The sequence below is a fragment of the Macrosteles quadrilineatus genome, unplaced genomic scaffold (assembly GCF_028750875.1).
Source record: "Macrosteles quadrilineatus isolate MER2022 unplaced genomic scaffold, UCM_ALF_1.0 Scaffold_2__2_contigs__length_208266976, whole genome shotgun sequence".
Lineage (NCBI taxonomy): Eukaryota > Metazoa > Arthropoda > Insecta > Hemiptera > Cicadellidae > Macrosteles > Macrosteles quadrilineatus.
The window spans coordinates 15,044,074-15,178,682 of NW_026542595.1; the positions used below are offsets into that span (position 1 = coordinate 15,044,074).

Here is a 134,609-nt window from a genome sequence, read left to right on the forward strand (position 1 = left end):
CGGAATTTAATGCACTAAAAGACATCTTTGAAAAACATTTTTCTTAGGATTCGTTATTTAGGAGTTAAATGCGAAAAACTGAAAAAAGTGCAAAATTTTCATAGTTTTTCGACTCCCAAAACATAAGCAGACGTCAGAATCCGTCGCAAACTCACAGGAGTCTTATTTGGGACCCCCAAAAGGTATTAAAACACTTTCCAGCTTTAGACGATTTTTTGGGGAGCACACCCTATATTAGATCTAATTTGCCTGGACTAATATACTTAATCACAAATATCTAAAAAAACCGTTGGGTTTAGAGAAAGATGATAAATACAAAAAATGCGTATTTTTAGATGGACTACATTTTGTACATTTAGCTTTTTCCTGTATCTCTAATAATAAAGTCACTATAGCGAAAAATATAGAAATTTGCCGCCATTTTCCAATATGGCGGCCGTAGCACAGCTTCAATTTTAGGGGACTTTTAGTATGTTCAAAAGGAAGGTTTACCCAACATCTGTACCAAATTCCCCGGTTGTGCTAATTTTTTTTAGGTTTATGGGATTTTTCTCTTATTTTTACTGCACTATTAAGTGAATTTTCACCTGTGTCAGTGGAAGAGGTAGCTAAAATTATCTTAGGTCTAAATAACACAAAATCTTGTGGATGGGATGACATTCCAGTTCATTTATTAAAATTGTCTGTTCAAGTGATTAGCCCTATTTTAACTTATATTTTTAATCTAGCTATTAGAACTTGTACCTTTCCGACTAAGCTGAAGCTTTCAGAGATAAAACCAATTTTTAAAAAAGGAATAAAAAATGACATTCAAAATTTTCGACCTATATCTTTACTTAGTAATATATCAAAGATTTTTGAAAAAGCTCTTCATAATAGAATAGTTTATTTTCTTGAAAGTAATAATCTGCTTGGGGCTGAACAGTTTGGGTTTAGGAAAAATAGAAGTACTGAATTAGCTTTGAAAAACTTTGTGAGCGATGCAGCGAGGGCCTTGGATGGGTCACAGTTTACTGCGGGGATTTTCTGTGACCTGCCCAGGGCTTTTGACTGTGTGGATCATGAGATGCTGATTAAAAAAATTGCCAGTATTGGTATTGAGGAGTCTGCTCTTAAGCTATTAACATCATATCTTTTGGGGAGAAAGCAGAGAACAGTTATCACTGATAGGGCAACCCGTTTTTACTCGGACTGGGCTACAGTAAAATTTGGCGTCCCTCAAGGATCCATTTTAGGACCCACACTCTTTCTTATATATATAAATGACCTACCAGCACATATTTCCAAAAGGTTCGTACTATTTGCTGATGATACAAGTGTAATAGTTCAGGAAAAAAAACCTGTTTGCATTAGAGAACACTTTGGAATTAACACTAAAAGATCTGAAGAAATGGTTTGAATCAAATGGACTTTTACTAAATGAATCTAAATCTAACATTATGCAATTCCACATCAGAATTAACAATAACCACAAACTCAATGGAACGAATTTTAATATCACGGATAAATATAAATTTCTTGGGATTAATATAGATCAAAGTTTCAATTGGAAATCACACATTCAATATTTGGTTAGTAAGTTGACTTCTTTTAGGTTTGCAATCAAATGTATTCAAAATTCAGTGTCACTAGCAACATTAAAAATCATTTATTATGCTTATATACACTCTCTGCTTCGTTATGGAATTGTTCTGTGGGGAAACTCAGGGGATATTAGCAAAGTTTTTAAAGTCCAAAAAAGTATTATTAGAGTGATGATAGGGGCAGAATATGGATCAAGCTGTCGTTGTTCTTTTAAGGAATTAAAAATAATGCCATTGACTTCTTTGTACATCTATGAAACAGTAAATTTTGTTCATTTAAATAATACACTTTTTGATGAATTTAGACCCACTCATAGTTATAATACCCGAAACCCAAATCTGCTAAATTATCCAATTCATAAACACTCTCATTTTGAATAAAAACCCCATCTATATGGGGATTTGTCTATATTATAAGATCCCCTCAAAAATAAAATCCTATACACCACAAAAATTTAAAATTTGGACTAAATCATTATTGGTGGAGAAATCATATTACTTCCTGTTAGATTTCCTAAATGACCGTGACATTAATTGACCATTAGTTTATGTAAAATATGACACAGAATGTTTTTAATTGTTTTTTTCTCTGATATTGCTTCAAGATCTTCATTTAAATTTGTCTTTTTTCTAACTTGTTTGAATTGGTAACTTTCTCTCAATTGTGCTGTTCTTGTTGTATTTTGTTGTAACTTATTACTTTTAGTTTTTACAACTTATTGATTGACCATGCATCTGTTCACCATTGCCTTTGTAATGAAGAATGTTTTATGCAATAAAATACTTATGACTTAATATAAATGTACATCCCGGTTTTGCTCTGGAAATAATAATTCTTGCAGTCTGTGGTTAACCTTAAAAACTATTTCAATATATATCCATATGTTTAGTTGTAAACAAAGGAATTGAGTTTTATCTAATGTCAACAGATAGTGCCACCGTTCCCAAACTTTAGCCCTAAACTGTACTTAAGTGATGCCCTTTCTTAAAATTCTGACGTATTTGCACACTACGTGAAAATACCTTTAATTTGACACCTCAAACGTTAAAATCCGCCAAGCCGTTATCGAGTTATGACTGTGAAAAGAAAACTGCTTGCGTATTAATATATAGATGAGTAATCATTTAGTTAACACAGGGACGTATTTAAGTATCTGCCGCCTCTAGGCAACAAAGTTTGCCTCCCCCCCCCTGGTCAGTGCACTCCCCTACCTCACTAAGATCACTCAATGGCCAATACATGCCCGGGCTCTTATAATGCTTTTCATTGAACACTTTTAGTCAGATCCACTTGAGAGACGTGCTATTGGCCTTGAAATGAAACAAATATGTTTACCACTATGGCACACCTACACATATTACATTATTATTTTTTACCCACTCAACTAACGCTCCACTATGTTTTCACCCTTGACCATAATTAATTGTATGAGCCATAGAGTTGCACCGCTTACTCCTAACCTCTAAAATCCAATCTACTGTAATGCTAAACAAACATCAAAAGAAAACATTAAGTTGTAAACTTACCAGCCATTAAAAAAGTGATTACATGACTCCAACTTAGCGACATATTCAATTCAATAGTTCACTGATGATTATCTGTTACATTTTGGTAAAATTCACAATAGAAATACCAAGCAATCTCTACACACCTACACACCATAGTGTTTACACACCACATTGACATTCGGATGGACTTTCAATCTTTCAGCTCGCTGCGTAGTAGCGTATGAACTATGAAGTAAACAGTGGGAAGTGTTTTCTTCGTTCGCCACTACGCAGCGGCCTGCAATCTCGCTCCCACAGCGCGTGTGTTCACCAGACCAATAGGGCAACACGCAAAACTCAGCACAGCCTTGTACTAAACTATTGACTTTTGTTTACCTAACTAAAATGTGTTCTGAAATAATTGTACGGTATACTTAATCAAAATATTTCAAGTCCGCCTATTCGGAAATATGTCCCTGGGTTAACATGGGATTCTGCAGAGCCACTGGGGCGGAGCCCTTTTGACGGATCTGCACCAAACTTCACACAAACCATCCTTGAATAACGCTTAATAATGCCTGACATTTTCATTACAATCTGTCAAGCGGTTTCGGAGTCCATAACGTTCAAATATATAAAAACTTCCTCTTTTATAAAATAGAAGATAACATCTGTCCATTGGTTCAATAATTTGAGCAAAAATCATACAATTTTGATGGAATTTTGTATAAAATATGTAAATCTACATTTATTCTAACGAGTTTGCAGTTTTTCTCATTTTGAACCCCAAAACATAAAATTTCCCATTTAGTATCCAATTCCATATCCAATCCAGTAGGCCTACCCAAGAGCTTTAAACAACAAATAATTTAGTACCTATATATTGTATAGTATTATATTGAAGTTTTTTCCGGTTATTATTGGATACGGAGAAAATTTTAAAAATTTAAAATTCCCATGTTATTCTTATGGTGAATAAACTGTTGTGATTTGCCTTTTTACTGATTTTATACTAAGCTATTAATATTTTTTTTAAATAACATCTTTTAGCGAATTTTCCTAAGGAAGTAGCTAGGGAGTAGAAGGGAAGTAGCTATTACCGTAGGTGGCATGGTAAGACCTAGGCCCGGGACCGATTTACTTTTTTGTTTTGATGTCCCCAGAGGCCAAAAACACCATTCGATCAAATTTTTGTATATGTATATATATATATATATATATATATGTATATATCTGTGTGCGATAACTTGAGTGATTTTTGTCCGATTTTGATGAAATTTGGTTTAAAGGTGTAAGGCGGGATAAACTTAAATTATTTCGCGAACCAGCATGATCGGACCATGAGAACGGGGTTTTATGAGGTAAAAATTGGTTTTTCTTATTTTTGACCCTCAAAACTTAGAATTTCCCAATTTCTCTCAAGACCTTTAAAGAGCTTAAAAAACAAATAATTTAGTATACCAAAGTGTTTTTGTACGATAATTGGTAACGGAGAAAATTAAAAAAATTTAAAATTTAAAATTCCCATTTCATTCTTATGCTATGGAGAATATTGTAAAATGTTGTAGTTTGCTTGTAAATGGATATATTTTGATCAAACTTGGCAATTTTATTTATTTTATACTGAGCTATCAATATTTTACTAAAAAACACCGTTCCTTGTAGCAGCAAACCTAGGTACTTGTTAAACCTAATGTTATTAGATTGGGAACAAATCTGACATGTAAAAGGAATTATTGAAGTAAAAATCCAACCAGGCAAAGGGAAATTCGCTTTGTTTGCAGGTCTGCTGCAGCGGGGTATTTTTCACTACACCTTTGATCCATAAACCAATGATAAGAACCCACTGTGTTTTTTGTAATCTTTGCACTGGCTATTCAGGATAGAACTGGCACGAACTTGCACAGATTAGTTTAGGTTTCAAAAAATTTAGTAATTAATTTAGGTACTGTAAATTTAATATCTATTAATATAGAGACGCCACCTAGGTGCATATTTTAACCAAAAGTACCAGGAGACTGAGCTTTGCTCGGATTAAATTAAACATTAAATTTATTAGATAAGTTATTTCGCTAAATTAATATTAATATCTATTAATATAGAGACGCCACCTAGGTGAATATTTTAACCAAAAGTACCAGGAGACTGAGCTTTGCTCGGATTAAATTAAACATTAAATTTATTAGATAAGTTATTTAGCTAAATTAAAGCTTAAGTATTTATTATGTACGGGTATCAATGTGGACACATTTAGATGATACAAAGAAAATATTTTTTCACCACACTACGATGTTTTTGGCTGTATTACAAACGTTATTTAGTGGCTGAAAGTTACGTTTTACTGGCCATGCCAGCTGTCATCGTAATTTGGGGACCAAGCAGGTTTTTACAGGCCGGGGCCGCAAAATCAGCTGTCCGCTTACTTACTTAAAACATGAATGCATTTTAAATACACAATCAAAATCCATAGCATTGCAATAGAATTGTGTTATTGTCACCGTTGCCTAGCAACTATTTATTTTTATTTTTACAGATTCCTCAAATTATTTCTTCACATAACCTTAAAGTTGTAGTTGTGTTGACTATCAGTGTGCATTATTATAGTGGTGAATAGTGGTAATAGGGTAAAGTGTGGTGAAAAATAGCATTCGTACCATGGACCGAAATGGTTTTGCAGCTCTCGATCCGGCTACGGCTAAAAACTATCTCGAGCCGGCAAAACCTCATTTTCGGCCCTAGGTACGAAATATACTATTAACACACCTTTATAAATATGAACAGATTGCAATTAAAATAACCTGTATCAGCTGTTTTAGCGAATTTCCCATATGGGGAATAAGCTATTACCGTAGTACTCATGGTAAGACCTGGACGCGGGACCGATTTTTTTTTTTCGTTTTGAGGTCCCTAAAGGCCAAAATACACCATCCGTTCAAATTCATATATGTATTTATACATACAGGGTTAGTAAAAAGTCTGGAGACCCCCTGTTAATTTTTTAATGGCCCATACTAGAAAAACTAAACTCGGCACACATTTTTGACATGTTACGAAGTACTTTTTTGGGCATAACCGTCACTTGGTGTACACCCCCAAAATGGGGGATTTTGGGAGAAACTCAAAAATTTCAAATGGTAAGACCCATCGAGTGACCCCTCATTTTAAAGATCCTGGTAAAAGAAATCAACAATGCAAATTAGAGGTCGCTATCTCAATCCAGTAAAAAATGGCAGCCAGTTGAAATTCTCAGATGTTAAATTTAACTTACGCAGCTTTCCAAGTCTAGAGACCCCCAGTAAATTTTGTAACGGCTCACACTAGGAAAACTAAACTCTACACACCTTTATGGTATGTTATGAAGTACTTTTTGAGCCTAATTTATACTTGGTTCCCAAACCCAAAATGAGGGATTTTGGGGGAGACTCAAAAACTGTAAATGTTAAGCCCCATCAAGTGACCCCTCCTTTTGAAGGTCGTGATAAAAGAAAACTATCAACGCAAACTAGAGGTCTCTATCTAAACACAGTAAAATATGGCAGCCAATTGAATGTAAAATTGCAAGTTAATTCTGATATCTAAAGATTTCAATCAGCTGCCATTTTTTACTGGATCAAAAAAATCCTTGGATAAAAATAAAAGTTTGTCCGTACACACACTTGTTTTAGAGTATAGGATATGAGTGAATGGTTTGAGATGATCTTTGTAGCTTTGTTACTGACTAAGATCAGCTGTTTCATTAGCAAGGACCATTAATTTAAAGCCCAATGATCAGGAACAGCTGGGTCCAGTTTCGAACCATTAAAAAGCTACCGTCTTTTCTCAGGATTGAACCGGCAACCTTTTCTTTTGATTGTTATGTTAGGCGAGCACTTTAGTTTTTAGTTATAATTAATTATAGTTCTCAAGGAGCAACAGGCACATATAAATGTAGAATAAAAATATAAGTTGCTAACCACAGTCTTCAGATTGATAGTATTCTTGGTCTTGTATCTAGTATATTTGTTACATTAAGAGGAAAGTTTCACCATTTGATTTGAGTTTTCACCAACAACTAGAGGAAATATTGATTTACTGAAAACTTGGATGAGTATGATATTAAAATGGCAAGTCCATGTTGTTTCAAAAATACTCAATTTCTATAAGTTACAACTTTAGATACAGATACAGATAAAGACAAATATTTTAAAACTGTTCAATATAAGTGAGCATTGTGATAAAAAAACTTGTTTGTGAATGCTTTGGAGAAACATTTTTGATTTTTTTAATGTTCTGTGGTACATTGCTTGTTCTATAATAAGATGCTAATTTGAATTTATCGTTTCTTTTTGTAAAAAAATTTGCTTTTAATATTGTTGGATCTTTGGTTTATTTGGAAGGTTTAAACATGCTACGTGATATACAGTACAACCCCTGTTAACTGAATTCGGGTTAACCAAAACCCTGGGTTAACCGAAATGGTTCTATAAAATAATATAGGACTGTAAAACGGTTTAATAATTTCAGTTGTCTGGTTTAAAGTATTTTCTATCCCATTGTAACATTTTTGTAGCTGAAATAAAACACTGAATTATATAGACATTCTTCTTAAATTCATTTTTCCTACACACTGTGGTGATACATTGGCTATTTTTAGCATATGATGGGTTAACCGACAAATTTGTTATCCGAAACGGCTCCCTCCCCCCCCTTTATTTCGGTTAACCGTGGTTCTACTGTATTGCAAAACCTGAAGTTCTTCAATAATTAACTATCATTAAAACGCTGACAAACTAACCAAAACTACACCATCAATATTAAAAGCTAAATATTGATGAGTTTGGTTTTGGCTTATTACTGTGGTTGTACTTTTTCACCATGTTGATAATTTCAAACAAACACTGTTACATTTTTGCAGAAGACTTTTTTGCATCTATTTCTTTTCACAAGGTACATTGGTCAACAAACGTAACAGCACCACTTGAAGAAATGTCTCCATATTCAACCCCCATGGGGTACAGTGACTTGCTCAGGTCATCTCTGAAACATAGCAATACAATCATGGTGAAAATTAAGCTCTTTTAGCGAATTTCCCATATAGGGAATAAGCTATTACCGTAGTACTCATGGTAAGACCTGGACCCAGGACCGATTTAATTTTTCATTTTGAGGTCCCTAGAGGCCAAAAACACCATCCGTTCAGATTCATATATATATATATATATATATATATGTGTCCGTTAAGCGCGATAACTGGTTCCCAATCCAGCATAATCGGATCATGGGAACGGGGTTTTATGGGATAAAAATGGGGTTTTCCCATTTTTGACCCTAAAAACAAAAAAATTTACAAACCGTTTTGTAGAACTTAAAAAAATAAATAATTTAGTATATTGAAGCGCTGTTGTATGCCTAACGGTCACGGAGAAAAATAGTGTAATTTAAAATTCCCATGTTATTCTTATGGAAAAATGAAAATTGTTGTAGTTTACTTGTTTATGGATATATATATTGGTAAAATCTGGCAAATTTATTTATTTCATCCTATACTATTGACGTATGGTAAAAAAACACTTTTTAACCTCCCCGTAGCAGCAAACCTAAGCACTCGTTAAATCTTAATCTATAAGTATAAAAGAGGATGTTTGTATATATATATACTAGCTGTAACCAGCGGGCTTTGCCCCGTTTAACTTCTTAATTTTCAAGATTATCTCGTTCGCATGGCTCAATCACGTCCTGGTTGAAGTTTGTTCTCTACGCTCACTCACTTTTAGGTTGGAGCTCGTTCGCTGCGCTCACTTGCCTTCAGGTTATCTCGTTAGCTACGCTAACTCGCCTCCAGGTTGAAGTTCGTTCGCTACGCTCACTCACCTTTTGGTTGCAAATTAGCTGTTGTCATAAATGTAAAAGAAATAATAGTGCTGCACCCTGATGGTAATCCTTGTAACTTTAATGCTATTGAACATCATAGAACAGAACCAACTTGTTTAATTGAAACAGCTGTTAAGATTCAATAATTCCATTTCTCATAAGGTTAACATGGGAAACTCCAGAGCCACTGGGGCGGAGCCCGAAAGGATTTTTGAAATAAGAATATGCCTATATGTTAATCGGGAATGTGAGCTATCATCATGTCAAATTTCAGCCCAATCCGACCAGTATTTTTTGCGTTCACTTGTCACAAACATACATCCATACATCCAAACTTTCTCATTTATAATAATAGTAGGATTTGGCAGTGATAAACTCATTTGACAGTGACATCGCTGAACCGATTGCCACGAAACTTGGTACATACGTGTAGAATTTCATGGAATAGGTTTATACACCATCAATTTCGTGATCCGTCCAATCGGCTCCGCCCCAGTGGCTCTGGAGTTTCCCATGTTAACCTTATGAGAAATGGAATTATTGAATCTTAACAGCTGTTTCAATTAAACAAGTTGGTTCTGTTCTATGATGTTCAATAGCATTAAAGTTACAAGGATTACCATCAGGGTGCAGCACTATTATTTCTTTTACATTTATGACAACAGCTAATTTGCAACCAAAAGGTGAGTGAGCATAGCGAACGAACTTGAACTTGGAGGCGAGTTAGCGTAGTGAACGAGCTAACCTGAAGGCAAGTGAGCGCAGCGAACGAGCTCCAACCTAAAGGTGAGTGAGCGTAGCGAACGAACTTCAACCAGGACGTGATTGAGCCATACGAACGAGATCATCTTGAAAATTAAGAAGTTAAACGGGGCAAAGCCCGCGGGTTAGAGCTAGTGTTATTTAAATAGGGAATAAATATGTCTTATTTATGGAAATATTTTAGTAAAAATGTAATCAGACAAGTTAAAACTCGCTTAGTCTGCAGGTTTGCTGCGGCGGGGGTATTTTTTATATTGAACTAGCCGCTATATCCGAGCCTTGCAACGGGGTCAAGATGCGGAAGAGACAATTATGTGTCCTTGAAAATAATCAGCTTGAGAACGCTAAATAGAACAATTATTACTAGGAGAAACCCGTCGAAATCGACGGTTAGGGGCCTCTTCGTTTATATGGGCGTGCGACTTCATTGGCAAAAAATAATGCAAATGACATAGCAAAGTGGCATTTCAAAAAATAAAAGAATACTTTAAATTGGCTGTTACGTAAAAATTGATGTTTAAATGCATTGTTAATCAACGTATTGTATAAAGGATGATGTGATCTAGTTTAAAAGGAATATGACCTTTCTGTCATGACAGTAGCTGCTTAAATATTATTTACTCTTTGTGCCATTTTTACAGCCAAAATGTCATGTTATTTTCAACAATGTTACCAACCCAGAGGGCCACGGTCCGTAATATAGACCACTGCAAATAATTTGTCAAAGATAGGTACCGGTACAATTCTAGGCAAGGTTTCTGTGTTTGGATGTTATTAAACACGATAAGAGCTCAATGAACTTCTACTACAGATAACTAATCTGATGGGGAAATATAAGCCGAATTATAAATGCGAGTTTGGGCATTTTGTAACTGTATAAGTAAGTTACATAATATTTTTAGGCTGCTGCTCAGTCCACTTAAGAAAATATTTTTAGAGATAAATTAAATGGTTTTTGTTGCTGAGTAGCGATATTTAACATGTAGAACCCTCTTGGTTAGTCTAATAACATTCAATGGCTCTCTAAAAGTTGAAGTTCTTATTTGTATACATACCCTTATTATGTTTTTACTAAACGGATTGAATACATCGAAGTAACCTCTCTGAAAAGTCTACAGTAAATTGCAGTTTTCCAGTGTAATTAATTTTTTAATCATGCACATCTTTCTACATAAATATTGTAAAATTTTTTATTAAGTTGCTATACACTAATATTAATTTAACAAAATATGGACACGGCTCATATGGACAACGTGCCCTTCTACATTTGTATTATTTTGTAAGACTTTTCCAATGATTGAAAACAACTATGACAATAATCTCATGAACCTATGATGATCTGTGTAGATAGTATGATAAAATATAGGCAAAAGTGGTAATAAAGGCAGACACTAACCCGTACAATAGATATAAGATATAGTTCGATATGAAATAATTGTAAGAGTTACTATAAAATGATTGTCAACTGATTTCGTAATGGAAAGTTATATTGCAAAACATGGCATGATACAGAAGAAAATCTATTTTAAAATCAGTAAATAGTATTGCAAATACTTCTTTTGGACAATTCAATAACTAGCAATAAACGTGTGTTGTTTAAAATACAATTTAAGAAATAACAGCTGTTTAATTCAAAAGCTGTTTCAATTATCCACATCATGAAAATGTAAACAAATCTTTGGAGGGATCTTTAAGGGCTTCTGGGGCAGAGCCCTAACAGGATTCACTTCGATTTTCTTTTGGTAACTCATCTAGAGACCAAGACCTTTCTTTTGACACCTCTACCAAGTTTCTACGCCCAGTCGTTCTCTCAAATTAGTGGAGACAAAGTTTCCAATAAAATATTTAGATTCCCCCATGTTAATCTTATGGAAGAAAATCCAACTTTGATGGAAGATCCTGCCCAAACCAATAAAGATTTCAAAAAATGAAAAAGACTTTGCAAAACTACAGATCAGGGCCATTCTTTTGACACTTTAATCATCAAAATCGGTCCAAAAATGAGGGAGGAGTTCTGTTTACAAAAATCGGCTTAGCGTATTATATATATATATAGAAGATGTTACCTAAATCTGCTGTGTGTGGATAGACTTTTATTAATTTACTATTAGTATTAACTGGCTACATTAACATAACTGTAAAAAATCAATCCATTCTATGTATCACAGCTTTTTTTTCTGCTTGGTACAAATTAGCTGTTGTCATAAATTTAAAAAAATAATAGTGCTGCACCCTGTTGGTAAACCTATTAACTTTTTTATTATATTGAACATCACAGAATCAAATTGTTTAGTTGAAACAGCTGTTAAAATTCTTTAATTCCATTTAAATATAAGTACTCATAAGGTAAACATGGGGAAACTGCAGAGCCACTGGGGCGGAGCTGATTTGACGGATCACGAAATTGATGGTGTATAAACCTATTCCATGAAATTCTACACATATGTACCAAGTTTCGTGGCAATCGGTCCAACGGTGTCTGAGCTCATAACGTTCAAATATATAGGCTATATACTAGCTGTGTGCCCGTTCTACGTACGGGAATCTTGTAGTAAGTTGAAACCTTCTTATATTTAGAACAGGAGTTGGTTTGCATATTTAGTGTGCATTTTTCCAGATATGCTGGCAAAACTATTACTGTATAGGAATAAATATAAACCTTCGCAAATACAATATCTGACAGGTTCAAGCCAAAACGAATGCTTCGAGATTCAATGTGACCCGATCGTGTTAGTCCATATTTTAATCTAATGATAAAAGGAATTGCTTTATAGATCTATGAGGTATAGCCCTGAGGTGGCCTGTAATTGAAAGTTACTTTTCACACTGGTTAAAAGTAGTTAAAATACTACCTCAACCTCATTACTGCACACTTTATTCGGGTTGAAATTTTCATTAACAAAGGTGCTCTTGTCTTTTCCACGAAACACTGAGAAATAAGGACATTAATGTGTTACCAACAGACATACACATACAAATATAGAATGGAATTAGGAGATTTGCTACGCTTTAACCAAAGCAAATTACAAACAAAAAAATTGTATTTGAAAGTTTTGATAGTGTCATCAAATTTTATGATAATCGTATTTAGGCCTAATCAAACTGTAAAATTGGTGTAAATCCATTGACAAATATATAAAAAAGTAAATAAATACACAGTCCACAAAACATTGATAGTACGTTAACAAAATAAAGCTTTAAAAAATCGTGATGGTTTGCTCAAAAAATCTTTCACTAATGTTTTATCATTTTCATAGCAAAAACTAACATTTTGGACTCCAGACAGGAAACGCAAAAATTATACAGTAAGACATCAATTAAATTTAATAAGAAATAAGGTGCAGCACTAACGATAACTTTTGTAACCATCCATAACCACCAGTTCGAAGGAAAAGTAGCAGTACCAAAAATCCACGTTTACATTAAGGAAAGAACTATAGTACTTACGAACGACCAATTAGGCCACAAAACATGTAACATGTAACGTTAACAAAGTAAAGCTTTAAACACTCACTATGGTTTGTGTCATATAATGTTTTAAACATATTATGTTGTATGTTATTGTTTGAGATTATTATTCAGTGTTCACAATTAAAAGGTTCAGTCTAGTTCTTTTTTTTTAACATTTTTATCATTCTTTTCATGATAGTACATGGTGTCAGGTGCGTAAAATGCCCAAGAGAAGACAAAGGAAAGGTCAAGAGGATCCAAATTTTAGTGTACAGTCACAAACAGTAAGTTCTAATGCAACACTCGTTCGTCAGGAGTTTAGGTACCAGGGTCAGACACCACAACCCTTTTTGTTTGTTGATTCAGAATGGGAAATTTGGTTTCGGACATTTGAGAGATATAGGTCAGCATCAAAATTGATTTTAGAGTCTGATGAAACCCAAATCAACACGTTAATTCTTACAATGGGCCCTAAAGCCGAGACTATTCTTCAAAGTTTTAACTTAGGTGGTGAAACTCTTGGTGATTATGATTTTGTTACAGCATGTTTTCACAAACATTTCGCAAAGAAGACTAACATTATATACGAGAGGGCCATGTTTAATAAACGTAATCAAAAAGAAGGCGAACCTGTTAATGAATTCATACGGTGTCTCTTTGACCTGTCAAAAACTTGTAAATACGGTAATCTCCGCAAAGAGTTGATTCGTGACAGAATTGTGGTTGGGATTTCTGATGAAAAACTGTCTCTCTCTCTTCAAATGGACCCAGAGTTAACCCTAGTGAGAGCCATTGGTAGAGTTAAACAATCTGAAAATGTTAAGTCTCAGCAAAATTTCTTAAGGGAGGACCAGGACAGGACAGATAGTAAGAGTACACTCTCTACTATCGTGGTATCAAGGAAATCCAAGTATTCAACCTCGTTTGTTTGCTATCGTTGTGGTGCATCTAAACCACATGGCACAAACTTATGTCCAGCTAAAGAGGCAACCTGTTTTACATGTAAGAAAATTTGACATTTTTCTAGTGTTTGTAAATCTAAAAAAGTACATGTGATATTTGAGGGAAAAGACTCTTACAGGGGCAAAGAAAACGATGATAATGTTGTCACTAGTGTTGCTAGTAATGTTATTTTGGATTCCTTATCCAATCAGAGTTTACTTACAAAACCAGATTTTGTTCCTCCTTTGGAAGTAACGATGTCAGTCAATGGTGTTTCGTTGGTTTTCAAAATAGATACTGGGGCTGATATCACATGTATACCTGTTAATCTGTTGTCAATGTTAGGTAAATCTGAAAGTGATTTACAAAACTACGAAGGTGTAGTTGAACACGCTGGTAAAGGAACTCTCTCCTGCTTAGGAACATTTGAAGGGGAATTGAGGGTAGTTGCATCTGGTAAGTCGTCCAATCAAAAGATTTATGTGTTAAAGTTAAAAGAGTTGAAGAACCCTTTACTTGGTAGACCAGCAATACATGCTTTAAATTTACTCATTTTTTCCTCCAAAGTTAATCAGGTTAACGACAGTAATATAGTAGAACAGAGGGATACGTTTGTGACGTTGTTTTCCGATGTTCCCGGAGTAATGAAAGGCGGTCCTCATCATATCAAACTTGTCCAGGATGCTAAGCCATATGCTATTTCATTCCCTCGAAGGGTTCCCCTGCCTCTGTTCAAAAAAGTAAAAGAAGAACTGTTTAAAATGGAGAACAATGGCATTATTTCCAAAGTCGAAGAAGCTACGGAGTGGTGCGCCCCTATAGTTGTGGCTCCAAAGAAGTCAGGAGCCATTCGTCTTTGTGGAGATTTCACTGAGCTCAATAATTATATTGTAAGGGAGCGATTGCTTCTGCTGTCTACGGAAGAAATATTCTCAAGAATTTCTAACGCTCAGGTGTTCAGTAAACTTGATGCAAGAATGGGTTTCTGGCAAATATTACTGACGGAAGAATCCAAACGTCTCATGACGTTTATTACGCCTTTTGGACGGTATTGCTACAACCGACTGCCATTTGGAATATCGTCTGCACCCGAACATTTTCAGAGGAGAGTATCAAAACTCTTAGAGGGTCTTGAGGGATGTGTCAATATGATGGACGATATCTTAGTTTGGGAAACACGGTTGAAGAACACGATATCCGTCTAGGAAAAGTCTTGCAAGCTCTCAAAAGTGCTAATGTAACACTGAAAAAAGAGAAATGTGAATTCAGAAACTCCACAGTGCAATTTTTAGGGCATGAAATTAGCGACAAGGGAGTATCTATAGATCCAGACAAAATAAGATCAGTTGTGGATTTTCAACCACCATCGAATAAAACTGATCTACAGAGGTACCTTGGAATGTTCACTTATCTCACGAAATTCGTTCCGAACGCAGCTTCGATTGGTCAGCCTCTTAGAGAGTTACTTAAAAAAGATGTCGACTTCACATGGTCACCTGCTCAGGAACAAGCGTTTCAGAAGACTAAACAGGTCATTTCCAGCTCTCCGGTTTTAAAACCATTCGATGTCAATGCTTCAACTAGAGTTTCTGCTGATGCTAGCTCATTTGCCCTCGGTGGTTTGCTTGAACAGGAACATGATGGAAAGTTCTCTCCTCTAATGTACGTTTCTAGAGCGATGACAGAAACAGAGAAAAGGTATGCTCAAATTGAACGAGAAGCTTTGGCCTGTACCTGGGTGTGTGAAAAACTGAAAATTTATTTGGTTGGGAAACGCTTTCTTCTTCAGACAGGCCATAAACCTTTGACGACACTACTGGGGAATAAACCTATTCAAGAGCTTTCCCCTAGACTTTTACGTTTACGTCTTCGGTTACAGATGTTTGATTACGAGATTACTTACGTACCAGGCAAACTGTTGACTGTGCCAAATCAAATCAAATCAAATCAAATCAAATCATGTTTATTAGCACATAAACGTACAGAGGTTTTAGATAAATGCACAGGTGCTTCGTCATTCTTCTTATAGTCTAATATTATATAATGTCCTTTTTTACAATGTATTTATTAATAATAAATAAAATAGTTTTTTAACATTTGAGGAACTCTTTAAATAGACTAGTCAAAGGTTTAATAAAAAAGATAACGTCAAGCTTAAAACTAAATAACAAGATTTATAGAATTTAATTATAAATAAAACATAAAAAATGTACAAAACATGTAATTTTAGTCAATTATTGAGGTCTTCATTAAAATTTCACAACAAAAACGATATATATAAAATATGTAACATTTAAAAATCAAACAAGATTAACATGGAGAAGGAACTTTTTACCCTACAAATATAGTGCCAGATACGTAGTCCCGACAAACGAATCTTACTATAGGAGAAATCAACGATTCTTCTTCCAATGAACTAGAAGATGATGTCAAAGAACAATTAGCGAATCTTCCTGTCCGAGATACATTACATGAACTTATAAAAACTCATTCCACAAAAGGTGAAACATTCCAACTGTTAAAGAAGTTCTTACACTCTGGTTGGGACCAGATTAATCAACGATGCAGTGCTTATGCGCAATACAAAGATAGCTTAGCTGATCATGAGGGATTGATATTGATGGGGGGCAGGATTGTTATTCCTCGCAGCCTGCGAGAATTGGTTTTAGACAAACTCCACAATGGCCACCTGGGTATTTCTAAATGCCGTGGCTTAGCAAAGGAAACAGTTTGGTGGCCAGGAATCAACAAAGATATTGAGAGGAAGGTAACTGACTGCTTCATTTGCCTGCAGAATAGAAGGATTTCTACCATGCCACTCATCCCTACAGACTTTCCAACGTTACCATGGTCGGTAGTTGGTGCAGATTTATGTGTTTATAAAAGACAAAATTATCTGGTGGTCCAAGACTACTTTTCCCGTTATCTAGAAATTATTGGACCTTTAAACTCTATCAATTCAAATGTAATAGTTACTTGTCTGAAAAAAATGTTTTCACGGTTTGGTGTACCTCACCGCCTACGTTGTGACAACGGTAGCCAACTTTGTAATGACGTAATGAAGCAATTCTCTGAAGATATGGGGTTTGAAATTATCACCAGCAGCCCTAAACTGCCTCAGTCAAATGGTCTTGCTGAGTCTGCAGTGAGCTCAGCTAAAAAAATCCTGTCAAAATGTAAAGATGTTGAAATTGGTCTACTTTCCTACCGAACAGCTCCTTTGGAAAATGGATATTCCCCAGCGGAATACTCATGGGAAGGAAGATCAGGAGCACCGTCCCTATCTTAACAGAAAACCTATGTCCCTCTTTGCCAGACCATGCAAAGATCCAAGCTAAGGAAAAACTCATCAGGGAGGGGATGAAGGCCAGATATGACAAGCGCCACGGGGCAAGGGACCTTCCCGATCTTCATCCCGGCTGTACAGTTTGGGTACCGGATCTGAGGAGGAAATGTGTGGTGAAGGCTAAACTTCAAGAGCCAAGATCCTACCTAATTGAGTAGGACAACGGATCAACACTGCGACAAAGTAGAGCCCAAATCATCCCAGTGAAATAATCGTCCAAAGGGGAGGATGTCATTATGTTTTATATTTAAATTAATTTCCATTCTAGCTCCTGAGCTGTTGTATTCAATATAATAAATAGGTTACATACCTTATAAATCCGACAAACAGCTCATTTTGAAAAGAAGGTTGTTTACATGTTTCGGCTTGTATCGGCCATTGTCAAAACATCGCAGTTGGATGGTGAAATCCTTGTCATTGTTTCCTACTAAAAGTACATACACAAACACACACACACGGACGGGACGAAAACATTACGAAAACGAAAATACTTTTAATAGGCCTATTATGCTTTGAGTCTGCATCCTGACCTTGACAACGGTGTGCGTGCGTCCTGCCCTTGTATTCTATATAATAGGCCTATTAAAAGTATTTTCGTTTTCGTAATGTTTTCGTCCCGTCCGTGTGTGTGTGTTTGTGCATGTACTTTTAGTAGGAAACAATGACAAGGATTTCACCATCCAACTGCGATGTTTTGACAATGGCCGATACAAGCCGAAACATGTAAACAATTAACCTTCTTTTCAAAATGAGCTGTTTGTCGGATTTATAAGGTATGTAACCTATTTATTATATTGGTGTTTTAAACATATTTTGTTTGTTATTGTTTGAGATTATTATTCAGTGTTCACAATTAAAAGGTTAAGTCTAGTTCTTTCTTTTTACTAACATTTTTATCATTCTTTTCATAATAGTACAGTTTGCTCAAAAAAACTTTCACTTGATGTGGTGCAGTACCAAAGTTATTAATCTCCCTTGGTTTTAAATTTTTTTTACGTTTTCGAAAAGTTATTTCCTATTAATAGCATTATTTGTAAGCAACTATTAATGTTAACATATTAATGACAGTTTGAAGAAACCACCTTTATCCAAACAAAGGTTTCTTATTTAAAAGATTACGTAATCTCTAAACGATGATCGCCATATCTTGCAAACATTCGGAGGAAATGTGACAAAAAAACGCACAAATCTAGGGTTTTGGATGTTTTTAGTTTTATGTATTCTAGGGAAAAGTACTGATATTGTTGTAGAAATGAGGTTGTGAATAATTCGGCCTATGTAGGGTCTACCCAAGAAATGGGCTTGGGCCAAGATTTGCGGTATGGTCCAGCAATTGCAGCACAAAGAGTTAAGTATAAACCAAAAGTGACACATTGGAAAAGCGAGTTTAGCTACATCTTTAAGTTAAACCTCTTTTACGATCACAGCGAAATCAGAAAGATCTCCCAAGATCGCAGTAACATCCCCGATTGCCCACTGCAGTTTTGATTTTTTATGTTGCACTTTACACAACTGTCCTTGAAGCGCCGTCAATGAGTGGAAACCTTTTTTTTAGGTAAGCTATTGGTGACGATGATTAAAAAATGTTTCCCAGCACTATACACAACACTGATTCACGGTCTTTTCCCCGGTTGTCAAAACTCAAGAACAATCATTGAACTTGCAATTAATTAAACCGGGCACAACGTTTTTAATCTCACTTGGTTTAGATGTGCTTATAAAACTTGATCGGAAATGGTTGCGGTATTTGTAAACTGTATTTAATGTAAACATATCAGTGAAAGCTTGCTATAAGTGAGAACTAATCCAAACAGCTGATCATTATTTAATAAAATGTAATAGTAAGCATTAGGAGAAAATTTGACAAAAATCTAACAAAATTGGGTTTTTTATGGTTTGTTGTTTTGTCTTCAAAGAAGAGAGGCCATGTTTTTATAGCCAAAGACACTCTCACCAATCCAGTAAATACAGAAAAATGATTTGAAACTTGATCGGCACCCAATTTTTTTAGAAGTAGGCCAAGTAAAATCACATTTTGGCGTCACAGACAGAATGACAGAAAGACAGACAAACAGACAGACAGAAATTGAGATAAGACTCGTTTCGGCTTTCTTACTCTATGAAACGTAAAAATAACCAAAAACTGCATGATTCTACGCAATGTACAGACAAAACTGTAATTTTATTTTATGTAGGTATACAAACTTCCTCTTTTATAAATCTATATAATTAAAAGGCGAACATGAAGTTTGTCGGTTGAACTCCTCCGCCATTTCGTAACCGATTTTATCCGTGTTGCATAGATTTGCAAACTGGCCTTACATTTTTGAAAAAAGCCCCTTGGGTTCTGCCCCAGTGGCTTTGAAAGTTCCCATGTTATCCTTATGAAGAACAATTGCTTACATTTTGATCAGATGTATAATTTAATTGCTGTTATTTATTTTTCAATTCAATGAAACGCATTGGGTACATTTACTGATTTTGTTGAAATTAAATATTTACTACTTTAATTTACATTTGTACATAACATATATTACAATGTAAAAAATCGAGAAAGCCTAGGCAATTTGATATATTTTACCAAATAAGAAAAATGAATTGACAGGGTACCAGTACTGTATTTCTTGAGCAATCATTGAAAGAACCGATTTTTTAACCATGGAAACAGAGGCAAGTCATAGAGCGCCACCAAGTAGAAGAAATAGAGATTTAAAAAACATTTTCTATTGTTATCATCCTATATAATGAAGAACACCTGTGAAGATATCCATATGATGATTTCCACAAACAATGAACAAGGATGTTAGCCGAAGTGTCAGGCAGTTCTTAAGTAATGTAAACAAAATGTTATCGCTATAAAAAATCACTGAAATTTTTTAACGTACTGGCGACAATGGGTAGTACCATGCAGACTACATTATCATTGACGAAGATCAACATGGATAACCTAATGCGGCTGGCTATAAGTGGGAAACGTTTGTAGAATACACTAAAAAACCAGATCAGCTTTTGAAAAATGATAAAATATTTACAAGAAATGTTGATTATATGGAACTGTTAGGTACGTAATCTATGAGTTGAGTCTTTTAAACTCATCGAAAATTATGACTTTTATTAGTTTTTAAATAAGTTATTTGTTTTTAAATAACTACCGTACTTTACTTCTTTGCAATTGCTTGTTTTCGAGCAACATGTACACTAGTATAGATTACTGTAGGCCTACAACAATGTGTGAAAGTATATTATATTGTAATACTTTTAATCACCATAGTGAATGATAGTTAAGAAGGCAGAATTCTCCTAAAAGGTATGTTTGAAAACTTGAAATTTGTTCATCATTAGTAAAGTCCTATTGTTTACTGGGGGTAAGGCAGTCACCTACAGGGGTAATCACTAAAAACCAGGATTTAAGTTAAATTACTCTTATTATTCTCAGAACTATATGTTCCAATTATTGTTTTACACCATTTAAACCTAAGACCTTTTAAATTAATTAATTTAGAAGTCAAACAACAAAAACTAAAAAAAATTCTTTGACTGCCACTCCCCCACTCTTGGGATAATGACGTATGTGATACAATTGATTTAGGACTAAATTAAAAGGAAAAAAATTAAATTTATAAAAAATTCAAGTTTTTTTATTAATAGTGGCTGAAATATTACTGCCCAATTGATAACCTTGGCAAGCGAGAGATGTTTTCGATGATTGGGCACACTAATATGCAGTGCTCGATTTGTAAAAAATTACGTGCCGGAACTGTAACTTATTTAACGTGATTAGTGCCTAGGTACTATTTAGGCCAATATTTTGATCTTTCTGAAAGAAAAGTACCGGAATGCCATTCTGCTGCATATCGAGCACTGCTAATATGAGAGTTCTATGGTGGTCCAGACATATTTTGATTTTTTCATCCTGCTAAAAGACATGCTCAGACTGCCAATGTTTATCTGTGGAATCTCAAACGTAAAATAAAGGAAAAATTGATTTGGGTAATGGTGGCTGTTGACTCTCATTGCCCCAAACACAAGTTTTTCTTCAACATGAACTTAATTCCTTAATCTATCATAACCCCTAAAGCGTACAACTACAGGAATGAATGATAGAACATACCTTTGTTCAGCAAACACTCAGTCTCAACCATCTATATATATAATACGCTAAGCCGATTTTTGTAAACAGAACTCCTCCCACATTTTTGGACCGTTTTTGATGATTAAAATGTCAAAACAATTGCCCTGATCTGTAGTTTTGCAAAGTGTTTTTCGTTTTTTGATATCTTTATTAGTTTGGGCAGGATCTTCCATCAAAGTTGGGTTTTCGCCCATAAGATTAACATGGGGGAATCTAAATATTTAATTGTAAACTTTGTCTCCACTAATTTGAGAGACCGACTGGGCGAAGAAACTTGATAGAGATGTCCAAAGAAAGGTCTTGGTCTGTAGATGAGTTATCAAAAGATAAACTAAGTAAATTCGCTTAGGGCTCTGCCCCTGAAGCCTTTAAAGATCCCTCGACAGCTTTGTTTACATTTTGGCCATATAATAATTTTTAATTAAACAGCTGTTAATTTTTAAATTGTGTTTTAAACAACACACATTTATTGGGAGTTACTGAGTTGTCCAGAAGAAGTATTTGCAATGTTATTTTCTGATTTTAAAATTGATTTTCTTCTGTATCATGTCATATTTTGCAATATATAACGTTTCATTACAAAATCAGTGGAAATTCCTTTTATCACAGAACAATTACAATAATTTCTTATTGAACTATCTAATATCTGTTGTACGGGTTGTTGTCTGCCTTTTTCACCACTTTTGCCTATATTTTATCATATTATTCTACAGATCATCATAGGTTCATGAGATTATTGTCATACATGTTTTCAATCATTGGAAAAATAGTCGAATGTGTAATACAATACAAAATAATACAAGTGCAGAAGGGCACGTTGTCCATTTGAGCCGTGTCCATATTTTATTAAATTAATAGTACTTTACAGCAACTCGATAAAACATTTTAAATATTTATGCAGAAATATGTGCACGATTTAGAAAGTCATTAAGTTGTAAATCTTCAATTTACTACAGACTTTTCAGAGAGGTTGCTATAAAGTATTCATTCATCATAGTGAACACATAATATAGATATGTATACAAATAAGAATTTCAACTATTAGAGAGCCTTTTAATGTTATTACAATAAATAAATGGGTTGTACATGTTTACTAGCGCTACTCAGCAACAAAAACCATTTAATTTACTCTAAAATATATATTCTTTAAGTGCACTAAGCAGCAGCCTAAAAAATACTATGTACTTACCCATATAGTTACAAAATGCTTGAACTCGCATTGTAACATTTATAATTCGGCTTATATTTCTCCAGCAGATTATTTATCTACAGAAGAAGTTTATTGTACTCTTATCATGTCTAATAACATCCAAAGACAGAAACCTTGCCTAAAATGGTACCTATCTTGACAAATTATTTGCAGTATCCTATGTTACGGACCGTGCACTGGGTTGTTAACATGATTGAAAATAACACGACATTTCGGCTAAAAAAAAGGCATAAAAAGTAAATACTATTTAGGCAGCTACTTGAAGTATATTCCACTAAACCTAGCTTTCCGTAGATGAACTAGAGTCGTAAGCCTTGAGAGTAACCGTCGATTTTGACGGGTTTCACCTAGTTAAAAGTATATTTCTTGTAAATAACTGGATATGAAGTAGATAAAATTGTATAGCCTAAAATCACTCTATCATCAGTAACATGAAAGTCTCTACTGAGATCTTGAAAAGAAACGAGGTAGTGTCTACTCAAAAAGCCACCAGACAGAAACACTTCACAAAACTAATCCACGTCACCTAGATTCTTAAAAAATGAAGTGACCACCCCAGTCTCCACTACAAATTATATACATGCAATTTAAATATAATTTAATGAAAAATATGCATCTTTAAACTTCAACAGAGGTTTCTTCAAATTAGGTAAACATTTGAGTGACACATTTAGCGAATTGCCCTATTAAGAAGAAGCTAGTACCACCAGAGGTGGCACAGAAAGAGCTAGACCCAGAACCGATTTACTTTCTCATTTTTATATCCCCGGAGGCCAAAAACATGATTCGATGAAATGTTTATGTATGTTTCCGCGAACACAATAACTCGAGTAACACATCTTCATGTCAGAATGTCTGCTCTTCTCGTCGGTGGATTTTTTTAGAATTAAAAAATTACAATGATAGCGTGGATACAACAAACAAAACATTTAGGCCTAACTGATCAACCATCAGACACTGGTTATACAGGAGATATGGCACCGGTGGAAGGTATGTTGTGCTGACAGCAACACAGGCAACATCTATACAGGGTGTTCGGAAAAGGTGGAGACATAATTTTTAGTTTTCAAATGGGGTAGAATAAGGCAGAAGCTAGTCAGGTTTGCCCCATTCTACAACTAAAAATCGTAATATTTCAGCTATTTCTTATTCAATCTTTTTACACTTGGTATCGTTTAATAAAGAATTAAAAATGCTAAAAAAAAGAGTATGTGATTTTTTATTCATAAAATCAGTCGTTTTTGAGTAATTTAAGTTTAAAACATTAAAATGGCCGCCATTTTGAAATTTTTGAATCATGATGAAATGTTTTTCTAACTTTGGTCTCTTCTGCCTTAACATACATAGTTTAGTTCATTAGTTTCATAAAGATCGGTTGAAAAAGTCCAAAGATAAAAACGTTTATGTAAAATATACAGAACGGCAGATATCTGGTTAACGGAGCGATTTTTGAAAAAAAATATTATTCTTGATATTCTCTTTATTTTGACCCAAGGAATCACTATGTAAATTATGTCCACACCTTTTATGAGCACCCTGTATATTTATTTACGTAAGGTGATTCTTTGCATAGAAATTTTGGGCGAATGGGAAGTTGTAGAATGACGGAAGAGGGATCAAATGAAAGGACTCTATCCCATGAAGGCGGGGAAGAATAGTACAAAATTAGATCTAACGTAAAATGTTCTCCATAAGAAAAGCATTAAAAGCCATTTACAGCAGATTTTTGTTTGCATAAATACAGCTGATCGTGATTTATCATCAAGCCTGCACACAATATTAACATTTTGGATTACTTATTTGCCAGTCCATTCTGCAATATACTGTTTACTATTATGAATAACGTTACCTATAATAATTGAGACTTTTTCGTTAAATCTTTGAATATTGAAATCAATTATTATACTGCGCAATTTGCAAATTTGTGTATTTTTATGTAAATTTGTTAAGCGTATGATAAGAAGTAGAATCATGTAAGATGGCTCAAATCAAAAGAATTGAACTTAGGGCTGCAAAAATAATGAAGTTACAAACATTTAAATAGAAACTATATATTTAATTACACAATGTAATTCTTACCTTCAAAATTGTGGGCGACTGGGAAGTCGTAGAAAGACGGGAGAGGGCTCGAACCCTAAGGTAAGGGTAATGGAACCCTAACCAGTGGCTAAAGAGTTAAGAATCAGCTGACGATTAGCTTTTTTAACCCTTAATAAAATGTAAAAACGTTAAAATGTTTTCAAACAAAATGATAATGAATATATTGAACAAAAATTTTATACTATTAAAAATTAAACAATTTAAAATGTGAACAAAGTAGCTGTTGTATTAAGTCTGTTCTTTTAGTCATATGATTTATTTGTGTTTAAATATCTTTTGTTGACAGATGATTTTTGTAAACATATTTTTGTAAACATTGGTTTAGTTTTGAAATAGAGTTTGTTGAAACAAGATGTGTGTTTAATATTCTTGGATTAGAAATAGAACAGTAGCAAATGAATACATAGGTGTGGTAAACTGAACCACCCGCTGAACGTTTAAATATGCCTATTTTGATCAAATATGTCAAATCTATCACACCATGAGTAATACCACCACATGAACTTGCACGTAGAGTAGTTTTTATATGTTTATCAGAAAAAAAAATCTTGGGTTAAGTTATCAATGGGATGCCATAACACTAATTTTGTGAAACATTTACAAAAGGAGTATAAAATTAGAAATAATAACTGGGTCAGGGTGCTAATTTAGCGATTTTTACCAAGAACTAAGATTATCTCAACACACCTTATATGCCTTTTCATATGTCACAAGTACGATTTCCAAAATTCCAATCAGGGAAGCAATTTTTTTAACATTAGCCTCAAGACTAAAGCTACCTTAGTAAACCAGTATTTATTCACAACCAATTATTATGTTTGCAGATTATTTCTTGAAAATAGCATCAACAAAAGTAAACAATTAAGAGACTGTTTTTTTACACAGAAGATATCTACCCTACAGGGATATCTATCCTGACAAATCAATAATTTGATACAACAAAAGGTTTAAATTACCTGTATCCGTCAGGCGATCTTTGAGGGATACAGGTAATTTAAACCTTTTGTTGTAAAAATCAGAGATCCAGAGGCTAAACCATAAAAATAATACCCCCCCCCCCCCCCAGCAAACCTGCAGACTAAGCAAATTTCCATTTTCTTGGCTGGATTTATACTAAAATATTCCCTTAAAATTGTGAGGTTTATTTCCTTATTCAAATAACATTAATTTTAATGGAGTAGGCCTACTTAGGTTTGCTGCTACAGGGAAGGTATTGAGGTGTTTTTTTAATTGAAATGTTGATAGCTTAGTATGAAATAAACAAAATTGCCAAATTTGATTAAAATCTATATCTATAAAAGAGGAAGTATGTACTTATGTATGTATGTACGTATGTACATATGTATGTATGTATGTAGGTATATACCCTATGGACTCCAAAAACGCTTGGCGGATTGGAATGAAACTTTTAGGCATTATTAAGCATTATTCAAGGATGGTTTGTGTGAAGTTTGGTGCAGATCCATCAAAAGGGCTCCGCCCAGGGGGTTTTTTAAGGGGTCCAATGTCAGACTTTTGGAACTACAATTTTTACAAATAAATATAATTTAAAAGCAGATGTTTACTTTCACCAACTGTTTTGTAGGTTTAAAGGATCACAACATTCTATATTAGTCATGATTTGAAATAGTGCCACACTGTTTCCACAGAATGCGGCACAGAGAACTATTTTACTTTTGGATAAGTCCAAATATATTAAACCCCAATCGCAGCACACCTGTGCACTCAACAACGTTTAACTTCTCCATTTTTAAATATGTAAACATAAAAAGTAAAACCTTTATCAAAGTATTATAAACAATAAAAGGGATGGCAATACCTATTTTAGTGAGTTAAATAATAACTTAAATGTATATACAAAAAACATTGTTTATCCATGGCAATTAAGTAAAATAAATATTCTATTTTTGTTTTTGGTGTACATTTTTTATTATTTATCGTGAAGAACAAATTACCATTTAAATAATAGTTGTTAGGGCAGCAATGCGCGCCTGGTAACTGCTAGTATATCCATAAACAAGCAAACTACAACAGTTTATTTATTCTCCATAAGAATAACATCGGAATTTTAAGTTTAAAATTTTTTCAATTTCTCCATAACCGTTAGGCATAAAACAACGCTTCAATATACAAAATTATTTTATTTTTTATTTCTACAAAACGGTTTAGAAAGAAATCTTGAAATTTTGTGTTTTAATAGAGTCCAAAATGGGAAAACCCAATTTTTACCCCACAAACCCCCGTTCCCATAGTCCGATCATGCTGGATCAACAACTCGTTAGATTGAATTTAGGTTTACACGTTTGTACCAAATTTAATCAAAATCGGATCAATTTTGCTCGAGTTATCGCGCTAACAGACACACACACACATATATATGTGAATTTATGAATATACATTAGTAAATGAAATAAATAATTAAACATTTAGTAAGTTACCATTTAAGTTATTAATTTATTAAATGACTCATATATATATATATTAATTTGAACAAAGGGTGTTTATGGCCTCTGTGGATCCCAAAACAAAAAAGTAAATCGGTCCCGGGTCTAGGTTTTACCACGAGACCTACGGTAATAGCTTATTCCCTATATGGGAAATTCACTAAAAAGGAGATAATTTGATTCTGAGTTTGTTTAAATAATTTAAAAATAATGTGTTTTACATTTGAGCTTTTTGGGAACTTATATCCCAACAACCACTAGTGAACCTTAATAAATAAAACTGAAACATTTTTTATTATTATACTGAGATGTTTTACCAACCCTCTAGCTAATGTAGAGCTGGTGACATCCACTGTGACGTTCCGTACGTACAGATGGTCATTGCAGGACAGTGCACAGTTGAACAGAGATGTTGGTGACAGCACATTGGAGTTTCTTCTCCAGCGAACATCAGCCTTGTGGACTGGACCAGTGTCTACAGTGTCTGTGTTGAGGAACTTATGTAAAGTCCCATGGACAAACTTCTGGGGTCGGCTAAAAATTTAATGTGTTTCAATTCAAGATTCTTCAATTTTTTGAAAAAAATAAATGAACAATCAACAGCTTTCATTATAATTATAAAAAAAAAATATAGGCCTAAACTAATCGGCGTCAACCAGCATGAACTGCACAAACAATAAATCATTTGTAATAGTATTTACATCAAACACCTTTTATAGTGAGATCAAAATAACGTCCTCCACAGGATCAAAAAATTAGTCAATATCTCCATTGATGTTTGATTATGGGGATTAAAGTTTGTCTGCTGCTGGATTCATGTGGGTCAATGCAAAAGCATTAATTTATTCAATTGATCAATATTTTAATGAATGAAAGAAAATCCTTCTTTATTGAGGCGAACTTAGGACCTCATGGTCCTTTCTTACAGTTAACCTCTAAAAAACTAATAATAACAACAACAAAATATTAACAAAAAATACTATACATTTTGTAACAAACCAAGTTATAAAATAGCATTAATCTTAGTTTACATTAATCTTCCTTAACATACATTCACACACACACATACACCCTCTGTTGCATCTAGGCCTAACGCATGCCATCCTGCCAAGCTACGGCCGTTCGGTCAAGGTAATATCCTTTCTGCGCCACCATCAGTCGGGATCAGTTTTCTATGGATTTAACGTGAAAAGGTATGGAGTTCCATAGGCGGCAAGCTGTTGCTAAAAATAATTTGTTATAAACAGTTGTTCTGTGATGAGAAATGCGAAGCGTGGACGAGCCAGAGTGGGTATCCCTTGCGCCTCTTTCATTCATTTAAAATTAACATTTAAAATTCTTTGCAAGATAATTTGGAATTCCAAGATTGATGGCCGAATGAGTAATGAAAAGTATTCATATTTTTCTGATGTCCTCTAATTTCAAAATTCATTCATTTATGTAATAGGGTGTGACATGGTCATCACGCCTAAGATTGAACAAGAATCGAACACAATAATTTTGTACTCTGTGTAATTTTGTTGCCAAAGCCACAGTCATACCATTAAACACAGTGTTACAGAAGTTAAAGTGTGGAAACACGAGTGATTTGACTAGTAAGAGTTTAATGTGAAAAGGTAGAAGTCGTTGCATCTTCTTCAGTGTGTGAACAGCGGCAAACACTCTTTTACAAGTGCTTACCACCGTGTCAGACCAGTCTAATATGTGCGGTTTAAAGTCAAACCAAGACTTTTTACTTTGTCCTGGTATTGCAAAGTGGTTTCGTTTACAGTGATTTTTGGTAAATTGTCTAGGTCCACTTTCTGCCCTAAGTCCATTCTTTTCTGCCCATTGGACAATTCTGTCGATGTTGTGGTTCATCAAGTGTATAGATTCATTTGCATCGTTCACTTTAAAATGAGAATAGATTGCAAGTCGTCAGCGTACGAATGAAACTTTACATGGTGTAGAACTGTACCGATTTCATTGATGTAAATGGTGAAAAGCAGAGGACCAAGAATTGAACCCTGAGGAACTCCGCAGGGAACTTGTCTCCAGTCGGACGTCAAGTTGTCATGACACACACACTGCTTTCGGCTCTGAAGATATGATCTCATCCATTTTAGTGAATTATCAGAGAAACCTAAAAGTTGGAGTTTAGCTAGAAGAATGCTATGATTTACGGTATCGAAGGCTTTACTGAAATCAAATAATGTTAAGATAGTACATTAGCTACGATCCATAGCAAATCGTATGTCATCAGTTACATGAAGCATTGCTGTTTCAGTGCTGAATGATTTACGAAAACCCGATTGAAAGCTATTGAGGATGTTATTTTGTGCCAAGAAATCAGAAACTTGAGAGTGAATGACTCTTTCTAGTGCTTTAGAAAGGGCGGGAAGAATGCTAATTGGTCTGTAGTCTTGCGGAAGAGATGGGGATGAGATTTATTCAAGGGACGGACAAGCGCAGACTTCCCCTTTTCTGGGGAAATACCTGATCTTAGTGAAGTATTAAATATGAAAGTTAATGTTGGAAGGAGAGCAAACAAGATACGTTTATTTAAAGAAATTGGGATTCTGTCAGAACCAGTGGCGTCAGACGTTAACTGCCCTATAGCCTTCAAAACATCAATTTGCAATATAGGCTTGAAGTTAAATTTAGTGATAGGATTTGGCAAGGGAAATTTTAACTAAGTAATGGTTAATTTTAACTCAGTTAAATGGTTCTGAACTATTGTACCGTTTGCCTGTGATGAAACTGATAAAAAATAATTATTGAAATTGTTCAAGGGAATTGATATGGGAACAACTTTAACATGCTTTCCAAATCCAAAATGTTTTAGATTACGCCAGCAAACAACAGAGGATTGCTTTCCTACAGAAAACAATCTATGATAATATTGAAGTCGAGCATTACGTAAATGTTGTTTTACTTGATTTCTAAGCTGGCAGTAGTGGGCCACGAGCACCTGATCTCTAGTTATTTTGGCTCTGCAATGTACTGAGTCCCGCCGAGCCATTAAACCATTGATCTCCTCACTAATCCAAGGAACGGATTGGCTTTTACTAACCCTACGGTTGACAATTGGAGCGTGCTTGTCATACAATTTAAAATGGTTTCATTAAGTGAATCGACCATATCATCAACTGACTCCAGGGTATGTATGGAGTGCCAAGGTGTTAAATTAACATCGGACAAAAAAATTGCTTCATTAAAATTTCTAAAATCTCTGTAAGAGATAAATTTTTCTTTGTATATTTGACAGGAAAATGTACTTACAATGATTTTGTCTGAAGATGGGCGAGCACTTTGTTCATTTTTATTATTAACTAGCTGTAACCCGCGGGCTTTGCCCCGTTTAACTTCTTAATTTTCAAGATTATCTCGTTCGCATGGCTCAATCACGTCCTGGCTGAAGTTTGTTCGCTACGCTCACTCACCTTTAGGTTGGAGCTCGTTCGCTACGTTCACTCACCTTTAGGTTAGAGCTCGTTCGCTGCGCTCACTTGCCTTCAGGTTAGCTCGTTCGCTACGCGTACTCGCCTCCAGGTTGAAGTTCGTTCGCTACGCTCACTCACCTTTTGGTTGCAAATTGGCTGTTGTCATAAATGTAAAAGAAATAATAGTGCTGCACCCTGTTGGTAATCCTTGTAACTTTAATGCTATTGAACATCATAGAACAGAACCAACTTGTTTAATTGAAACAGCTGTTAAGATTCAATAATTCCATTTCTCATAAGGTTAACATGGGAAACTCCAGAGCCACTGGGGCGGAGCCCGAAAGGATTTTTGAAATAAAAATATGCCTATATGTTAATCGGGAATGTGAGCTATCATCATGCCAAATTTCAGCCCAATCCGACCAGTACTTTTCGCGTTCACTTGTCACAAACATACATCCATACATCCAAACTTTCTCATTTATAATATTAGTAGGATTTCATATTCTAACTTGGCATATCCAATGTATTCAAAAGAATATCTAATGAAAATAATGATCTTATATATTTTATCTTATATGAAATTGATAGTTCAATACCAATAAATAGTAAGATAGCTTATTCCTTTCTTTGTTGAGGATTTTATTTTTTTAAGTATCTTTTTATATCAGCTGCTTGATTATGTTATGTTGTTCTAATATGTTCACAGTGAAGTGTTAATGTTTTTTTTAAATATTTTTCCTTTTTAAATCAATTATTAATAAAGTATTTTATTCCCTCGTTTCATCATCCCTATATGGGCAATTTGCTAAGGAGGCAATACTTTAAATAATTCATTGTAATAGGTTGCACCTTGTATTTTTCTATCCAAGTCACTCTCACCTCGGTGTCAGGTCACATTCTCTTGCAGTTTTTTCACCATGTAAGGTAATTTTGATTTGCCCCTCAATGGTTTGTTCAGCTTTGGAAGGTTTTGCGAAACCGAGTGTTACTCTGTAGTGGTATCCTAGAATCAAAGATTTAGGATGAAAAATAGTTTGTCTTCCAAAAGCAAATAAATATAGTTAAAGAAAATACATCTTCAAATAAGCGATAAAATTATAGGGATTGAAAAAAAATTTATCACATAGAATGATGTTATCATTGACTATAAGTTGCTATAGCCAAGATAAGCGTCTAGGCAGCCAGTGCAACTCCGAGGATCGTGGATCAGATCGGAAAACCCCCCACCACCGCTCCGTGCCGATGGCGTGACGTCAACCATTACCGCAACCCCAACGATACGCAGCTGAAAATGAGCCTTGGTGGTGTAGTGGATAGCGTGTCGGGCTGATAATCTGAAGGTCCCGGGTTCGAATCCCACTGGTAGCACTAACTGATTGTCAACAATTTTTTCATATCAGCAAGTTTAGTTGGTTTGGTTAGGTTATGACAGTTTAATTTTATAATTAAAAAATTATAAAAATGAATTTGAGACATTTATGATTTTATTTTTAGAAAAGAACTATTTTTTTGATTAGTAAACCTTCATTTGAGTTTTTCATTATCAGCAAGTTTGGTTAGGTTATGACAGTTTAATTATATTTAATTTAAATTTAACCAACAAACGATACATTTTGACAACGACAGTGATAACAATTTTCCGCGAACAGTTAGGCTATGCTGATGCGCCGGTATGATTTGGAAGCGTACGACATGGTGCGGTTGTGGGGGGTGTTCTGATCCACAATCCTCGGAGTTGCACTGGATGCCTAGACGCTTGTATAGCCAAGTATCTATACAGTAGACTCCCACTTATACGGACACCTTTTAACAAGACATCGGTTTAACCGGACTACACTCGGCGGAAATGACATCTCTTTAACCGGACAATTTTTATCAGCACATTGGTTGAACCGGACTAGATTGGCAGGAAGTGGGCGGTACTGAAACGACTGTTCTCGTGGGAGAGATTTGAGACCAGTGATCACGTGTCTAAATACAATATGCTCTCCTAAATTTAAGTCGAATATCACAGTAAACGGTCCATTTTAACGAGTTTTTGGGGACATCAGTTTAACCGGAAAAACCATTATCCGGACTGGCCTCGGTCCCGAGGAGTCCGGATAAGAGGAAGTCTACTACTTATTTAGGTTTTTTGTAACAATTACTCGTCCGAAACGACTGAACCGATTGACATGTTTTTAGTGTCATTGGAAAGAGCGTAACGTGAAGTTGTGCAGGAATCTTTATTTTTAGGAAAATAATTAGAGAGTGAGGCCCTGAGGCCCTTTAAAGTTTTGTATTTCTTTATAAGATTAACATATGGGAAACAAAAATTGTTATGAAACTCCAGCTGTTGTTAGAAATTAAAAGTGAGAAGAAGAACATATGTTAATTGTAAACAGTCAATAAGTTTGCTAATTTAACAGTTTGCTACAAACTTTTACTGACTTGGTTGAAATGAAATATTTACTATTTTAATTTGGGTTTGCGTGAATATTACAATGGAAAAAAGCGAGAGAGCCTGGATAAATTGATATAATCTGTTATGTGTATGTGTATACCATCCAAAATATTAAATTTGCACGGTCTAAGGCCATGGATTTTTTTTTTTTAGTTTTATCTTTGTTTAAGAGGAAGCCATTAGATTCAAACCAAATATAGAGGCTTCATCAATTGAGTTTTGAGCAAACTCTTGAAGTTGTTTAAGATCGGGATTTTTATTTAAAAATGTTGTATCACCTGCATACAAATAAGTTTTACGAGTTATATATTCTGGGTCGTTAATACAAATAAAAAATAACAGAGAACCTAGAACAGCACTCCTGAGGCACACCATTTTATTTTTAATTCTTGGGACCATTCTCCACTAATATTAACTTTTTATATTATATTGTTTAAGTATGGCTTGAAAAAAGAAAGTGGAGTTCCATTGATACCGTAAAAACTTAATTTCGTTGTTAGGTCATCATGATCCACACAATCAAAAAGCTTTACTTAGGTCGCAGAAGATAGCCTGAGCAAGTGACCTCTCAAAGACCATTTAGTACCTCATTAATCAATTTGTCTATTGCGTCTGATGTACGTACACTTGCCCCTTCTAAATCCAAATTGCAAAACACTTAAGAAGTTGTTACTTTCAAAAAAAGAAAGTGTTTTTGAATCGATTGAGGAACTGCTACTGGTTTTAATGACTTGCCAAGCAGTTTTACATTTGTATTTACTTTTTTCTATGACATTTGTGTTATGTTTTATTTTGGCTTTCTTAATTGAATGCTTATATTGATTTTTTTAACCCATTATACACTTGTTTTGTTTCATTTGAAACACTTTGGCTATTTTTCACTATTCTAACAATCTTACAGGAAAATCAATCTTTCTTTCATATTGCTCAAATCACTGTATTATACCAAGCATTATTACTTTTTGTTTTTTTGAAATTTTTGTATTTGAAAATTTGTACTTAAGAAATATAAAAAACTAGGTGAACCCGTGCGAACTCGCACGAATAATAAATTTGGATATTATAGCAACGTTGTTAGAAGTTGCTTCGTTGTATCGACTGAAACTTGCGCGTATGGATTAATATACCAAATGTTCAATCAACATGTGCATGAGTACAGTGCTGCAAGAGCCATTAGCTTTGTTTAGCATTCTTTCTTGAACAGCGGTTTTGACGTCGTAGATATGAATTTTGGCATATGTGGGATGCACCCCTTCTGACAGTTGTAAGGTGCCAATTCAAACATAAATTGTGTCGTGCACCTTATACATGAAAGGCCCTACACCGTTATGTACTTCAATTTTAGCTCGAGTGCTGACCATTGCGAGCGGAGAGTTGTACGATCTAATGTTCTCTTTGTAGTTTCTGCTCCAATGATTTGCTCCACTAAGTAGGCTCTGGATATAATAGATTTCTCGGTATGGTGGTAGATAGATTCAGTTTTCCTTTATGGCAGCAGGATGAAAATCCTTCGCCTCATCCTCATTGTTCTTCTTTAACACAAAAGAAGATGAATCAAATGTAAATGTCTTGGGTGTAAAGTGGGATACTACAGAGGACACTTTAAGCATAAAACCAAGTAACTGTATAGAAGATATTTGTACAAAGAGGACTGTTTTGAAACTCGTATCCTCAATATTTGACCCTTCTGGTCTATTTATCCCTGTAACATTTAAAGCGAAGCTTTTTATTCAAAGTTTGTGGGAAGAAAATTTGGACTGGGACGTGCCCCTAACCGAGGACAAATGCAAGGAGTGGCAAGAAATAAAACGTGATATTGTCAGCATTTCTAATGTTTCAATACCAAGATATGTTGGTTTAGAACCAACCTCAATCGAGTTACACTGTTTCACCGATGCTTCGAACATTTGCTATGCAACTACAGTATATGTTCAAGTGCAAAACGGAGCAGTTTCAAAATCTAAACTTGTATTTTCCAAAAGCCATTTAACTCCTAAAACTAAGAAAAACATCTCTGTGCCTCGTCTGGAACTAAAGGGTGTCCCAGTAAGAACGCCGGATTTTAGGAGCGTCTTATCCTTATATGTATTTCGATAGGAATTCCCAAATAATCAGCTATGTTATCAGTATTAGGTCCCATTTGTGGTCATGAATCGCTACATGACGGATCAATGCTTGGTCATAGGTAAAGTGCACTACAAGTACGGAGAATGTTTCGCTGAAACGGTGCGGAAACTGCACGTTATTTTCGGCCGGGACAATGCACCAAATGAGTCATCTGTCCGAAGATTGATTTCTAAGTTCGAAGAAATCGGCTCAGTTTTGGACATTAAAAAACCAGTGCGCAGTCGGGCAGGTCGCTCCCTTGAAAATATTGAGGCTGTACATGATAGTGTAGAGGACAACGCAAGAACATCGATTCGTCGGCGTAGTCTGCAGTTAGGCCTAGCTCGGAGCACAGTACAAAGAATTTTGGTAAAAGACCTTTACATGTGCCCTTACAAAAATCACCTCGCACAAGAGATCAAGCCAAAAGACTGGGTGGTTGGCAATCAAGATGAAAATGACAAAAATTTGCTGTTCAGCGATGAAGCACACATCGCTGCATTGCCATGTAAGCAAGATCGTGCGATTTAACACCATGTGACTACTTTCTTTGGGGATATTTAAAGTCACTTGTTTTCGTCAATAATCCTCAAACAATCCAAGACCTGAAGGAGGAAATTAATCGTGTCATTCAACAGGAAGTGTGTGAAAAAGTGATGGAAAACTTTGTCAAGAGATGTCGGGCTTGTCAGCAGGCAGCAGGTATGGGCACTTACAATACATAATATGTTATTACTAATCGGAGATACTATGCTTTAAGATTCATGTTTCATATTGTAATTTTAGCGTGAAAATATATGGTTCATTAACATTTCAAATTCGGCGTTCTTATTGGGACACCCTTTACTTGGGGTTTTAATAGGTTCGCGTGCCTTGAACTTTGTGGAGAAGAATTTAGAACAGCCAGTTTCAAGAAAGTTTCTTTGGACCGACTCCCAGTGTGTCTTACATTGGATTAAAACAACTAAGATTTTACCTAAATTCACTGAACGAAGAGTTTCTGAAATAAAGGCAAATAAAGATGTTATATTTAAATATGTTCCATCTGAAACTAATCCATCAGATGTAGCAACTCGTGGCATGAATGTTAACGAACTTTGCAGCTGTCAAATGTGATGGTCAGGACCTCAGTGGTTTAATCTGCCTGAAAACCAATGGCCGAACTAGAACTTTAATCCCACTGAAGAAATTCATGAAGTTAAAGAAGAATTAACAGCGTTTAATGAGACAGCTGAAGAAAGGATCTTAGAACCTCCATATGGAATTGATGTCAAACGATTTTCGACTCTGAATAAACTACTACGAGTAACAGCGTTCTGCGAAAGATTTATTTCTAAGTGTAGAAGACAATCCATTGTTCATACCACAACTAACGTGACTGCTGAAGAAATCCAGTTGGCTAAACTAAGATGGGAAAAATATGTTCAAAGGAAACACTTTTCCGAAACTATAAGTAACATCGAAACCAATAAAGGAGATCCACTTCAAAAACAATTGAAACTGTTTCTTGACTATGACGGCCTGCTTAAATGTTCTGGAAGGCTTTCATATGCTAAACTTTCAATACTCTAGAAACACCCTAAACTTCTACCAAAAAATGAATACTTCTCAACTCTAGTGATACAACACTACCATAATGCTTTATTTCATGTTGGAGTTCAACATACTCTGGCAGAAATAAGAAAAGAATACTGGATTTTGTGTGGAAGATCTCAAGTCTACAAAACTATCAAGAAATGTTTAACTCTTGTATTCGTTGGGAGGGTGGTCCATACAAATTGCCACCCATGCCTCCACTTCCAAAAGAGTGGGTTACAGAGCAGATCCCATTTAGCAACACTGGACTCGATTACTTCGGCCCATTATACATTAAAGACTATCACAACAATGACTCTGGAGATTTAAGGAAAGTTTATGGCTGCATATTTACTTGTCTTACAACAAGAGCCATTCATCTAGAGCTAGTTAACGATCTAACGACTGAAGAATTTCTTCTATGTCTCAAACGGTTCATAAGCAGAAGAGGTAAACCAAAACAAATATTTTTAGACAATGCCCCTCAATTCAAACTCGCCGCTTCATTTACTGAAGATATCTGGAGAAAAAACTTCAACGACTCTAGTGTTTTCTCTTGCATAAATAATGAGGGATGTGAGTTCTGTTTTATTCGTGAACTATCACCTTGGATGGGCGGTTTCTATGTGCGACTTATATCCCTAGTAAAGAGGTGTTTAAGAAAGACAATTGGTCCGACAATACTTACATTTACTCAGTTGGAAACTACTTTAACTGAAATTGAAGCGGTATTGAATTCAAGACCTTTCTCTTATAGTGAAGCCAGTTTATCAGATTGTATAGGGTGGCGCAGAGAAATGGGGAAATTCAAAATAATCATAATAAACCAAGAAAATCGTACAAAAAAGTCTTTAATCGTGAAAATATGTTGGTGACGTGTGGAAAATACATAAGAAATGTTGGAAATAGGAATATTGTTGAAAATCACCTTTTAAAATTAACATCAGTTAAGTGCTGTCTTTTGGGCCTATTTGTTCAATCAATTTTGAAGACTAGCATTGTGCGACGTGATGTGTCCTCTGGGATGTTGGCAACGTAATCTTCGATCTGAGTATTGAGCTCAATAACATTTCTTGGCCTAGTCAGGTACACAACACTCTTTAGATGTCCCCCATAGAAAGAAGTCGCACACTGAGAGGTGTGGAGGCCAAACGACGTTAGCGTTCCTTGTAATGATGCGCTCCCCAAACGAACGTCTCCATGCAGCCATTGACAGATTGGTAGTGTGTGAAGGTGTTGTTGAAACCAGGTTTGCAGGATTTCAATTTCTAGAAAAGCATGAAGCCGTGGAGCAAAAAATGTCTCCAGCATATGAATGTAACGTTGAGATGTAACAGTTACTGTGGAACCATCTTCATCCTCAAAAAAGTAAAGTCCAACATCAACACCAAGACAAGACAATGCCCACCATACAGTAACTTTGGGACTGTGTAACGAACGTCGATGAAGTTCAGTGGGTTTTCGTTAAGCCCAGTAACGCATGTTCTGCTTATTGACACGTCCATTTAAATGAAATTAACAGACTTCCAAACATTTGCAGCTGTTGCACTGTAACAATTTTTGTAGTATGCTCTCACGGCGACTGCAGGGTCCGCACCACTCCACAGCTCCTTCTCAACTAAATGTCCATTAGTATTTGGCGTTATGACTTTCGTTTCTCACTCCTACAAGACATACAGGTGTACCAACAACGACTTGAAAATTTCCCGTTTCTCTGCGCCACCCTGTATCTTAACATCATTTCCTGAATTTTCACGGGAAAAATGGAATTGAGATGAGTGGAAAGACAACTAATCCAGACCATAAGCTATCCAACACTGAAAATTTACTTCAAACTTGGAAAAAAGGACAGAACCTCATAAACTCATTTTGGGTTCTTTGGAAGAAAGACTACTTAACTAGTTTGAGAGAAAGGACTCAATCTGAAATCAAGCAGAAATGTTGCCGGTCTTCACAATTCCCCAGTATTAGAGATATTGTCCTTATTCACGATAATTTACCCAGAGGATGTTGGAGACTTGGTCGAATTAATGAACTACACTCAAGCAAAGACGGAAATATCAGAAGCGTAACAGTCACTTTAAGCAACAAAAAGAAAATAATTCGACCTTTAAAATTACTCTACCCTCTTGAAATTAACCGTGATGAGACTAACCAGGTGTGTTGAAGAAATTTCTCAAGTGGCCGGAGTGTGGCAAAGCCATAACATTTCCCAAAAGACTGTTTGTAACATATGTAATTAATACCAGATGTTGTAAATATAAAAATAAAACAATGTGAGTTGTACTAGTTGAACTAATAGCAAAAAGATAATGTTATCTAAAACTGAAATACTTTAATTGTCAAAAATAAAACTTCTTTCACGCTTCCACATTTATATATCTACTTAAATTAGAACAAAACTTATAAATCCGCGACAATAGGTTTTAAATGACTGAAATATTAATAAAAAAATAATTGTAAACAAATCACGACCTTCACAGTGCACCGAACGGAACTAAACAATCAAATTGGCTTCAGCTGTTCCATAAGGATGACAAATCTACCACTAAGGGAGTATTTTTATCTATGACACCAAAGTGTGTATTTTAACCCAAATATATGAGTGAAAGATGAGTGTAGAATGGAGATGTGAAGAATAAAAGTTGAGAAAACTACTTCAGAAGCCATCATTGAATAAGATCTTATGGCTCAGCGAAGTTATGAACAACGCGCCAATCAACTTAAGCATATAGGAGTGTTGACAAATCGCTGCGTGAAGTTTGGAAGATTGTCAGCACATAGCAATTTCTCAAAAGCTATAAAGTCAGTGAATGTCGAATATTCACGAATGGGGCTGTTTAATGTAACATGTATGCACTGTGGAGCCATATTTTCCCCTGAGGAACAAGTGTAAAATAGAATTGGCTGAGATTCATTTTGCGATTGCTGTCTACACGGGAATGTCAGGAATTCAAAAACAAGTCGTCAAGATTCCAGAACAAACTTGCCCTGCTGTTCACCCGCCAACATACTTTACAAATACTTTTTGCTTGGCATAAAAAAGTTTGACATCATCTTTGCATTTGTATCATTTAATGTTAAAGATGACCAAACTCCTGAAAAAAAGCATCTATTGTTTCACAATCGTTATAGACCCAGAAACAGTGCTGAATGGAGAGGAACCAGTCTGCCCAATACACCTTACCCTAACTTCAACATCCTATAAAGAAGTTAAAACGATAATAAACTCCATAAAAGCCAAAACATCAAGTGGAATAGATGAGTTTTCCTCTAAGATGATAAAGCACTTCTCTCAAGAACTCATCTCTCCTCTGGTTTATCTTATAAATAAATAATTTAAAGAAGGCAAATTCCCATCCGCCATAAAAGTCAGTAATATATACCCCAAACATAAAAAAGGACCAACTGAAAATGCTCAAAACTACAGGCCCATCTCTCTCATCTCCAGCTTCTCTAAAATCATAGAAAAAATTGCTCTGGCTAGATTAATGGCACATCTTAATCATAACAAACTCTTTGACAACCAACATGGCTTTCGGAAGAATAAATCTACATCCTCAGCTATAACAGCACTAATTGAGTACGTCCTAGACCAGATAGAAAACGAACAATACATTTCTGTCATATTCCTTGATTACAGTAAGGCTTTTGACTGCCTGGGCCACGACCTGATATGCAAGAAACTCGAAAGACTCGGTATAAGAAACTCTGCGCTAGAATGGTTCAAAAGCTACCTAACGGGACGTTCACAAGTCGTGGAACTGAAAAACTCATCAAATGAAGTCACAGAAAGTTTCAAATCTTCAAAAAGCAAGCTGACGAGAGGAGTTCCACAAGGCTCTGTATTAGGCCCGATTCTATTCATCTTATTGACTAATGACTTCCCCAAACAAATTGAGAGTGAAAATGCTGTTGCAATCATGTATGCAGATGACACAACCATTTTGATCAAGGACAACACAGCCCAAAGCCTTTACCTTAATTAAAAATCGATCTTAAATAAAGCTATCCTCTACTCAAAGAACAATGACTTAGCAATAAACCCCACAAAAACTACAACTCTGAATTTCAGTAAGAAAAAAGACATAGTCCCTCAATTAGAGGATGTAACAATAGAAAACCACACAAAATTTCTCGGTGTTATCCTTGATAACAAACTAACATGGAAAGAGCACATCAACCACCTAAGCAAAAAAATCAGTACTGGAATATATGTCGTCAGAAGGATAAACTACATAGGCGGACTCTCTGTGGCCAAAACAGCTTACTTCGCACTGGTAGAGTCGCATCTTAGATATGGCTTGACAGTGTGGGGAGGAACTTCAACAAAAAATATGACTTAACTTTACGTACCTCGTCTTGCAGTTCAAAAATATATATATTTTTGAACTGCAAGACGAGGTACGTAAAGTTTAGTCTATACTACGCAGTTCAGGGGCTACAAAATGGAATTTAAAAAATATGAATCGAATTCTTGTCCTTCAAAAGAAAGCCATAAGAGTCCTCGCCAACCTTGTACCACCACAGACTTGCAGACTAGCATTCGCAAACCTAGGAATCCTCACAGTGGTGTCTCTCTACATACTTGAAACCATTAAGTATGTGAATGAAATAAACCCCTCAAGAAACCAAGACCTGCACCACTACAACACCCGTCATGGCTCCAAATTTGCACTACCAGTTCACCGAACTGGGAGAAAAACCCTTCCTACACCGGCTGCAAGCTGAGGAACCATCTACCTGACTACCTGAGAGACCTGACTGGCAACAAGCTACACCAGGAGCTGAAGAAGTGGCTAATCGCAAGACCCTTCTACTCAATAAAGGAATTTTATGAAAATTAACATGTACAATTCACTATTGTATTGACACTATTGTAATTCTTAACGAATTAACAATAAAGATTATTGTATTGTATTGTATTGTATATTGTATTGAATTGATACAGCACATCTACTTGAGGTAATACTGCGGGACAGAGCCCAAACGTTCCATTGGCCCAAGCGTTCATGATGATGTGCCCAGTCATAAAATAAGAAAACGCTTGAGTCGCTGCTAAAGGAATTCAGCTGCCGCAAGTTAATTTGATTCTTGCACCACCCAAACAGCTCTTTTTTGGGGTAACAATCTTGAACCAAACAGCTACAACATTGCAACTTAGAATTAAGTACAGTATTAGCCGTCATCACGCTCAATGCCAACCAGACCTACCCGGATTTCGACTGTATCTTAAAAGAACGAGGAAAATAACTGTTCAATGCTCAATATAGACAACCGCATCTAGCTGCTATTCATGTATCCTCTCTTTTACCATAGACAAAAAGAAATAAATATAGACTGTCAGCTGTGCTGCGGTTAGCGCATATTCCGGCGCCGACCGCTAGGGGTAATGTGTAGTTACGGCGCACACCGCTGCATCATCAAGCGCTAGCGACCGTTTCCATAACAACTTGGTAGTTGGGAGTAGTGTTGCCAACTTTGGAGGAATTCCCCGGAATTGGTGTTTACTGAAATTTTTAATATTAATCAATAAAATAATTTAAATGCCATATTTTATTGTATTTTTTTAAACGTATATTTTTTTATACTTTTGTAGTTTCATTACAATGATTCAAAGTTGTTCTTTATTAATCCATAATTTTAGGAAGTGGTTTATTGGAAGGTATTGTTTTATATTTGCAAGGTCAAAATCGAATTAACCAGGGTGTCTAGTATGCGGGGAAAACGGGAAAGTCAGGTATTAGTATTGAATTTCAAAATGGTCTTGAAAAGTTGGGATTTGGTCTTTATTTTGATATCAAAGTCGGGAAATTGCATGATTTTATCTCGATCGCACTAGACAACGATCACGTTACCGTGACGGCACAAAATGATGATGATGTCTACACGACCGTGGGAGATGATCTTAAACCGCGACCGTGCTAGACGTCGTTTTCGTGACCGCGGGAAAAATGATAACGTCTTTTCTGCGATCGCGCAAGACAATAATGTCTACAAGGCCGCTGAAGATGTTCACAATTTTGCCGCAATCGTGGACGACGATGACGTTTCGTGACCACGGCATTCAATTATGATGTCTACACAACCGCGGAAGGTGTTCATGATTTTTACGCAATTGCAGAAGACGACACTAGCGATATAGTAATCATTTCGTTTGCAAGAGTGGTAGTGCTGCTAACAGGTGGCGAGTAGTCGTGGTCGACACCGAATCGAATACCGATAACCGATATCGAACGGCGATAGCGCTCTAGCGGCAGATCGCAAAACCTTTCTTTGACAGTCTATATTTTACTCTATTGTCTATGCTTTTACCCACAAGGAATTTGGATTATTCAACCAACATAATGCCAACATGCACACCAAGTACAAACACTGAAATTCATCGGTGTGATCTTGCCCACCGCGACTTGCATGCATGCTATGCTTTATGTGGCCTACTCTAGGGTTAAGAGCAGAAACAGTTTGAATGTGGTTTTACCTCCAACAAATCCTAATCCCACCTGCAAGGAAGTATGAAAAAGAAGTTTTAATCAATCATTCTAATAATAATTCAATGCCGTCATACAGCAGCCCAATCGACATGGAATTTGAAATGTAAAACATTATGTGGATTACAATATTATACAGGGTGAGGCAATGAAAGTGCCCCAATTTATAAATAATACAAACTCTATAATATTTACCCTATCTGATATAAATAGCACTTCAAAGCACAGCTTTTTTTGCCATTTTATCTTAACAAAGTCATTTTTCCATTTCTTGAAAACAAAATCCTGCAAGTGACGTCCTTGTACTACTTAACATTCCTTTTTAGTCACTTGAAAACTCCATCAAATACTCCTCCAGCTAATCAGGAATCACTTTGGTATTTGGAACATTCTTAGCTTCGGTTCAAGCAAATCTTTGATGCGACTTTAAAAACTTTGAACTTCAATTAGCTTATCAGAATCCCCCCCCCCCCCCCCCATAAAGGGCCAACGTAAAGCTTTCAACTAAAAAGTTTCCTTGAAAATCTCTTTGGACCTTGAATTACTGTGACTCACAATCTTTCAACATTTGCTGGTGTACAAAGAGTTTTGCGGCACCCATTGATTATTTTTAAGGATTAAGCTGCTATCCTAAATAATTTTACCCAGTTCACCATAGTTTTCCAATCTGGAACAGTGCCATGTTGACCAAGGATGGAATGTGGTCCAAACAATCTCAAGGTATTTGCACAAGAATCACTATTTTAAAAATAGGTTTCCACATCAAATTCTCACTGTTAATAGCCTCAGGCATATTTACTAATTGTTGGTATTGCTATAACCAGCTGATCTCTAGTTGTTGATTATCTTATGTTATGATTTCTTAGAATAAACACTTTCTTGTTTCGAATTGATTATTTAATTAAAATTGTTTTAATTAATACATAAATGAACATGGTGTCAGTAGTACCAAATCCACTGGACTTAAGTGACCCAACGAGAGTACGAGAAAACTGGGAAGTGTTCAAGAAACAATGGAAGAACTATTTGATATTAGCTGAAGCAGGAGCATTAGGTGGTACAAGGTTAAGTACACCTAAACTGAAGATGGCCATGTTTTCAACTGTAATTGGCCGTGATGGACTATGTTTGATTGAAAGAATACTTGGCTCCAATGAATCAACCCTGGATCAGGTAATTGAAGCTTTGGATAAGTATTTTTTAGGGACAAATAATTCTTTGTATGAGAGATTTATTTTTAATGGCATTGTTCAAAAGACTGATGAAACGATTAAAGACTTTATAGGTCGTCTAAAAGAGCAAATACGATTGTGTGACATTGATTCTTTAGCAAATCTCAACAAGACAGGCCTTGAAGATACTCTAATTTGCGACCAACTTGTTGTAGGTATAACCAATACTGAATTAAAAAGAACACTTTTGCGTAGAAAAGACCTAAAACTTGATGAGGCTATAGAAATTTTTATGCATCATGAAACAACTGAAAGGTTTGTTACAAAAATGACAGTGAAATCAGAAGATGCGGCATTTCAAGCAAAGAGTAGACACTTAGATAACAAATGGAAGTGTCGTTTTTGTGGTAAAAACCATATTAAGGGAGCAAAAAACTGCCCTGCGTTTGGCAAAGTTTGCACCACCTGTAAAAGGAAGAACCATTTCAGTAGCGTGTGTCGAAGTTCCGGTAAAGTTAATTTGCTCCAAGATAATGACAGTGAAGCAAATCAAGATAGCCAAAGTGAAGAGGAAGTGATGGAGCTTAACAATATCCAGTATAAAAAACGACTTTTTGTAAAAATGATGGTCAACAAAAAGCTCAGAAAGTTCCAGCTTGACTCAGGTGCAACTTGTAACGTTATGGGGCTACGAGATCTAAAAACTATTCTTGACAATGAGAATCCTAAACTTAATAGTAGTTCCACTACTTTGTGTTTCTATGGCGGGTCATCCCAAAACTCACTAGGCAGCATTGTGCTTAAAGCAAAATTCAAAAAGAATATTTTTGATTTAAAGTTTGTAATTCTGAATTCTGAGAGAAATCCTCTTATAGGAGCAGCAGATTGTCTTCGACTAGGATTGATTACGACAGATGAAAAGGTCTTCCAGGCTCTCACAGCATCTAACCAAACGGCCACACATCAACATACGATATTTGATAAATTTCCTACTGTATTTGAAGGATTAGGTAGTTTTGAAGGTCTTTGCAGCATAAGAACTGACCCGTCGGTACCACCTTCAATAGCAGCACCCAGGCGACAACCTCTAGCATTGAAGAAAGAAATATGTGCTGAATTAGATAGACTTGAACAGCTCGGAGTCATCGTCAAGGTAACAGAGCCTACTGATTGGGTTCAGTAGTAGTGAAGAAACCTAACAAGATACGACTTTGTATAGATCCTTTTCACCTTAATAAAGCCATTAAAAGATCTCATTATCAAGCACCAACTATTGAGGAAATAGCTCCACAGCTATATGGAGCAAAGTTCTTTAGTGTTCTGGACCTTAAGGATGGGTTTTGGCATGTAAAGCTAAATGAGGAATCAAGCAGGCTAACTACGTTTTGGACCCCCAAAGGTAGATTTCGTTGGACTAGACTACCTTTTGGTGTTGCTAATGCTCCTGAAGAGTTTCAACGAAGAGTTCAAGAAAACCTCGAGGGCCTTGAAGGAGTTGTGGCAATAGCTGATGATGTTATGGTATTTGGAAAAGGAAACACCGTTCAAGAAGCTAAGATTGACCATGACAAGAAGCTGAATGCTCTTCTGCAACAAGCTCAGCGTAAAGGGTTAAAGGTTAACAAGGATAAGTGTAAAATAGGTGTAGAAAAAATTCCATACATGGGACATCTCATTACAGCAGATGGGTTGTGTCCTGACCCTAGCAAAGTAGAAGCTATAAGAAAACTTTCAGCTCCTACTTCAAAAGAAGAAGTCAAGAGATTTTTAGGTTACATCGTGTACTTATCAAAGTTTCTACCAAGACTATCAGAAGTAGCAACACCGCTTAGAAATTTGCTGAAAGATGATAGTGAGTGGGTATGGGACAGCCCACAGAAAGATGCTTTTCAAAAGTTGCTCAAGATGGTCCAAGAAGCTCCAACATTAAAGTACTTTGACCAGACACAGAGTTGTGTTGTGCAATGTGACGCCAGTCAATATGGCCTAGGTGCTTGCCTCATGCAGCAAGGTAAGCCAGTTGCTTATGCTTCAAGAACATTACCATAAGACTGAACTTGCCTACACACAAATTGAAAAAGAGTGTCTAGCTATTGTGTTTGGACTTGAACGCTTTGAACAGTATTTGATGGGACATAGAGATGTTATAGTTGAATCCGATCACAAGCCCTTGGAGGCAATATTCAAGAAGCCATTGATTTCAGCTCCTAAGAGACTGCAAAGGATGCTTTTACGACTTCAAAAATACAGCTTCTGTGTACAATACAAACCAGACACATCAATGCATGTAGCAGATTTTCTGTCTAGATCGCCTCTTACAGAAACCGGCAGAGAAACAGTTGACGACCTAATTTTTCAAGCAGAGTTGGAGAACATTAACGATTTAGACAACATAAATATTACCGATGAGAGGATCAAGGAGATAAAAGAAGAGTCAAGTAAATGCCCTGTTATGAATAATCTTGTGGACACGATTAAAAAAGGGTGGCCTGAGAAACGTACTCATGTTCCTCAAGAACTACAGGAATACTGGAGTGTTAGAGATGAATTATCAGCGGTAGATGGAATCGTAATAAAAGGAGACCGTATAGTAGTTCCGCGTTCTTTGAGACCTGCCATGCTTAAAATTCTACATTCTTCTCACCAAGGAGTTTAGTCGAAAATGGCAAACTGTGCTTACCCGCAAGACGTGTTGCAACTATTGTTGTTTTCTGAAAATTGTTCGCATTTAAAGAAAAACTTAGGTTTTAGAAAAAAACTTAACCCTTAATTTGTCTTATACTTTTCTGGTGACTGAAGTGTTTTTAAAACACAATGAAACACTTTTGTGCTGGTCATTCCACAAACATTACCTGGACTGCACCTCACGTATCAAACGTTTTCTGCTGTTCCTCTGCCATTTTAGGCTGCTTTTATAGTTATAAAGTCAGCTTTATGCATGACTCACCTGAGCGGCAAGCGGCATTTAGGCGAAAATCGGTTTTTACTTGGAACCATGAGCGGCGTTGCTTACCGCCGCTCGACGCTCAGAGGTATCGTGGCCATCCTCAACAAATTTACAAGCAATTAAATGAGACCCGATGTCAGAGCTCACGCCGCTCTTGTATCGTACCCGGGGCCTATAGGTACATTCAAATGTTTTAATTTACATCATATAAAATTTTCACATTGATTACTTGATAAATATTTTTAATTTAGCTAATTAACTTATCTATAAATGTTTTATTCAATCCCAGCAAGGCTCTCAGTCTCCCAGTATAGTGAGACAATGGGTCAGTTTCAGTTAGAATGAAAAAATAATAGTAATAAACATATATTCCATCAATAATTACCTCCAGGGGCCCATTTCATAATAAACTACAAGTTACAAGTTACAACTTGTAACTTGTAATTTCCATAAGATTTGCATTGGGCGATCAGCTGATTTACTAATAATATTAGTTTGTACTTTATTATGAAATGGGCCCCAGGTGACCAAGTAGCAATCAATTAATTTTGTCTTGTGGAGTGGTGCATTAAATGCTGGTAAACACTGATGTAGAAATTTCCACAGCACAGTGCTTAGCAGCAAACAAACAACTGTATTTTTGCCCTATTTGAAGTATTGACATGCTTTTCTCCTAATTAATAATGTTTGCATTAGATATATATTCATCACCAAACTGTTTGCTTGTAAGACAAACTTTTCTGCATCTATAAATGCATGTATTGTGTTGTAAAAATGGTGTTTATCATTGAAAATGAATAAATGAAAATATTCAGTACTTACATAATCAGTTTTCTCATAAAAATTTATTTATTGCATGTCCACTATTGTTCAATAAAAACTACAAAGCTAGTTGAAATATATGACTTACTGCAGTAGGGTGCTTTATCACTGGTCATAAAGAAGTATTTACTTCCAGGTAAACCATTTCCTTTTAGAGATTTGAGTCCCATTACAGCTGCTCCGACACCTCTAGAAGAGAAACATTCTCCCTGTTGAAAAAAAGTGTATGTTCATTTGATTATACAAAAGGAAACTTGGAAACAGGTGGACAGGGTTTTTGTCACAGCTAATTTGAGTAAACGGCTGGGCGTAGAAACTTGGCAGGGGTGTCCTAAGAATGGTCTTGGTCTTTAGATGAGCCATCAAAAGAGAAACTAGGTAAATTCCCTTGGGGCTCTGCCCCAGAGGCTTTTAAAGTTCCCTCAGCAGATTTGTTTACTTTACGGCCATATGGGCAATTTTACACTACTTACTGAACTACTAAATGCATGTTATGAGCATTTACTTAATCTGTCAACATGAAATGTTTACATTATTATTTATGACTAGCTGTGTGCCCGTTCTACGCACGGAGATCTTATCGTAGTTAGTTAAAACCTTCTTATATTAAGCACAGCAGTTGGTTTGCATACTTTCAGATAGATATAAGATGACCCAAAATTCTGTCGAAATGCTAAATGAATCGGCTTGCTATATGAAATGAAGTACTATAGACGATTTAGAATGGTAATTTATAATAAAAATTACCAAAATAGGCCACGAACCACTGATACATAAACAACGTTTAAAGCGTTTGAATAAATTTAAGTTTCCCAGCCGTATACAACACAAAGAATCTCTGGTTCCTGACCTGGATGGTGCCTAGTTATTTAATTTAATTTACGGTTACACTATATTATTCCACTTGCGATTAATTAAATCCTTTATGTAAGGAAAACGTTTTTAATCTCACTTGGATGGGATTTGCCTTCAAAACGTGATCGGAAATGGTTGCGGTATTTGTAAACAACATTTGTAAACATATCAGGGACAGCTAGAAAAAATAATCTTGATCCGAACAGCTGTTCGTTATTTCATAGATGATTACGTGATAAAAATTGGACGAAAACTTGACAAAAATCGCACAAAACTGCATTTTTGAACGTCCGTAATTTTATTTACAAAGTAGTGGGGCCATATTTTAATAGCTAAAGACACTCTCGCCAATCCAGTGAATTCATTAAAATGACTTGGATCTTGATAGGTACTCTCGTCTTCCTGGAGAAGATTGCGTAAAATGCCATCTTGAGTGTTACAGACAGACAGAAAGACAGACAGAAATTTGGATGAGACTTGTTTCGGCTTCTTTAATGTATAAAACATAAAAATAACCTAAAAATTTATGATTCTGAACAATGTACAGGCAAAACTCTAATTTTATTTATATAGATTTTAAAATTGATTTTCCACTGCATGTTAAGTTTTTTAGAGTTTGAATTAAATGATGAATTTATGATAGATACGGTACGTTTTATTTAATTTTTTTCAAAAATCTATGTTTTAATGAACTTATAAAATGTTGTATTATGAAATCACTGGGACATAAGGAACAGATAATTATTCCTTATCGGGTTAGATTATATTTATTTTAGGGGTTGGTGCTTGCCTTTTTTGGTCTACTTTCAATAACCATATAACATTACATTCAAGAAAGAAAGTCAGAGGTTTGTGAGATTATTAGCATAAAAGTTTTCAATAATCAGGTAGAAAATTGTGTCATAGAATAAAAGCCATGCAAGTGTAGATGAGTACGTTGAGGATGTGAGCTGTGTTCAAGTTTTTACCACGGAGTATGTTTAATCTATGGTTTTGGTGAAGTAAGTTAGGTGAATTGAAGGCAATTCAGGTATTAATTAAATAAAACAGTGCCATCACATCTCATCTCTTTTGCATAATTTGTTGCCAACAAAGCCGGACTAGGTTATGGATGTGGTTCTGCAAATGTTCAAGATTTGTGTCCAAATTCACTACAATTATGGTCCATTCCATCCACAAAATACATGCACAACTTTATGTGATCCATACGGCCAAGGCAATTGACCCTTGCATATCAATAAAGTTCAAGTTTGACAGCAACATCATGGCACGATTTCACAAAACTACGCCAGAAGTTAACCATTCAACACTCATCTTCACTCTGTGACTCCGGTCACTGGTCACTAGTGTGTCGGCATCGTAATAATAATATAATCTAATCATATTGATTGTGAGGTGTTTAAATCTTAGTGTAACTTACCTTTAGGAAAGATTGGTATGTAGCACAGGGGTGTCCAATATATGGACACTCTCCATTTATTGACTCAATAAAAAGTCTGAAACCATAAGATACATAAACTGATGATTTAAATTGAGCTACCATTTATTATAATCCTAAATTTATGGTTATACCTATTGAAAATGTTTAAATTTAAATCATCATTGTGATATTTTAACCCTTAACTAACTTAACGTTAGAGCTCTGAAAAAAATCTAAACCTAATTATCTCAGGTTTAAACATATTATGTCATATTAAAGAATAGAATAATAATAAATATTGTGCTGATGAAGAGTTAGACAAATCGTTGTAACATTTTCTTTAAACGTAGATTTTTTATTTATTATAAATGCTTGAAAAATGTAATATTTAATCAGCTCCTTGGTAATTGTTTGTAACATTTAATATAGGTATAACCAACATTTTATTTTCAAAATTTTACATTATTAACACTTAGCAACGTCACAAAATTAAATTAAAACATTCATCACTATTGAATTTTATCCTCCTGATCACATTTAAATACTACTAGCTGTAACCCGCGGGCTTTGCCCCGTTTAACTTCTTAATTTTCAAGATGATCTCGTTTGCATGGCTCAGTCACGTCCTGGTTGAAGTTCGTTCTCTACGCTCACTCACCTTTAAGTTGGAGCTCGTTCGCTACGCTCACTCACCTTTAGGTTGGAGCTCGTTCGCTGCGCTCACTTGCCTTCAGGTTAGCTCGTTCGCTACGCTCACTTGCCTTCAGGTTAGCTCGTTCGCTACGCTCACTTGCCTTCAGGTTAGCTCGTTCGCTACGCTAACTCGCCTCCGGGTTGAAGTTCGTTCGCTACGCTCACTCACCTTTTGGTTGCAAATTAGTTGTTGTCATAAATGTAAAAGAAATAATAGTGCTGCACCCTGTTGGTAATCCTTGTAACTTTAATGCTATTGAACATCATAGAACAGAACCAACTTGTTTAATTGAAACAGCTGTTAAGATTCATTAATTCCATTTCTCATAAGGTTAACATGGGAAACTCCAGAGCCACTGGGGCGGAGCCGATTGGACGGATCGCGAAATTGATGGTGTATAAACCTATTCCATGACATTCTACACGTATGTACCAAGTTTCGTGGCAATCGGTTCAGCGGTGTCTGAGTTTATCACTGCCAAACAAATATATATACAAACATCCTCTTTTATATTTATAGATAAATTGGTGTAAAATACCTGCATTAATGCGAACTAGTGCGTTGCGGTATGGCAACCGGTTTCGAGTCACATGAGAGTCATCCTCAGGCCAGTCAAGATGTCTTGTCCCTTCACATGAGGGTCGTTAAATGATAATTATTAATAAATAAGACAGCACGCACATTCACACATTTAAATTTGAACATTTATGAGAATGACGGTAAAAAACAAAGACAATACTGAAGCCCAAATACTATGATCACCACAGATCTCAATCGTATCTATTGCGCTAAACACGACACAGCTCACTAGATTAATACCTAAAATTGTTAACACAAACTATATTATTCCTACTATCTTCATAAAATATATCAAATACACGTAAATTAATTGGTAAACTTTATTGTAGAACTAATTCAACACAAAAGATAAATGTAAACAATAACAGATAAAAACAACAATAATCATCTGATTATTTAAGCATATGGCAATCCTTCCCCCTATTAAGCTGATCTTAGTTGGTCGCAGTGTCTCTTAAATAACCGCCCGTCTTCTGATTTAACGAGGTACATCACATGCCCAAGCGGCCTTTCTACTGTTCCTGTTGACCACTTTTCTCCTGAGATGTTTGAGTAATTTCTCATTAATACACCTTGTCCCTTTGAGAAACTTCTTCTAGTTATAACTTGATTTTTATTTTGCGGGGTAGGTTTAATCTCAACCATTAAAGTCCATTTCGGTTCTTATGTTTCTACCAAACATGTAAAGTATGGAGATTGTCCTGTCACCGAATGGTGTGTCTTCCTTAGATGTTTCAAATCAAATCAAATCAAATATGCTTTATTGATAAAGTACAGTTTTGTACATTGAATGGCGTCAACTAAATCTATCTTACAAAGAAGGCAGGGAAGAAAGATTGGATGTCTGAGGACACGTGGAAAAAGTGGAAGACAGAAGAGAAGTTAAGAATAAGATAAATGTCATCTAAATTCAAATACAATATATCTCAAGAACCCCTCAAGGGAGAGGAAACCCTAGGCGAGTTACCTCGTTTGACACCTAGAAGCATCGGTCCACCCAATTAGTTAATCTAGTGAACCCACAGTTCTGGTTGAATCCGATCTTGAACCTAAACAAACACGTATAACAAACACGTATAGGAATACTTTAAATGATGTTTTAGGCTTAAAGAAGGCAGGGAAGAAAGATTGGATGTCTGAGGACACGTGGAAAAAGTGGAAGACAGAAGAGAAGTTAAGAATAAGATAAACTCTTGCAAGACCAGAGAACAAAAGAGGGATATGAAGATACTCTATAAGGAAGCAGATGTAAAAGTGAAGAGAAGTGCAAGGACTGACAAACGAAAATGGATGAGCAAACTGGCGGAGAAGGCTGAAGTGGCATCTAGGAAAGGAGATATGAAAGAACTATATAACATAACAAAAAAGTTGTCCAAAGAGAAAAATTAATGTAGGTAGACCAGTAAAGGATAAGGAAGGTAATCTTTTAACAAGTGATCATGAGCAGATGAAGAGATGGCATGAGTTCTTCAGTGGGCTATTTGAGACATCGGAGGATGATGGAAATGTGGATGAAGGTGACCTGGTGGGAAACATAGAAGGAGAAGAAGAAGAAAACATAAATAAAAATCCCCCAACGGAAGATGAGATAAAACAAGCGATAAAAGAAACAAAAAACTGGAAAGCTCCGGGGTGTGACAACATTGCTCCAGAGGTTATAAAGGCAGCACCAGATATAGCAGCAAAAGTTTTAAAACCACTGTTTGAAAGAATCTGGATTGAAGAGATTATTCCCCAAGACTGGAAAGTGGGATTTCTTTGTAAATTATCTAAGAAAGGGGACTTAACAAGGTGCGAGAACTGGAGCGGTATATCCTTGCTATCAATCGTTGGTAAAATGTTTTCAAGAATAGTATTAAATAGAATCAAGGATGTAGTAGATAGGAAATTAAAAAAAGAACAGGCTGGCTTCAGAAGAAATCGCTCATGCATTGACCAGATCAACACAATGAGAATAATAATCGAACAAATGAATGAATACAGAGTTGGTATATATCTGGTTTTTATAGACTTTATGAAAGCCTTCGACTCTATTAAAAGGGACCAAATCTGAAGAGGATTGACAAGACTAGGAATCCCTGGAAAAATAATTATCCTAATCAATGAAATGTACAAGAACTACAGTTGTAAAATTATACACAATGGACATTTAAGCAACCCGATAGAGGTAAAGCTAGGGGTGAGGCAAGGTTGTGTCTTGTCACCAACCCTCTTCCTGTTTGTGTTGGACCAGGTGTTGAGGAACATAAGTAGGAGAGAAGCAAAGGGTATTTCCTGGGGTCTACAGCAGAAGCTTGAAGAACTTGCATTTGCAGATGACATCTGTTTCTTAGCCCACAAATTCAGAGATATGGAAGGAAAACTTGCAGTTCTTGAAAAAGAAGAGAAAGCTAGAGGGTTGAAAGTCAATGTCCAAAAGACAAAATCAATGAGGATCAATCCAGTAAATAACAATATGTTTAAAATGGCTGGAGAAGAGATAGAGGAAGTGGATTCTTTTACATATTTAGGGAGTGTGTTGTCAAAAAATGGAGGGGCAGATGATGATGTAGTGGCCCGAATCAAGCATGCAAATGCTGCATTTGTTCAACTATACCCAGTTTGGAGAGCTAGGGAAGTATCAACCAGAACAAAGATAAGAATATTTAACACCAATGTAAAGTCAGTTTTACTTTATGGATGTGAAACGTGGAAAGTCTCTCTAGCAATCACAAACAAGCTTCAGGTATTCGTGAACCGGTGCTTAAGAAGAATCTTAAGAATCTATTGGCCAGAAGTAATCTCTAATAAAGATTTGTGGACAGCCGCCAAAGAGGATCCCATACATATACAAATTAAAAAACAGAAGTGGCAATGGATAGGACACACTCTGCGCAAGGATCAAGACGCCTTAGAAAAACAGGCCTTGAGCTGGAATCCCCAGGGACAGAGGAGGAGAGGAACACCGAGAAAAACATGGATAAGATCAATTGAATCCGAAATTAGAGAGGCGGGTATGAGCTGGAGAGAAGTAAAGGCATTGGCTGCTAATCGTGTCCGTTGGCGCTGTTTCGTAGAGGCCCTATGCTCCGCTAAGGAGTGACAGGAAATAAGTCAAGTAAGTCAAGTCTGGTTGAATCCGATCTTGAACCTAAACCAATCGAAATTTTCTTGGCCAGATTTTGCAATTCAGGCAGAAATAATCCTGCATGGATCCATACGATTAGCAGATGTAACTTTTTAAAGACTTGCCTGCTTTGAGAAAATTGTACAAATAGTTTACACCATACCTAATGAGGTTTGTTTTCTTAAATTTTGTACATTTAACATAATTATGAAAAGCATAGTTTTCAAGCAAGTGTTCTGCATTCAACTATCTCAAAACATTGCCAGAAGTAGTTGTTTGTGCGTTTTGGACGTTTATTGCTTGTATTGATTTACTCTAAATATTAAGTTACGCAGTTTTTGAGAAAGCATTCTGAAATTTTTCTTATACGACACTGTTATGTGAATTAGGTATTTTTTTGTAAAACAAAAATGCAAAAAATACTTTATATCCTTTTTGGGCAATAATATAACCCAAGTCGTTGCCAACACAAGAATCAATACTACAAGTGTGTTGCCAACATGATGATATTATCAACAATATTTCAAAGTAAATAATAATAAAGCATTGTACATTTGTACATAATAGCCTATTTAGATAAAAATATTGATTTGAGAATACCTAGCTATTTAAAATTGCAGAATCATGTACAGTAGTTGTTTTAATTTCCAATAACATAAGACAAATGTTATTTGTTATAACCTTATTTAGCTAAATAAATCAAATCTGTAAAATACTGTACCTATTCGATCAGTGGCCGTTGCCAAATTGCGACTTATTTGTGCACTTAAGACTTTCTCTGTATTATTTTATCATTGGTCATCATTCAATTTTTTTTCCTTTATACTGTGTTTAGGTCGTGGCTTGATTTTAACATGCTATGAATCTTTGTTTTGTTTACATTTACGTCGTTATTTTGTAACCATCATAGCAACTAACAAGACCAATGTTAAAATTTACAAATTTTGAGTTACTTTGAAATTATATGGGTATTAAATTAAATTGAAATTGGTTTTATCTAAACCTTCCAAAAATTTTTCAAAACAACCTTAGTAAGTTTGGCTAAAATATGATCAGCCGTTAATGAGTTAATGTGTTAGAAAGTTTGCAGCCGTTAATGAGTTAATGTGTTAGAAAGTTTGCATTGAATTCGATCTTAAAGAGCTTCCCTTCGCTCCGCTCAATTATCTTTGATTTTACCAACATAAATGTTAAAATTTAAATGTGTGAATGTTGATCTGTCTTATTTATTAATAATTATTACCGTTTCACAACCTTCATATAATGCAACAAGACATCTTGACTGGCCTGAGGATGACTCCCATGTGAGTCGAAACCGGTTGCCGTACCACAACGCACTGGATTGCACTAATGCAGGTATTTTACACTAATTCATAGTACAACTTTCAATATAAACTAAACAATAATTGTGATACCATGCATTACTCCATAAAGAGATTTAAGGCAGTATAGTAACATTACTTCCAGTACTTACTTGCACATTTGCATGTTATGGGTTACAACCTTCAGAATTTCAGAACTAAAAAAATAATATCATAACTAGTAGCATGTAAAAAAATTAATTACCGTATAGCTCTGTTATGGTTGCATGCAACAGCTACTCTTGCTGCTTCTTCTGTGTTTTCCCTGATTAAGGCCAGAGGTGTTAGAGTCTGAGAAACATCACAACCAGGCTGGTCACGCCCGTTGTTGGGGTAGAAATCTACATGACCACACGGATCACTCATACCATAGCCTACAATAGAGTCAATCATTAGGGACTGATAAAGTGTCAACTGTCTGAGAAACATCACAACCAGGCTGGTCACGCCTGCTGTTGGGGTAGAAATCTACATGACCACAAGGATTACTCATACCATGGCCTGCAATATAGTTGATCATTAGGGACTGAGAAAGTGTCAACTGTCTGAGAAACATCACAACCGCTGGTCATGCCCGTTGTTGGGGTAGAAATCTACATGACCACACGGATTACTCATACCATGGCCTGCAATATAGTTGATCATTAGGGACTAAGAAAGTGTCAACTTTCTGAGAAACATCACAACCAGGCTGGTCACACCTGTTCTTGGGGTAGAAATCTACATGACCACACGGATCACTCATACCATGGCCTGCAATAGAGTCGATCATTAGGGACTGAGAAAGTGTCAACTGTCTGAGAAACTTCACAACCAGGCTGGTCACACCTGTTCTTGGGGTAGAAATCTACCCCAAATAATAATAATAATAAATAATAATAAATAATAATAATAAATAAATAATAAATAATAAATAATAAATAATAATAATAATAATAAATAATAAATAATAATAATAGATCTTTCACCTGCCTGTAGCTTGTGGTTGTGACTGAGTCCTACCTGTCGTGTACGACTGACATTTTGTGAGGCATATCCTCGACTTTGGAAGTAGCCTCGTCCTGGGAGGTGAAATACCTAGCCCCCAGAGTTAAGGTAAATGCTCCGTGTTGGTATCGGCATTTTCAAGTTGGCCACAGACATGGACGACTGGGCATTGGGTCCCAGTGACATTCCTTTATCCAGGATGGAGGGGTGTTTAGCTCTAGGAGAGATGGAAGTACATCATAATCTCTAACCTACCTGTGTCTGTGGTTCTTTGGGCTTCGGCCTGCTTGTTGTGTGCGACCAGCATTCAGTGGGCAAATCCTCGACTTTGGAAGTAACCTTTCCTGGAGGTGAAAACGGGCAAGTACCCGCAGCTCACGGGGACACTCAAGGGCAACGTAACTTTCCGCAGTGTGAGGGCAACGGTTTGTAGGTACTTATGCAAACCAATCCCTGTCTCTGAGCACGGACGGTATGGTTATCTTGAGTGTGGGGGGTTCTTCCCGGAACCTCAATTGAGTCAAGGGTGTCGCCACCTCTGGTGGATAGGTTCATCCGGGTGGGTCCCACTTCTATACCTGCCTCCTTTTGGGAAACCCTGATGGCCTGGCAGTGATGTTGGGTCTGACGGGCAAACGAAGTAGATCGGGTGCTGGGTCCGAGCCCGCCAGGGGTATCTGGGGATCTATCGCTCTGGTTATCTCTGGTTTCCCAGCAATGGGTAAGGCCTCGATCGGGCAGCGGTGTAAATGGGAGGTTGGGGTTCCCCCCGTCAGCGTGCTGACGGTCCCCTTCCTCCCGGCTATTGATGGCGGGTTCTGCCTGTCAGGGATTAGATAGGTCCCGAGTGTTGCTTGCACTAAATGCGTCGGGGCGCTCTACCATGGACCTCTAGGTCTCGACCTAGTGGAACCCAGGTGGAGTGACGCTTAAACAAGCAGCCGGAATCCCTGGTTAGGATTGAGGGGCAACCCTCCTTCCGAAGGGTCTGCTTCGGCAGCCGGCGAGCCTGATGACCTTAAGTCATCCGCCCATGATGTGCTAAAGGTTGATGCGTAAGCTTCGGCCTACATCATGGGGCCCGGGTATGTCCTAAAGGATAGGTACCGGGTATGCAGTCAAGGGGCTTCGGCTCTCATGACAAAACGAAATGGAAAAAAAAAATGGTAGAAATCTACATGACCACACGGATCACTCATACCATGGCCTGCAATAGAGTCAATCATTAGGGACTGAGAAAGTGTCAACTGTCTGAGAAACATCACAACCAGGCTAGTCACACCTGTTGTTAGGGTAGAAATCTACATGACCACACGGATCACTCATACCATAGCCTACAATAGAGTCAATCATTAGGGACTGAGAAAGTGTCAACTGTCTGAGAAACATCACAACCAGGCTAGTCACACCTGTTGTTAGGGTAGAAATCTACATGACCACACGGATCACTCATACCATAGCCTGCAATAGAGTCAATCATTAGGGACTTAGAAAGTGTCAACTGTCTGAGAAACATCACAACCAGGCTAGTCACACCTGTTGTTGGGGTAGAAATCTACATGACCACACGGATCACTCATACCATGGCCTGCAACAGGGCCGTCGCGTGGTTTTTTGGCGCCCGGGGCGGGATGTTGCCAGGCGCCCCCCCCCCCCCAAAAACAGAATGAGTGATGATGTCGCTATCTTTGTTTTAATCCCCAAAAACAGACACCTAAAGGGATTGAATCACCTTACAAAAATACTAGAGTTAGGAATCTGGGATTGATTATTAGGGATAAATTACTTAAATTTTGTACGGAAATCTTTTTTAATTGATGATAACCAAATCCCAAAATATGTAAGAAAATGTTAAATGTATAGCAAATTAAAATTAATGCAATGTATGCAAAACCTCAAACCAAACCTACTCTGAATAGAATTGTTATACAGATTAAGAGAAAACCACGTTATCACATTTAGATATGAGATCCTAAACATTAAGTGTAAATAACTATTAATCACTCATCAAACTAAGCTGGCAGCTCAGCTGAGACTGCCGTAGGAGAAAGGAGTGATTGGGGTAGGGGTTGTTCCCAAGGTCGACCGTCGGCCGGTCGGGCGAATTAAAAATAGAATACGGCAGCTACGTGTACAGAGCAACACCGCGAACCGCAATATTAAGATAATTAAGACATTGCAATATATTAAGATAATTAAGGTGGGACAGAGCCTTCAACTCCACAGTGGAGTTGATTGTTTAGGCTATTATTACTAAATTTAATTCAATACTATATTGATATTTAATTTGGAAAACATTTCAAATTATAAAGTGATTGGTATCAAATAATATGTATTTTTCAATAAAGGCATACAACGTAATATTCAACATTCAGTTACACACACGAATAATAGAACTAGTATTCGTGGTTATACATAACTTTCCAAAATACGTTTTCTGTGGTTATGTGCATCTTACTTTTTTTTTATTTGTTGCATTACTTTTGCCGCGGCGCCCCCCCGACCGCGGCGCCCAGGGCGGTCGCCCTGGTTGCCCCACCCACGCGACGGCCCTGGCCTGCAATATAGTTGATCTTTAGGGACTGATAAAGTGTCAACTACTGTCTGAGAAACATCATAACCAGGCTGGTCACGCCCGTTGTTGGGGTGGAAAGCTACATGACCACACGGATCACTCATACCATAGCCTACAATAGAGTCAATCATTAGGGACTGAAAAAGTGTCAACTGTCTGAGAAACATCATAACCAGGCTGGTCACGCCTGTTCTTGGGGTAGAAATCTACATGACCACACGGATCACTCATACCATAGCCTACAATAGAGTCAATCATTAGGGACTGATAAAGTGTCAACTGTCTGAGAAACATCACAACCAGGCTGGTCACACCGGTTGTTATGGGGTAGAAATCTACATGACCACACGGATCACTCATACCATAGCCTACAATAGAGTCAATCATTAGGGACTGAGAAAGTGTCAACTGTCTGAGAAACATCATAACCAGGCTGGTCACGCCTGTTCTTGGGGTAGAAATCTACATGACCACACGGATCACTCATACCATAGCCTACAATAGAGTCAATCATTAGAGACTGATAAAGTGTCAACTGTCTGAGAAACATCACAACCAGGCTGGTCACACCGGTTGTTATGGGGTAGAAAGCGACATGACCACACGGATCACTCATACCATAGCCTACAATAGAGTCAATCATTAGGGACTGAGAAAGTGTCAACTGTCTGAGAAACATCACAACCAGGCTGGTCACACCGGTTGTTGGGGTAGAAAGCTACATGACCACACGGATCACTCATACCATAGCCTACAATAGAGTCAATCATTAGGGACTGATAAAGTGTCAACTGTCTGAGAAACATCACAACCAGGCTGGTCACACCGGTTGTTGGGGTAGAAAGCTACATGACCACATGGATCACTCATACCATAGCCTACAATAGAGTCAATCATTAGGGACTGATAAAGTGTCAACTGTCTGAGAAACATCATAACCAGGCTGGTCACGCCTGTTCTTGGGGTAGAAATCTACATGACCACACGGATCACTCATACCATAGCCTACAATAGAGTCAATCATTAGGGACTGATAAAGTGTCAACTGTCTGAGAAACATCACAACCAGGCTGGTCACACCGATTGTTGGGGTAGAAAGCTACATGACCACATGGATCACTCATACCATAGCCTACAATAGAGTCAATCATTAGGGACTGATAAAGTGTCAACTGTCTGAGAAACATCACAACCAGGCTGGTCACACCGGTTGTTGGGGTAGAAAGCTACATGACCACACGGATCACTCATACCATAGCCTACAATAGAGTCAATCTCTTAATTCTTCTTGGGCTTCTAAATAATAACTACACAAAGTAGATTTAAAAGATTTATTTTGATAATAAAATCAACAGACTACAGAGCACAAAGCTACATTTTGGAGATGACACGGAAGTAGTAGTGAACAAGAAGAAGTCACATGAGCTTAGCTTAGAGTAGTTTTACATAGACCTACAGAGTAGTCTTACATAGGCCTACAATGGTAAATATAATATATAGCCTATGTATATAACATCTCCCCCCTAAAAATAAGGATTGAGAGTTCATGAAAACAAAATTGAACACACAATATTTACAAAACAAAATTAGTCTTCAAACCTTATTGGTTTTTTAATTACTCTTCCAAACCTTGTTCGGGATTGAGATGGGTTAGGGGTTGCGACAGGAGTCAAGCTAGTTTGGTTAGGTGTTGAGGCAGGAGTTAACCTAGGTGGAACAATAGGCCTATCAGTTTCATCATACAACTGAGTCATTGGATCTTCACTTGAAACTAAAGGGAATTTGTTAAAGGATTTTCTCAAAAATACCCTATTTCTTCTTAGTTCATTACCATTACTAGACTTAACTATATAGGATCTTGGTGTCTGGTGTTTTCTTATAATTAATCCTGGTTCCCAAACCTTTCCTGATTTTACCATAACATTATCACCTTTTTGAAAGGGAGGTAGCTTATGTGATCCTCTGTCATAATAAGCTTTTACAACTTTTTTGTGACTTTCTAACTTTGATTTAATCTCTTTACTGTTTACACGAATAGGTTTTAACACAGAACTAGCAGTTGGTAACGTTGTTTTGACTACCCGACCTAACATTATTTGTGCAGGTGACAATTTTGTATCTTTTAAGGGAGTATTCCTGTACAACATTAGAGCTACGTTAATGTCTTTCTTAGAGTCATTACATTTCCTCAACATATTCTTAGCTACTGAGACAAATTTTTCAGCAAGGCCATTTGACTGAGAGTGCAAAGGACTTATAGTAACCAGTTTAAAATTCCATTCATCCGCAAATTCTCTAAACACGACACTTCCAAAAGGCATGTTATCAGATACTAAAACATCTGGTGAGCCAAATCTAGCAAAAATTGGTTTAAGTACATCTATTACATTTTTTGCTGTTTTACCATTTAACAAGCACAATTCAAACCATCTACTGTATGAGTCTGCAACAACCAAATAATCATTATTACCAAATTGTAAGATATCAGCACTTATTCTTTCCCATGGCCTTGATGGAACAGGATGACTTAACATAGGTTCCTTAACATTACTTCTCCTAAACTTTTCACAAGTTTGACACTTTAGAACAAAATCCTCTATATCTGTAGACATATTAGGCCAGTACAACACTTGTCTGGCAAGAATTTTACACTTTTCTACACCTAGGTGGCTTTCATGGATTTTCTTCAACATACTCAATCTAAGTTTAGTTGGCACTATTACTTTGTCATTAAGAAACAATAAACCACCTTCATAGTTAATATCATGTTTAAGATTGAAATAAAACTGTACATTTTTAGGACACGCATTTTTGAACTTGGGCCAACCTAATAAGTGATATTTTTTTAACATAGTCATAGTTTCATCTTCATCAATGGCTTTAATAAATTCTTGTTTCCTTTGTTCAGACATAGCCACATATTTACTAATAGTATGTACAACAAAAGAAAATTCTGGATCATCAGTAACAGGGTCTTTCAAATAAGACCGAGACAATGTATCGGCCATAAACATCAATTTACCAGGTACATACACGAGTTTAAACTGATACTTCAAAAGTCTTAACAATAAACGTTGTAACCTAGCTGACACTTTACAAAGATCTTTTTCAACTATAGAAACTAATGGTTTGTGATCAGTCTGTACGGTAACTAGCCTACCATACGTTAACTGATGAAAACGTTCAAAGCCAAAGACAATAGCAAGTAACTCTTTCTCGATTTGAGCATAACGGGTCTCTGTATCAGTTAATGATCTTGATGCAAAACCTATAGGGTGACCATTTTGAAGCAAGCATGCTCCGAGGCCATCTTTTGATGCGTCAACCTGAAGGGTTACTGGTTTAGAACTATTAAAAATAGCTAATGCTGGGGCAGAGACTAACTTACTCTTTAACTCACAAAATGATTTCTCATGTTCTGGGTACCATTGCCAATCAGTATCATTTTTAGTTAAGTTGCGCAAAGGTGCTGACAAAGTCGATAGGTTAGGAATATACTGTGACAAATACTTAGTCATACCTAAAAATCTTAACAATTCTTTCTTGTTTTGGGGTCTTTCCATTTCGACAATAGCTCTCACATGTTCTGGATTAGGCCTAATGCCATCACTTGAGACTAATTGACCTAAGAACTTAACCTCAGGGACTTTGTACTGGAACTTAGACAGATTAAACTTAACATTTTTTTCCCTAGCTCGGTCAAGTACTTTTTTCAAGATCATGTCATGTTCATTTTCATCTTTAGCAAAAATAATAAGATCATCAAAATATATTTCACATCCTGAAATATCCCCAAATATTTCTTTACAATGCTTTTGAAAGATCTCTGGTGCTGAGCACAGGCCATAAGGCAAAACATTAAAATAATACCTACCAAAAGGAGTATGGAAGGTAGTTAACAATGCACTACTTTCACTTAGCCTAAGATGCCAAAATCCTTCTTTCATGTCTAACACTGAAAAAACTTTTTTACCATGTAGCTTACTTAAAATTTCATCAGATTTGGGAATCAGATAGTGCTCTCTTTTGATATTTTTGTTCATTTCCCTAGGGTCAAGACATAGACGCAAATTACCATTAGGCTTTTCAACAATCACAAGATTTTGAACCCATTCAGTTGGTTCTGAAACTTTAGAGACTATACCCTGCTTATCTAGCCTATCCAAAGTGCTTTTTAACTTTTCATTTAAACTTAAAGGTATGCGCCTAGGTGGAAAGATTCTCGGTTCAACATTTGGCTTTAGTTTGATTTCAACTTTGCCTGGAAATTTTCCTAGACCTTCAAATACATCATGGTACTGATTTACAATTTTATCTTTAGGATTTACAAAAATACTATTTACATTTACAACAGGCTTACAACTAATAGGCACTCTTTCAATTAACTTCAGTTTTACACAGGTTTCAAGTCCTAGTAAAGGAACAGAATTGACATCAGCTACTACAAATTCAACATTACTGACATTGTTCGCATTATGAGAGGAACAGTTAAGTAGTACTTTACCAATAGGTTTAACTTGAGAGTTTTGACCAAACCCTACCAATACAGTTGGTGTACTCAGCAATTTAGGCTTAAAGAGCAAACTATTAAAAGTTTTCAAAGGTAGCACATTAGCTTCCGAGCCTGAATCTAATTTAAAAGTAACCTCATCATTTTCACTTAAAACAATAGTTTCATACCAAGCCCTATTATTTAACTTGTTAGGCTTTGTTAGACCTTGTACAGAATTAACATTCAAACTGTTATTCTCACCATTATCAGGTGACTTATTTTCTAGAGAGTTAACAAAGAGATCATCAGATTCACTGAAAAAGTCTACGCCTATTGCATTTTCATCCTCAACAAGTTGATCCGCAGTCGCAGTGTCTGTTTCAACTTCATAAATTTTCTTCTTCGGTTTACCGTTAGCCTTGTTACTAAATTTAAGTCTATCTTTATTAGGGCAGCACTTAGCAAAATGATGTTTGTCCTTGCACAAAGCACAGTTCTTGTTATAGGCTGGACAGTTCCGAGCTCTATGGGTGTTTGCACACTTCTTACATAAAAAGAATTCATTGTGTTGCTTTGAGCCTACCTTAGAAGGTAACCTAGAAGTATTGTTACTAGACATAGGCCTACCTGTAACTTTGATAGACTCCACTGTATTTTGAAGTTCTCTAACCTGGTTTTGACTTGTTTCACAAGTTCGGCAGAACTCAACGGCTTTCTTGAGAGTGAGGCTTGTATCTCGCAGCAGACGTTCCTGCATCACTTTATCGCGAATCCCTAGCACCAGTCTGTCTCGAATCATATCTTCTTCGTCTTTAAATTCACAGTTGGATGCTGCTTTCTTCAGTTCTGTCACGTAAGAATCAACCGACTGACCTTCCTTCTGTCCCAACGAGTGAAACTTAAACCGTTCAAAAATTATGTTTTTTAGTGGCTGACAGTACTTATCAAATTCTCCTATAACTTCTTCGAGTTTGGGAGTTGACTCACTAAACGAGAAGGTATTATAAACTTCTAGAGCCGCATCACCTATAGTGGTCAGCAATATAGCTATTTTTCGTCCCTCGGGCATCTTGTCGGATCCAAGGGCTTCCAAGTAGAGCATAAAACGTTGCTTAAATCTTTTCCAATTTTCAGATACGTTGCCACTAAGGTCCAATGCTTGTGGAGCTTGAAAAGTTGCCATCGTGTGGTTTGAGGTTAACCTAATATTCACTAAGAAAATTCACTTGATACTAAACACTTCACTGTTCAAACTAAATAGTTAACTTCTGACACCATCTTAATTCTTCTTGGGCTTCTAAATAATAACTACACAAAGTAGATTTAAAAGATTTATTTTGATAATAAAATCAACAGACTACAGAGCACAAAGCTACATTTTGGAGATGACACGGAAGTAGTAGTGAACAAGAAGAAGTCACATGAGCTTAGCTTAGAGTAGTTTTACATAGACCTACAGAGTAGTCTTACATAGGCCTACAATGGTAAATATAATATATAGCCTATGTATATAACACAATCATTAGGGACTGATAAAGTGTCAACTGTCTGAGAAACATCACAACCAGGCTGGTCACACCGGTTGTTGGGGTAGAAAGCTACATGACCACATGGATCACTCATACCATAGCCTACAATAGAGTCAATCATTAGGGACTGATAAAGTGTCAACTGTCTGAGAAACATCATAACCAGACTGGACACGCCTGCTGTTGGGGTAGAAAGCTACATGACCACATGGATCACTCATACCATAGCCTACAATAGAGTCAATCATTAGGGACTGATAAAGTGTCAACTGTCTGAGAAACATCATAACCAGGCTGGTCACACCGGTTGTTGGGGTAGAAAGCTACATGACTACATGGATCACTCATACCATAGCCTACAATAGAGTCAATCATTAGGGACTGATAAAGTGTCAACTGTCTGAGAAACATCATAACCAGGCTGGTCACACCGGTTGTTGGGGTAGAAAGCTACATGACCACATGGATCACTCATACCATAGCCTACAATAGAGTCAATCATTAGGGACTGATAAAGTGTCAACTGTCTGAGAAACATCATAACCAGGCTGGTCACGCCTGTTCTTGGGGTAGAAAGCTACATGACTACATGGATCACTCATACCATAGCCTACAATAGAGTCAATCATTAGGGACTGATAAAGTGTCAACTGTCTGAGAAACATCACAACCAGACTGGACACGCCTGCTGTTGGGGTAGAAATTACAACTGTGTCCATAATTAGGGACTGAGTAGTGTCAGAGTCCGAAAAACATTACAACCAGGGTGGTCAGGTCGTTTAGTAGGTCTAAACTTAAGTTGAAACTCTAAATCTCCTATTCGGAAAGTTAAGAAAGGAATTTTCAAGAAAACTTGAAAGCCTCTTTGTTTTAAAGAAAATGTTTAACTTAACGTTTTTACTGGAAACTCAAGACATTTAAAGAACCAGCAAACAACAATTTTTACATAATATCATTCAAACTTTGTTTAATAATTTGATAATATGATAGGTTAATATATGATATGAACAATAGTAGTACTACCAATATACTCACCAAGAGTAGAACCATCAGTGTGGATGACTTCTACATAGGATGCGTCAGAGGGGTCTAGCCTCACATTACTAGGCATGCCCTGGAAGTAAGGCCCAGCTGGGTCGAGACCTGTGATTCGCCCCAGACCGACAATGTTCTGCCCTGCGTAGCCGGCAGTGTGAGCACCCAAACTGTGTCCGATGAGGTGAATGTCTGCAGGGTCCAAGCCGTACTTGTCCTGACCGTTTATTACAAGTCTCATTAAAAGTTAAATTAAAACATAGTAACATCACATGCTCTATATTCTTTTGTTTTGCTGATATCAAAACATTGTAGGATATCAAAGATGGATCGCTTCCTAAGGCCGGTATTACACTATCATAGTTCTATGACATATAGGCCTATCTATTATCGTAATTATGTCTTTGATGAAAAATATTACAGTGTAATAGACCAACTATTATAATAGCGAAACTATAATCTTATGTCTATGATGATCAATGATGATTTCTAGAGAGAACATAAATATTATCATATCTATTTTTCTATGGTATTAAATATGGACTCTATTTTAAAACAGCAAAAAAAAAAGCTATCAGGATAATGCTCAAGCTTAAGGGGGATGATTCAGCCAAACAACACTTTACACATCTAAATATTTTTACAGTTTATGGACAATATATATATGAAGTTATTCTTATTGCTAGAAAACAAGATTTGAGTGAAAAACCGATGACAAGCCACAACTATAAGCTTAGGAAAAAAAGTGGGGTTGTTGAACCTCATAGGCTCAAGTTTTATGAAAAAAACCGTCCAATGCAGGTGTGCCAAAGGCATGGATTGCATTAATATTTTAAATGCCAGCTGGTTATAATTAATTTGTTATTGTTTTGAACTTATAATTGTTACTATGAAAATACAAAAACGGTGGATCAAACTCTCAAACTCTCGGTGGGGTTCTGGTGCTCAAATTCTAAGCTATTTATGGCAAGTATTCCTGATGATAAAGTTACTACTGAAAATGAAAACAGTGTTTGTGTTTTGGGAATAAAATGGGATGAGTGAAAATTTAAAAACGTACGTTTTCATGTCCCTGGCCTTTTACTTCGTAGATACTGGATTTGTAGTTTATTATTATGTGTTTTAATATTTTTTGGGACGGGGGCAACATGTTACACACATTTATTTGATTTTAAATAGGTTCTAGGTATTTTTTTCGTATTCTTAAAGTCTCGAAATTCACGACCATGACGTGTCCCTAGGGTACATTTTCCAACTTTCACGCTGTTTTTAGACTAATTATTCATGCCGAAATATATTAAGACATATTTTTGTGTCATCAATGGTTATTAAACTTACAAAAAAGGAGCATATTATAATTTTATTGTCATTACAAACTGACTACCATGACAAAATAAGTCTGTCCCTCGATTTGGCGTCACGACCATTTGGGAAAAATTTTCAACTTTGGAGCACAACAGTGGCAAGCCTGGCGTCGATGGAGTCAGTTGGTTTTAGAGACTAGTTCGGGGTGTACGTCAGGATTGTAGTGCCGGTCGTTTCGAGTTGAAAGGAGGAATTACAAGATTAATAAAGGAAAGATTGTGTTTTTTGTAATTTTGGTGTGTCCATGACCGTACGTAGTCATTCGATGAAGTAGACATGGTGTTAATTTTTGTTTATAAGATATTTCAATTGTAAGATTAACCTAGAAGTCCACTTTGTATCCTCGAACATGAAGTGCAGGGCTACCGCCAGAACAGAGCCAAATAACACGTAATTTCACGACCAAAGTTTCACGACCATCGCAGGTTTTTTCACGACCAATCCAGCCTTATGGATTATAGTGTGTTTGGTCGTGACAATAACTTTAATATAATTGTAAATTGAACAGTTTAGTTCAATTGAAACACATATTTTTATTATGACTAACAGGATAATTGAAGGATTGTTTAGAAAGATTTAGATTATTCCAGACAATTCACGACCGCACCGCTTGTCCCTGACCATCACGTTTATGATTTCTATCATAAAAATTTCAAAAATTAAAATATCGTCATATTTCAATGTTTTATACACAAAAGAAGCACACCTCTATACAAACATAACGATTTTTCGGGTCTCAGGTAAGTTTTTTTGGAGTTATACAAACTTAAAAATATTTTATTGGCTTTTTTCAATTTTTTGAGTTTTTTTATTTTTTTCTAGAAAGACCAAATATACCAAAAGCTCAGTGACCTTTTTATTGTATAATGGTCATAAAAGTAAATTAGTTTATAGCAAAACATAGTTATAAAAATAATATTAACTATTTTTAATATTCATTTAAACGTCCGTTATGGTCGTGACAGGATTTTGTGTTTTTCCATTAAAGATGCTCTTTTAAAAAGAAACTACCAAAGATATTGCGTTACCATGGACATTTTATGAAACTTCAAATGTTAATGAAATAAAAAAATTAATAAAAGTTTTGAAAAAGGGGGAAAAAAATTTGCAAAGTGCTTTTCCTGAAAACGTACGTTTTTAAATTTTCACTCAGATACACTCAAAGACACGCTCTCTGTAAAACCAGTTAAAGTTGAACCTTGTGTCGTAACGAAGAGGACTGCACTGAAACTAGTAGCTTCCATTTTTGATCCTTTGGGTTTCTTTACTCCTGTAGTTTTGAAAGCTAAGTTATTCATTAAAAACTTGTGGCTTGAAGGCGTTGATTGGGATGAAGAGCTGAACTCAGAACTTACAAAGGTATGGATGCAGATTCGATCAAACCTAATTAAAATTCCTGAGGTATGTATTCCAAGATATGTTGAAATCATTGGTGATACTTTAGAGTTAAATTGTTTCACTGATGCATCTAAAGATTGTTACGCTACAGCTGTTTATTTGCGATTAAAGAGTAATAATACATCCACGACAAAATCAATACTTATTTTCTCTAAATGTCATGTAACCCCTAAGTCTAAGCCAAATATCACTATACCACGATTGGAATTACTTGGTGTTTTAATTGGGGTGAGATCATTAAAGTTTACTGAAACTGCGCTGAAGACTTCTGTGACACAAAAAATACTTTGGATAGACTCACAATGTGTTCTCCATTGGTTGAATACAAATAGGATACTACCAAAGTTCGTTGAGCGAAGACTCTCGGAAATTAAATCACATACCGATGTAGAGTTTTGTTACGTACCTTCTAGTAACAATCCTACAGATTTGGCGACTTGCGGATTGACTAATCATGAGTTACAGGAGAGTCAGGTATGGTGGTCAGGCCCAGAATTTCTACGTTCACCAGAAAATGAATGGCCACGAAATGACTTTAATCAAATCACTTCAATGTCAGAACAAACTTACCAAGACACATCGAACACTTGTGAACTACCCACACCTAACCAAGAAGTTATGGCTGCAATTCAAGAAACCACAAGTAAAGGTCCTTTTGACATTGATTGTACAAAGTTCTCGTCTCTAGATAAACTAATTCGAACGACAGCATATTGCAAACGAGCTATTAAAACATTCAAGAAACTTTCAACTCCATTTACATCCAACAAATTGAACTTCGAAGAGCTTCATGAGTCTACTTTATGTTGGTTGAGGTACATACAAAACTTACATTTCGGCACTAGTATTAAAAGCTTAAAACTTGGCAGGACTGATCATCTCCAAAAACAGTTAGGGTTGTTTTTGGATGAATATGGAATATTGAGATGCAGAGGAAGACTTCAAAATGTTTATTTGTCATCGGAAATGAAATTTCCTGTGCTTTTACCTAAAAATGACCACTTTACCAAATTGGTAATAAATGACTATCATGTAAAACTACAACATGTTGGTGTTCAACACACTTTATCAGAAGTCCGAAAACACTATTGGATTATTCAAGGAAGATCTCAAGTGTCTAAGATTATCAGACAATGCAAGAAATGCAGAAGATGGGATGGAGGTCCATTCAAAATGCCGTCTTTCCCTCCCCTACCAATGGAACGTGTTACCAAAAATATTCCTTTTTCATACACTGGTCTAGATTACTTTGGTCCGTTGTATGTGAAGAGCAATGAACTCACTGATGACTCAAGAAAGGTATATGGTTGTATTTTCACATGCTTAACTGTTAGAGCTATTCACCTAGAACTGGTCAGTGATATGACGTCAAGTGAATTCTTGTTGGCTTTGAAGTGATTTGTAAGTAGAAGAGGAAAACCTTTGGAGATATTTGGACAACGCTCCACATTTCAAACTAGCTTCTTCATTCTTAGAGAATATCTGGGAAAACAACTTCGTAGATGATGATGTCTTATCTTTTGTACATAGCAATGGGTGTAAATTCAACTTCATCCCCGAATTCGCTCCTTGGATGGGAGGATTCTACGAACGGCTCATTTCTAGTGTAAAAAAATGCTTGAAGAAAACTATTGGACAATTGAAGTTGACATACACACAGTTAGAAACTGTATTTTACGAAACAGAGACCATTTTGAATTCAAGACCTCTTGTGTACGTTTCTTCCGAAGACATATGCCTCAGTGATGAAATCATAACACCCGGACATTTTTTGAATTTCCATGGTGAAAATGGTTTGATTGGAAATTTACAGTCACATAACATCCAAACTAACAAGGACTTCGAAAGAACATCAAGAAAAAACATTCTTGAAATTTGGAAAAAAGGAGTAAATGTGTTAAGTTTATTTTGGAAGATCTGGCTTCAAGATTACTTAATGAGCCTACGTGAAAGAAAAACAACTGAAATGAAGCAGAAAAAAGGAACTACAACAAACAAGCCAAATGTTGGAGAAACTGTTCTGATCCATGAAGCACTACCACAAGGAAGTTGGAAAATGGGCAGAATAGTAGAACTTCACTCAAGTCGAGACGGAAAAATAAGAAGTGCTACAGTAATTCTCAGCTCGAAGAAGAAAGTTGTACGTCCCTTAAATCTCTTATATCCACTAGAAGTGAAGAATTATTAGTGTTTGTCCTTCGCCCGGAGTGTGCCAAAGGCATGGATTACATTAATATATTAAATGCCAGCTGGTTATAATTAATTTGTTATTGTTTTGAACTTATAATTGTTACTATGAAAATACCAAAACGGTGGATCAAACTCTCTCAACTTATTTTAGTTTTATCAAACTTTTAATCTTATAAAACTAACTAACATAAACTTGAACAACTAACTATTTGATAGCAGGCCAAAGATTTTTAAAATTTATCCCCGAAAATATAAAAAAAGAAACAGATTTTAATAAGTTTAAAAAATTACTCAAAGATTATATATTAAATTTACCTATTTATTCTATGGAAGAGTTCTCCACCTCCCTGGCATAGGTAGCATTAAGTTATTTTAATTTTGTATTTCATTCTTGACTAACTAAAGACTTGTTGTTATTATTTTACTTGTTAATATTTACTAATATCATTGTAATTGTATTTCTTTTTATTGACACTATTCATTGTACCACCTTTGTACAAAAAATATGAATAAAGAATATGAATATGAATATGTATATAAAATCCAATGTATGTTTGTCTGTTTGTCCATTATGGACTCTGAAACCCCTCGACAGATTGCAATGAAACTTTCAGGCATTATTAAGCATTATTCAAGGATATTTGTGTGAAGATTTGTGCAGATCCGCCAAAAGGGCTCCGCCCCAGTGGCTCTGGAGTTTCTTACGTTAACCTTATGAGTACTCATATTTAAATGGAATTAAAGAATCTTGAACAGCTGGTTCAACTAAACAATTTGATTCTGTGATGTTCAATAGCATTAAAAAGTTAATAGGTTTACCAACAGGGTGCAGCACTATTATTTTTTTAATTTATGACAACAGCTAATTTGCAACCATAACTGCAAATTAGCACAACCAAATAGCACAACTGGAGGCGAGTTATCGTAGGGAACGAGCTAAACCTAAAGGCAAGTGAGCGCAGTGAATGAGCTCCAACCTAAGGTGAGTAAGCGTAGCTAGCGAACTTCAACCAGGATGTGATTGAGCGATGCGAACGAGCTCATCTTGAAAATGAACGAGCATTTGACATAAAACCACATTAGGACAGGACGACGTCTGTCGGGCCAGCTATTATTTTATAATAGATATGTCATAGAACTATAGTGTGATATCAGCTTAACACTTCTTTTGAATCGTGCACATTCTAGCCCATAAGTCCCAGATATAAAAATTATCAGGATTACTCTAATGCAACTAACTGTCAACATTAATGTTTCAGATTATAGAACATTTGGACAATCAATATTGTACATCCATATATAAATCCCAAAGTACCCATGAACTTTTGAGAAAACTAAAAGTCACACCCCCATAAACCATATACTTGTTTGTCATGACGAGAAACCTTGCGCAAAACTATTCATTATTTCATAAATTGCCCTTTCATAAATTGCCCTTTCGTAATTCCTTTCTAGAGGGAACTTTCCATATACCTAAAAATACATCAGCTGTACTTATTGTTTGATATTCTATCAATTTATTACCTTATTAAAATCAGGTGAGTTCAGCTTAAATTAACCAATCAATAGTTTTATTCACGAATACTAGAAAAGACCCGGTATGGATCATAAACATAAACAAATGACGTTGTTGGCCCAAATCCTATACTAATAGCATTAACTTATGTTTTGGCAGTTCCATTTAAGCAATGCTAAATCATGTTTATTTTTGGGCCAAAAACGTCATTTGTTTATGTTTATGATCCATACCGCTATTATTCTAGTACATATTTGTGGTTTTATTAACCCTAGCTGTGGTTACGTATTACGCTCGTTCGCTGTGACGCCTAGAATGGCCACCAGCGTAATACGCTAGTATGGGCCAACATTTTTTTAACGGTGAAAAAACCGCTTATAATCAACTCTGATGTGAACAATATTTATACCATTCAAAAGATCACATTCTGAACGTTCATTTTATTATACAGGGTGTCCCGGAACTCTCTACCAATATTTTAGGGCATTGTTCCTGGGTAGTTAACATACCTAAATATCATGTTTAAATTGTCCGGAAGTCCTTAGTTACTCACACAGCCGCCATTTTGTTTTTAAGTTATTAATTTTTTTTAAGGAATGGTTAAACATACGAAATTGAAACTTTGCACAAATATTTATGGCAACTAGACAAAGCTACCAAAAAATTATAACGATTTTTAAAATTCATAAAACAAAATGGCGGCCATTTTAAATTTTGTTTCTTGAATAACTCGAAAACCGTTGATTTTACAAACATTTTACAAGGATAACTTTTTTAAGGCAATTTTATTACAAATCGATTGACACCTTAATTTTGAAGATTGGACAAGTATTAACTGAGATATGGTAGTTTTAGTGATACGTAACCGCTGGAGATTAGTTGCAGCGCATGCTGAAAGCGGTCATGTTGTGTCATGTGTTTTATGTGTAATCAAGGCTAATCTGGACTCTATTTACCAGGTAAGCTAGCTGATTCCTATCCTTGTACATAATAATCCTAATCAGCCAATTGGCCTTTCCTTAACTCTTAATCTATATAATTAATACGCTACATGAAACTTTGTCGGTTGAACTCCTCCGCCATTTCTTAATCGATTTTATCCAATGACGTTTCATTGGAAAGAGCGTGTCGCTTAGATTTGCAAACTGGCCTTACATTTTTGAAAAAGTCCCTTGGGCTCTGCTCCAGTGGATGTTAAAGTTCCCATGTTATCCTTATGAAGAACATAATTGTTTACATTTTGATCAGCTGTATAATTTAATTGCTGTTATTTGTTTTTAAATAACTACTTTACTTCTTTGCAATTGCTCGATTTCGAGCAACGTGTATACTAGTCATTATTATATTACTATTTATAGATTCTCCTTTCCTTTCCAAACAAAATGAATACAAGGTTGGCTAGGTTTACTTGTACAAATTTTTATAAATTTTCAAAAAAAGGTCTGCAAAATCGCCAAAATGGGTTGGCCATTGGTTGGTGAAGCCTGTGGGTAACAGGGTAACAGATAGTAGTAAGGCATAAAAAATATATTATATTCAAATAATATGTTGCTACCTTAAGATGGTTAATGAAGAAAGCAATTTCCAGTCCCACTAAACGTGTGTTGGCTGTGGCTTGAGTATAAGGTGGCAGTGAACCTTTGTCCCAATCTACCTCAAAAACATTCATATCTCCATATTTTAGGAGCTCCAATCGCATTTCCTAAAACAATGCAAAGAGCTAAAAGTATAAATATAATCTACAAATTTATGTAATTACTAGCAGAGTACCTGTCCTTCATCCGGGGGTTGATGAAAAACCTGCAACATGGTTCTACGGAATTATCTATTTAATTTTTACACCAACAGTTCTGCTTGTTTACATTGAAATGTCATAGCAAAATATAAATATTGGGAGTGTTCTCATTACAGCCATTAAGACCAATATTTACTTTTAAAATCCCACCTCAGAACTTTTAAAGCCAATGGGGCAAAGCCCTCGGTCAGTATCGGAGCGTGAATAACTAAACGGATCCTTGATATAGTAGCTGTACCTATTTTTGTCAAGTTTAAGTTCAGTCTGTTCAGTAGGTTTTGAATGATTGAGTATAACAAACATACAGAAGGATACCATTAGATTTTTACACAATAGGTTACCTATGTTTACATTTTTGTTATTTACAAAATTGATTCATACAAATCCCTTCCACAACACTATACCACACACAAATACTAACAGGGAAGTCAGATAAATCCCGGCCACGACACTGCAACGTACACATAGACAGCTGCAGCAGAGCCTCCCTCTCCTGAAGAAAAGGGAACAACAATAACTGTGGTAGCTCAAGTCCATAGGACAGATGGCATCCCAAAAACTCAAAAGAAAAACAACTTAGAGATACAAGATATTATTTATCCTCAGCAACATATTGAACATATAGACTCACTTCCATCCAGCGATGATGAAAGTAATGAATTTACTGAAACCAGATCACCAACAAAGAGAATTATTAACCAAAACACATACTCAATGAAGAGACCCAAAAACTCGCTGAAAATAGTTAGTATGATGACATCTCATCATAGTTGCTTGATCAAATAGACGTATATCGGGAGCGTTCTCAATCCAAATCAAGCTATGTAGGCTACATGTGGACTACCACGATGATGATACTCAGTTCGATACCAAAAATCTTTCACTTTGAATTTTATATTTAAAATTTCCATGAGTATTTGCACTCGCGCCTCGAAATACTCGTCCGCAATTAGTGGATTGTCATTTAAAGATTTTTGCATGAATCTAGACATTTGGCTTTCATTACCTACTTGTGATTTCTTGAGGAATCTTGAAGTACTTTTGCAAGCATGGCCACCATAGATCAGCAGAACTTAATGTTAGAAATAGGGTGGGTGCACCAAGACTTTCACACATAGATTGAAGTTCATTCCGGCGTTTAAACCAATATGCGTTTGTTCCTCGGATATGGGCACCATATGATAACAGCTTATTTAAAATGCTCGGATTTCTTTCAAATTAAATACGAAGTTGATCTATTGTCATCTCCTTGAGATCTGATTTCTTTGCCATAACCGCTCCGACATTGAGTGCCTCGTGTCTTTGAATTGTGTTTAGACATAAATATCGGAATCTTTTGTCAGTTGCAAAACGGGAGTCCCTGAAGTGCATCAAATAATTGCACCACTGTTTGAAAGTCAGTTTTACTTGTCTTTTATGATCATTAAAATATGCTTTCCCACGTGGAAATAGATGAGGAAAAGCCATGACGATATATCCAGGAGTACGAAACTCGTCTATTGGATTGGGATGTCCAGGTGGCCATTCCAAAACTCGTTTTATTGATTCTTTTTGATTTTGGAAAGCTGTACTGCTTACAGCCAATTCAGTTACCAAACCATCGTCTAATGAATCATTTAATACACTGTCGATTTCTATCGTTGGAACTTGTTCCTCAATAGTGCCATCTATTGGTAAATCATTTAATGTGTCCATATCGATATTTATGTCACTGTAAAAGTCGTTATTGTGTTTCAAAAATATCAAAGCATCAAGTATTTTTTGTCTGCGGACTCTGAATTCCAAAAATCCTTGTAATGTTGGTCTTCGAACAATAACAACGTTCAGAGTATTTGGTGCTCGGGGTAGAAAGTGTGTTATTTCAGACAAATCTTGCGCAATATTTATTACATGGCCGTTATAAAATATCTGTCCACAAGAACGATACTGATACAGCCGAATAACTGGCTGAACTTTGGCAATGAGCATTTGCTCTACTGCAGTTAAGTCTTGTAGCTGGGGTGGCACATCTCCTGGATCCATGTTGTTAAGATCTGTAAGAACATTTGGGTTTCTTCTGCAAATTGCACACATAAAGTCTTCTTTAAATTTTTTTTCTCTTTAGTTTTTGCTTTACAATTTGTGCAGGTACATAATCCAGAGACTGAAGGGAATGATCAAATTTGTTTGCTAATACCAAATCTATGTATATATTAATTACGTAAGCCGATTCTTTGCGTCAAAATTGTGGGCGACTCGGAAGTCGTAGAAGGACGGGAGAGGGCTCAAATTAAAGGTCTCGAGCCCGTGACGGCGGGAAAATTGGTGAAATTCCCCAAATCTTGATACAAAATTAGATATAACGTAAAGTTTCTCCATAAGAATAGCATTAGAAGTCATTTACTGCTGATTTCTGTTTACTTCAATACAGCACAGCTGATCGTGCTATATCTTGAAACATTGATCAATACACGCATTTGGTTTACTTTAAGCCAGTCAACTATGAAATGTATACTATAATAAAACTGAAATCTTGAAGATTAATCGGAAAAACGTCTGCATTCTTTGTTTATATTTAAATCATATACTCAAGTTTCATTTTTTCATGCTTTTACGTTATTGTCGTGAGGAATAAACGACATAGAATAAATATTCTGTATAAATAATCAAAGAGTCGAAATTAAATCTAACTTCTGTTTTGTTTTTATTTTTAAATCTATAATATTAAAACGAAACAGTGTTTTTTTATTTCACGATTCTGAATCAACCACTCGACGGATTTTCATGATTTTTGTGTTGAAAGAAAGATAATTTTGAGAACTAGGGAATGTCGAAGCCATAATTTTAGTTTAGGGTCCCAGTTTTTTAGAAATTAAGTTTTAATTTTTAAAAAGTCTAGCAGCCGACGCTAAGATTCTAAACTAGCTTTTGGCATAAAATAATTTGCTTAACATAACAGCTGTAAACATTCAGCTTTTGTGTCACAAATTCAGCATTTGGATAAAAACATGGATAAAAATGTAAAGACATACTGAGGGTTGACTTATTTATACTATGTGTAATGCTAATCATTGATACGTTCAATTCTTTTGTAAGAGGATGACAGATTAATTTAATATACATAGTAAAATACAAGGATGTTCAAATTATTTTTTAAAGCAATCTTTGTAATCTTTGATTTGTTTTAGAGCAATATAATTTGTTTTAACTAACAGCTGGTTAAATAAAAATGCCCTATTAGAACTATGAGGTTATTTACTCTGATTTTGTCAAAGTCAAAGTCAAAGTCAAAGTCTTTATTGCCATACAACAAGTACAATAGGCTCGTCATTTAAATAAACAAAACATGCAAAATCAAATTCATCAACAAACAATTCAAATAAATAAGCTCTAGTCAAAAAACAAAACAAGAAAACATGCACAAACCATGCAGGTGTACCTGAAAATGACTCAAATCAATATTGTCATTGATTATTAGAAATAGGTAAGATTAGTAGACCACCGAGAAAAGTAACACCATCGATGTGTACAAGTCGTACACGAGTTAAATGAAAAAGATTTGCAAATTATTTTACTGCTCAACTTTTTTGGAAAGGGTAGGAAAATCACAATTTTTACATGTTTTAATTTGTCTTGGCAGCTTTCTGTTTACAATCAATGTTTTTGAATGCTTGAACTTTGTTTGGATTAGGCCCGGAAATATTGATGTCATAAAGATGGAGATCAAGAATCCTCAGGAATACGATTTTAAATTACCACCACAACCTCAGACGGTTGTTATCCAAAGATATACAGATGAATGCTATAAATTGAACACAACGTCATCATTGACCTAGGATACTGCAATTAGACTAAACATCCTTTTATGAAATCTAAAAAAGTTGTTTGGCGTGTGTTTAGTGGTGGTTACATTTGGAGGCGCTGAATTTTTTATAGTTTAAATAAATGAATATGGGGAATTACGATGTACATTGATTCAATGAGGGTGGTATAATTATCAAGGATATTGGAACCGATAACGGGATAGATAATAAACATAGACAATTAATTACGTCACTAGCTTTACTATAGCGTTTTTACTTTTTAAATTCCCTCAACATGTGACCAGTTCTTTTGTTCAAATGAATATTTTTTTTTGACACAGCTGTTTACAAAACAAACTAATATGTTGTTGTGTTTACCTTTCGTTGTTTAAACTAAACTTATTTATTTAGCAATTGGTGCAGTGAAATTGACATAAAGGATGTGTGTGGACGATTCGTTTAATGATGTCAGGACACCAACGTTATAATTATGTGTACTGTGAATTTTATTGGATGTTTTCGTTTATTTTAGGGAGTTTCAACTCAGACCTACTGGAAATTGTGTATAGTATGAGTAATTGTATTGTGGTAATATTGATTATGGAAGAGGTAGGTATGCGATGGAAGGTGATATCATTGACTAGGCCTATACACTTCTCAATTGATAATTACTCATTCTACTGTAGGCTGCAATAAAAATTTTCTTTATACGTGTAAACTAGCTGTTCTGAATTATAGGCCTAAACCGTTTTAACTGACTACTCCCGTACGTAGGACGGGCTAACACCTCGTCATATATTTAAGTTTATTTTAAATGATGTTGTTTTCTTTATATTTCTACACATTTTAAGGTTAAGGTTGTGTTAATGTATACAACTAAAATAACCTATAAATGTTATTGGTTCTAAAACGGTGTATTTGCATTCCTTCTTAAGTAAATATTTTTTTAGTGCAGTGAATATACAACGTAGAGTAATCATATTTGATCATACTTTTATAAAATCACCAGGGATTCAAGATGTTTTGGTATGTAGGCTGCTGGATATATATTCTTTTCATTAGGTATAAGTACTGTAATTAATATGAACGCCAGGGGTAGACCACAAAGGCGGGGAACTGTTCATAGGAATGACAGTGCGCGTAGAAGAGCAAGAGTAGATAATGATGAACTTAATCAAGATATGTTACAACCACTTTTTAGGAGACCCATGGAGACGAGAGAAATGTAAATATCCACGATGCAGGATTACTGGACCAAGAGTGCATTCAATGTAGTGCTCTTCATTTTAGAGAAGAACTAACGAATAATCATTTTATGACATGTTGCCATAACGGACTTATTAACCTTCCTCAGCCAAAAACTTATGTAGAACTTAAAAATTTGTTTGAAGAGAGCCCACAACTGTATAAATTCATTCGAAAATACAACAGTGCGATGGCTTTTGCTTATTTTTCAGCCAGTAAGAAAGATATTCCAGGAAAAGGGCCATACTGTTTCAAAATTCAAGGACAGATTTATCGTTCAATCTCAGATGTGCTGCCTCAACATGATGAAGACCCCGTGTATGGCCAATAATTGTACATTATTGACACATCAACAGCAACAGAAATTCGTCAAAGGCGTCGAGAAAATAGTGACTTAAAACCTGAAATAGGTATTGTCAAAACTAGCTGAAATTCTATTAGAAAATCCATTTGCACAAATTTACAAAAGAGCTTCGGAAGAAATGGTTGTACAAGGTGACAGTGAATTAGAACTTAGGTTTGTAGACAGGATAAATATGGATCGTCGTAGGTATAATAAGCCTACTGCAGATGAAATTGCAGGCGTCTTCAATTCATCTGAAGGCGAACCTCCAATTAATTTTTAAAATTCCAAACAGGGAAGCTTTTATTTATCCTCATTAACCACAAGACCAAAGCTACCTTGGTAAACCAGTATTTATTCACAAACAATGATATGTTTGCTGCCTTTTCATGTTAAGCCACTGGAGTGATTCAAATTATTTATTGAAAATGACATCAACAAAAGCAAACAAAGAAGAACAACAAACTGGTTTTTACACAAAAGATATGGTGTAGGGATGCCTATTCTGACACATAGATAATGTGTTATTCTGAGTTTGTCTAAATACCTACAAGCCACTAGTTTCTATTAATGTTCCTGGCGGTGAGATCAGAAGATGAAGCAGTCTGATGGCTACCACTGTTGTGCTGCCTAGTCGTCCGTGTTGATCTTGACAAGTTTGAACCTTTTGAAAATCGCGGCATTTCAAGTAAGTTATATAAACTAACCCGATATTGTCCAAAGAAATCTACGTACCAGATTATTATTTTGGATCCACTCTTCGCACGGACTTTTTGAACTTCTTACATAGTGGTTTTTAAGTTTCACCTCCAGTTGTGAATCTATAATTTTACTTGTATAATAAGCTAAGATATTTCTTTTACGTCTTATTAAATGGTGAATTTGACGTCGATGAAGAGGATTTTCATTGAAGCCAGACCCAGACCAACGTTTTAGCGAATTTTCCATATAGGGAATAAGTTATTACCGTAGGTATTATGGTAAGACCTGGACCCACTGATTTAATTTTTCGTTTTTATGTCCCAAAGTCAAAGGCCGAAAACACCATCCGTTTGAATTCATATGTATGTTTGATAAATATATAAAGAATTAAAGAAATAAAATGAGCTTTTAAAATTTAGTTTGGTTGCATGCCCTTTAAACTTAATGAAATTTACATATAAGATGCTAAAATTAATGCAATACTTAAAAATAAGTACTAAATATGATGGAACACCAAACTATTTTGTTTGTGTTGTTGTAATGTTAGATTTATGATGCCAAGAAATTAAATACAATCTAGGAATAAGTTGTTTTCCAAGTAATGTTAGATACAATACCGACATTTTGTTGTTTGAGTGTTTGTTCAATAAAAATTTAGTTGCAATTAATTTACATTTACCTAATGTGCGTGGAATAAAAGTAACGTCTTTTGAAAAGTAGTTAACCCATTGGGGAAGGAATTAATCCGATACCTGCAGCACCCTCTGGCGGCAATTAATTTTACCGAATTTGTAGACTTTTACTCTAACTGCTATAGAAAGAAAACCTTAAGTAATAAATTAATAATTCTTTCACCATTTTGTTCACAGTAAAATTGTCTACAGAAAAGTGTTAATTGGATAGTCAAAGTTCTAAAAAAAATATATAGCCTATATATATAGAGATTATAAAAATAAAAATTTTAAAAACAATATTTTGAAAGTAAACTTGATATAAAAATTCCAAGATTAATCCAGACACCAAATAACACTACTATTATAAAGGTCAATCGATTCCCTACGTAGAAAAATCAAAAGTTGTGTACTTTTATAAGTAGTAACATTTTTAAAAAATTGTTTGTTTACCTTACCGCAGCTGATTTTTGGTGATATGTGGTTTCCATGGCAAAACAAAATTGTTTGTTATTCGTTAAAATTAATGTGTAAATACGCAAATCAAGAAGCAAGATATTTATAAACATTATAATAGTAAGAAGAAACAAAAAGGGCGAAAAATAATAATAACTAAATAAAAAATGGCGCTGCCTAGCGGTGACACGAGTGGCTCTCGTAAGTCGGCCTCCGGGCCTGCAGCGGCCGTACGAGTAACGCTCGTAAGTCGGCGCCAATGGGTTAAAAATTGTAGCAGTAGTTGTAGCTAGCTACATTTTAAAAGTAGGGCCCACACTGACCCATTAACCTGCACACTCAGGGCAGAACATACGATTAACACAATAATCCACACCAACATGGCCCATGTTATTATAATTGGAATAACTTTATATTTCTGTTTATGTTTAGTTCAGTTTATGTACATTCTAATATAGTTGTTATTATTTTATGTTTTGGGAGATATGGTCTCTTTAGCCCTTCATTTAAAAATGGTTAAAAAAATCAAATAAAATTAAAAATGTCACCTAATTTGTTAATTTTTATTTCTGAAACAGTTTAATAGAAACCAAATTATAAACATACGTACAACATACACTTCTATTTGAAGCCAAATTATATATGAGTTATGAAATAATTTGTAAAAAACACATACAGACAGAGACGGTAAACTAGTCACGTAGAACCATGATGTATTGTGAAATGTGTTTGTCTTGACCTAAGGAATAATTTCATATGAAATGTTCCAGAGAGTTCCGGGACATCTTGTTTATATATATATATATAAATAAGATTCATGAAAATTAATGAGAAGGATGTTGATTTAAACAGAATCCTTACCTTCAGCCAGCTACTTAATCTGGTGTTGTCCACAAAGCCATGAATTATAAGTTTGCTTTCTTTTTTTGCATCAAAATTAGTCTTTAAAATATCATTATCTTGTCCAGCCCTCAAAATCTGTCCCTGTGAACAAAAACACTTAATTTATACGTTACATTTTATTTTTGGTATATTTTACCTACATACATGCTACAAAATACAAAATTCTCATTTCAGTATGTGATAATCTCTATATAGTATGGTACATAGTATGGATGGTCTTTTCAGAAATTGTTTTATAACATACTAGCTTAACCCGCCGCGTTGCTCACAAAGATTTAAGTTAAACCATTGACTCAAAGGTTAAACATATGTTAATACTTAAGTTAAAACGTAGACAAATAGAATTAATTTAGACCGGCAGCAGTACTGCGGTTGGCATATGTTCCGACGCCCACCACTAGGAGTGTCGTGTGCGCACATCGCTGCAGCGTCTGCTGGTAGCATACGGCTCCCGCGCTCCTTAACTGCAGTGGTGTGCGTTACTACACGGCACTCCTAGCGGTGGGCGCCGGAAGCTTCCTTTGACAGTCTGTATTAATTATATTTGTCTATGGTTAAACTAAGGGAGAACTTCTTCATTTTTAAAAAGCATTCTGTCCTTCCACCCGGAGCTTCATTCTGAAACCACCTACATAATTTTTTTGGCCAGAATACTATTCCCGCTACACGCTTAAACCTAATTTCCCGATAGTTCAGTCAGTTCTTCCATAACATTATTAAAAAATATAATGTGTCTTAAAAGTAACATTAAGTAACATAAAAATCTTTCACAATGTTTTATAGTTGTTCCCTCAAAGGCACTAAACAGTTGCAGGTCTACGTCTACAATGTTTTACCAAGCGGAATGTACACACATAAAAGTGGCTTATGTTTTTCAAAAGTGTAAACAGGATCAAAACCATGAATCTTCACACTTCTTGGGACTTTTGTTTTACGGGAACAAGATGGTTCTATTAGGCTTAGTCAAGCAGGCTACACAAAGAGTAAACAAAAAGAAAACTAACAACTATTAAGGTTTAACTGTTTTGCAACACCTGCTAGCTCCATGGTGGAAGGAAAAAACATAGGTGTGCTATTCATATTCTGACGTCACTCGGATTGCAAACAAAAGATCACCTGATTGTAAATGTCAAATTATCATGTACTTGTTTTTATTTGATTGTTATTGTTTTTATAATAATAAAAACAAAACAATAACAACCACATCAAAACAAATACATATACTTATTTGACAGTTACAATCAGGTGATCTTTTGTTTGCAATCCGAGTGACGTCAGAGTATGACGGGAATAGCACACCTATGTTTTTTCCTTCCACCATGTGCTAGCTCAAATAACGAGGGAAGGCAATTAATACATTTTAAAGGACCCTAAAAGAATGTTAAATAAAATTTCCATTTTATTCCATAGAAGACTTTTTTTACAAAAAATTAGTATACAAGTTCAATTTGAATTTCATAACAAATTCAAGGGAACGATTAAAATTTTCACTTTGTTTAGTAATACTTTTTGTTTGAGCGAATTTCTCTATAGGGAAGAAGCTATTACCGTAGGTCTCTTGGAAAGACCTAGGCCCGGGACCGATTTACTTTTTCATTTTGATGTGTCCAGAGGCCAAAAACACCATCCGTTCAAAACATTATAATATGTATATTTTTGTTGGAGTTTGGTAAAAACTTGAAGATATCATTATAGACGAAACATGTTGTGTAGTTTCATTAACTAAAAAGGAGGAGAAAGGGTACTTATGTTATTTTATATATTATTAGTTATTATCAGTGCCAGATTAACCACTAAGCCGATTAGGCCGCAGCCTAGGGCTGCAAGCAAAAGGGGGCCGCAGAGGGTTGAAAAAAAATTTTTTAGATAAAAAATCAATTTTTTAAAACATCAGTTTGCCGCGATTGCAGGTGACTATAATGAGGTCTCCGTGATTGTGGACCAAGGGAGATGTTCACGATTTTGCCGCGGCCGCGGGTGACGGTGATTATGTCCCCGTGATTGCGGCCCGCGGGACACGTTAACGATTTAGCCGAAGCCGTGGGTGACGGTGATGTGTCCTCATGATCGCAGCCCGCGGGAGACATTCACGAGTTAGCCACTGCCGTGAGTCTCGATGATGTCCCCATGAATGCGGCCCGCGGTAGGTGTTCAATATTTCACCACGGTTGCGGTTGTCGATGATAATTTCTACCACAGCGGGAGGCTGCTCAAGTAATTTGGCCTAGGGCTGCAAGTACCCTAAATCCAGCACTGGTTATTATGTATATACTAGCTGTACCCGCGGGCTTTGCCCCGCTTAACTTCATAAGTATTCGCATGGCTCAATCACGTCCTGGTTGAAGTTCGTTCGCTACGCTCACTCACCTTCAGGTTGGAAATCGTTCGCTGCGCTCACTTGCTTTCGGGTTAGCTCGTTCGCTACGCTTACTCGCCTCCAGGTTGATGTTCGTTCGCTACGCTCACTCACCATTTGGTTGCAAATTAACTTATGTCATAAATTAAAAAAAAGTCATCTCTTTTATTGTTCATAATACTTTGATAAAGATTTTTATGTTTTAATATTTAACATTGGAGAATTTAAACGTTGTTGAGTGCACAGGTGTGCTGCGATTGGGGTTTAATACATTTGGACTTATTAAAAAGTAAAATAGTTTTCTGTGCTGCACTCTGTAGAAACACTGTGGCACTATTTCAAATCATGACTAATGCTAATACAGAATGTTGTGATTATTCAAACCTACAAAACAGTTGGTGAAAGTAAACATCTGCTTTTAAATTATATTCATTTGTAAACATTGTGGATCAAAAAGTCTGACATTGGCCCACTTAAAACCCTCTAGGGCAGAGCCCTTTTGACGGATCTGCACCAAACTTCACTCGAACCATCCTTGAAAGATGCTTAACAATGCCTGAAAGTTTTATTACAATCTGTCTAGCGGTTTCGGAGTCCATAACGTATATACACACATACACACACACATACATACATACATAGTTCCTCTTTTATAGATATAGATATATATATATATACGGTATGTGTACGTGAACACGATAAATCGAGTAATTTTTGTCCGAGTAATGAATGTAGTTGAATGAACTTGGATGAGATTGCGAACCAGCATGATCGGACCATGGGAACGGGGTTTTACGGAGGGTTTTATGGGGAAAATGGGTTTTTCTCATTTTTTACCTTCAAAACACAAAATTTCCCAATTTCTCTCTAGACAATTTTTAAGAGCTTAAAAAACAAATAATTTAGTATGTTTAAGTTTTTTTGTACGCATATTGGTTACGAAGAAGGTTAAAAAAAATGTAAATTTAAAATCCACATGTTATTCTTATGGAAAATATTGTAAACTGTTGTAGTTTGCTTGTTTATGGATATATTTTAATCAACCTAGGTAAATTTATTTATTTTATACTAAGCTATTAATATCCTGCTAAAAAACACACTTTATTACCCTCCCTGAAGCAGCAAACCTAGTAACTCATTAAACCTAATGTTATTTAAATAGAATGAATTCAAAATCAAGTGAGGCAAATGTAAATTCGTATAGACTGCAGGTTTACTGCGGCGGGGTATTTTTTATTTATTTCAGCCTGAAAACTAAATGTATATATTTTTTTTATTAACGTCTCATTTATTATAATTAGAATAATTTTATATTTCTGTTTATGTTCAGTTGGAAATTATTTACTTTTGAAACTATTTTGTTAGCAGTAAATCTGATTCTAAGAACTTTGTAATAGTTGTATATTATGTATTTTTTATAGCCTACTAGCAGTTACCCGCGTTGCTGCGCTTAACAACTATTATTTTAAATGGTAATTTGTTCTTTACAATAAATAATAAAAGTGTATACCAAAAATAAAAATAATTGTAATTGCTTAAATTCAGAGGATAATTCAGATGAAATCATCAGTACTTACCACTGATAATTTTTGCTTCAATCAATTTTGGTGTAATTTTTTAAATCGTCAGTCTGGTAACGTTGCACAGCTTCGGTGGATTTAAGTTTCACATTAGTATTATTGGAGTTCCTTCTTTTAATGACAGTAATGTGGTGGGTTAATGACAAATTGAGACGCATTTGAATACCTGAGATAGCACGCACGATTATTATTCACTAAATAATTTATAGTCCAGGAGCTGAGGGGGTTTGAGCATGCATGAAAGTAGTACGCAATGTTATTGCTGATTATTGTAATATGGACTGTGGTGATCAAAATTACGTATGTCGCCTATTTCAAAAAAGGTTGATAAGGGGGGGGGAGGGGGCAAACATCGGTTTGCGCTATGCGTTAAAACGCTGATATTACAAAAACGGTTAAAGATAGAACATTGGTTAAAACGTCGTTGTAATTCTTAACATGTGGACTACAATAATGGTTATTGGGTCCGAGGTCATATCTCTGTAAATAAACAAGTTATTGTATAAAATATGTAAAAATGGACTTTTCGTGTAGTTTTTTTTTACCGAAAGTAGAATTAATTTGTGAGTGTTGCAAAGAAGTATATCAAATATCTTTCTATAGACATATTTGCTGATATTGTTGGATATTTGCTGATAGTTGTAATATGGACTGTGGGGATAAAAGATATGCATGTCGCCTACTTTTCAGGTGGTCGAGAACTTGGGGGGAGGGGGCAAAGATGGCGGAACGCGCTATGCATTGAAACGACTGTAGCTCGATAACGGTACGAGATGGGACATCGGTTAAAACATAGTTTTAATCCAAAAAAATATGGTCAATAGGAAAGGTTTTAGGGTAAAAAGTTGCATCTTAACTACTAAAAAAGTTATAACGATAATAAGTTTAACAAAATCTACATTATACAGCTATTTTCTTCAAAAAACACATGGATTGTTGATAAATAATAGTGTATTACTTAATTACTCAGCTAAATATTAACTAGATGCATTTTCTTATAAGAAAAAAAAATATTATTACGAATACATTTGGTTTAAAATGTAAAACATGGCCTCCAAACGCCTTCGGGTTCGTCCGATAGGTTGCGTCATAATTGCTGCTCAGTGCTTCTGATATCGGCACAACTGTTAATCCCCCCAAAGATCATTGCCTTCCAACTCAGTGATATCGGGGTTGTGAAAGTATTTGTACAGTTTAAGACTACTGACATTTATTGTGTTTTATTCATACAAATAATATTCTTTTATAACTTAATAGTTATTTAAATATTTAAAATTTCAATACATTTTATTTTAAGTTGCTTACGGTTTTTTAAAATTGTGTATGGCTGGTTTTTATATACATTTGTTCTTAGTGACTAGTGGATTAGGCAATTTTTAAGTAAAATTTCACCAACTTACAAAAGTTACGTACCTATTTCAATTCAACAAATAATATGAACAACCAGTGTAATTGTTATGGATAGAATCAAGAAATTTACCGTATTTTTTTATTATAAGGTATTTACTTTTGTAGTTATGTTTTTATTTCATATAACTGTATTTAATAGAATCTGTTACATAATCATATTGTAATATCCTATAAAATTATAATTAAAATTGGATTTGTAGTGGTAGTCTGTATTATGCATTTGATTGCGGCGAAATCCCAAGTATTATACGTAGTTTGGAGGCCGCGTTTTTCATTTTAAACCATATGTATTCGTAATATTTTTTTTTTCTTATAAGAAAATGCATCTGGTTAATATTTAGTCAAGTAATTAAGTAATTACACTATTATTTATCAACAATCCATATGATTTTTGAATAAAATAGCTGTATAATGTAGATTTTGTTAAACTTATTATTGTTATAACTTTTTTATTAATTAAGATACAACTTTTTACCCTACAACCTTTTCTAATGGCCATACTTTTATGGCCCATCTCGTACCGTTATTGAGCTACAGTCGTTTCAATGCATAGCACGTTCCGCCATCTTTGCCCCCCTCCCCCCAAGTTCTCTACCACCTGAAAGTAGGCGACATGCATATTTTTTATCCCCACAGTCCATATTACAACTAGCCTATAAGCAAAGATATTTGATCTTTGCGACACTCACAAATTAATTCTAGTTTCGGTAAAAAAAACTACACGAAAAGTCCATTTTTACATATTTTATAAAATAACTTGTTTATTTATAGAGATACGACCTCGGAGCCAATAACCATTATTGCAGTCCACATTTTTAGAATTACAACAACGTTTTAACCGATGTTCTATCTTTTACCGTTTTCGAAATATCAGCATTTAACGCATAGCGCAAAGCGCCATGTTTGCCCCCTTCCCCAATACCTTATCGACCACTTTTGAAATAGGCGACATACGTAATTTTAATCACCACAGTCCATATTACAATAATCAGCAATAACATTGCGTACTACTGTACTTTCATGCATGCTCAAACCCCCTCAGCTCCTGGACTATTATGTTAGATAGTGTGGGTATAGAAGAAAAGATAAAAATAATAGGGCATTGCCATCCCTTTTATTATTTATAATATTTTGTTAAGGTTTTTATGTTTAAATATTTAACATTGGGGAATTTAAACGTTGTTGAGTGCACAGGTGTGCTGTGATTGGGGTATATTTGGACTTATCCAAAAGTAAAATAGTTCTCTGTGCTGCATTCTGTGGAAACAGTGTGGCACTATTTCAAATCATGACTAATACAGCATGTTGTGATTATTTAAACTTACAAAACAGTTGCCGGGTAACAGCTAGTTATATTTATTTGTAAACATTGTAGTTCAAAAAGTCTGACATTGGCCCACTTTAAACCCTCTGGGGCGGAGCCCTTTTGACGGATCTGCACCAAACTTCACGCAAACCATCCTTGAATAATGTATTAATAATGTATAATAATGTATAATGTATTCAAAATATTCAGGAAACCAACATGCACTGACCAGACCATTAACTATGAATCCCATCATCCTTACTCACAAAAACTAGCTGCGTACAACAGTTTTGTCCACCGTTTGCTCACTATTCCAATGAATGAACAGGATTATAATGAAGAATTAAATACAATAAAATACATAGCTGTAGCAAATGGTTATCCAAGCATTATTATTGATAAACTCATCTTCAAACATAAAAATAAAACAGGAACTAAAAAACAGAAAAACTACATCTCTGCAAAATATGGCACCTTCATGAGTAACAAATTTAAAAATCTTATGACAAAAAACAATATTACAGTTTCCTTCAGAACAGAGAACAAACTTGGCACATTGTTAAAAGAGCGCAGTCCTTCATTGACGCAACCCTTGGACAGATCCGGCGTATACAAGATCAATTGTACCGATTGTACTAAATTTTACATCGGCCAGACGGCACGCTCCTTTACTAAACGTTTCAAGGAACATCTCCCAAAAGCGTCAACAGTACACCAGACATCATCTTTTGCAGAACATTTAATTTCTCAAGGCCATAATTATACCAGCATTAGTAACAACATGAATATTTTACATTTCTCTAAAGACAGATTTAAATTAAACACCTTAGAAGAGTTTGAGATTTATAAGGCAGTAACATCCGACCACGAAAATGTGTTAAACGACCAACAAACGTTTTCGTCAAATTTTATATATGACACTGCCATAAGGATACTGGAGAGTGGAAGTGTGTTAGACAGGACTAGGACCTAACCTGAAATGATAAGATAACGGACGTACACCACTGCAATGACCACCCGCAGTCTGGACTTAAACTCCGTCGGGTTAGCTTCGTCTGTTGTCGTAACTGATCAGTAAATGTTTCGTGTCCGTAACGTGTTTTGTGTCGTGTGTAAATGTTTATTTATTTTTACTTGTTAAATATGACGCTCTTCATATGAAGAAAGAAGAAGTCCTTGTACCGCCTGATGATGACTCCACATAGGAGTCGAAACTAGTTGCAACTGCAATTAAATGGATTGCTTAATAGCAGGTATTTAAACCTTTTTAATATTATTTGGCAATCCGGAGGCTACATCCACAATGAACTTGAATAATGCTTAATGCCTGAAAGTGTCATTTCAATCTGTTGAGCGGTTTCGGAGTCCATAAGGTACATATACATATATACATACATACATAGTTCCTCTTTTATAGATATAGATAGATATTTGACTCTATTCGATACATGTTCTCTGTGTATCACGAATAAAGAATGATTTGAACACAAATACAGAGGGTTTTTGCACATTCTACTACTTATCTTTTAATTTATCATTGACTTTGTATCTAGTGCAAAAAACTACACTACATTTCACATCCTATTTTAAAGTCTGAGGATTTTATGCTTGGTAGTCTACACCTGAGTAGGACGTTGACAAAATATTTAATCTTATTTTAACTTCTTTTTTGCACTTCACTAATTTTAATATAAGTTTTGATTTAATGGTGGTGTTTTGCTACACAGTTACTAAAATTAAACCAAAGAGATTACAGTAGGCCTACCATAAAACTAAAAAACACCAATTTATTATTTATATACTCAAGCTGGGTAAGTATATATGTCCAAAACTCAAATTGAATATATTAATATAGTCCATAGGTGTACGCAGTTTACTTTTTCAATCCAATAATTTATCATAGGTTCTCTGCAAAACTGTACCCAAACCAATTTTTTCTTCTCTTCCGTGTGTCCTCTCCCCCTCCCCGTTGTGAATAACGGGTATAGCAACTAGTTGCTTTCATAAAATAATAAATTAAGTTAAACTAAAATGTAACTTGACATATCATTGACTACTAATACAAGGTTTACCGGGTCAGCTAGTTTTTATAAATAGTTGACAGATAAAAATAATAGAGTTTGTGCATTTCTTCGTGAAGTCTGGGTGTGAGGGGCTGTAGTGGCAAGTGGGGAGCCGAGCACGAGAGGGGAAGTTGACGTCGTCGTCCTATTCTGCTACTAGTCTGACTTCGGATTCGGACCGCGGTGTGGAGGTGGTTCCGGTTGCTCGCACGACAGTTGTGTGATGAGTATTTTCAATAAATATCTAATTGTTTGCCTAATTTCTGTAAGAGGAATATGAAAATGTTTATGAAGGGAGGATAGCATATTTTAAAAATTTCTCTATATTAACATTTAGAGTACCGTACCTACGCTATTTTTAATACTCCAAAAATTACTCGTTAATGAGCCAGAGATTTGTTGTGGACAAAAACAAGTACAAATAATGCATTACTATCATACAAAACTATGGCTTAAAAGTGCCTAAAAAAATTGTATTTTCACACCACTGTAAACTTATAAAATAAACTAAGTTTTAAGAAACGAACTGGCATCCCAAATGTTTTTGTAAAAGAGTGTATCCGCGATGTTGCTCGGGCAGGGTGAGACCGCAGACTGATTTTCGGCATACCCCCACCCCTAAAAAACCGGTTCAGAGCCACTCTAACCAACTACCCCCAGACTTCACCAAGAAACGCACGAGCTCTATATATGAACCTACTTCAAGTGTGTTGTTCCTGGTATACAGTATAAACCTGGTGTCAATGATTTCCCTTGCTAGTGGAAAGAGATTTAGAGGTCTCAGCCTGGGATTGTACCATTCAGGGCTAAGGTCCAGGCAGCCCAGCTCTCCATAGCATTTGGATCCTCTTACTGTAACATTACATACATCATCAATTTTTAAACTTTTGCTACCTTTTGAACATTAAAAACTACAAATTCCTTTAATATAACATAATGATAACACCTACATTTGTTAAACTCCTATAGAGTACAGTACAAAACTCCATAAGAAAAAAACAGAATCACGATTCCAAACATTTGAAATTTTAGATACAGCTTGGAATCCAAAAGAAAAACTTTGCCTTGAAGAAAAGGATTAAAGTAAAAGGAACTTTTGTAGCCATTGTAAGATATGAAGTAAGTCTTGGAGAGGGTTTGATGAAAGATAATGTGGTCGGCTAATATTAATATAGCCTATTGTTTGTGATTTTTTCATATCGGTATAGATAGATTTATATTTTAGATGTTTAAAGGACACAAGTTTTGAATGACTTACTGTGATAAGTGGAAAGATATGCCACACTGTTGAATAACAATACATATTTTCAAAAATATACTAATTTTTAGAAAAATTTGAAAAGCGCAAGGTTTGATGATGTTGTTAAATACAAAATATTTAGGAATTTAGTATTTTAAAATTAACATTTATTGAAGTTTATATAAATTAAATGTTAATTACATATTCAAAATGGTTGTAATTATATATTTTAATTGTTTATACGAATATTATTTATTATATTGTAAACATCAATGATAATCTTGATTTTTCAAAATATTAATCAAAACTTACATAATTGGCATGACACTAAATTTAATAAGAATACAACTATACAAAAATAGCTTGTAAAATCCATACTAATTTACCAATCAAAAAAACAAACAAACAAACAAACTGTGTCTGGTCAAATGTTGACAGTACATTATATATCCAGTGGTGTGTTAATCACGAACATTAGGTTTCCCTCACATCATTAGTGGTTTTAGATATAGTATGAAATTGGAACCTCTAGCCAAAATAAAAACAATAATTATCACCAGACATAGTAGCCATGATGAAATAGGCCCAAATAATCTTCCTTATTCAATAATATGCAGGGAGGATAGTGTGTGACTATACTTAACTTCGATCCATGGAGACACAAATCCAACCCAAATTGATTTTTTTAAATATTTTTTGTGTTTTGTGTATGTTTGTGGTGTCAGTTAAAATATTGTTTTAATACACAACTAGTGGCTTGGAGGGACATAAGTCCCTAAAAACCTCAAATGGAAAAGAAATTATTGTAATATTTAAACAAACTCAGAATCAAATTATATATGTGTCAGGATATATATCCCAGTACAACATATCTTTTGTGTAAAAAAAAACAAACAAAAACAGTTTGTTATATTTAAATAAAGAATTTTAATGATTCCAGAGGTTTAACTACTAAAGAATAAATATTGGTTTATTAAGGTAGCTTTTGGTTTTTTGGTTAATGCTGATAAAAAGGCTTCCACGATTGAAATACAATATTGGAAATTGTCTTCGTCAAAAATAAGAAAAGGCAAAAAATGGTTTGTTGACATAAACTTAGTTCTTGGTCAAAACCGCTAAATTACCACCCCTACCCTACCCAGTTATTATTTCTAAGTCTATGGTCATTTTGTAAAGGTTTAACAAAATTAGTCTTAAGTAAATGCATCCCATTGACAGAACTTAACCCTAAATTTGTTTCTGATGAACATGAAAAAAAACCACTATTATTAACTATAATAGTGGTTTAATAGCTATTTACCTTACAAGTGTAGTAAGAGCGTTTTTACATCACGCAGGTGAAGGTTGTGCAACGAGCGGAAGCGAGTTGCATAATTTACCTAAGTGATGTAAACACGCTCTTGCGTAACGTGTAACGTACAAGATTTTACCTGACCCGACAATATACAGGAGGTTACGAACAATATTAATCATTATCCATTTCACTCATCTTCTAACAGTAACGTTCATTTACAAACAAAAGCTAGGTTAGGAAAATTCTTCAAAACATAACAATAATATTTAAGCACACAGCTGATTTCTAGCGTTGAACGTCGTTGGCTCCATAGAGGTATAATTTTTACGTTATCCACTCAATGTTATTTAAATGGGTTTCATTACATCACCGAGTGAGTTTTTTGATACTTTACATCACTCGAGAAGTAAGGAAGTTGAATACATCACGCTTAGGATAGGGAAGTTTAACATGGCGGGTTAGGTAAAAACCTTATTCTTGCAATCCGATTGTTGTCTTCACAACTAGTTTCAACCTGCTAGGAGGTCATCATCCAGGGCCGGATTTCCCAATAGGCCCGGTAGGCCCGGGCCTATGGGCGCAAGCTCCCAGAGGGCGCACGGCCGAGAGGAAAAATATTTTTTAAATGTCTAAAAGTAAAATAAATAGCCATAGCTTAACATATTTTGTGAGTTGATAAAAAAAAAAACTCTTGCCAATAAAGCATTATAATTTTTAAATTAATTAAAAGAAATAACCGTTAGAAAATATAAACAGTTTTTCAACATTATACTGTACATCAATTTTTTTACAACATTGATAACGAACATTGGTTATACGGGAGTAGGCTGTAGGGATGTTGTCGAGCGCCCGAGCGGTACGCATCCCGCATCGTATTGCCAGTTGCCACTGTACTCTTTGCACTGCCACTATTTGCTGGCTCGGCGCCACTGATCTGAGTGATTGGGGGCGTATGCGTGTTAGACACCGTTACCACCCTTAATTAACAAAAAGAAAATGTATTAACTAATCTTTTGATCAGTTTACAGCAACCTGCACTGCAGGGTCGAGTTAAAATATATAATACGTTTTGAATATTAAAAATACGACAAGTTTATCTTTAAAATTGAATAACGAAAAAAATATCTGAGTTTGCAACAGGTTTTAGAAAAATTAAATCCCCTCCAAAGCACCATTTGATGTAATTTCCTTCTCAGCTCAGACCTGAGAATAATTATGGTTGGCCGGACTATTGCTTTGCAAATATAATCAGAATGCAGTACCACCATAGATTAACCATAAACTCAAGTCGATTTGTTATCATATTGTCAATCCTAAATATAGTTTTTCATGTCTAGTTTATATATGTTGGTCACACTCAGGGTTTCGAATTGGTGGGTAATTACCCACTTTGTGGGTATTTTAAGCTATGGTGGGTATTTTTGCGGGTATTCTATTTTAGTGGGTAAAATAGGGTATTTCATGCTCGCTTCATGGTATTTTTCGTTTTTAGTGCATTGGGAAGTTTCTGCTTTAGCAGGCTTCATGTTTAGAATCAAACCTTAAAAACATTGGCAACTTTTTTTGCCTTCAGCAAAGCCTTTTTTCTTCTTCCACTTCTTCGATAATTCCTTGTTGCGATACCACTGTCTTTCCGATATTTGGTATCGATACCGTATCGCAAAAAAGTAACGATACCGGCTCAGTATCGGAACTAAAGTATCGATACCATTAGTATCGGAACTAAAGTATCGATACCATTAGTATCGTATCCATTCGATACCAGTGACGTCATATTCTGATTCACTGATCTTCGATTAAAGTTCACTCGTTCCAGTACAGTGTAGCCAATATGGGATTCGAATTCAAGCTGCTAAAAACTACCTAAATATGTAAAACATTGATAAAATTAACCAAACATTGCCAACCATTGTTTTCAATTTTACCTTCAAGTATAAGTTCAAGTAGGCCTAAGCTTACCATAAGTTCTAGGCCTATATAATTTATATTTTCAATAGACAATGTTATTAAATTACCAACGTAACGCATTCGTGTTTACCATCAGCCTAAAAAAAGTTTATTTTTTAGTTAAATAACTTTAAGTGCGGTGCCATCTTTTTAGTTTATTTGATGTTAAATAGTCCATGGTTTCATTTTATTTGCCTAACACAACGTTGCTAACATTGACTTGTAACAAAATTAACTCTGCAACTAAACCCTTAAGTTGTATCATTGACTAAATATACGTCTGTAGGTATATATAGTCAATGGTTTTACTTATAGTTATGTAAAGTTCTATGGAAAGTGAATCATAATTTACTCAAACCACATATCAGACAAGCTAGATAAAAAATATTTAATTGGGTTAAAGTTTTTTTTTTACAAAAATACATCATGTCCATTTATTTTGGGTAAAATAGTTTGATATATATTTCAATTATATATTTTATGTCATTACACCACATATTACTCTTATTCAAGCTGAGTGGGTAATAGTGGGTATTTTTAGGTAAAGTGGTGGGGAAAATTACTGAAGTGGATTAGAAACCCTGGTCACACTGGAAGTTAGTTTTGACGTAATTTTGTTTCTATTATTCTATGTTGTCGTTGTGAGGGGCTTAGTTTCTTGTAATATAACCAGGGGACGACCTATTGTTTATGATTAGATCGTTTTATTTTGGACAAACTAGGTTTAAATAACATATAACTTAAATAAAAAGAATTGTTTTCAGCTAATCCCTAAGGATGATAAATCTACTAAAGGCCTATGTTTAATCTATGGTATCACGTACTGTTATGGAGTTCATGTTTTGGGGCCTGAAATTGGAATTAGTGGACATGCTTTTTTTGCAGAAATGCTCTGTGGGTTGGATTGTTTTGTTTCAGTCCCACAAGCAGTGTTGCCACTTTTAGGGTAATTACCCTTTTTTAGGGTAATTTACTGGTCTTAGGGTAAAGTTTAGGGTAATGGTAGATTTAGGGTAATTTTAGGGTAAAACTAAAAGTTAGCATAACAATGGAAATTTTACTAAAAAAATGAAAAAAACTTCAAAATTTGGCAAAAAACGTTCATTAAATACTATGGCCAAGCCATCATATTCGATTCAACCGGTTTAAATCGATTGCTATGATGAATTTTTCTTAATAAGTTATCCTAATCGATCTTATCAATAGTTGGGAATTATCTGTTTTAGAATGTATTCGATTCTATAACACGTTATAGGCCTAATAAAATATGAAATATTATTCGTTACTGGGTTTGATATTTAATTATGTGATTGAATTGAATTAAACTGGATTATTTTACAAATTGTGTCAAGAAATGTGTACTATGTATAGATTAAAGCTTTGGTGGTACCGTACTGTATTTTAAAGATATGATTGTTCAAAAACAGTAGTAATGGGTCGATACAGTAAAAAAAATACGATAGTTCTTGATTCGATATTTTTCGCTATACGATAGTCGATAGAGCTGATCAATATCAACATTTTGTTCTTCTTTCGGGTGGTGTTTTAGAATCGAGTATAATTTTACGTAAATTGATTGGTATTGGAACTTCATTTTGTATAATTAACCACCTTATATAAGATTTATATGATTTTAACAATGTTTTATAGCATTAAACGCAAATATTAACATTTAGGGTAATTTTTAGGGTAACTCAAAGTAGATTTAGGGTAATTTTAGCCCGCCTTTAGGGTAAAATCGCAACAACGCGGTGGCAACACTGCCCACAAGCGTGAGCGAGCATTTGCTAAAAGCATAAAATTGCCAAAAGTGTTTAAGACGGCATTTTGTTGAGGCTAAACAAGATAATTCTAAAAAAAAACTTGCAATGATAAAATTCCGACGAGGAGTGGTGTTCAAGCAATTAACATAGGCCTTTAGGCATGATATAGTTTTTAATAAAGGTTTGTAGGAAAGAAACTGTGACCAGAACAGAGGGCGGAAAAATTATTTGGGCCTAGGGGCGCCAAAATGCTAAATCCGGCCCTGTCATCAGGTGAGTACAAGTTATTAGCCTAGAGTAAGTATATGTGGTGGTAATCCTCCTTAAGGTGCGATTGATTTACATATTCTACAAAATACCCCCGCCGCAGCAAACCTGCAGACTAAGCGAATTTCCATTGACCTGATTGGATTTACACTAAAATGCCTCCATAAAAATAGCACATTTATTTTCTATTTAAATAGAATTAGTTTAACAAGTACCTTAGGTTTGCTGCAACAGGGAGGGTAAAAAAGATTTTTTTATAAAATGATAATAGTTTAGTAAGAAATAAAAGTATTTTCAAAATCGATCAAAATATGTTCATAAACAAGCAAACTACAACAGTTGACTTATTCTCCATAAGAATAACATGGGAATTTTAAAATTACAATTTTTTTTAATTTTCTCCGTAACAATTAGGCGCATAATAACGCTTCAATATACTAAATTATTTGTTTTTTTAAGCTCTACAAAGTGGTTTAAAAAGAAATTGTGAAATTTTGTGTTTTTAGCGGCAAAAATGGGAAAAACCTATTTTTACCCCATAAAACCCCCCATAAACCCCCGTTCCCATAGTCCGATCATGCTGGTTCGCGAACTCATTCAAGTTTATCCCGCCTTACACCTTCAAACCAAATTTTATCAAAATCGGACAAAAATTACTCAAGTTATCGTGCGGATGGACACATATATATCTAATATATAAAATTCTCGTGTCACAGTGTTTGTCTGCAAACTCCTCCGGAACGACTTCACCGATCGTAATGAAATTTGGTGTGTAAATTCTGTAGGTATGCGAATCGGACTTAAACTATTTCCCGTTTCGAAATTCTTAAAAGGGCTCCGCCCCAGTGGCTCTGGAGTTTCCCATGTTAACCTTATGAGAAATGGAATTAATGAATCTTAACAGCTGTTTCAATTAAACAAGTTGGTTCTGTTCTATGATGTTCAATAGCATTAAAGTTACAAGGATTACCAACAGGGTGCAGCACTATTATTTCTTTTACATTTATGACAACAGCTAATTTGCAACCAAAAGGTGAGTGAGCGTAGCGAACGAACTTCAACCTGGAGGCGAGTTAGCGTAGCGAACGAGTTAACCTGGAGGCGAGTTAGCGTAGCGAACGAGCTCCAACCTAAAGGCAAGTAAGCGCAGCGAACGAGCTCCAACCCAAAGGTGAGTGAGCGTAGCGAACGAACTTCAACCAGGACGTGATTGAGCGATGCGAACGAGATCATCTTGAAAATTAAACGTAACGGTACTTTCTTTCCATCGGTCTGTCTTAGGGGAAACCTATAACTTAGGCGATACGAAGTTCGCCGGGTCAGCTAGTATATATATATATATATAATGTTCAAAATTAACAGTTTAAATTATTTAGCTAATAAAACTCATGTTCTTTTCATTTAATTTATTTTGAAACCAATAAACCAGCTGACCAAATTATTATTAAATTAGACTGAATCATTGTTCCATTGCATACTAAATATTCATTCAGCTTAAAATATTATACTATAACAAAACTATTTAACATTTATATATATATATATATATATATATATAGATATATACAAATTTGAACGAATGGTGTTTTTGGCCTCTGGGGACATCAAAATGAAAAAGTAAATCGGTCCCGGGCTTAGGTCTTACCATGAGACCTACGGTAATAGCTACTTCCCTATAGGGAAATTCGCTAAAAAGGGCCTAACGTTTAATTACTAACTATTTTGCGACTGGTTAGGGTTCTATTACCCAGTTATCGAAACTAATCACGGCATAAATACTTTTTGTTAGTTTTAAGAAACGGAAATTACCTCTATGTTCTACTGTTATATATAGGTGCACTTTCTTTTCTACCGTGCATGATAGGCTATATTATTTGAACCTTTTTTGCTTGGAGCAATTAACAAAGTACTTAAGTACTTAATGAACAAATACCTGTACAAACCTACTTCGTGTTTATTCCCAAATTGTTTTCTAAGAGTAACCGTTGAGGTTATTTCACTTCTTACAAAATATTGATTAAACACTACAATAAATCTCAAATATAAATGTTAGTAAATTTACAAAAAAGTGTGGAATAAATCTTTAACATATGTTTTGAAATCAAAACAAAGAAGATCTTCGTTTTATCTTGAATCGTTTCTTTAATCTTGAAAACAATTTATTTCAACTTTGACATAACTAAAAAGTCTTGATTATTAAGGGTAACGTTATCCCTTTATATAATTGGTTTTATATAGTATACATTACATTGCAGAATTGACTGGCAAATGAGTAAACCAAATGTAAGCTTACTTGCTTAATGATAAATCACGATCAGCTGTATTGAAGTAAACAAAAATCAGCAGTAAATGGATTCTAATGCTATTCTAATGGAGAACATTTTACGTTATATCTAATTATGTGTTAAAATTTGGGGGATTTCACTATTTTTCCCGCCGTCACGGGATAGAGACCTTTAATTTGAGCCCTCTGCCGTCATTATAGGACTTCCCAGTCGCCCACAATTTTGACGCAAAGAATCGGCTTACGTAATTAATATATAGATAGATAGAAGATTAGATTGTGTTTTTACCACCACTAATTAAAATAGCAGGGTTAATGTTGACAATTTATTCTTGTTGGGTACTGTAGTGACTTTTACTTTCCCTCCCCAAACCATAGTACATGTAGAAAGTATTGTTTTTGTCAACATTTCGGAGTTTGAGTTTTGAGTGGATATATCCGTTTTGGGTCCCCCTGGACTGGACCCAAAAAAGTGGTTTTCAAAGTGATGTCTGTGTGTGTGTCTGTAGTGTGGATGTGTACAGAGCTATATACCACACCTGTAGTCCGATTTTGATGAAATTTGGTATGTAAGTACTAACTTTGACTAATAATACAACAACTTCTGTATCCAATAGTCAATGGTACTAATCCATGGTATCTCTAAGTGTTTCATTTTTAATATTTTTATTGTTAATGGAAGTTTTCCATGAAACCCCGTAAAATAACAAAAAATCAGATTTTTTCGAAAATGGCCCAAATGATTTTGTTAAAAATGTAGTAAGTTATAGTCCTTTAAATTCTAAACGAAATGGTACAAACCCCATTCCCGTAAAAATTACGGTTCTAAAGTTATTGTAACTTATGTTATTTTCCCATAAAAACCCCATAGCATAACAAAAATCTGATTTAAAAAGAAGAGAGATTAGATTAAAATTAGAATATTGTCCTTTAAATTTTGAACAAAATGGTACGAATCCCATATCCGTAAAAATTGTGGTTAAAAAGTTTTCCTAACTTATGTAATTTTCCCATAAAAACCCCCATAAAATTAAAAAAATCGGATTTTTGAAAAAAATCCGGTTTTGATTAAAATTAATGTGTTATGGTCCTTATAATAAAAAAAAAATAGTGCAACCATTGCTGGAACAATTACGGCTCAAAAGTTATTGCAACTTTTGTGATTTTTACCTATAAAATATCATAGTTACCTCCACCGCTTACTCATGACAAAAGTTGTTGACAAGTTTATGGGAGAAAATATGTGTCGAATTGCTGATACTGTTTATTGTTATTGTGGTTCGTTTTGAAATTTTTGGGAGTCAGTTTTCTTATTTTATATGCATAGGTATCTTATATGCTCATCTTATTATTTACATGCTATTATAAGTGAGTGTTTATAAATACTTACATGGACAGAAACATCTGTATGAAACCACATTACCAGTCAATACAATCAGACTTAACAAAGTTAAACTGACGATATGCTTGAGATCTGTAATCATTCTGTTGAGAAGAACGCAACGTGATTAGAGGCTGAAAACAGTTATCATTTGATTTCAAGCTGAAAAATTGTATAAACAGGTGCACAACGCTCGGGAATTGCAGCCCTTTAAAATGCGTCAGCAGTGCTTAAGTGTTCTTAGCATGACTATAGACCTTTTCTCCGTGTAGGAAAAATTACTAGGATATTTTTTTCTTAAAACATTCACATCAGTGTATTTATGTAAGCTATACAAATGCCCTGATATAAAATTGTGAACTTAATAACTGTAAATGTCTGGTTTTGTGGTAGTCTCTTCTCTACTCACAATTATTATTCTCTTACCTCAGAAATACTTAACTTTGTTATCCTAATAAACCAGATATAATAGTTTTTTCTCAATATCTCGTCTAGGAAGCAATCCTCATGCTTTACATCAACACCGCCAAAAAACTTGAGAAAAAACCTCATACAACCAACAACAAATATATTTTGGCTACAAAACCAATAGTAACAAAATAATACATAACAAGAGGTTCTACCCGCGAATTCACGGGTGTACAGAAACCACCATTAAATTAATTTGATCAAATTTGCCTTTATATTTTCATTTAAAAGGCCCAAGTTCGAGAAATTGTCATCTGAAAGCATGTTAAAAGCAGTGGAACCTTCATACCTTATAAGGTGGCCGAGGTGGGTACGGTTGTACCTGAACTCGCCGCTCTCGACTTTCACGACGTCTTCAAAACTTTACTTAAACACTTTTCAATAAACTGGCTACCTATTAAAGATCCGTGACAACCTCTTGGAACAAACAACATATATGGTTTGTTAATCTCATATTCATACTGTTTCGAACATTTTTAATCACTCACTTCTATCAAACAGCTAGAAATAGCTTCAGAGTCCATTCCAAGGCCGTAGCCAGGACAAACTTTTGGGGGGGGGTCATGTCGGTTTTAGGACCTTGACAAGAGGGTGGCCAAAGCAGGGGGTCTGGGGGTCCCCCCCAGGAAAATTTGGAATTTTCAAAGCCATTTGGTGGCTTTCTAAAGCCATTTTTAACACCTAAAACCGTGCCCAATTGTCCATATAAACTCCCATTTCACCTGTTGTTTGTCATGAGCAAATAGACATTTAAAAAATTAAACAATGACGGTTGCATTCATGAATTTTAAAACACACTGTAGACTACGGCCATCCCTCCTAAAAGCCATTGGGTGACTTTCTACAGCCAGTTTTAACGTCTAGTAGAACTGTGTGCAAAACCTCCCATTTCCCCATTTATAACCTTAACCTAGACGGCGGCGCCAGTACGTGTTGGTTGGTGTCTTGCCGCCTGCACCCTGTACCTAGTGCCCCCTAGCCTATGAGTTAATATGCTATATTCTGGTTCGCACCGCACGCACACACTACAGTCACGCAGCGCACGGCAAAGACTAGGGAGTAAGGCAGTAACCTACTGCATCCATGTGATATTTATACTTGTGCATTTTTGTATCTTGTATTTTAATTAAAAAATCTAAAATATTAGTATGCATGCAATGCACAACGTTGTTATGTTGTTGGATCCTCTGTTATGATTTAAATTTTATAATTTAATTTTAAACCCAGTATTAATGTTTACTACTAAATTTCGGGATTTCGGGGGGGGTTTTGACCCCCTAACCCCCCCCCCTGGCTACGGCCTTGGTCCATTCACCACACCTCATTAATAAAATAAGTAAACAAAAATGTAAACAAACAAACTATACTGTCAATTGCATTGACCAGCTGTTGTTCACTAAATTAATCGAATAACGTTAACTTCCATATCATGCATGACCTTTGGAAATCAGCCTGTGGGGCGGATCCCTTAGGGAGTTCGTCCACATCAATACTTTTCAGCAAATCTACACACTCTAAGCTTCATTTTGATATGCTATATGCCTATATTTTTATTCGGTAAATGGCCTTAACCGTTTACATAAAATTTGATTGTATCACTTTAATAATATAATAGATTACAGGACAGCACCCAATTACAAAACTGTGGGGCTGCACGTTAATAAGCCTAAGCCTGCTAAAGCATATCAGATTTATAAATGTATGTATACATTGGGACAATAGCTATCCTTGCTATCATTAAGCTTGAAATAAATACATTCACCTTAAACTCAGCTTAAAATACGCACATCACCAAGTAGTTATATGTTAAGTTTTTTTGATTAATGTAATTATATAAACTTATCTCTATGTCTATTTCATGTATATTGCAGTGAAATCATTAACATATAATGTTTTTGTATAATGTAGTAAGTTAGACAAATTTTTAAATTGACGCTATTCTATGTACACATTTATGAAAAATGAATAAAGTTATTTTGAATTTTGAATCTTGAATCTAGTACGAAGCACCTATGAGCCATGAATTCCAGCAACACCAGCAGTTCCAGTTCAGTTTCAGTAACACTAGCTGTCTTAAAAAAGCATTAGGAACCGCAAAAATATCCTTGACTTTTTACTGTTTTCTTTTGCCCTTTTTCTATTATACTAGGCTGATGTAAACAATCCCAAATTCAAATTTATTACTGTAAGTCAAAAATATAAATACCTATAAAAGGCCTAGTAACAGAAATATGTCAAATATTCCTTAACGCCTTCACGAGGACAGTTGACGCAAACCCCATGAATATAAACATGAATACAACAATGTTTTAGTTGAAATGTATATTTACAAGACCTGTACTGCACTGTGAGGTGAGCATCACTATCTTAAAGTAACGATAATGAATGAATGATAATGATGATGAACAGTTATACCAAGTTAACAACCATATAAATTCAGAATTCGTTGGTGTTTGGAACAAGTTTCTGGTATTGGTACTAAATGAAGAGGGAGATGACATTGGGCACAAAAACTATAAATTACATAGTTCATTTTTCCAGAGTGGGCCTACTAGAGTCTAAAATTTTAAAATGGTGATATCATTTCCATGTTTATGCTGTAATTTTTGAGAGACCCTTTTTATTTTCTGAGAATTAAGAGTTATAAAATTACTTTTTTTTAAAGCCTATGTTGGACAAACTATGTATAGAAATGAAGAGAATCAATTTATGCAAAACAAACAATAATATCAATCTGGCCCTCATTCTAAAAATTATACAAAATAATTATATATAAAAGACTGCCTGATTTTCTGCAATATAATCATATTCTTGATGATACCCAGCATGGTTTTTGTCCAGGGAGGACTGTTCTAAGCGCAGCAGTCAATTTCTTAGAATCTATAATAGAATCGATAGACAGAGGTGAACCTGTAATTGGTGTTTTTATGGATTTAACAAAAACTTTTGAATGTGTAGATCATCAACTTCTTTTAAATAAACTATCCGCTTTTGGAGTAAAATGAGTTTCATATAAATGGTTTGAATCATATTTATCAGAACGCTATCAATATGTAGAAATAAATACCTTCTGCAAGTGCAAGAATAGGGTCACAGGTGCAGCATCGGACCAATGCCTGATCTCATGTGGGGTCCCACAGGGATCCATTTTTGGTCCGCTGCTGTTTCTGTTTTACCTGACCGGTATAACTAACACAACTTTCTTTTATATATTAAGATTATTTCTTTTTTTAAGCTCTACAAAGTGGTTGGGAAAGAAATTCCAAAGTTTTATGTTTTTAGGGTCAAAAATCGGAAAAACCCATTTTTCCCTTAAAACCCCCATAAACCCCCGTTCCCATGGTCCGATCATGCTGGTTCACGAACTCGTTAGAATAGATGTAGGTTTACACAATTATTATACCAAATTTCATCAAAATTGGATCATTCTTGCTCGAGTTATCGTGCTAACGGACACATATATACAGTACCGTTTGAATTCAAATTTGCGGCATTATATTCTGCTAGTAAAGGTCTTTAATTTGATCTACATATGAACCTATGCTTCTATTTAAGATTTCCTTCTGACTCCTTGCGGGACGTCCCCATGATATGACAGAAAATTGATAGTTCCTTAAAAAAGTAGATTTTTAGGTGTGGTGTTGATGTGCAAAATCTTATTGATTTATCTGTTTTCGTTTAGAAAATATTAAACCGGTCCGGGACTTTTGGAACAGTCTGTATATAAATATATATATATATAAATATAAATATATATGAATTTGAACGGATGGTGTTTTTGGCCTCTAGGAACCTCAAAACGAAAAAGAAAATCGGTCCCGGGTCCAGGTCTTACCGTGAGTACTACGGTAATAGCTTATTCCCTGGGAAATTCGCTAAAAGATCTATTTTGCTCTTATACATTCACTTATATCATGTGGGATTTGTTTATAAGCTCAAAATCACAAATCGAATCTACACACTACTATAACACACGGAGGAAATTTGAAACAAAGTTAGAGAAACACAGATTACAATTGTATAAGAAAAAACCACCTATATGGGGAACAAATTTCTTACAGCAATACAGATGAACTAAGATTAGAAAACAATGCAAACAAATTTAAGGCAAAACTGAAAACAATCTTAATAGAAAAAAATGGGGAACAAATTTCTTACAGCAATACAGATGAACTAAGATTAGAAAACAATGCAAACAAATTTAAGGCAAAACTGAAAACAATCTTAATAGAAAAAAATGTATACTCCCTTCAGGACTAATTTACTTGTATGTGAGTTTGCATTGGGAGCAGTGTAGGTTTGTCTGGGGTTGGTGATCCTACAACTACAAACTATGTTGATGTTACAGTATATTGGGTGTATATATATATAGGTGATGTTATATTATGTACATGCTACGCCATTTCTTGTATTTATGTACAAAGACAAATAAAGATAATTGATTAATTGATTGAACTAAGAATAAAAAAAATTAAAAAAAATGCAATTTAAAAAATGCATGCATACTTTTAATTTAAGAGAAAAATTATGAGAATCAGTCAGGTATAAGAGCCGAACTGACTTGGAAAAGAAAATCAGAATTATTTTAAATATACCGTATTATAGATTTTCACTACACTACTATGAAATTACCTGTTTTTACTAGTGGCTTGTAGGGGCAATAGCCCCTATTATTTTAGTAACTATTTTGTACAAATTATTAGTCTCATGAGTTATCCTCTACCTTGAATTATTGTTTAACATTTTTATTTGTTATAATATGATAGTTATTACATAGCTGCATAAAGCAATTTGATGTCTGCCCTGTTTAAAATAAAAATTCCAAAGGACTGTTCATGCGGTGTCTTTATAATATAAAATTTCTAATCATAATACAACTAAGGAACATGTTCAATAGTAATTTTCATGACTATTTATTAAATATATATAAATTTCTTTGAATATAGACAAATTTACTTTGAAAAAACACATAGAGGTAGGCTAATGTGATCCTCCAAATTGTAAAATGCAAAATCTCTCTGTTTTACAGTATTCATATTGGTCGATACCTTGGTCTTTATTTGGTTCTAGTAGTATTTTAAAATCATCCGGCCGCTTTACCCGGCTAAAAGCAACATAAAGTTGACCACTGGGTAAACACTGTTTTTTTTCAAATAATTGCCAACTTTTGTGAAGTTTTGGCCTTGCGCTTTATTTATAGTAATAGCGAAAGCTAATCACAATTGGAATTGAATCCTTGTAAATTTAAACAGCATATTAGGATTGGTAGATATAAGTTTTATTTTTGGCATGAAAAATATGTTTCCTTTGCCTACTCCAGTAATTCCTTCTAACTTTACACTTTTTTCAGACATGCCTAACACAACCAACAGTACTCCATTAACTAATCCAGACCCTTAAAATTGGGAAAAGTCTATTTAAGCAATTTATAATATTATACACAGTACATATTACAAATTACCATATGCTTTAAATAAAGTTAAACCACATGTTTTAAAGTAAACAAAGCAGACATGACTTAGATTCCCATGCTATTTAAATGTGAATTAATTTATTCCGTAACAACCTTTACCTGTTTTTATTATATGTTTATCACCTGGGACAATCCATCATTACATTGTTTACTACAGTCTCTTCACAAAATTTAGGCGGTTTGAGGGGATGTTTCCTCACTACTTTTTTGCTTAACCCTTTCAATGCTTGAACTTTTTTGTAATTTTCCAAAAAAATTCTAGAGTTATTTAAATATTTTGTTTTAAAAGTGCTAGCTTGCAACAGGAGCAACATTATGAATTTGCTATTTATTGCCATGGATACCAAACAATATTGGACGCGTTGCAGAAAGTCAACAGTCCCGAAAGGTCAAATAATTTATACCTGTGCCGCTAGGTCAAAAACTACAATGTTTGCAGTGTCTGTAGATAAAAAATCCCAGTAAGTCAAATAATACAGTCCGTGCTAAAAACGTAGTCTATGTTAAAGCAATTGACTTATTGGGAATTTGACCTAATGCAACAGCAGTTTTAATATAACGAAATAAGATAAAATATAAGTTCAGTTTCGCTGAGTCAACAGTGCCGGAAGGTCAAAAGTATAATCTGTTAAAAACAACAATAGTCCTCTCGACGCATGACTTCAATAATTTCGTGTTTTGGTGCACTTAAAGTTGTGCTAAAATTTTGAAAATTGGCACAGAGCTTCTTGGTTAGTCCTACTCGATGACTATTTTGTTGGAACTTTAAACTATTTACCGATCTAATTAATACAAATTGATATGTATGGTGAAATAGTTGTAAATCATGATTTCTAACATGAAAAAGTTAGCATGTGAGATTTTTTTTTGTTTTTGGGTTAGAGAGGTTTTGTCTGTGTAAAGTTGTAGCCAAAAGTGTGATGCGTAAAATATTTTTTTTTTATTGTTTACAATAAGTGGTTCAATAGATAACTTGGGTTGAAGAGGACGGCAAATTTAGCATTTCGCAACGCATGGAAAGAACTACATCGTACGATGCGACTGCTGAGTGGACTTTTAATTTACAGTTCTAAGGACAAGAAAAAGAATGAATATACAGATCACCAGTACATTCATATTATTTATAAAACATCTTTCTGTATTACCAGGTTACATTTTTCACTTATAAGAATTCATCATAAACAGGGTGTTAAAAATAAGCGGGGAGATACTTTACCTAGTAATTCCTTGGGTCAAAATAAACAGAAAATCAAGGATAACATTTTTTTCAAAATCGTTTCGTTAACCAGATATCCACCATTTTGTATTTTTTACATACAAATATTTATCTTTGCACTTTTCCAACCGATTTTTATGAAACTTGGTATGTATGTTAAGGTAGGAGAGACCCATGTTATAAAAAAATATTCATCTCTATTCACTTTAAAATTTCAAAATTTAACACTTAACCACAATATAATATACTTTACTACACCACAATATTTACGTATCACCATAAATCTTTAACAAAATAAAACGTTAACATTTTTAAAATCCAAAGTAAATCAATATAATCTTTCTTTTTTTGAAAAATATATTTAAAAAAAGGCGATGGTAAAATAACGACAGGCGAGTTTCGATCTGGGTGTTTCAGGTTTGAATCTAGGAGGATTTAACATTAATTAACATTAATGTTTAATCCTCCTAGGTTTGAACTGATTGAGAGGAATACATGAAACCGAAGGGGGCAGGTAGCAACAAGTGCACTAGTACTTACTAGTGTCCAATTACAATTTGATGGATTTAACCAAAACCTTTTCTATTTCACTTATTTTCAGCTGTTAAATTTCAAACGATACGTTTTAGCGACATCATTAACGTTATTATCATCATCATCGTTTGAGTTTGGGTTTGCGGCAATGTATTTTTACGAATAAAACCTTTAATTTGATACCAAACTTGACCTCTGCTGCTATTAATTAACTGTATGCACTATTAATTAACAGCTGTGTCTAAAGATTATGTCGGCCTTAGTCACAATCAGGACAACAAGATCGCTCCACTCATCCCACACTGATCTCCATTCATACTTGGCTTAAAATGCATACATTTGTATGGTCGCCATTTCAAAGCAACATGGCTACATTATCGATCATAGATATAACTAGGGTGGTCTGCCGTTACACTTTAGACGCATAAATGAGCGAAGCATTATTTAAAGATTGTCAATGGCTAAAGCAGCTAACAACCTACAATATGTTCCCTTTCAACAGTGTTCCGGTCGGCCACATTAGTCTCTGAACGTGATCCCTTTGACGAGACTGCGCAATCATAGGCACCGATGTTTCTTCAACTTGGTCTTCTTCGATTTCATCAGGACTTTCTTGGTTTTCACATACACACGGTGCTCTCATGTGAACAAAATCATTGACTGGTAGTTGGTGTAGCGCTTCATCACTAATGGTTATGTCAAAATAGAATGGGTTATTTGCCTTCAGCCAAATAAGTGCTTGCTGTAGTTTTTCACGTCGAACTTTGAAATCGATATGGCCAAAGACGCCTTGACGTTGGACAATGATGGCTTTTAAGTTTTCGGGCAGTGTAGGTAAGACAGATGTTATTTCATTAATATCTTGCTCAACATTAATGATGTTACCTTTGTAGTGAAACTGGCCATCCTGACCATTTGCTTGTACTTTGTAAATGCGCATAGCGGGATGTACACTGTTATCCACCTTTAGGAAATCCATCCATAGATAACTCCTGGCAGAAAGTTGTAACTAAAGGGAAATCAAAAACTGTGTCTAGTTCTAGTACTATCAATCTAGCTCTAGAGTGCAGAAATAACTATGACATACTTATGCAAGAAAACACAACAGAAGAAAGTTCACTCATGGGTACCGGTAGTAACTTACTAACTAAAAAAATAAATTCTACGGGTCCTAAAAATAAGCAACACAATACAAGAAAACATACTGAAACAAACACAAAAAACTTAAAATCTAAACTCGTGATCTTAAGTGACAGCCATGGGAAAAACCTCGGAACTCTGATTGAACAGCGGACATCACTGAATGTTTGCTCTTATGTCAGGTCAGGAGCTCAATTTGAACAAGTAGTAGAAGAGGTTAAGAGCCTTGGGAAAGGTTTAACAACAAACGACTACATTCTAGTAATAGGGGGTACAAATGATGTAGAATCTAGGGAAACAATACATCTTACCGACAGAATTCATAGCCTTATAAGAGAATCAGCACACACAAACTTAATACTAGCTTCCATACCAATGAGACACGATAGACCGGATTTAGATATTAAAATTTCAAAAATAAATTCAGAGTTGGAGAGAATAGTTGAGGACTGTACACAAGTGGGACTTCTACCATTACATTTATTTCCACGGCATCTATATACCAACCATGGTTTACATTTTAATAAACGAGGGAAAACCAGTATTGCTAAAGCAGTTTCTTCCATGCTAACCACCAACAAAGAGATCTTTACAAGAAAATATAGAGAAGTAAACAGTATAAAAATCAATTCAACAGGAAAAATCAACATAGTTGAGAATGACATGTTTGATGCCATGAGTAAATGGGAAACGGACGCCTCAGCAGCTTTTGCGCACACAATATCTGCTGATTTTACTCATCCTCGTCACATGTCTGCTGGAGTTGCGGTCAAATTCAGGCGTAAATGGGGTAAGCCTACAGAATCAGATTACATATCTGAAAGACTAACATGCCAAAAGATTTTGAATGGACCAGTAGTATACAGCCTGGTAACCAAACCAAATTACTATGGTAAACCCTCAATTCAAGAATATGACAGTGCTTTCAGGCAATTGACAGACGATTTTACAAAAAGAGAACTAAAGACATTAGTTTGAGGAACTTAATCAAAATAGACCATTTCATCAACAACCTCTTTGAATTCCAAACGCGCTACAGATGCCACAATTTATATTGTGTGTTATAATCAAATATCGGCTCGGGTTTTGAGGAATGGTCTCTCTCACCCTGACTTTGTTAGTGCTCTGAGAAGAACGGTGAAGGAGTACGATGAAGTGGACTGCTCAAATACAACAGAGCTCATGCCTCGAGATTCTTACAACCAACATCTCACAAGTAGTAATCCTCCTGTAGAAGTGGTTTTGACGACTGACAACGATGCAGGTATTACAGTAGACGCAGGAGGAACTGATCTCACTTTTGGGTCGCGCAGCCAGCCAGAACATCCTCACCAGACTGATCCACGTATATGCCCATATGGTGGCAAAGTGCAACCTACTGGCAACACAAATCAGGGGGCACAGCATCAATCAGCCACTGTACACAACCCAATCACCAGCAGCCTCCCTTCAACCATGCCACATCTTCGTCCCACAGCAGGCTTCAGTGCAGCGAGACAAGCCAGCAGCAGTTTAGTGATTGTGTTGTGGAAAAGCAGAGCATAGTGCAAAGTGAAGTGATCAAGGGAAATGAATTTAATACACAAACAGCAGATGTGAACCCTTTAAGCTCAACTTTAAACTCTCAAAAAATTACATCTCAGAGTCCCGGTTAGATAAAAACCACCTAAATCTCGGAAATCTAAAGATTTTTCATCAAAATATTCAAAATTTAATAACTCGAATTGAACAATTGGAAGTATCATTGGCAGAGATAGATCCTGATATAATTGTTTTAACAGAACATAACATGAATAACTATGATATCGAAAGATTTAACCTTGATAACTACAAAAAAATAGCTCATTATTCTCGCACCACAACAACTGGAGGAGGTGTTTTAATCTTATCAAAGGAGAGCATAAAGGGGAAACCACTGCTCTTAAAAATGGGAGAAGAGCTTTGCCAAGATAAATTGTTGGAGTTTTGTTGTGTTAAATTTAAAGTAGATAATTTCCACTTTTTGCTGGTAGGAATTTATAGAACCCCACAGTTTGAAAACTCAGAGTTTTTAAACCGACTAAATAAACTAATTAATAATCTAGTAAGAAAAGAAAAAAATTTAATTATAATTGGGGACTTTAATATTGACACTCTTAAAGATTCACCAGAGCTAAAAGAGTTAAAAAGTATTCTCCTGAGATGTGGTATGAATTATATAATAGATTTTCCCACAAGAGTCACAAATACCTCAAAAACTTGCATAGATAATATTTTAACTAACATTAATAAGGATCAAATTAAAACTGAGGGTATTGTAACAGCCTTATCAGATCATGACGGTCAACTCATGGAACTACTCACATGTCCTAAAAAGATAGATAATACTACTCTAAATTACTGGGGTAGAAATTTTTCTGTAGACAATATGAAACTGTTCAAATCATTATTGGAAAAATAAAATTAGTTAACTCTTTTTAATTCAAATATAGAGAGTAAATATGACACGTTCCACAATATTTTTCAATATTACTTTATCTTTTCCAAAAGTCAGGAAAAAAATTTACAAGCACCAAAACAGCAAAAATTATATTACAGAGAATCTACAAAAGAACAAAAATGATCTCATTGAATTAAACAATCTAGTTAAAGAATCTGGGTCGGAGGTTCTTAAAACTCAATTAAAGAAAAAAACGCAGCAATATAAATTAAATGTCATGAGTGCAAAACGTAATTATTATAGTGATAAAGTTAAAAACTCTGAAAATATAAGTAAAACTGTGTGGGAAATTATTAATAAGGAGACAAGAAAAACTCCAGCCAACTTACAACAAAATCATGTTTTAAAACTAGGTAATTGTTAAATCTCAAACCCATTGCATGTTGCCAATAGTTTTAATAACTTTTTTGTCAGTATAATTGAAAATATGTTAGATGATAGATCAAATCAAGCTGTTGGTTCTATGAAGGAAAGTAATAAACAGATCCCAACTTTCAGGTGTCCGCCAATTGACAAAAGTGATATAAATAAAATAATCGACGCTCTTAAAAATAAATGGTCCAGTGGCTTTGACGAAGTTCCAATAAAGATTATTAAATATGCTAAGGAGTCCCTATTAAAACTCTTAAAGCATATAATAAATTCTTCCTTTATTTCAGGTATTTTTCCAAAACAACTTAAAATCTCTAAGGTCATACCAGTGTACAAAAAGGGTGAAGAATCAGATATTCAAAATTATAGACCAATTTCTATTCTTCCATCTATATCAAAAATTTTTGAAAAAGCAATGCAATTAAATCTCATAAGACACCTAGAACTATATGATCTTTTTAATCACGAACAACATGGCTTTCGGAAAAATAAATCCACTACCACTGCTTTAATAAGTTTTGTTGAATCAATCATAGAGTCGTTAGATAAGCAAGAGAAAGTCACCGGAATTTTTATGGACTTATCCAAAGCGTTTGACAGTATTTCCCACCCAAAAATGATTGACAAACTTAATAGTCTAGGAATCAGGAATTCATATTTAAAATGGTTTGAATCATACCTAACTGATAGAGAACAATATGTAGAAGTATCAAGAACTGAGAAAAATCAAGTCATTAAATTTCAGTCTACATCAGAAAAAGTTAAATATGGAGTACCCCAAGGGTCAATACTTGGACCATTATTATTTATCTGCTACATAAGTGATATGCCGAATTGCCTAAGTAAATTAAACTCTATCAAAAATCAGCTCTGTTTGTACGCCGATGATTCAAACCTTATGTCTGCAAAAACTGGTATAGAATTAGAAATTCACTCCTTTGTGGAGTTAGCAAAAATTAAAGATTTCTTTATCACTCACGATTTAATTTTGAACACTCAAAAGACTAACTGCATATCATTTTGCACTAAACAAAGACAAATTAAAGAGGAAATAAATATTTACATAGATAGTGAAGAAATTATGCAAGTTGAAAATACTAAATTTCTTGGCCTTATCATTGATAGAAATCTAAGTTGGGATCTGCACGTGGATAATGTCTTAAAGAAAATTAACTCAGGAATCTATGCCATCAGAAGACTGTATTATCTCTGCGATACGAATGTATTAAAAAGTGTTTATTTTGCCAATGTTCAATCCCATGTTTCTTATGGGATCTGTGTCTACGGTGGAACATCTGCTCAAAATTTGACAAAGATACTAATTGGACAGAAAAGAGCATTAAGGGCCATATTAAATTTTAAGAACAATGAATCTGTCAATACTTTCTTTACTAAATTTGAAATTTTGACTGTTTACAGCTTATACATTTTAGAATGCATAATGTTTGTAAAAAATAATATAAATAGTTTTATTACAAATAAAGATATCCACAGCTATAACACTAGGAATAAAAATAAAGTAGTATTACCAAATCATAAATTAGAATTGTTCAAAAGAAAAACTTCATACAACGGTATCAGATTCCTAAATCACATACCAGATCACATAAGAAGCATGCAGGATGATAGAGGTTTCAAAGTGAAATTGAAAGAATTTTTGATACAGAGGGCACTTTATTCATTTGATGACTTTTTTAAGTTAAGAACAGATAATAGATCTTAAAATTCAGACCAACCATTGCAACCTGGAGTAGTGTGATCAATACTGTCCTACTAATAATTTTGATTGTAGCCTACCTATTCATGTAATTATTTTTATGTTAATTGTTTGACACTATTCATGTAAACATGTATTTACAAATATGAATAAAGATCTTTTGATTTGATTTGATTTGATACTCGTGCAATCAACATTTCTCAAAACAAATATAGCTAAACTGTTACGTAAATGCGCATAGCGGGATGTACTCGTGCAATCAACATTTCTCAAAACAAATATAGCTAAACTGTTACTTCCATTGATAAACTGTTACATTCCAACTTTAACCTAGGATGAAAGTAAACATTGAAATGTAAACAAAACAGTTATAAACAATTAACATATGTTTATCTTATATAAATGAAACGAGATAAACCCATATGTCATAAACCCAATCTAATTTTTCTTTCAACTAACATTAAAATAACAAGCGAAATTGCATGACCCGTAAAATAAAATCCAGAAGGAAATTTGCAAATATTTTTTATCTAAACATTGTGCTCAGTTTTCTTTAGCTGTTGGCCAAATTTCATATCAATTGGTCAAGCCATTACATTCTGATGCTCTTACAAAGAAGTTACAAAGTGAGGGAAAGTGAGCTTCGCTCATTAACCATTATGAATTAGCATGGGGTAGCGGATTTCTACCCCCGGATATTTACCCCCATGAAAAAACGCCTACGTCATTTTGACGTCACGAGGGGCGGGGCCTATACACGGTCCAGAAACTGCCCGCGACTGGAAATTTACCCCCAATATATTATTAAATAATCAACATGTAATTGTTTGATTGTAAAGTGATTTGCCATAGCACGGAAATCTACCCCCGGACATCTACCCCCAGAAATCTACCCCCGGACATTTACCCCCGGATATCTACCCCCAGACATTTACCCCCGGATATCTACCCCCGGACATCTACCCCCGGACATCTACCCCCAGACATCTACCCCCGGACATCTACCCCCGGACATCTACCCCCATACATCTACCCCCAGTGGTTAAATCATAAATATCTGACCCTGGAATTCTATCCTCGGAAATCAACGGCTCTTCGGTTAATCATTGTCTTGTAATATCCAGTATAAAGCATGCGATATGTCATTGTCTTGTTTAACATTATCTATCTTCCTAATTCAATAAGCTGTAACAGTCCTTTTTCACCCGACCTACTTCGCCGATTGTTACGATTGAGGTGTCATTTTAAAGCTTAAGATCTTGCGCAGAGCAAAATGGTAATTAAAAAGGATATTTTGATTAGGGCTTCAAAAGATTGACCCCTAAGCCTTTCATGTTAATTTTATATTAGAAAGACGTTAAAAAAGCGTTAAAAACTATCTTTTTGATTGAATATCCAACATTTTTAATTTTTCAACTTTTTATCTTTCGCAGCTGTTTGTTATTTCATAGATGTCGTATTCTCCAAACAAATTATTAGTATTTCATAAATTACTGGTAAACATTAGGAGTAAACTAGAAAAAATGCAAAAAATTGGGGGTTTGAGCAAAATTTATTTTAATTCATAAGTAGTGAGGCCATATTTTAATGGCTTAAGAGACTCGTGTCAATCCACCGAATCCAAAAAGACTATTTAAATCGAATCACGATCGATGCTCTAGTTTTTGAGGAGAAGGCCACGTAAAATACCTTCTGGGCCTTGACAGACAAAGCAGAAATTGAGATAAAGACTTGTTTTGGCTTCTTTAACGTGTGGAATGTAAAAATGACAAAAAAATATATAATTTTGAGCAATGTTCGTACTAAACTCTAATTTCATTTACACAAATTCGTAAACCCAAAAGAACCATGAGGTAAAAATACCTTCCCTATCCCGAAATATCCAATTTTATTCTTTTACATTATCTCCGTTATTTCACAACCAGCATTGACAACCAGAACCAATCATAAAATATGTTTATGTTTTATTTTTTACGATTAATTATTTGTGTAAGCAACTAGACTTTTTGGCCAATGTAAAACTCCGAGTAGTGTCTACGACATAGGGATTATGCTATTTCGTATTACTAGAAGGTAACTGATAGTGAAAAATTATTAATTCATTAATCAACCTGTGGCAGGCTTTTTATCAACATTTAATTGCATTTTTTACCACTGGTAATCAGGAAATAACCTCCTTCAGTGATATGTTTAAAATGTCACGATCTGCGCTCGTACATGTGCTGTTAGCTATTAGTGTATGTGAAAATTGGTCAACCATTTAAATGACCGTCTGAAAATAAAGCAAATGCTTATGGGTTAAACTTTTGAAGCCCTTTATCAAAATATCCTTTTAATTACCATTTGCGTTGCACTGAATCTTAAGCTTAAAAATTACACCTAAATCAGTTAAGCTTAATGAATTGGGAAGATAGATGACATTAAACAAGACAACGACATATCACATGCTTAATACTAGATATTAGAGGGTAATTATTAAACGAAGAGCCATTGATTATTTTTATAAACCAATTACTAAAATCAACTACAACAATGAATATTGGCCGATACGTAGTGTAGCACGGGGGGTAGATTTCCGGGGGTAGAATTCCGGGGTCGGACATTTATGATTTGACCACTGGGGGTACATTTCTGGGGGTAGATTTCCGGGGGTAGATGTCTGGGGATGGATGTCCGGGGGTAGATGTCCGGGGGTACATGTCTGGGGGTAGATGTCCGGGGGTAGATGTCCGGGGGTAGATGTCTGGGGGTAGATTTCCGGGAGTAAAGTTCCGGTGTCAGGTTTATTAGCATTTTGATTAATAACTGATAAGTAAACCGTGAAATGCGAGTTGATTGAATAAATAATAATTTATCCATCCTAAAAGTTCGCGGCCGGAAATTTACCCCCATACATGTGACGTCAAAGTGACGTAGGCGTTTTTTCATGGGGGTAAATATCCGGGGGTAGAAATCCGGCGACCCATTAGCATTATTCGGTGTAGAGTTTGAGACCATTGTCTTTAAATTTCAAGACGAAAAAATTTCGTTAATAAATAGTTTAGTTTGTCCGCATTTTTCCGTCTACAGCCTAAACGAAACATTTTTGAAAGTTTGAAAATGCCAAAATCGGATTCCTCACATACTAAAACATACATTTTGACATACGGATCAATGAGGTTTGGGAATGAATTCCTTAATAAAAACAGTATTTTGTAAAAATAGTCACGCTCAACATACTAATTTTTATCGACCTTATGGCTTCATTATCGATCATAGTTGTAATAAGTATTATTAATCAGCATTGTTTGGCGGAGGGTTTGAGACCATTATCTATAAATTTCAACACAAAAAAAGTTTTGTTAATAAATAGTTTAGTTTGTCCGTATTTTTCCGCCTACAGCCTAAACAGTACATTTTCGAAAGTTTGATAATGCCAAAATCAGATTCCTCACATACTAAAACATACATTTTGACATACGGATCAATGGTGTTTGGGAATCAATTCCTCAATAAAAACAGTATATTGGAAAAATGGTCGCCCTCAACATACTTATTTTTATTGACCTTATGGCTACATTATTGATCATAGTTGTAATAACCATTATGAATCAGCATAATATGGTGTAGGGTTTGAGACTATTATATTAAAATTTCAACACAAAAAGATTTGTTTAAATAAATTGTTTAGTTTGTCCACATTTCTCTGTCTACAGCCTAAACGGTGCATTATCAGAAGTTTGAAAATATCAAAATCGGATTCCTCACATACTATATACATTTTTACATGAATATCAATAGGGTTATGACAATCAGTTCCTTAATAAAAAACCTGTATTCTCGGATAATAGTCGCGCTCAACATACTAATTTTTATCGACCTTTTGGCTACATTATCGATTATCGTCGTTACAACCTTTATTAAACAGCATTAATATGGTGCAGGGTTTGAAAATATTATATTTGAATTTAACAACATTTATTTTGACAAACAAATAGATTTTGACAATTGGTTATTTAGGCTAGTAACAATACTTAATGTAGGCATTAGTTTACGTGATCCTATATTTAAATGTGTTTTTACCAGAAAGCTCGCACTTAGCCCTCACTGTGCATCTATTGAATTATTAAACCAAATAATTATAAAGAATAAAGAGTTTTGTTAAGATAGTGTTTTTGCATACATAGGGTTTAAATCTAAAGCATAGCACAATACTAGTGATTTTTGTATAATAAATAAAGATAATAAAGCTAGTGAGCCATTGATGAATTTTATTCCTCATAGTTATTGTTTGCTTTAAAGCAAATATGAATACAACAAAGCTCAAGGCTGTAATAATGACATGGTCCAATTATAGTCCGTAAGGTATCTTCATGGATAGGCTTCCATGGTCGTCACTTATATATATATATATATATATATACAGTCTTGGTCTTCGGGGTTCGACCGCGTCCTTTGGTTATGTACACTATGTACAGAAACTACCGACGTTTCGGCCACATAACAGTCAGCCATCTTCAGGGCGAGCAAGCACTATCACCGTAGTCAACAGAACTCAACTCTCTCTGTAAGGTAGGCGATGGACTTAAGTGATTAGCATCCCTTTCACCAACGCACGTGCACTCGCCAGCAGGGCCCTACGGTGTCCGGAAAGATGGGGACAAGGAATCTTAGGGACACGAAAACTTGGGGACAAATCGGGTCGTGAGCCGAGGGGGAGGCAAACGGAGGCTGACTAAGCTATGAGATCGACTCATTAAATCGACTCGTTCTCTTTGTATCTCACCATCAATTTGTCAACCTGTTTAAATGCACTTTTGTAGAGCGTAGGGCCAACAGAACATATTTAGAACATTGAAGTGTTTTTGTCGGGTTATTTTATTAGTCACGGAGTAAACTCAAATAATAATTGTAAATGATTATTCAAGCATACATTTATTTAATCAAAATGCACTTGAATACTGTATTTCCAAACAATAGCTTCAACTTGGTGTAGATTTCATAGCCTCCGATTTAAGACCGTGAATATGGGCGAATTTCTCTCGTATGTATTAGAACAAAAACACAATATACCTTTTTGTTAATTCAGGAACAACCCTTGACTAGCTATTTACTGAGAAAGATTAAAGAAACGCCTGTTGTCAAATTTAGTCGAATCATCTTGTACAAAGTATTCCACCTATTGTTTAATCCAAGCAAACCCATAAACATTCAGTACTTGGAAAGGTAAAGGAAATGAGGGAATAGACTACAGCGATGTCCCGTTAATCTCCTTGCATGTTTCTCCTGATGGTCTTCATTTGCAATCTCTTGGATTTTCCTTTCAAACTGGCCAGTTATTGGGATGTCGGGTCACTCGGGTCAATTCACTTTTGTGTAGTTGCGAGTTTGTGATTGACCTACAATTTCCAACCAAAATATTGTTTTGGGTTTTACGTGTTAATCGCAAAAGAGGAACTCTAGGTTCAGCCGTTGATAAAACTATTTTTCTGAATTCTTAAAAGTGGTGGTAATTTAGGCATAATTTTTTCGTCCCCAGTTAATACTTACTGACATATTTTTATACAAAACTATCCAAAACACTGTTTTGTATGATATTGGACACGTTTTCTTAAATTCTTTACTGCAAACGTCCCACCAATTACCAATAATGTTACAAGACAACACTTCGTCTGAAAACAAATGCTGATCTGTTTAGAAATGTGTTCTTCTTACAAACTTTTACTTCTATCTTTAAGTTATAAGTTATTTACAATAAGTGACTTGTTTTGGAATCACATCCAGTACAATTAATTTAGTGAAAAATTTTACATATTCGATATCGGTACAGATTTTTGAAAAAAAATAATCTCGGTTCAAAGTACCAGTACAAGCGGTAACTTACATAACTGAACAAATAAACAAAATACAAAAGTAACCAAATACACCTATAATCCGATGCAATGTGCAAACAAAATACTTTAATGTCATAAAGAATTATATCGAATTTCAGCCTCCTAGGTAAATGGGAAGTGGGAGAATTATTGATGACGAGTGAGTGAGAGTGAGTGTGACAGTGAGGGCTTTGCCTTTTATAAGTATACATAGCACATTCAACCAGCTGTTAGTTAAAACAAATTATATTGGACTAAAACAAATCGATGATTACAAAGAATACTTTAAAAAATAATTTGAACATCCTACTACTGTATTTTACTATGCATATTTAATTAATCTGCCATCCTCGTACCGAAGAATTAAATGTTCAATGGTCAGCATTACACATAGTATCGCGGCGATCTACGGTTGATGCTGTTGAAGAGGTGAAGCAAGCCGTGATGAGAGCTGAGGATTTTAACCACTACTCTCGAAGGGTTGTGCTGCTCGTAACTCTCGATGTGTGAAACGCATTTAATTCGGCGAGGTGGTGCGATATGCTGGATGCTCTGGAGAACACCTTCCACGTCCCGGCATACCTCATGCGTATCATAGAGGATTATCTCCGGTTCCGCCTCCTCATGTATGACACTACAGAGGGCCCACGGACAATAAGTGTCACTTCCGGTGCTGCCCAAGGTTCCATACTCGGCCCGGACCTCTGGAATGTCGCGTATGACAGCCTCCTGAGGTCTGAAATGCCTGAGGAAACTGTTTTGGTTGGGTACGCGGACGACGTTGCAGTTTTGATAGCTGCACGTAGCGTTGAGCTGGCTCAGCTAAAGCTGAACCAAGTTATGCGTACTATAAACGCATGGATGACAGACCACGGTCTCTCGCTTGCTTTGAGCAAAACTGAGATCGTGATACTAACAAAAAAACGGATTGACACCATCGTGCCGTTGAGGGTAGGGGCCGTCGACGTCCAGACCGTTCGTTCTGCCAAGTACCTTGGGATTATGGTGGACAGCAAGCTTAGCTGGCGGGATCAGATCTTCCGTACGGCGGACAAGGCCGCTAGGGTGGTCTCCTCTCTTAGCCGGTTGATGGCCAATGTCGGAGGGCCTCGGTCCAGCTGTAGAAGGTTGTTAATGTCTTCTGTACAGTCCGTACTCTTGTACGGTGCTGAGGTGTGGGTAGACGCTCTAAATAAGGAGGTATATAGGATGCGGCTCGCCCGAGTGCAGCGTCAGGCAGCACTAAGAGTTGCATCCGCCTACCGAACAGTGTCCAAACCCGCCGTCCTGGTGGTTGCTGGAGTCATCCCCGTCAAACTTTTGGCGGCGGAGAGAAAAGCAATTTATCAGCGCCGTGGGGAGGACCAGGTACGAACAGAGGAACGCACCCGCACCTACCAGCTGTGGCAGGAGAGCTGGGAACAGGAGACTCGGGGACGCTGGACCAGGCGACTGTTAAAGCAAGTCCAACCTTGGGTTAATCGGTGGTGCGGAGAGGTGGACTTCTACCTCACCCAATTTCTGACGGGTCACGGCTTTTTCAGGTCGTACCTGTTCAGGATGGGCAAAGCCTTGTCACCCGATTGCATATACTGCCCAGGCATTCCCGATGACGTGGAACATACCTTTTTCCACTGCCAGCGTTGGGAAAGGCCCCGCCTGGAGGCTCAACAGTTAGTAGGACTGCTGTCGGTAGACACGGTCATACCGATGATGACGGAGGGTGAGGACAATTGGACCTGTGTGTCACATTACATCCAGGGTATTCTCCGCGCCAAGAAGCTCGACCTTGACCGGGATGCGGTGTAGGTCATCAAGTATCCAAATGCCAAAAACGGTGAGAGCCCTGAGGGCTTAAGTAACATGTTGGCCTGACTTGAAGTAATGTGACAAACAATTCCAGGTCTGTGTCCAACAGAGTAGAGGGGGTTTTTTAGTGAGTAGTCTGTGATAGATTCAGGAGTCTCACACTACAGGCTGGCTACCTGTGTGCGTAAAAGCATTTTCCCCCCTCTCCCTTAAAAAAAAAAAAAAATTACACATAGTATAAATAAGTCAACCATAAGTATGTATTTGAATTTTCTTCCAAATGCTGAATTTGTGTTACAAATGCTGAATGTTACAGCTGTTATGTTAAGCAAATTATATTGTACTAAAAGCTAGCTAGAAGCATTGACTATTGGAGAAGGTTAGCATCGGCTGCTAGACTTTTTAAAAACTAAAACTTAATTTATAAAAAACTGGGACACTAATTTTAAATTATGGCTTTGAAATTCCCTAGTTCTCAAAATTGTCTTTCTTTCAACACAAAACTAATGAAAATCCATCGACTGGTTGATTCAGAATCGTGAAAAACCCCCATTTACGTTTTAATAATATATATGATAGTTTGGACAGGTTTCAACCCTTCCAAGGCATAATACATTTACACAGTTTATATGTAGACTACATTATAACTCATAAAATAGTTCTACAATTAAATGGATCTCCTTTTACAAACGTATATAATAACCAGAAATTTTCAGATCGTCCTTGCGTGTATTTTATGTCACAAATTTTGACGAAAGGCTTTTCATTACATAAACTATACCTATTTACAGTGTTGACCAAACAGTTGGCAAGAAGCATTAATAGATAAGCTATGTACCAAATATGATAATTTTAGCTCTATTCTAATTATGACAAAACACAAAATAACTAAAAGCGAGTTTTGTTGGTGTAGTAAGCGTTGCAGGAGGTCTACTTTACACTGAATCAACGTTCACTTTTAATTGCTTTTGATCTTCCTGCACTGTTGACTCAGCGAAACTGAACTTGTATTTTACCGTATTTCGTTATATTAAAACTGCTGTTGCATTAGATCAAATTCCCAATGTGTCAATCGCTTTAACATGGACCACGTTTTTAGCTCGGACTGTATAATTTGACTTATTGGGACTTTTGATCTACAGACACTGCAAACATTGTAGTTTTTGACCTAGCGGCACAGGTATAAATTATTTGATCTTCCGGCACTGTTGACTTCCAGCAACATTCCCACAATATTTACTTGTAAAACTCTCACCAGAACTTAAAGCCCACGGGGCAGAGTCCTAGGTCAATATCGAAGTGGGAATAGTTCTATTATGTATAGAACACAGCCTCGGAGCTGTAACGACTGTTGCTCTTCTTAAAGGTCGATTCACACACATCAGTCCAGTCACAGTCCAGTTGCAGTCCAGTTACAGTCCAGTCACAGTTGCATCCGCAATTTCTCAGTCAATTGTCCGTCAGTTGGTTTCAGTCAGTCTTCCGTCTCTAATATTTACAGTAATTTACAGTCAAAAAAATTAAATTTTAAACCTATATTCTATTAAATTATCATTGTCCATCTTGTTGATAGTTACAAACAGTACTCAAAATGCAAACGCAACCATTTAAATAACAATAACACTATTCTCAAACAGTTCCGTCAGGCGTCCGAACAATCAAAAAGTATCGTTGTAAAGAAATCTGAAATTGACTGACGGATGCCGGCAGAGTGACTGACGGGACTGCAACGGATGAGTGTAGATAGCGCAATAGAAAATCCATCAAAGAATATTTTTGTTAACTGTGACGTGCCTGAAGTGACTTTACTGTGACGTGCCGTAACTGATGTGTGTGAATCAACCTTTATAAAGGTCGATTCACACATATCAGTTCAGTCACAGTTCCGTTACAGTCCAGTTACAGTTCAGTCTCAGTTGCATCCGCAATTTCTCAGTCAATTGTCCGTCAGTTGGTTTCAGTCAGTCTTCCGTCTCTAATATTTACAGTAATGTACAGACCAAAATTTTAAATTATAAACCTATATTCTATCAAATTATCATTGCCAATCTTGTTTATTGTTACAAACAGTACTCAAAATACAAACACAACCATTTAAATAACAATAACACTATTTTCTAACCTCAAACAGTTCCGTCAGGCGTCCGAACAATCAAAAAATATCGGTGGAAAGAAATCTGAAATTGACTGTCTTGGACGCCTACAGAGCTACTGAGGGAACTGCAACAGGTGAGTGTAGGTAGCGCTATAGAAAATCCATTAAAGAATATTTTTGTTAACTGGGACGTGCCTGAAGTGACTGGACTGCAACGTGCCGTAACTGATGTGTGTGAATCGACCTTAAAGTAACTAGCTGTTGTACCCGTGCTTCGCAACGGAAAGGACACTGAAGCGAAAATATTTGATCTTGAATTCTGTTGTATAAAATAGTTACACATTCCCCTTTGGTTTCAGGAACATAACTCAATTGAAACTCTTAGTTTGACAAATATCTTTCTTTAAGGCTAGGCTACCTAGTACGAATTATATGAGGGGCTGATGCATTTATGGAAATAATGTACCCATACGATTCAATTTTCAAATGATAAGCTTTCTTAAACATTTATGTTACGAATAAACTGACAAAAAACGAGTACACAGTGAAAGTAGGCAATGACAATAATTTATTTGAACCATTTTTAACATCTTCTTTAAAAGGCAACACACAAATCTAATAACACTTGTTTACATTCTCTCATAAAAATTCATTAACATGTGTTTAATTATTATCAAGCATTTCTAATACACATTAATATCAACATTTGCTAACAGCTGGCAATTTAATTCCAGTATAAGTTAAACCATAGATTAAAATAAGTAACCAACTCAGCATATATAACATCCTCCCACCCAAGTTAATTAACTTATGGTTGATTAACTTGTACTTTGGATCGTGTACTTCTTCTTGTAACTACTTTTCTCTCTTCATTAGAGTTTATTTCCAATGGGTATAAACGTTGTACTGGGCGAATCAATTCATTGGTTGGTGTCTTCAATCTTACTGTTCAAACAATTCCATCTCTTCCTTTCATTACTTCAATGATTCTGGCAATCACCCAGTTTATCCGCTTGTCAAAGTCATTACCTATGAGTACTATTTCCCCCACTTCAGGTTCTCTGTAACTTTTGACATTATTATGGTGTGATAATTGACCAAGATACTCGATTCTGAATCTTGACTTCAGTCCTTCTCTTATTTTCTTTCTGTATACAGCTTTCTTCGGTAAATTGATCTCCTCAATAGCGTTTAAGTCGGGTTGTCTCACATCGCTTATATCTTTCAAAAACATTGATGGAGTAATGGGACTCAACTCATTCAGATCATCTGACATGTAAGTAAGTGGTCGAGCATTGATAACACTTTCACATTCGCATAATGTAGTTGACATTTCTTCATGGTTCAAACTAGTTTTCTTCAAAACTCTCTTCAATAGATCCTTTAGTGATCTTATAAGTCTTTCATAGAACCCACCCCACCATGGTGAATTTGGTGGAATGAATTTCCACTCAATTCTAGAAACTTCCTGTATGTTTTCCCAATCCAGCTTCTTAAACAGACTTTCAGTTCCAGTGAAATTCGTACCGTTGTCTGAAAATATCGTATGTGGTCTGCCCCTTCTGCTTATGAAACGTCTTAATGCCTGTAAGAATGCATATGTAGACAGTGCAAGGGTAAGTTCGAAATGAACTGCTCTCACAATAGCACAAGTAAAAATACAAATATATGCTTTGAGGTTTCCTTTAAGATAAACTGGACCTGTCATATCTATCCCACAAACTTCAAAAGCTACAGGATCACGAAGTCGTTCGAGTGGCAAAGTCACAGCTGGAGCTTCAAATCTTTTGGATGAAAACCTTCGACAAATCACACAATGTTTTATTACAGTCCTCCTTCCTCCTAAAATCCAAAACCTTTCTCTTAAAATGCTCAGCAACCCTTGTACTCCAACATGACAAATAAGACTCTTCATGGACGTGTCGAATGAGGCGCAAAACAACAGGATATTTGGATGGTAGTAATATAGGTTGCCGAAAATCAACTGAATCTTCTCGCTGCATTACCTTTGTCTTCAATCGTATAAGTCCTTGTTCGTCATAAAAATATTCAAAGTTCCGCAAAACTTTCAAAGATTCACCAACGAAGCTATCTTGTTGAACTAGTTTTAACAAGTACATCTCAGCAGTGCAGAATTCACTAGTAGTCAAAGGGCCACAAATATTTTGTTGTCTACAGTTATTAGTAAAGCGTAAAATCCAAGCTAGACATCTCACCAACATTTTTTACTTGGAAAACCGCCTGTAGTACCAATTACTTTCACTTTTACACTCAGTATTTGTCATTGAAGATGATACTACTTTACATTTTTCAGCATTTATTTCTTCTTCATTGCTGGGTGTAACTTCGGTGGGCCATAGTTCTTTTGGTTGGTATAACCATTTGGGACCCTCCCACCAACGCACTGATAATAGTTTCTTGGCGCTGCAACCTCTTGATGGTAAATCCGCTGGATTTAGCTGACCAGGAACGAATCTCCATTGGTTTCCATCGCATATACTTCTGATTTCATTGACTCGGTTTCGTATATAAAATTCCAATTATCATTCCTTTTTATCCATGCTAAGCAAGTGGAAGAGTCACTCCAAAATGTGGTTTCAGCATTCTTGAACATATCCGTGCTCTTCACTATAGATGAATAAAGCCTAGCACTTATAGTAGCACCCAAAAGTTCCAGTCTAGGTATGGACATATTTTTTATTGGTGCGACTCTTGACTTCGCTTGAATCAACTGAACATTTACACCGAAAGATCCTTCCACTCTCAAAAAAGCTGCTGTGGCATATGCGTCCTGACTCGCATCACAAAACATATGAATAGTCAAGTTCGTGATCTGGTTGCTACCTAACAACCAACGTGGAATTTTGATGTCCTTTAAAAAGCTAATTCTTTCTGCCAACTGACAATATCTTTCCGAATATCTCCCCCAATTTCCTCATCCCATTTGATTTTAGATTTCCACAGTTTTTGAAGACTAAGTTTGGGAGTAAGAGTAACAGGACTGAAAAAACCTATGGGATCAAACACTTTTTGAGCTAGAGATAGTATATTACGTTTTGTAACAGTCTGTAAAGGCTCACCAATATCTAAACTAACACCAAGAGTGTCATGTTCCTTATTCCATTCCAATCCTAAAACTTTGGTGACACAGGGTTGTATATCTTGATTGTTTGCCTCCCACCCTCACAAACAAAATGAACCATCAGCCATAATTTCTGTTCCTTTCTCAATAAATCGACTTAATTCTTCTTCTGAATCTAAACTTGTGACACAATTGTCCACATACAGACTCTTGCTTAATGTGTTAATAACATCTATTTCGTTTTCAAATTTTGCTTTAGACCGTTCAAGATGATGAGTTATAACTGCACTTAGTAGAAAAGGACTACTTGTCAAACCAAATACTACTCTACAATGTCTCAGCATTTGTAAATCCCCTTTGTCATCCATCCACAAGAATCCCAAATAGTTCCTGTCATTTTCATGGATACTTATTTGCAAAAATGCTTGCTTAATGTCTGATATCACTCCAAATTTTCCTACTCTAAACCGATTAATTAAATTTGGTATTTTCTGGATCATATTGGTTCCTTTTTTGAGACAATCATTTAAAGAAGGATTACCTTTAACATGTGCTGAAGCATCAAATACGGGTCTCACTGGTGTAGTCACACTGTCCTTGAGAACTGCTCTATGCGGTATGAAGTGCTTGATGTGATCTACCTCGTCACTGGGAACTGATTCAATGATTCCTTCAGTCTGCCAACTTCTAAACACTTGTTAAAAATGATACTTACTGATGTAACCACCATTTTTAGTTTTGTCACTCGTTGATTGAAGCCGTTTCTTTGAAAGTTCCAAGTTATTAGGAAGCATGTTACAATCCTCGACCCAAGGTAAGCACACTTCATAACGACCTTCATTGTTTACACTCACCGTATTCCTAAAATGCTCTAGTGTAATCTCGTGTAACTCTTCTTTTGACTTCTGTTCTACGGGATCAGTAATACCAAGTGTCTCTAATTTCCAGAACATCGAAATATCCTCAGAAGGATCACTAAAAGAAAACATACTAACACATGATGTATTGCATTCTGTCTTAGGCCGGCCACACACAGAACCAGGCGGGTCGGGGCGCGACAGGGCACGACGAGACGCCTGACTTAAGCCCTGTCTTGTTGCTGTGACACACAGAATGAGGCAGGGCACGTCAAGTAAAAAGTTTAGCCCCCATAAACCTGAAAATTAATATAGGATTTTTTATTTCTGAGCCTTGAGCCGATTTAGCATACTTTTAAATTGGACTTTATACTTGGGAGCAGAATAGAAAACAAAATTTAAACAGCCATACCTCCAGAAGAGTGTTTTTTTAAACCCTTAAGATATGAACGTTGGCCCTCTATTTCCTCAGTTATCAATACCAAGATAAATTATTATTTATTCAACCACTGTAGTAATATCACTACTTCACTACGACTTGTATAGTCGTATCAAAGAGTGTGTATAAATTGTTACTGTACAGTCTTATATGTAAATTTTATCAGTTGTAAAATAATCCTTATCAAAATTTGCCCGAAAGGGAATAAATCACATGACCGCGCATGCGCAGAAAGTTCTGCCCGGCATCGACTTGCCTCGGGGCATAATTTTGGAGAGCTTCACATTTTGCCCTGCGGGCGCCCAGGGGCGTCTTTTTGACGTGCCCTGCCTCGCCCGGTCCTGTGTGTGGCGCTCCATAAGAGCCTGTGCAATTCCCGTCACACAAGACGCCCCGGGGCAAAATGCCCTGTCGCGCCCCGCCCCGCCCGGTTCTGTGTGTGGCCGGCCTTACTGTTATCAGTTTCCACAACACTAGATAAGCGACCCATTAATGTCCAGCCTAGAAAAGTTTCCATTGCGACAAGTCCACTATTTAGCTGAACTTTGTTACCTGTGAACAACTTACCAGCAACATCTGCACCAATTAATACTTCAATTTTTCCTTCTGATCCAGCCACATCCGAAAGAACAATGTTAGCAGCTTCTATTTCCTTAAGTTCTGGACCTCTCATAATACTAGCGATACAGTATTTTCACTTATAAGAGGTTGATCTAAAACCTTGAACCTACACTTATAGTCATTATTCAGATTGGCAAGAACAATTTTAAACATGTTATGTGTAACAACATCCGTCTTAACACCACCAAAAAGTGAATGAGTTAAACTCTCTTGCCTCTCGGGATACATACCAATTTCAGATGCTGTTGACTCAAGAATATAGGATCTCATCGAACCTGTATCAATTAAGGCTCTAACAGGACGAATCAAACCTTCATGGATCAGATTGACCCTCAGTGTCTGCAGATAAATCTGTGATTTTGTTTGTTGTCCTAAGTTAGATAGATCTTTGACCTCATTACCGGTACTCCTGTTTGATTTTTCTTGCAATCCTTGTTCCTTATTACACATCAAAGTAGGGTGTTTGCGGTAACAAATACTACATTTTAAAGGCCTTCTACAGAATTTAAGAATAAGAATAAGAATGCTTTATTGCCGTTACACTGGTTTACATGCATGGCACAGTCAAGGAAATGTCTTAGAACTAAAGGTTTTAACTAAGGTTTAATTTAACATCGTTTATAAAGTCTATTTCTCTATATGGACACAGGTTTAACAGGTAGTTTTTAAGTACTATTTTAAATTTAAAACAATTAAAACATCTTATTCTATTAGGTAACATATTATAATACTGTTTGGATTTTTCAATAAAACTAGTAGCTGTGGTGCTGTATCGACACTGTCTAGATATAAAATTGCAGCGGTTTCGTGTGTTGTAACTGTGTACATTTTCATGTGTGTCTGTTTTACTAAAACTATTTTTTGCAAACACAAGGCAGTCTAAAATATACATTGCTTGTAAAGTTAAAATATTAGCCTCCCTAAATAATGGTTTACAGTGTGTTCTAAAATCAACATTGTACATGATTTTTATTGCTCGTTTTTGCAATGACAAAAGTTTTTTTTTATAATTACTACCTCCCCATACAATTGTTCCATAACTTAGATGGGAATGTATATGTGCATAGTAAATGCATTTCAAGGTATTAAAATCTACACTGTTCTTAAGCATGTTTATTATAAATATTCCTTTGTTAAGTTTTTTAGCTGTATAATCAATATGAACTTTCCACTTTAAGTTAGATTCTATAAAAACACCTAAAAATTTTACACAATTTTTATTATGCCTATTATTAAAACTAATACATAAATCTTGAGTTTTTTCTACATTTAAAAACAATTTATTGGCCTTACACCAGTCTTCGATTAAGCTATCTGCTTTGTATGCCATTACTGTTGAATTTAGCAAATTCTTACTTTGAATTTGTATTGCTAAATCATCTGCAAAAAGATAAGGCTTAACATTGAGGTTTAGAATATTTTTAGGCAAATCATTAATGTAAATGACAAAGTTTGACTCACCAAATCAGTTATCACCTCCAATAAAGCCCTTTACTCCCTCAGAAGTCTGTAAACTTGTAAACAAATTAAAACTGTTTAAAGCCCCTGGATACGACTTAATCACGGGAAAAGTAATGAAAGAGCTTCCTAGAAAAGCATTCATATACCTGACACTCATTTTTAATTCAATTATACGGACTGAGTATTTCCCGTCACAATGGAAAGTTTCAGAAATAATCATGATAGCAAAGCCAGGAAAACCACCCCAACAAGCAAGTTCATATCGACCTATCAGTCTACTTCCAATAACATCCAAATTGTTTGAGAGGCTCTTCTTGAATCGTCTACTTGAAGAAGTAGAGGACAGAAACTTGATTCCAAATCATCAGTTTGGGTTTCGACGGGAGCATTCCACAGTTGAACAAGTACATAGATTGGTTAATACAATTAAAGAAGACCTTGAGAAAAAGAACTATTGTACAGCTGTCTTTATCGATGTAAGTCAAGCCTTTGACAAAGTTTGGCACACAGGCCTACTTTATAAACTCAAACTGGTTGGCAGTACTGACTGCATTTCAAGCACACGGCCGTTTAGTTAGCTCCTACGTTTTTACCAATTATTCTAATAAATAGTGAGTAAAGTGTTTAACTTTATATCAGAGAACTTTCTTGGAGATCTTTAACGTCTAATTATATAGAAGATGCACCCAGAGGTGTGATAGGACAGCTACAAATTAATTGTGATAACGTCGTGCTCGCCGAGGATGATCGTCTACGTGAAGTTTTAATGGCGGTTCATAGGTTCATAGGTTCGTGGGTTTGTTATCAGTAGTCCCAATCGAACAGGGGTCAGTTAAGTCGAGGCACTAGACATTGATAGTTTGTTTCGCATAGTAGTGAATTTCGGATTTGTATGAGTGGACATAAAATCACGGAGTTCTTCTCGCCATTATCGTCGCGAAGTGTGAAACGCGTGCGATCGAACTCGTCCCCGGAACTCGCGAGTGATAGTCGGCGTGCCAAGATGGAGGAGCAGCTTGTAGGTAACCTAACCCTAGGACAGCTAACTGAAGTGTTTAGTGGACTTCTGGACCAGAAAATAAACAGTCTTGTAAGTAAAGCAGATTTTGAACAGCTTACCAGCGAGGTTAACAGGTTATCCGATAGTAATATGGCGATCATGGACCAACTTCATCATTTGAAGAGGGAGAACCATAGAATGAGTGCTAAGCTAGTTGATCTTGAATCTCGTTCACGGAGGAATAATCTAATATTTAAAGGACTAAAGTGGGGAGGTAGACAGGTGGACTATAAACAGGTTGTGAAGCAATTCTGTATAGATATGTTTGGGTGTGGTGATAATGTGTGGGTAAATAGGGCACATCCATTAGGAAATAGTAAGAACACTTTAATTGCCCACTTTCCTGACGATTACGATTACATGTATATAATCTCAAACACTAGTAGGTTAAAGGGTACAGGGTTTGTTGTCCACCGTGATTACCCGCTGGAAATCCGCGAAAAACGAGCTCACTTGATCGCAATTAGGTCTGAGATTGAAAGAGTTGTGGGTGGTAAACGACGTATGCCTATTAATTTTGACAGTTTGATTGTGAACGATTGCCGTTTCTCTTGGAAGGACGGAGGACTCTGGGCAGGGAGACAACATGGTGTTGAGAAACTATTAGCCATCACAGGACATGACTTTTCTAGTTTTGTAAGTGAGCTGAGTGAGAATGGGCCTCAGAAAAACTCGAACCTAAAGCAGAATGACGAAGAGCGGGCACCTCTATCGACACCACAGCAGCAGACCAAGGTGTCAACCCAGACGCCACTAGGACAGCTTGGGACAACACCAACGGCAGCCTCCGCCGCCACCACTCAAGAGTGAGCAACCTACGCCAATCCCGAGGGAGAAGAGGACGCCGAGGACGCCGACCTCAAAAATGAACATTCCCTTAAGGTTATTTCATACAATGTATGTGGACTAAAATCAAAGGTTAGTTGTAGTTCATTTAAACAATTAATTAATGGGTGTGATATTTTTATTTTAATAGAGACTTTTATTACAGAAAATGAAAGAGAGTTTTTTGTTGACTTTTTCCAAGGTTTTAAGATTAAGTTTGAATTTGCTCAGAGGGTACATTGTTTTGGGAGAGCAATAGGAGGGGTAATATTAGGAATTAATTTAAAAAGTAAATTCGTAGATCAACTTAGTTTTGGAGTACTAGATAATTTCAATCTCGTCAATGTTAAAAGGCTGCATAACAGCAAAGAATTGTCAATCTTGCCTCTTTACCTTAATTATAATTGTTGGGAAAATGATTTTCAGAGAGTTAACCAATTTCTTACTGACAATCCACAAAAAAGTTTTGTTATTATGGGTGATCTAAATGGAAGAACAGCTAGTTTACAACAAATTCCTAATCAGTTAGATATATTGAAGGATACTGTTCTAAAGTTCAGAAAGTCAAAGGATTTTGTAGTAAACAGTAAAGGTAAATTGATTTTAGAAATGTGCGAAAATTATGGGTTTGTTATAATTAATGGTAGGACAAAAAATGACAGTCAAGGGGAGTATACTTTTATTAGTGCAAAAGGGACATCTGTTATAGATTACGCTTTGGTCTCATTAGATTGTCTGGATGTGATAAGGGATTTTAGTGTAATAAAACAAATAGGTTCTGATCACATGCCGATAACATTGCATCTTAAAATGAATTTCACTGTAAATTTAAATAATGCTGGCACTGTGCTTCCATTATTACCAAGGCTTAAATGGACTGATAACGATGAGATAAATTATAAAAATAAGTTAAGTTCTGTGGTTAATAATT

At 35.5% G+C, this 134,609-nt stretch overlaps 1 protein-coding gene across 2 annotated transcripts; it reads right to left on the minus strand.

The window, feature by feature from the left end:
* Window positions 1–7,951: 7,951 nt before the first annotated feature.
* Window positions 7,952–102,315, minus strand: LOC128985715 (inactive pancreatic lipase-related protein 1-like). 2 transcript variants are annotated; one of them, XM_054405519.1, is made up of 11 exons: window positions 102,188–102,315; window positions 92,703–92,854; window positions 83,246–83,368; window positions 74,946–75,092; window positions 66,922–67,138; window positions 56,509–56,677; window positions 50,564–50,639; window positions 48,377–48,497; window positions 31,612–31,735; window positions 27,629–27,841; window positions 7,952–8,087 (listed from the first exon to the last, which is right to left on the minus strand). In XM_054405519.1, exons 1-11 carry the CDS (start codon window positions 102,279–102,281, stop codon window positions 7,991–7,993), a joined length of 1,533 nt encoding a protein of 510 aa, XP_054261494.1. In that variant the 5' UTR covers window positions 102,282–102,315; the 3' UTR covers window positions 7,952–7,990. The 2 variants fall into 2 exon arrangements, with proteins under 2 accessions (XP_054261494.1, XP_054261495.1); XM_054405520.1 differs by lacking the exon at window positions 102,188–102,315 and adding an exon at window positions 94,673–94,730.
* Between the last annotated feature and the right edge of the window lie 32,294 nt (window positions 102,316–134,609).

Excerpts from the sequence above, each read along its gene's own strand:
- LOC128985715 (XM_054405519.1), bottom strand. The coding sequence starts at position 102,281 with ATGATTACAGATCTCAAGCATATCGTCAGTTTAACTTTGTTAAGTCTG. Across the intron at positions 83,369-92,702 it reads CCAGGAACAACACACTTGAA|GGACAGATTTTGAGGGCTGG; the intron begins GTAGGTTCATAT and ends TTTTGTTCACAG. Across the intron at positions 56,678-66,921 it reads CACTGATGGTTCTACTCTTG|GCTATGGTATGAGTGATCCG; the intron begins GTGAGTATATTG and ends ACTCTATTGTAG.